Genomic DNA, 141,972 nt, shown 5'->3' on the forward strand with positions numbered 1-141,972 from the left:
GGAAAGGAAATAAACATACCCCTCCATTATAATGGAGGTGTTATTGAAAGGTTAGCAAATCAGCTTATTCCTCAAAGCAACTTTTTAATGATTTTATATTTTTACTTATTTATTTTCACTTTATTTAAGAGGCAAAGAGATGGAGAGACAGAGACAGATACAGATAGACAGACAGACAGAGATCCTCCATTCGCTAGTCTGTTCCACAAATGGCCTTAGCAATAGCTGGGACTAGGCTAGGCCAAAACCAGGAGGCAGGAACTCAACCCAGGTCTCCCAGTGTGATAGGGACCCAGGTACTTGAACCATCACCTGCTGCCTCCCAGGATGCACATCAGCAGGAAGCTGGATCAAAAGCAGAGGAACTGGACCTTGAACCAGGGGGATGCAAGCATCCCAAGAGGAAATTAACCACTGTGCTAAATGCCTACCCTTCAAAGCACTGATTCTGAAATAATTTCTTTTTTTAAAGATTTATTTATTTATTTGAAAGTTGGAGTTACACAGAGAGAGGAGAGGCAGAGAGAGAGAGAGAAAAGTCTTCCATCTGATGGTTCACTCCCCAGCTGGCCGCAACGGCTGGAGCTGCGCCGATCTGAAGCCAGGAGTTTCTTCCTGGTCTCCCATGCAGGTGCAGGGGCCCAAGGACTTGGGCCATCTTCTACTGCTTTCCCAGGCCATAGCAGAGAGCTGGATCGGCAGTGGAGAGGCCGGATCTTGAACTGATGCCCATATGGGATGCTGGTACTTTAGGCCAGGGTGTTAACCCACTACACCACAGCGCCGGCCCCTGAAATAATTTCAAACTTCATAATAACACTTGTAACTCCTTCTCCCACATTGACCAACTATTCATCACCAATTTCATATTTGGTTTTATTTATATTTATGTTTGATTTTATTCTGTGTGAATGTGGGGTGTGTGTGTGTGTGTGTTTGTATGTGGGTGGGGGTATATGATGTGTGTGTTTTATATGGGTACTTTTTTCTGAACAATTCAAGGCACATCATGCCTCTTTATCCCTAGAAACAAAAACATTCACTTATATTAAAAATGGTAAAACAGCCACGCCGCGGCTCAATAGGCTAATCTTCTACCTGCGGCGCCGGCACACCGGGTTCTAGTCCCAGTCAGGGTGCTGGATTCTGTCCCGGTTGCTCCTCTTCTAGTCCAGCTCTCTGCTGTAGCCCGGGAGTGCAGTGGAGGATGGCCCAAGTGCTTGGGCCCTGCACCCGCATGGGAGACCAGGAGGAGCACCTGGCTCCTGGCTTCGGATCAGCACGGTGCACCTGCCACAGCGGCCATTGTGGGGGTGAACCAATGGAAAAGGAAGACCTTTCTCTCTGTCTCTCTCTCTCACTGTCCACTCTGCCTGTCAAAAAAAAAAATGGTAAAACAACATTCAATATCTATAAAATATTATATCCAGATCTGAAATAAGTTTGAATAGGTCCATTTTACAGATGGAAAAACTAAAGTAGGGCAAGTTATATAACACCCAAAGTCTCACAGATGGTAAGTGGCAAAACCAGGCTTCCAACTCTGAGTCTAAATGCTTTTTCCTTTATGCTCTATCTGTTGCAGCTGGGGTCTAGTCACAGAGATAGAAACCACAAATGTAGGCATTTCAGAGAGTAGAGATTTAATGTAGGAATTTTCTTTAGAAACTTGTGGAAGATAAAGAGAAGCAAAAGTCACATAGGGACTGGCGTTTGTAGAGTGTACATGTAAGAAGCCGCAGCCACTCCTCTGTTTGGAGGGGCAAAAGGGGGCAGTGGTGTCAGTCCCAGCCAGAGAACACCCTCACCACCCTGGCTTCCAAAGCTTCCAGGGTCCATGCTGGCACTGAGGACTGTAGCAGCCCTCAGCACCCTTGTGTGGATACTGCTGCTGCAACCAGGACCGATCCTTTAGAACCTACTGTCGCCTGCCCCCGTCACTGTCCCAGTTAAGTGGGGACCTGAAATCACAGCTTTGCCATCAGCTATTGCGGGAGCTTGTACCAGTCACTTAGCTTATGGCTCATTTTATTGAAAAGTGGGACATTTCATTAAATGATCTCCAAAGTTGATTCTAGTTCTGAAATAACTAATTCTGTTTCAGCTTTGTCTTTCGACTTTAAGAAAATATTTATTTGAAGAGAGGAGAGCGAGAGAAAGAGGGAGAAAGAGAGAGAAAGAGGGAGGAGAGGGATCTTCTATCTGCTGGTTCATTCTTCCCAAATGGCTGCAACAACCAGGGTGGGACCGGGCCAAAGCCAGGGGCTCGGGCCTGCATCTGGGTAGCAGGGACTCAAGCCATCTTCTGCTGCTTTCGCATGAATAGGAAGCAGACCATCCAGGAATCAAACTGGTGCTTTGGTATTGGATGCCGGCTTTGTGAGCGGTGGCTTAACCTGCTGCACCACAAGGCTGACCCCTGTCTTCCACTTCTAATAAGTAGCTCTGCTGTTTTGTGCCTTACCCTTCTCACTAGTTTTTAAAAGGTAAACAGAAATAAATCCACAGGAAGAGGCCAGCGGTGGTGGGAAACACTCATAACAACTGAACTTGTGTGCGTGCTGCTGACTGTTGGGTTCCGTTCCAAGTGCTTTGTCAACCCCTTCCTCCTCCCACTCCTTTTTCTTGTGCTCAGCACGAGAGAGCTTTCTTCCTGGGTTGGGGAATTCCCTACCTGATAATTCCTGAAACCCTCTTCCATTACAAACGCTGGGAATGTCGGGGACCAAATTCCTCAGCCTTCCTTCAGCCAGCCTGGGTGTGAGACCTGCACAGGGTGAACCATACACACCTGGGCTTTTGGGGTGGGAACCCAGGCAAGGTCAGGCAGCAGTGCTGGTGCACTTCCAGGCTGCAGGGCCAGTGTGTGGGCCTAGTGCTGTGTGCCAGCCAGGGGAGGTCTCTGGCACAAGTCTGGCAGTACTTTTGGCTGCTTTGACTAGTTCTCTGAATCTTCATTCCCAAACTCATGAGCTATCCAATGCCATCTTCAAAATCTGGAAGTTAATATCATTATGACACTACACAAACTCTGCCAACAGTCCTTGTACCATCCTTGATGTGGCTCAGGATTCAGTCTAGGATTGTGCTGCCCAGTTGGTCACCACTGTGCCTTCAGTCTCCTTTAATCTAGAATCCTTCCACAGTCTGTCACGATTTGGATGTGTTGGAAAAACTCCTGGCAAACTAGCTGGTCAAATGTGCCTTATTTTAGGTGTCTCTTGTTTCCTTATTATTAAATTCAGATTATGCATTTTTGGCAAGAACATTAGGATGTGATGCTTTGTCCTTTTCAGTACATCCTATCAGGGGGAACATGTTGACTTGGTCCATTAACTTTGATAATTTGCTGAAGGCCTGTCCTGTGAAGTTGCAACTTCTCCCTTAATAATTAGTGATACAGGGGCCAGCGCCGTGGCTCAGTAGGTTAATCTTCCCCCTGCGGCGCCGGCATCCCATATGGGCACCAGTTCTAGTTCCAGCTGCTCCTCTTCCAATCCAGCTCTCTGCTATGGCCTGGGAAAGCATCGGAAGATGGCCCAAGTGTTTGGGCCCCTGCATCTACATGAGAGACCAGTAAGAAGCACCTGGCTCCTGGCTTCAGATCCGTGCAGCTCTGGCAGTTGTGGTCATTTGGGGAGTGAACCAACGGAAGGAAGACCTTTTTCTCTGTCTCTCCCTCTCACTGTCTCTACCTCTAAAATTAATAAATAAAATCTTTAAAAAAATAATTAGTGATACAATTTGAGGCTGTCTGTATCCTGGTTTTCATTATATTTTTGCTCACTCATGGTAGCATCCACGGATGCTTCTGCCTTGATATAATTACTAGTATGGGGTTTGCCAAAAGGTAGCTTTTCTAGTTCCACAACCCTTCCCACATTTATTTGTCGTAACACTAGTCTGGGGAAAAGTCTTCCCAGTGCCTGCATTCATGCATCTATTTATTTGTACCAGTTTAGAGTTGAGAATCCTTGTTCATTCCGGGGATTGCATCCCATTTGTTGGCATGATTTCTCTTCTTGCTCAGATTGCCCCAGCGGTGCCCCTTCAGGTTGACTTCCACACCTTTTGGGTAACTTCCCACCACCTGGGGACATCAAAACAAAGTGGTCACTTCCTTTCTGACACCACGGGATGTTTCAGGCTCATCTTGTACTTTCCCACCCAAACTCTCCATTTCTCCAACGTTTTCTCTTTACTGGGAGAGACTGAGATCTGTGAATTAGATGTGTTCATAGAATGACTATACACAGCTTTTTGCAGCACTGGGATTATCCATTCTTTCCTAGTCGCACAGGTGCATGTAGGCCTGCACACACAAACTCTGGTCTGGGAGCTCACCACCCTGTGTAGCTGGATTCTTCTTGCCCAGTCAGCCGCACTGTGTCTCAGCAACAGTGCCTGTGCCGGCCCTGGTGTTTGTGCCTTTTCACTCCTAAGGGCTCTGAAAGCAGTCCCTCCCTGCTTCAAGCCATAATAATAACGAAAGTAATAATGGCAGCTGCCATTTACCAAATACTTCAGAAGGGCAAGGCCAATGTGGTTTCCTTGAATCTTTACAGCAATCCATGAAGAACCCCCTAACCTCATTGTACAGTGAGGCTCAAAGAGGGTCTGTCACAGTGCACAGAGGTGAGGCAGCAGGGCTTCAGACCCTGAACCCCCCCCCCCACCTTTGCATACACCTGGCCGCTTAGCAATCACCAGGGAGCTGGGCAGCTCAAGGCAGTAGGATGGTACCGTGCAGAAGGGCATCATGGGAGGACATGCAGGCAATAGGGACGGCTTCTGGAGTCTCCAAGCCTGGCAGTCTGGCAGAAGCTTGAGGTGGGAGCAGGAAAGGAAAGGCACTGGCCTGAGCATTTCATGCGCGGCTGGCCCCTGCTCTGGCACTCTCGCTTGTCTGTCTTCCTCCTTTATGCACACCCCCTTTTTGCCAGTGTCCCCCAGCCCCCCTCCAAAGGTCCCCAGTCTGTTTCACATGACCAGGGAGTCCTTCACTGGAATTGGGAGACAAAGTCTTACTTGCTACCACCAGAGAGCAGAGGCTTGAAATGCAAGTACCTGGCTAAAGAAAGACAGGGAGTAGGCCCAAAAGAACGTTAGGTCTTTTGCTACTTGGGTGTTAGCCTCACTTAAGAGAGCACGTGGAAGGCCTTGTCCTGTGCTTCCTGCAGTAAAGCCACAGAGCTGGTGGCATGGGCACTTGCTGCTCCCCGGAGCCTGGGAGAAAGGTGGCTCTTGTGTTTTTCCCATGCCCTGGCCAAAGGAATATCAGGATTGTGCTGTGTTTCCCAGGGGTCGATCTTGCTGAGGGAGGGATGCTCAGGAGAGCGGCTCTCAAACTCCACATGTTCCCTTTTCAGTTCTGGAAGTGAGCTCAGGAAGTAGCACAAGGAGCAACATCATTATCACCTGGGAACCCGGCTGCAATGCTGCAGATGCAAATCCTCAGGCCCCACTGGACACTCACTCAATCAGGAACTCGGGGTTTGGCCCAGCAAGCTTCCTTTCTCTAAATCTGCAGCTTTTTCCACGCTGATGTTTATTTATTTGAAATGCAGAGTGACGGGGGTTGAGGGGGGAGAGATCTTCTGTGGGTCTTCCACATGGGTGGTGGAGGCCTAAGGCCATCTTCTGCTGCTTTCCCAGGAGCATTAGCAGGTATCTGGACCTGACGCAGAGCACCCGGGACTCAAGCTGGTGCTCCAGGATGGGGTGCTGGCTCCACAGGCAGCAGCTCAACCCACAGCGCCGCCGCGCCGCCACCCAGGAATCCCTGGAAGCAGCTCTCCAGGTGGGTCTGATGGCTGCTCAGCCTGGAGAATGTCTTCCTGAGGACCTCAGGTTACCAGGTTATGCTGCTTGCAATGACTGATCTAAATGCTGATGGAAGGAAAAAGATGGAGGAAGACTCGAGCCTGGCCAGGCAATTCTCGTTTCCTCACAGCTCCCAGCAATTAGGCTGGGTTTTTAAAACAGCACTTTGATGTGCTAAGAGCTCCTTAGGAGTAGAGCAGTGCTGAGATCCATAGTCCATTATTAGACTGTCAGCAGGCACGATTGGAAGTGTAGAGGGGAGAGATGAAATCACTTGGTTCTGTGACGCATATGATGTTGCTGACAGCTCTAGAAATACAGACTCAATTTGAAATTGCTTCAAAGCTGCAAATCAGATGACCGCGTCCCACTACCCCCTGCCCATTCCTCCCCAGGACTGGCTGTGCTGAATTCCTTCCTCAGCTCCCCCACCCCTGCCAAGGCTGCTCCTCCCAGCAGGGGCCTGTCCACCTTCTTTGAGGGGCAAGGCAGAGCCAACTTTTGAGTTATTAAACTTTTTTTTTTTTAAGTGATTTGTTTGAAAGGCAGAGTGACAGAGAAAGAGGGAGAGATAGAGAGAGAGATCATCCATCTACTGGTTCATTTCTCAAATGGCAGCAATGGCTGGGGCTGGGCCAGGCCAAAATCAGGAACCTGGAACTCCACCTGGGTCTCCCACATGGGTCTCCCACATGGGTGTCAGGGGCCTAAGCACTTGGGCTATCTTCCAGGTGCATTAGTAAGGAGTTAGCTCAAAAGTAGAGAGCTGGGACTTGAACTGGTGTTCATGCGGGATGCCGGTATTGCAGATGGCTGCTTAAACTGCTGTGCCACGATGCTGGCCTTGAGTTATTAAACATTGCCATGAAAAAATCCTTGTCAGCTGATTCTGATTGTTAAGGACAGAACAAATGTTCCAGGGATTATCAAAGCAACAAAAACTTAACAGGGCTGTTATCACAACAAGAAATGGAAACAAGACAGTAATGAGTTTCAAGGTTCTTTTTCTTCTACCCAGGATTAAATAGATTCAAAGTAGAAAGACTGGAATCTGTCAGTTTGACCTTTTTTTTTTTTTTTAAGATTTATTTTATTGATCTGAAAGACAGAGTTACAGAAAGAGGTAGAGCCAGAGATAGAGGTTTTCCATCCACTGATCATTCCCCAAATGACCACAACGACCAGAGCTGAGCTGATCTGAAGCCAGAAGCTAGTTCAAGTCCCATGTGGGTGCAGGGGCCCAAGGACTTGGGCCATCCTCTGCTGCTTTCCCAGGTCATAGCAGAGAGCTGTATTGGAAGTGGAACAGCCAGGACTTGAATGGGTGCCCATATGGGATGCTGGCACTGTAGGCCGGGGCTTTAACCCACTGCACCACAGTGTGACCCCATTACTTGTTTTTAACAACACTTCTAATTCTACATGTGTGGGTTTTTGCACTTTTGCACTCCAACAACTTGTTCTTCAACTCTTCAGATGCCAACGGGGTGCTCTGCAATCTAACTCAGTTGCGACACTCACTATCCAGAGTCAGTGACAGCCCACAGATTTAAAGAGTCAGTCCCACAAGACCCAAGAGAGTCCTGGGTATCCAGAGTAGCCATACTTCTGCCTAGTTTGGCTGCAAAGTTGGAGATTCCCACCCCTCTAGGCCCATACCTGTCGTTTAGTAGTACAGCCAGGAAACTCAGGAAGCAACTCTGAATTAGCTCTCCGAATTCTGTCCCCAGGGTCTTTAGGAGACCTAGGCCTGGTTGTTTAAGTCCCTCACCATTGGTGATTAACTCAACCCCTAGCCCTTCTTCCCTCCCCAGCCAGCAAGGGTTTGAGCTGGAAGTTCCAACCCTCTTATCATGCCTTGGTCATTTTGGCCACAGCCTTCATCCTGAACGATCTAGCCTGTCCCCCTTCTCATTACTCCAGCCCCCAGTCATTTCATTGGTGTACAAAAGAATATAAAAATAAAGTCTTACTACTTTGGAGATTCCACGAGTTTTGGAAGCTCTGGGCCAGGAACTGGGCTCAAACACCCAGTAGGTGTTTCTTACTGTGTGGCAATCAGCCACGTACCCCTGAACATTTGTGTCCAAGGGGTACAGGTGCCAACCAGAAAGACTGAGGCCCGGCCACTCAGAGTGCACCGGCTTTACCAGGATGCGCATGGTGTTGCGTCTGAGGTGTGCAGCACAACACACTCTATCTGGACTGGTTGGCCTTAGACAAAATTTACTTTTCTTTTTTTAAGATTTATTTTATTTGAAAGTCAGAGTTACACAGAAAGAGAAGGAGAGAGGGAGAGAGAGAGAGAGAGAGAGAAAGAGAGAGAGAGAGAGGTCTTCTATCCGCTGGTTCACTCCCCACTTAGCCACAAGGGCCGGAGCTGTGCCGATTTGAAGTCAGGAGCCAGGAGCTTCCTCTGGGACTCCCACTCAGGTGCAGGGCCCAAGGCCTTGGGGCAACTTCTACTGCTTTCCCAGGCCAAAGCAGAGAGCTGGATAGGAAGTGGAGCTGCCGGGAATCCACATGAGATGCCAGCACTGCAGGCGGTGGCTTTTCCCACTATGTGGCCCCCAAAATTCACTTTCTCTGGCCACTAAGTTGAGAGAGCTCAGTCCACATCCTCTTGACATATAGTTATGTTATGGAGAAGAGCAGAGACTGATGATGAGCCCACCCATGACCCCCACTTTCTGCTCCTCTGACACCAACACTGCCCAAGGAGGTGGTCTGAGAGCTCCCCACTCCCATCCCCAGCTGGGCTCCCAGCAGGGGGTCTGCTCAGAAGGCTCCAGACAGCAGATGGTGCTCCCAAGGCAGCTGACAATCCCCCCACCCAAGGCCTCCATTCCTTCCTTCTCCCGTGTATCCTCAGTGTAAAACCAGAGAAATTCTTTGGACTATTACCCAGAGAAGACAGCAGGCTAAGGAATTTGAACTCAGAAAAGATTTTAGAAGAAAAAGAAGAAAAGCCATCCCCACCTTCCTGGCCGTCCCTTTTCACTCTCCATGAATGTTTTCTTTCCCCTACCACATAGAAAGTGGTCTAGTTGCTATTCGTGGCTGCTTTCAAATTTAGGAGATTGGTCCTGACATCATTTCTTCAAGATGAATGCAGAAAATAGTACTTTTCACAGGAATTAACTCTCCACTGACCCTAAAGAGGTTTTTGTTTTTAAGATATTTGAGGGCCGTCGCCGTGGCTAATCCTCCGCCTGGCGGGGCCGGCACACCGGGTTCTAGTCCGGGTCAGGGCGCCGGATTCTGTCCCGGTTGCCCCTCTTCCAGGCCAGCTCTCTGCTGTGGCCTGGGAGTGCAGTGGAGGATGGCCCAAGTACTTGGGCCCTGCACCCCATGGGAGACCAGGAGAAGTACCTGGCTCCTGCCATTGGATCAGCGCGGTGCGCCGGCCGCAGCGCACCGGCCGCGGCGGCCATTGGAGGGTGAACCAACGGCAAAGGAAGACCTCTCTCTCTGTCTCTCTCTCTCTCACTGTCCACTCTGCCTGTCAAAAAAAAAAAAAAAAAAAAAAGATATTTGCACCCGCCAAATAATAAGGCATTTTTTCAGGTGCTGGCCGCCCCCTTTTACTTAAAATTTGTTTGTTGTTTTCTTTGAAGATTTATTGATTTGAAAGAGCTACAGAGAAGGGAGGGAGAGCCAGAGCTCTTCCATTTGCTGGTTCGCTCCCCGCAAATGGCTGTGATGGCCAGGGCTGAGCCAGTGTGAAGCCAGGAGGAGCCAGGAACTCCATCCGGGTTTCCCAGAGTGGGTAGCAGGAGCCCCACACTTGGGCCAGCATCCACTGCCTTCCCAGGGGAATGACCAGGGAGCTGGAAGGGAAGTGGAACAATGGGGACTCCAAGCAGCAGGCTTGGATATGGGAGGCAGGTGTCCCAAGAACCCCTCCCTTCAGGCGCACAGTAACGGAGGGCGGCCCCTCCCTCCTTTCGCGATAGTCCCTAAGAGGTGCTCTCATTTCTTTGGACATTTATAAAGCTACGTGTGCGTGTGAGAGAGAACACTTTGCCTCCACGGACCTTGTAATCAAGCAACGTAAAGTTTTTCAGGGATCCGTAACATAGGGCTTAGGAGCGATGCTCCAGGAGGGTGACCAGGCCAGACGCATTTCCCTGGGTTGCGCCCTCGGGGGCTGTCCCACATGCTCAAATGACAGAAACATAAAAAATTGGGCAGAATCCCCCTAAGTCCTTCCCGCGGATGACAGCCTCACAGCCCGAAGGAGCACAACAGGAGTTTTCCTCTCCGTGGCTTCTGCCGAGGCCGGCGGCAGCTAGACAGCCCCGGCGAGTTCCTCGTCTGGGTTGGAGGCGGGTGGGGGCCTCCTGGCGACCCCTGCGGGGCCGGGGCCGGGGCCGGGGCGGGACCAGGCGCCCTGGGCGGGGCCCGCACCCTGGCCTCGCGGCGCAGCCCGCAGGCGCCCGGAGCGCACGGGGTGACGCGGCTCCCGCGCTTCCGACTTTGCGACGGAGCCTCCTCCGCGCCGTGACGCGCCAGCCTCTGACCAAATATGTCCCTTCCCCCCTCCCTCCCGGGCCCCATCGCCCGCAAGCGCCCCGAGCCGCGGGGCTGTCGCTTGGACGTCGGCCTGCCCGGGTGTCGCGGGCCAGTCCCGCCGGGAGCGCCAGCTGCGCGATGCCCTTCAGAAAAGGTAGGGTCTCGCCGAGGCGGTCCGTGTAGTGCCCGCGCGTCCGGGAGATTTGCGCGGACGCCCGCGGGCAGCGGCAGGCTCGGGTCCCCAGCAGGTGCGGAAGCCCGGCGCGGCTGGGGCTGGTGCCGAGACCCGCGCCGCCTTGTTCCATGGGGACCTACGTGGTTCCCCCTTCGGCCTCACGTTGCCCTCCCGGGCCCTGCACCATGCCCTCCGGCCCCCGCACCATGCCCTCCGGCCCCCGCACTGTGCTCCCGGGCGACTCCACCGCGACACCACGTGCGGGTGCGGGAGCCGGAGCGCAGCGCGTGCGGCGGTGGGCGGCGGAGAGCGCCCGGTGCCAGTCGCAGCACTTTGAGCGGATCCCCGAATCCCGCCGCATTTGAGTCCCGAGATGCGGATGAACAGGGGCTGGGGGGAAGACGGGAAGTTCTCGGGTTCTCGCAGCGGACCGGAGATTCTGGGGCCGGAGCTTTAAATCGTTGTGCCGCTGGGCACGGCCCCGCCTCTGCTTTCTGACACCTGCAAGTCATTTCACGCTCCCCCCCGCCTGGGCTCCCCCAACCCTAACCCTGGTTCTGATCCTGCCTCGGACCAAGCAGAGGAATGAGGGCGGCACTGTGGGGATGGGTGGGAGTGGAGGGGGTGGTCGGGGCACGGAAATAGCGGAGCGCTGCCTGGGGGAGGGGGGGTTGGACCTGACCCTGCAGTGCGCGCCCACACTCCTGCAGGCGCCTTTGGCCTGTCTGCCATGTCTCCTGCCCGCATCCCCGCGGTTCACCAAGACCTCTGCAGCAGGTGCGTCAGGAGTGCCTGAGAGGCCTGGATAGGCCTGCGGCTCCCCCAGTCCCCACCTCCCCATCCCTGAGGGTCGCTGTGTCCCATTTTACAGACAGGGTGGCAGAGGCCTGGGGACTCCAAAGCTTAGAGTCCAGGGAGAGAAGTGGAAGCTGCTGAAGTGAGGAACTCGATGTTAGGTTCAAACTGGAGCTGTCCGACTCCTGCATTTTCTGTTTGTGTTGGGAGCGACCCGTTGTCGATCAACACCCAGGACTCTGCCTTGGGTACATTGCTGGGAGGGGAAGCTTGGCCTCCCCAGGTCCTGGGGTATGGATCCCTCTCTGCTCCCTCCACCGTGTTCCTTGCGTTTCTTCCCTGTAACTCAGAGTGGTTGTCGGGTTAAGGCTCCCTGTGCTGGGAGGCCTTACGAGCTTTTGGTCCTAAACAGAGGGTACAAGTTGCTGTCATGACTTCTGGCTGGAAAGGGAGCTGGCTGACATTCTCTGCCTTTGGGGGATGTGAGATGGGGGGGGGGTGCAGAGAGTGGCTAGAAAGAAGGTGACATCAGTCTGGTCCTCGGTCAGCGGGTGTCCCCGTCCTCAGTACCTCCATCACCCCCTGTATACTGTGGCCACCTTGCCTGCGTGAGCCATCTCGACACCGAGTCCTCACCCTGCAGTGCGGGCAGTGATTGTGTCTGCCTGTGTCCTTGTGGCAAACTCCCAGAAGGTAAAGACATCTCTGTACTGGCCAATGCAATGAGGCGTTAAATAACTGGGCAGCTAAATGGTTGTTTCTTTTGCACATGAAGATTGTGCTGCATGATAGGGCATTTCAGTGCATTATTAGTTTATACAGTACGAAGATTTGCAAATTGGCAACCAACCGAAGCTTTGGCTTTGTTGTTGTCGTCTTAATCTTTCTGCATGAAGAGGAAAGTATTTTCTTTGCAATCTGTGGATGCTATGTCCTGAAGGCCCCAGGGCATGAGAAACACTTCTTGCTTGCAGTGGGCGCTGTCTGAGTCTTCAGGAAGCTTTGCTGTGAGCCAGTGCATGGAGTCTGGCAAGCTTGAGGTCTAAGGCAGAACTTTCCCGTTTGATTGAGTTGTGAGCTCTTAATTCAGAGGTTAAGTCAAGTCGGAGAGGATTACAGTGAGCCAGGGCATGGCGCAGGGCATGATGCCCCATCCGTGGGAGCTGCCTGGAGGTGACAGGGTCCACCTGTGAGGGGCACAGCACCCTGTGCTTCACTGCTCAGAGAAGAGGAGATAGCAGTGTACGTATGCTTCTGTGTTTTTTGAATTTTGAACCATCTGGATGCATCAACTCTTTGAAAACTAATTTAAAAAATAGGAAATGAAAAGACTTTGCAGCCCTCCTCTAAAAGTCAAGTGAAGCCAGATGCAGGAGGCTTCTTCCATGGTCTAGAAGCCTGGGCAGGATGGCTGCTAGTTCCCCTCCCAGTGCTGTGTTTCTGTCTTGACGAGTGTGAGACTTTCAGATGAGCTCTGCCAGGAAGCGTGTGGCACTTGAGTAACGGGCAAATTGAGAAGAATTTAGTAAAAGAGCTGCTACAAAGATTTCTATACAAAGGGTGTAGAAACACCAGAAGGGACAACGCTGAACCCCGGGCAAAATGTCAAGAGGCAGAGCTGGGAAGTGCTGCCTGACAAGAGCTGCGGTTTCCTTTGGGGGCGTGCGTGCAGCTTGCAGCCCGAGGAGAGGAAACTGGAAGAAACAACACCCACACCTTGCTCTCCCTTCCCTCTGGTCTCCTGGCATTGGCAGCCAGAGGACCAGGAGCCTGATGCTGTTGTCTGTACACATCAGCCTGCTGGGATGCAACATCAGGTGCCTTTACTCTTGGGTGGAGATTGGATCTGATAGGAAAACAGAGAATCAGCCAAAGATCTTTGGTGCTGGTCCCGTGCCTTGCATATGAGAAGCATATGAGAAGAATTCACTTGATAGCTGCTGGATCTCTTTGGGAACAGCTGAGTGACTGACTATATGCCACGTCCTCCATTCATTCTCCAGACTGAGCATTTGCTCTGTGTCAGCACATGCTGGGTACTAGGTGGACAGACCCACCCAGAAGACACAGACCCCAGAAGGCGGGGTCCCTTCTCTGGAGCTCAGCTCCAGTACTCTCCAACAATAGTCAGGAAGGGGAGTCAGACCGGACACAGAGCAGTGATGGCCTCAACTGAAGACACTGGACTTTGGATTGAGAGACACATGGCCCTGGCCATCTTGCTGGACTGTCAACAGGTTGGTGTTGATGTTGTGGTGGTGGTTAGAACTGAGCCACAGTGGGACCTAGACCTGGCTCGCCATCCAAACATGGACCTCATGGGATGGTACGTGTTAGGTGGTTAGTTGTGTGTGGAATGAATGAAGGTGGCCGGACCCGAGCCATGTCCCCCGTGCTCAGGGTGAGGCTCAAGCAGCAGGTGACAGTGTCTTTCTGGGCCCTGGGCAGTGGAAAGATGATGCAAGTGTTGCATTCAGTGCTCACATCTCTTCCTAGTTGATCTCCCGGGTGACTGTGGCAGCAGTTGGGGGAATGGTTGCCTCCTTGGCCCCAGCTACCTGGAAGAAGTAGGTCAGAGAAGTCAGTTTTGAGAGAAGGAGAAGTTAATGCCGTAACATAAGAGATAAAAGAACTTCCTTAGAACAAAACTGATTGGTGGAGGTTGTGATTAAATCTGGGGGTGGCTGTGGAGGGAGTTTTTCTGCAAGCACTTGACTCATTCAGCGCAGGGGAGGTGATGACGTGGGTGTGGCTCTGCTTGCAGCCTGGGGTCTTGGCTGAGTTCTTGCGCTCCAGTGCCCTGCAAAAATGGTGTTCAGGGTACCTGTGCATGTCCCCACCTTCGGAAGGCACAAGGAGCAGCAGCTGTGAGTTTCAATAATAAATTACAGAAAGAAGCAAAATTAACTTTTTTTTTATTTATTTTTTATTTTTTGACAGGCAGAGTGGACAGTGAGAGAGAGAGACAGAGAGAAAGGTCTTCCTTTGCCGTTGGTTCACCCTCCAATGACCACCGCGGTCGGCGCGCTGTGGCCAGCGCACCGCACTGATCCGATGGCAGAAGCCAGGAGCCAGGTGCTTTTCCTGGTCTCCCATGGGGTGCAGGGCCCAAGCACCTGGGCCATTCTCCACTGCACTCTCTGGCCACAGCAGAGGGCTGGCCTGGAAGAGGGGCAACCGGGACAGAATCCGGCGCCCCGACCGGGACTAGAACCCGGTGTGCCGGCGCCGCGAGGCAGAGGATTAGCCTAGTGAGCCGCGGCGCCGGCCGCCAAATTAACTTTTACAAATTTTTAAATTTATTTTCATTTTATTTGAAGACAGGGAGACAGAGGGTGAGAGAGATGAGGCAGAATGAGAGAGCAAGTTCCTGTCTGCTGGTTCACTCGCCAAACGCTTGCCACAGCCAAGGGTTGGCCAGACCGAAGCTGGGAGCCTAGAACTCCATCAGGGTCCCCTCTATGGGTGGCAGGGACCTAACTGCTCGAGCCATCACCTACTGACTCCAGGATGCTGGAGTCGGGATCAGAAGTGGAGCTGGGGCCTGAACCCAGACACTCCGAGGAGATGCATTTTAACTTCTGCATCAAATATCCACCCTACAAAACTCAAATTTATTGGGCACCTTCTGAGTGCTGGAAACCATGCAAAGTGCTTTTACACGTGTAGGTCTCCTCTCACAACAGCCGACTGAGATACCTGGCATTGTTTCCAGTTGAAAGATAAAGGGAGTGAGGCTTAGAGCACTCCAGTAACTTGCCCAAGGTTCCTCAGCAGATCCCTGATGAACAGGGCTGGGGCTTAGACCTCTGCATTCTGCCTTTCCAGCAGCGACCCAAGGCTGTGATACGACATGATTCAACACATGTCAGGCAGAAACATTTCTACAAAGTCTGCCAGTGAGGCCAACGCTGTGGCGTAGTGGGTAAAGCTGCTGCCTGCAGTGCCGGCATTCTATATGGGCGCCAGTTCGAGTCCCAGCTGTTCCACTTCTGATCCAGCTCTGGGCTATTGCCTGAGAAAGCAGTAGAAGATGGCTCAAGTGTTTGGGCCCCTGCACCTGCGTGGAAAACCCGGAAGAAGCACCTGGCTCCTGGCTTTGAATCAGCACAGCTCCAACCATTGTGGTCATCTGGGGAGTGAATCAGCGGATGGAAGACCTCTCTCTCTCTCTCTCTCTCTCTCTCTCTCTGTGCCACTGTTTCTCTGTAACTCTGCCTTTCAAATGAACAAATAAAATCTTTTTTAAAAAAAGTCTGCCAGCAACTTCTTTCACATCAGGGACAAGGAGAGAGAGAGATTCAGGTGCCTGTATCTGCCGATGCGGAGAGGTGTGTGCAGACAGAAGCCGAGGAAAATCACTGAGATTCTGTCTTGCTTCAGGAGGCAGGGTGAAGGGGTCCCAGTGACAGAGCTGACGGAAGCTGAGTCCATAAGCTTTGGATGGATGTCCCGGGGAGAGAATGAGGCCATCCAGATGTCAAGGCCGTGCTACATGATGCACTAATCGGTCTTCTGCTGGGCACGGGGCTTCCATGATGCTGATAGGACATGAGAGCAAAACAAGTTACATCATCTCAAGGGTTGTGGCCCTTCTGGAATTCCTATAGATCAGCTGCTTGCGGCAGGAACTCAATGGCCAGCATTTTATGGACCCCAAACTGGGACCCCTCTCCCTCCCCCTGCCCCCCCAGGAAGCAAAGAGCAGATTATGAAAAGACAGACTCAAAGAGGGCGTCGGGTTCTTTATAGACTCTTTTTAAAAAAGTGTTTATTTATTTATTTGAAAGGCAGAGTTATAGAGAGAGAGGCAGTGCAAGAGAGAGGCCTTCCATCCACTGGTTTACTCCCCAGATGGCCATAACGGCTGGAGGTGCGCTGATCCGAAGCCAGGAGCCAGGAGCCAGGAGCCTCCTCTGTCTCCCACACGAGTGCAGGGGCCCAAGGACTTGGGCCTTCCTCCACTGCCATGGCAGAGAACTGGATCAGAAGTGGGGCAGCCAAGACTCAAACCGGCACCACATGGGATGGCCAGTGTCACAGGTGGCCTTACCCACTATGCCACAGTGCCAGCCCCTCGTTATAGACTCTTTCATCCCTCTATTGAGCTGTAGTGCTGTGCCAGGACCTCAGTAGGTTGGGTTCTGGGGTCTCTCTATTCCCCCTTGGTGACTTTGAGCCTGCTAGGTGGGAGCTGGGCTCCCTGGTCATTTCAGAGACTATCTCTGACACGGAGTGCTAAGTGCTTCTGCAGGAGGAGGGACAAGGAGTGACGTCAGCTTTGGGAGGGCACCCGCCAGCCAGACTGAGCCAGCTCCCTCTCTCTGATCAGAGGCTGTTTGGCTCCAGGATTCCCTCTACAGTTTATCACTCAGATTTCCTGCTGACAATGTCTTTTGTCCCTTAGCTGTGCTCCCCTTTTTTTATTTTAATTTTTTTTTTTTTGACAGGCAAAGTGGACAGTGAGAGAGACAGAGAGAAAGGTCTTCATTTGCCATTGGTTCACCCTCCAATGGCCGCTGCAGCCAGTGCTCTGTGGCCAGCTCACCGCGCTGATCTGATGGCAGGAGCCAGGTACTTATCCTGGTCTCCCATGGGGTGCAGGGCCCAAGTACTTGGGCCATCCTCCACTGCACTCCCTGGCCACAGCAGAGAGCTGGCCTGGAAGAGGGGCAACCGGGACAGAATCTGGCGCCCCGACCGGACTAGAATCTGGTGTGCCGGCGCCGCAAGGCAGAGGATTAGCCTAGTGAGCTGCAGCACCGGCCAGCTGTGCCCTTTTAATATTTGGTTTTTACTTCTTTATGATGCATTTTTCCCTAGTTCAGGAGTGTTCCTAAGTGTCTGATATTGGCCAATTGGGACTTCTGCTGCGTGTGCTGTTTCACCTGTTACTTCTGCACCTTCCCAGGTGCATACCATGCTTTGTGCTACATCGAGTATGTACACACACACACACACACACGCACACACACACACGGAGAGAGCGAGCGAGAGATCACACTCACACATGCATGCAAGCAAGCTTCGGATCATTCTTGGGTCTCTTTCTAAGTCTACTTTATGTGCATAGCAGCTCTTGTCTCCTATTTTGGGTTTATCACTTGTTTGTCCTCGGAATGCTTCCTCCACGTGAATTTTGTGAACTCTTTAAGTTAGGGGCCCTGGTGGTAGCCAGTGTTTTGTAAATTCTTGTACTTGGTTAATCTGTGAAAACTCCCAGTTTTAAAAAAAGGATTGATTTATTTATTTGAAAGTCAGAGTTACACAGAGAGAGAAGAGGCAGCGAGAGAGAGAGAGAGAGAGAGAGAGGTCTTCCATCCTCTGATTTATTCCCCAGTTGGCCACAACGGGCAGAGCTGTGCTGATCTGAAGGCAGGAGCCAGGAGCTTCCTCCAGGTCTCCCACATGGGTGCAGGGGCCCAAGGACTTGCGCCATCTTCTACTGCTTTCCCAGGCCATAGCAGAGAGCTGGATCAGAAGTAGAGCAGCCCATATGGGATGCCGACACTTCAGGTGGTGGCTTTATCCACTGCGCCACAGCGCCAGCCCCAAAATTCCATTTTCTTTTTGGGTGGGTAGTTGCAGAGCCAAATTAAGATTGTTAGAAGCCCCGAACACTAAACAGGTGATGCTTATCTCCCCACAATGTGTAATTTTTAATAAAGACAGTACCACATCATCAATGCAAGGAATACCTGTACATTGCCAATTTTTACTTTTGTCACTATTTTGGTATTCTTTGGAAAGAAATAATGGCATCCTAAAACAACAATAAAACCTAGTACTGCAAGCATGAGCGTAGTCTGCATGGTTAATTCAGGCTGGGGCTGGGGTGGGGTCATTCGGGGGGTTTCTTCTTATAGAAAGCTAAGAATACTAACTGCTCCTAAGTCCTCAGGAATTATAGATTAAAAAGATTTTTACTTATTTGTAAGGTAGAGGACAGAGAGAATCAGACAGACAGAGGGAGAAAGAGATCTTTCATCCCCAAATGGCTGCAAAAGCCAGGACCAGGCCATGCTGGAGCCAGGAGCCAGGAACTCCATATGGATCTCTCACATGGGTTCCAGAGGCTCAAGCACTTGGGCCATCTTCCGCTGCTTTCCCAGATGCATCAGCAGGGAGTGAGATTAGAAGTGGAGCAGCCAGGACTCGAACTAGTGCTCCTATGGGATGCCGGGGGTTGCAGGCCCAGCGGCTTAAGCTGCTCTGCCACCACCTGGGCCCCAGGAATGGTAGATTTTGCAGATTCCCATGCATGCATCACACTCCTTTATCCCTGCTGTGAACTCTGAGTCTGTCCTTTACCTTCGCAGCCCACTGGGAGTTCCCCGGGGCGTGACCTGTGTCTTCCTGTCTGTCCTAGGACTAGCACAGAGATGACATCCTTCCTATGGATGTCTGCCCCCGACGCCCCTGGAGGCTGGAAGCCCAGTCACACAGTGTCTTCCTGTCCTTCCCAGTATCTCTGTGGAGATGAACCTGGATAAAATGAATGTGGGAGAGAAGGCATAAAAGTCACAGGAGAAGCACAGAAAAGCAGGGGGAGGGGCCTGGACAGTGGGGAGGAGTGGGAAGTGAGGCTGCATTCCCCTCCCTGCTCCCTACACCCTTGCCTGCTGTCCTGTAGGATTTGTAGTCTGACGTTACGTGGGATTCAGGATTTTTTTTCCAACACAGGGGCCCCTGGGTGATGTAGAGACCGCTGTCTGATTCCACAGCCTGCAGTCGTGTTCACAGATCAGTCAGCCTGTAGGTATGCACTAGTCATTGGTGGCCAGGGCACGGTTCTGGAAGCATCCGGGGAGTGCCGGGACGCACCTCTTTGGAGGAAGCGAATGTGTACGTAGATGCCATGGTATTAGGGCGACAACAGTGACCTGGGAGCTAGGAAACCAGGTCCTGACAGGTCCTCCGTGGCAGGCACAGGCTGCCTGATCTCACTGAAGCCACTTAAGATCACTGACCTCTGTTTACCCATTCGCTCAGTGAGCTGAAGTTCCCTCCAGCTCAGATTCTGAGATTGATGCTTCCCTGTTGCTTGGACTTGTGTACACAGAGCCTCCTGCCCCCCAAGCTTTACTGCTAAGTCAGCTGCAGGAGGCAAAGGAATTTTTTCCCCAAAGTTTAAAAATTTACTTGTAAGGCAGAGCATCAGAGAGAGAGAGAGAGAGAGAGAGAGACAACAGCCTGGACTGGACCATTTTGATGTCAGGAGCCAGGAACTGCATCTGGGTGTCCCACATGAGTGGCAGGGGCCCAAGCATTTGGGCCATCTTCTGCTGCCTTCCCAGGCACACTGGCAGAGAGCTGGATCAGAAGCAGAGCAGCTGGGACTTGAGCCAGCCCTCCAGTATGGGATGCCACTGTGTCAAGTGCCAGCTAACCCCCTGTACCTCATTGGAATTCCGTCTGTACCTTTGTCGTGGGCACCCTGACCTGGCATCTGCCTGCATCTCCAGCCAAGTTCTCAGACAAGTGGCCCATGCAGAGAACTGTGACTCCGTGTTCTTTGGTCTCTGTGCTCCGTCAGCTTTGAGTCAGACTGCAGAGTATGTGAAAAGGATGCCAGTGCCGGGATCCAGGCTTCGCGGCTGCAGGCCTCCCCTTTATCTCGCTGGGCCAGCCTGGAACACTGTGTCTCAGATGTCAGGCTGACCTAATCACAGACAGGACGTTCTTCAGGTGGCTCCAGGGCAAAGGCTCCTCTGATCACCTCCCCGGAATCTGCGTCCTCTACCTGCAGGTCCTTGCTGCTGTGCTCCCGGACAGAATGACCATGCAGGGTCACAGGCGGTAGAGGAAGGATTGAATTCACTCATTTCAGAAGTTGCACGTCCTGGTGTGTGTGTATGTGTGTGTGTGTGAATACATTCAGTTGTAGCTAGTGTGGAAAATGCAGAAGACAATGGTGCATATTGTCATGGCCTAGAGGTCTAGGCCCATGGTTTCCTCCTGGGTGATGAGGGCAGTGGCGGGTCAACAGTGAGAAGGCACAAAGGACAAGCAGCTTTGGTTTGCCCCTTCCAGTACCCCCAAAACGTGTGCAGCTCCTGGACAGAGCAAGGGGGCCTGGCTCCACAGGGATGTCCCAAGCCCTGGGAAGGGCAGCCACGGGACATGTGAAGAGAAGAAGGGTGTGGTTGTTCAGCCACTTCCCCGAGCAGCCTCTCTAGATGTTGCTACAGACGAGATCCTGAAATGACAGTGTGGCAGACACCTGTCCCCCATCTGTGTTTGTGTGTGTGTATTTTTTAATTTATTTATCTATTTATTTGAAAGAGTTACACAGAGGGAGAGGAGAGGCAGAGAGAGAGAGACAGAGATGTCTTCCATCCAATGGTTCACTCCCCAATTGGTCATTAGCTGTGCCGATCCAAAGCCAGGAGCTAGGAGCTTCCTGCGGGTTTCCCACGTGGGTGCTAGGGCCAAAGCACTTGAGCCATCCTCCACTGCTTTCCCAGACCATAGCAGAGAGCTGGATGCGAAGTGGAGCAGCCGGGTCCCGAACCAGCACTCAAATGGGATGCTGGCCTTTCAGGCCAGGGCGTTAACCCACTGCACCATAGCACTGGCCCCGTGTGTGTGTGTGTGTGTGTGTGTCCCTTTTTTATTATTTTATTTTCATTTTTTATAAGATTTTTATTTATTTATTTGACAGGTAGAGTTACAGACAGTGAGAGAGACAGAGAGAAAGGTCTTCCTTCCGTTGATTCACCTCCCAAATGGCCGCTGTGGCCAGCGTGCTGTGCGGATCCGAAGCCAGGAGCCAGGTGCTTCCTCCTGGTCTCCCAAGCGGGTGCAGGACCTAAGCACTTGGGCCATCCTCCACTGCTTTCCCGGGCCACAGCAGAGAGCTGGACTGGAAGAGGAGCAACCGGGACTAGAATCGGCGCCCATATGGGATGCCAATGCCACGGGTGGAGGATTAACCTAGTGAGCCACGGTGCTGGCCCCTTATTTTTCATTTGGTAGGCAGAGTTAGGGGGCGGCGGCGGGGTGGGGGGGGCAGAAACACAGAGAGAAATATCTTCCATCCACAGATTCACTCCCCAGATGACTGCAATGGCCAGGGCTTGCTAGGCTGAAGCCAGCAGCCTGAAACTCCATCTGGTCTCTCATGCTGTTTTGGCCACTTGTGTGTTAACAGCCACTTGTGCTCCTGCCCTCGGCCACATGAGTAGTTAGTAGGTTTTTTCAGAGGTGGTGGGTCCCTTGCTTTGGCTCTCCTGTCCGATGTGCAGGGACACTGAGGGCTGCTGGTGCTCTTACGAGACACCTGAGCCCTGTCCTAGGGTGGAACTGGTTTGGTGCTTGGATTGTCTGCTTGAGATGCTGACCTCTGGTGGCTGTGTTCTGCAAACCTCCTAGAGCTGCTTGTGCCATCCTGGAGGCCTGTCCAGCCACACTTGTGAGACAAAGGTCTAGTCAGTCAGTGGGTGGGGGACAGGAAGTTGGGGAGGTCCCCAGAAAGCATAGACTTAGAAACAGGAAGAGGGAGAAAGTTCTGGGCTGGGGAAACGCTGGCCCTTAGCATGGTGGCTGTGTGATGGTGGGGGCAGCCATGCTTACTTGGAGCCATGAGGACAGAGGCATGGTTTCTCTGTAGGACTGAATCAGACTTCCGTGGCTCTTGTTCCTGGCCACACATTTAGAATTAACTGGGGAGCTTATAGGGCCGGCATTGTTGGGTAGTGGGCGAAGCCTCTGCCTGCAGTGCTGGCATCCCATATGGGCGCCAGGTTGTGTCCCAGTTGCTCCTTTTTCGATTGAGCTCTCTGCTGTGGCCTGGGAAAGCAGTGGAGGATGGCCCAAGTCCTTGGGCCCCTGCACCCGCATGAGAGACCAGGAAGAAGCACCTGGCTCCTGGCTTCAGATCGGCGCAGCTCTGGCTGTTGTCACCATTTGGGGAGTGAATCAGCAGATGAAAGACCTCTCTCTTTGTCTCTCCCTCTCTTTGTAATTCTACCTCTCAAATAAATAAATAAATCTTAAGGAAAAAAGAGAATTATCTGGGGATCTTTAAAATTGATGCCAGGGTGGACATTGTGGTGTAGTGGGTTAAGCCTCTGATTGGGACACACTCTTGCATAGCAGAGTGCCTGGGATGGGGTCCTTCTGATTCCAGTGCAGTTCCCTGCTAATGCACCTGGGAGCAGCAGCTAAGGGCTCAAGTACTTGGGCTCCTACTATCCACACGGGAAACAGGACGGAGTTCCTGGCGCTTGGCTCTAGCCTGACTCAGCCCTGTATGTATGCATTTGGGGAGAGAGCCAGCAGATGGAGAGCGCTCTTTCTCTCTGTCTCTTTATCTTACTCTGACTTTTCAAATAAATGAATAACTCTTTTTTTAAAAAATGTCCCAGAAATTCTTATTTAAAAGTGCTGGCTTGATGCTTGCACAGAACGTTTCGTGAAACAATGCTTACAGTACATTCTGATACTTTCTTGTCTGTTTCCATTCCAGTGAAAAAATTTCTGGTCATGTTCCAGTAAATTGATTTCGAGGCCACTAATGGGCTGTAACCCACAGTTTTGAAACTACTGTTCTGTGGGTTGGATCAATTTGTACTGTGTTGGCTGGTGAGCTGTGTGCCTGACTTCCCCAGGCTGCCCTGCAGCTTGGGTTCTGGGTGTGCGTTAGGTCCTGCAGCAAGGTCTGGGTGGTCCTCCTTGGGGGCTTCAGTGCCCAGCCCTGTGGTGGAGGTGTCCGATCCTCTCTGGGGCTTCCTGAGCCGGGCAGCCGTGGGAAGAGCTGTGGATCTGACCGAGAGCATGAGAGGTACCATAATAATCAGCCATCTGCAAGGGCCAGGTTCCCCTGGAACATTCACAAGAGGAACGCTTTGGGCACACTGATAAAGTGGGGGATATAGATCCAGGACAGAAAAGTTAGTAAAAGAAGGAGAGACATGACAGGAAGCCAGGTGGGCTGCCCTTTCCTGCTGGGGATGACGTAATCCTGATGTCACGGAAGTCACTTCCATCAGCCCTTCAGTCATTTGGCAAATATGTGCTGAGTGCCTACACATATGTGCCGGGTGCAGATGTAAGTGCTGAAGACACAGCAGTGAACTCAGCAGGCAAAAACCCTGCCTCTGGAGCTTACATTCTACCGGGGGGTGGGGGTGGGGGTGGGAACAGACAAGCAAGTGAACAGAGTGTGCCCAAGGAAGCAGGAAAGAGGAGGGGAGGCATGGTGGGGTGGGGATGGCCACTGGCAGGTGCCCAGGTCTGGGGCAAAGGCTCTGAACCTGAATAGGCTGAGTGGTGGCAGAACCAGTGCAGCTGCAGTGGAGTGCATGTGGGAGCTGGTGGCTGTGGACTGTGAATGGTATGAGCCGGTTGCATAGGTCCTCGTCAGGCATGGTAAGGCCTTTGTTTCCTAGAGTGAGATGCAAAGCCCTTAGAGGGCTTTCGGGAGGGTGGCATGAATTGACTTGATGGCATAAGGCCCATTTCTGGTAGGCAGTGGTTCTGTGGAGATTGTGAGGTGATGGAGATGAAGTGGGGACCAGGTAGGAGGCTCTGGACATAATGCAGGTGAGTGGAGATGCTGGCTTAGATCTGGCCTGGATGGCAGAATGTGCTGGAGGTGGCTAGATTCTGAATATATTCAGGAGATAGAAATGGCAGAATTTGTTGATGGCTTAGACGTGGGGTGACAGAGTGCGTGAATCACGGGTAACTCCTATAGCCGCCTTCTCTCTGACCTGTGGAGCTGCTGAGAGCACTGATTTTTTTTTAAGCAGCTGCACAAATCAGTCACAGCCATGGGGTGTGACGAGCCGAGTCAAGCCTGTGTCTGCAATGAAGTGGTGCCCCTGACTTCCCTGAGCAGTTGTTCAGCGAGCAGCCTTCCAGAAAGATCCACCATGCTCTGGGCCAGTCACCATCCACACAACGAATTTCTAGAGCAATTATCTGTGTGGTTTACTATGGTCACTTAGTATGGTATCTTCCAGGCTGGGAGGAAAAGCATTTACGAGGTTTTCCATATTCCTGGTGTTTCTGTGTAGGTAGCACCCAATTGCCGACTGAATTTCTGTCCTTTCCTCCATTGCATTAACTTGAGAAGGGCTCCTTGTGGTGGGGGAGGCAGCTCCAGGAAGGCTTCTTGAACTAACTCAGCCCAGCCACCTGCCAACTTAGCCTCCAGTTGTGTGACCAGAGTATCCCAGTGACCACCTAGTCCAGGCAAGCCAGGAGGGTTGGCCACACCTACCTTTGGCCTTTGGCCACAGGCCTGATGACAGCTAGAAAGCTTCATCTCAGAGAAATAGGTTTGAAAACCTCATTCATGGGGCTGGTGCTGTGGTGCAGTGGGTTAAAGCCCTGGCCTGAAGTGCCAGCATCCCATATGGGCGGTGGATCTAGTCCCTGCCGCTCCTCTTCAGATCTAGCTCTCTGCTATGGCCTGGGAAAGCAGTAGAAGATGGCCCAAGTCCTTAGGCCCCTGCACCCCCGTGGGAGACCTGGAAGAAGCTCCTGGCTCCTGGCTTCGGATCGACACAGCTCCGGCCATTGTGGCCATCTGGGGAGTGAACCAGTAGATGGAAGACCTCTCTCTGTCTCTACCTCTCTCTCTAAATCTTTCAAATAAATAAAATAAATAAAAGCCCCTCATTCATGTTTGAATGACATAGGAAAGATTCCAAGTTAATTTTATGGCCCTGAGCTCCAGACTTGAAACTATGAGATATTTCTTTTTTAAAGATTTAATTTATTTATTTGAAAGGCAGAGTGACAGAGAGGGAGGGAGGGAGGGAGAGAGAGAGAGAGAGAGAGAGAGAAAGGGAGAGGGAGAGATTGAGCTTCCATCTGCTGATTTACTCTCCGGGCTGGGCCATGCTGAAGCCAGGAACCAGGAACTTCATCCAGGTCTCCCATGTGGGCGCAGGGGCTGAAGCACTCAGGCCATCTTCTGCTGCTTTCCCAGGCACAATAGCAGGGAGCTGGGTTGGAAGCAGAGCAGCCAGGAGTCCAACAGGTGCTCATATGGGATGCAGGCATCCAAGATGATGGCTTAACTCCCTGTACACTGCTGGCCTTGGAAGACGTTGTTCAGAGCAATTTTGATAAACAGACTTGCTGGAAAGTTAAAAATTTTATCACCAACTTGTTGCCTCATAATAACAGCAAAGGAATGAACGTGCAGATTTCCTGCTGTCTTTGTGAAGACAACTAAAGCTTGAAATTCATTCCTTTATAATAGAAGTGAGTCTCCCAAGAGCCCTGTTAGCTGTGGTCTCATCATTTCCGATGGCCTAGCTAGAAATGGAGAATGACTGTTCAAATCCCAGATCATCGAAAAGCTATTTCATTTAAAGTCATTTGAATGAAGGAAAAAGCCAAGTTGTCAGGACTGCTTACTGGAAATTGACTTCTTAGCCTTCTAAAGCTTCTGAAGATCCATGTTGGAGTGCATGCCCGTCAGTAACTCATGGTGTAACAGTAAGCCATATCCATGTTATGGAAGAGCCAACTTTACTGAACAAAGGAGCCAGCTCTTCGGTTCTCTGTGGCTGTGTTCTTTTCTCTGGCTTCTGTTAGAAAGAACTGAATGGCTAAGATGTTTGAAAACTCCGCCAGTGTGAAAGGTAAGGAAATAAGGAAACTTAGCTTCATCTCTGATCAGGAAAATGCAGATGAAGACCAGGAGAGACACGTTCTACCCGTGTTTGGCTGGCAGAAGTGAAGTCTGGTAGTTTCACATGTTGGAGAGGATGTGGATCAGAGAGGTCCCTGACACATTGCTGGTAGGACTGTAAATCACTTTAAGTGCCTTGGAGACAATAAATCTTGTAAAGCCTCAAAGCAGTACCACCATTCCTAGGTGCGTCACTGAGAGACACGGGTGTTCATAGGTAGCATTCATAGCAGCACTCCAGTAGAAGAACCTTTGTGGGCAGGTGTTTGGCCTAGCTGTTAAGACACTGCTTGGGATGTCTGCATCCCAGAGTGCCTGGGTTCACGTCCTGGCTCTGCTGCAATTTCAGCTTCCTGCTCATGTGCACCCTGGAAGGTAGCAGGTCATGTGGCAAGTCTTTGGTCCCTGTCACCCACATGGGAGATTCAGACTGAGTTTCCAGCTCCTGGTTTCAGCCTGATCTAGCTCTAGCTGTGTGCAGACATTTGGGGAGTGAACTGTCAGTGGGTGATTTCTCTCTCTCCCCCACCCCAATCAGTCAATCAATCCCACCAAACCTTTAAACAACCCAAATGCCCTTTGACTTGAAAATAAATAATTCTTGTTGTCGTCACACAAGGCAGTATCATACGGCAGTCTAGATGAGCTACACTCAAGTAGAGTTGCCCTGAACATGACAGTCTGTCAGAATGCACTTGGAGTTTGTGTAATATTAGTTTCCTGGTTTTAAGGAATGCTCTGTGGTAGGAGAGCATCCTTGAGTTTAGGTAACCTACATTGAAGTATGAAGGAGAATGTAGCAAGTTTTACCTTCAAGTGATTCAGCCAAAAAAAAATTATAGATAACCTTTAATTTAGAAAATGATGTTTGTGGCCAGCATTATGGCGTAGTGGGCTAAGCCTCTGCCTGTGGCATCAGCATCCCCTATGGGTGCCAGTTCACGTTCCAGCTGCTCCTCTTTCGATCCAGCTCGCTGCTATGGCCTGGGAAGGCAGTGGAAGACGGCCCAAGTCCTTGGGCCCCTGCGCCTGTGTGGGAGACCTGGAAGAAGCTCCTGGCTCCTGGCTTTGGATTGGCTCAGCTCCAGCCATTGCAGCTATTTGGGGAGTGGACCAGCAGATGGAAGACCTCTCTATCTATCCCTCTCTGTAACTGTATCTCTCAAATAAATAAATATAATCTTAAAAATAATAATAAAAGAAAATGGTGTTTGTACTACTGTATAGTGTAGCAACTTATTCATTTATTTTATTGTTTAAGGAGAATATCTGTGAGATAACTCCTAAGCTTTTTTTTTTAAAAAGATTTTTTATTTATTTATTTGACAGGCAGAGTTACAGACAGTGAGAGAGAGAAACAGAGAGAAAGGTCTTCCTTCTGTTGGTTCACTCCCCAAATGGCCACAACAGCCTGAGCTGCCCCAATCCGAAGCCGGGAGCCAGGCATCTCTTCCTGGTCTCCCATGTGGGTGCAGGGGCCCAAGGACTTGGGCCATCTTCTACTGCTTTCCCAGGCCACAGCAGAGAGCTGGACTGGAATAGTAGCTACCGGGACTAGAACCTGGCGCTATGGTGCCAGCCCCAACTCCTAAGCTTTTTAGACAGTTTTTTGTCTGTAAGATCTATGAGGCACAGGCTTGGATCTTTTCTTTTTATTTATTTATTTTAAAAGATTAACTAAATGAAAGAGAGAGCGAGTGAGAGAGAGAGACAGACAGACAGAACGATCTTCTGTCTGCTTGTTCACTCCCTACATGGCCACAAGGCTAGGGCTGGGCCAGGCTGAGGCCAGGATCCAGGAGCCTCTTCCGGGTCTTCCATGTGAGTGCAAGGGCCCAGGGACCTAGGCGGTTTTCTGCTGTTTTCCCTGGCATATTAGTAGAGAGCTGGATCAGAAGTGAAACAGCTAGGACTCAAACGGGCGCCCATATGGGATGCCGGTGCTGCAGTCTGTGGCTTTAACTTGCTGTGCCACAGAGCCAGCGCTCTCTCTCTCTCTCTCTCTCTCTCTCTCTCTCTCAGATTTATTTATTTGTTTGAAAGGCAAAGTTAGAGAGAGCAAGAGCAAGATCTTCCATCCGCTGGTTCACTCCCAGTATGGCTGCAATGGCTGGAGCTGGACCAGCCTGAAGCCAGGAGCCAGGAACTTCAGGAACTTCTTCCCCGTCTCCCACACGGGTGCTGGGGCCCAAGCACTTGAGCCATCCTCCACTGCTTTCCCAGGTGCATTAGCAGGGAGTTGGATCAGAAGTGGAGCAGTTGGGACATGGACCAGTGCCTATATGGGATGCTGGTGCTGCAGGCAGTAGCTTTATCCACTATTCCACAGTGCCTGCCCATGTGTAGTACAACAATTTAAAAATAGCTAACATACATAAAGAGAACGGTACAGAAATTGTGGTAAAACATTAGCAGTTGGTGCATCTGGGCAAGGCTATATGGAAGTTTTTGGTACTACTAGATGTTTTCAGTAAGTTTGAAACTGTCAATATAAGAAAGAAATGACAGGTGCGGGGTCACCTCTCCAGCCTCATGGCCCGGCCGTGTGCTTTGAGTCATTCTGCTTCGTCCTTCTCTGTATGAAACACAGCAGCCTCAGGCCTCCAGGCCTTTGAAAGTCCAAGCAGGATGGGTGACCGGGAGGTACTGCTGAGGCTGGGGCCCCCTCCCATCTTCTCTGCCACCAGTTTAGTGGCAATGGCAGCAGTGGCCCTTGAGCTGAGGAGCTGCCTGGTGACACAGGGTGGACCTCAGAGCAGGGGAGCACGTGCTGGGCAGGTAGGAGACACCCGGCTCCCAGTGCTGTCATGTTGCCGTGTGCCAGGCGGCTCTGCCCAGGCACTTCACCTCTCTCCGGGCCTTACTTCTCTCATCGGGAAAGTGGGAGTTTCTGCATTGTTTCTTCCAGTCTTACATTCTGTGGTTCTGTTGATTCTTGTTCGTGTCTCATCCTGTTATGATGGGCTGCTTCTTTTTTTTTTTTTTTTTTAAGACAAAGTGTATGAGTTATTTAAGTAGGAGCCTTTTTTTTTTTTTTAAAGATTTACTTATTTGAAAGACAGATTTACACACAGAGAAGGAGAGGCAGCGGGGAGAGAAAGAGAGAGAGAGAGAGAGAGAGAGAGAGAGATGTCTTTCATCTGCTGGTTCACTCCCCAATTGGCTGCAATGGCCAGAGCTGCATTGATCCAAAGCCAGAAGCCTGGAGCTTCTTCCAGGTCTCCCATGGGAGGCCCAAGGACTTGGGCCATCTTCCACTGCTTTCCCAGGCCATAGCAGACAGCTGGATCAGAAGTGGAGTAGCCGGGACTTGAACTGGGGCCCATATGGGATGCCGGTACTGCAGGCGGTGGCCTTACCCGCTATGCCACAGCACTGGCCAGGATGATGGACTTCTTAAATGTGCATTGGATTTGTAGCCCCCAGAGGGCTACAGTTGTGATTCTGAGGTTCTTAGGGTGATATATACAATATTTTTACTTATCTCAGTGTGTATTATAAAGGTATTTACAAAATTAATTTTAATTAATACCCTTCTTATCCTTCCTTGAACATTTGTGTCTGAGAAGAGCATTTGCAGGTGTCGACTTGGGTAAATATGACAGGCCAATCTCCTAGACAAAGGAGACTGTCTATCTCGACTTTTTTCTGGGGACAATGCACCTTACATTTTTGATGATTTAAAAAGTGGTTCAAAGAAAGGCCCAAGTCACTCTTTTTTTGTTGTCATCAGCTTACATTTTAATTTTTTTAAACCTAAAGTATAACATGTATGCGGTAATGTATACATCTCGATCAGTTTTTATGTATGTATGTATCCATGTACGCAACACTCAGATGTCACTACAGAGTATTTCCAGTACTCCAGAAGGCTCCTTCCATTCAGGACTTCCCAGCAGTAACCACTATTCTGCCTTTTATCACTATACTTTTGTTTGCTCTTTAAGTTCTTATAGGTGAGATGGGAGCATACATTACGTACCTTTCAGCACAGCTTCTTTTGCTCAGCATTCTCTGAGACTTATCCATGCTGTCTGTAGAAGTATTTTGTTCATTTTCCTTGCTGTCTAATACTCCATTATGTGAACAGACTACAATGTATTGATTTGAGTTTATTCTGGTTTGCAGTAATTATGACTAGAGCTTCTGTAAAGATATATATATATATATTTTTTTTTTTTAACCTGTCTTTTCGTGCGGAATAGCACTCCTGTGGAATTGCTGGCTCATACTGTAGATGGAGATTTAGCTTCTGAGTCACCACCATTACTTTGGAGGATTTTCTCCTTTGTAAATTAAAGGTTGTGTTCTGTCTTTGATCTAGAGGAAAGATATTATTTCCAAGATTTCTTAGGAAATGAGTATCTTTTGAGGATGTTTTCCCTTACATCTTCCTTACTCAGTCTGTGCTCTGGAAACATATTCTTTATACTTCTTACCCTTTTATTGCATGCACTTCCCAGCTCTGTGTTTTAGCACATCAGCTCCCTCCTGAATGACTGCTCATATCACTCAGGCCAAGCTCAAATCACAGACTGCCTCAAGGTCATGGAGTTACAGGTAATTGTGGTTCTGCTGTTATAACACATCTGTTCCATCTCCCCAGCTCGAGTGTAAGCTCCCTAGACAGTGCCTCTACTATGCAGCCCAGTGTCTACTAGAGGAGTAATTATAACCTGAGCTAATTAGTTAATAGGAATTTAAATACTTGAGTGCACATAAGAGACCCCAAGAGTGTCATTCTTTGAGGTTATTTAGCTCTTTATTATTGGTAAAACTTTTTTAGAAGAAGATTTATTTATTTATTTGAAAGGCAGAGTGATAGAGAGGAGGGGAGAGAAAGGAGAGCTCTTTCATCTGCTGGTTCACTCCTCAAATGGCTGCAACAGCAGAGACTGGGCCAGGCTGAAACCAAGAGCCTGGAGCTCTCTCCAGGTCTACTATGTGAGTGGCAGGGTCCCAAATACTGGGACCATCTTCTGCTGCTTTCCTAGGCACACTAGCAATGAGCTAGATAGGAAGTGGGACAGCCAGGACTCGAATGGGCACTCCCAAATGGGATGCTGGCATTATAAGCAGCAGTTTAACCTGCTGCACCACAATGCTGACCCCTCTTGATAAAAATTTAAAAGTGCTTCCTGCTAGTGCACACCCAGGGAGGCAGCAGATGATGGCTCCAGTACTTGGGTTCCTGCCACCCTTATGGGACACCCAGTTGTACTCAACCTGGGTTTCCCACATTAGTAGCAGGGACCCAGGTACCTGAGCCATTACCTGCTGCCTCCCAGGGTGTGCACTAACCAGAGCTGGATTGTGGGCACAGTCAGGATTCAGACCCAGGCGCTCCTGACATGAGATGTGGCATCCCACGTGGTGTTTTAACAACTGGGCCACACACCCACCACAACACCTGGGTTTAGAGCTCCATCTGTCACAGCCTTGTCCTTTACCTTCATACGCACTTTGTGTGTCTGTCAACACAGACAGACTCACTTTGACTTCTGTGTTTATGACTCAAATACAATTTTCTGGTCCACTGAAGAGTAGTCATATATCTCTGGAAAGCAAATGTGTGTGAAGACAATCAGGCCCTCTTGCCTGGGGGAGCTTTTCCTTTCTATTACAAAATAACTTTCTATTACAAAATCAGCCCTTAGAGAAGCTTTAAGAGTGCCACCGTGAATATGTAGCCTGGATTCACCGTAACATATCATCATGTTCGTTTCTTCTGCATATATGTTTTATACATATATATGTATATTACAGTTATAAACATCATGATATGTTATCCCTAAGTACCTAAGCCTAAGAACAAGAACGTTCTTTTAAATTACAACACAGTTCTCATGCTCGTTAGAAATTAAACCTGCTACAAGACTGTTATCTAATTACCGGTCCATAATTCAGTTTCCCCTATTGTGTCAATATCTTCATAGCTTTTTTGTTTTATAATATAGGGTCCAATCAAGGGTCACAGTTGTCTCATCTCTCTAGCACTTTTTAATGTAGAATTTCCCAGACTTATTTAATAATATTTTAAACATTTTTAAATTTATGTGGAAGGCAGAGAGATGGGGTGGGGGGAGAGACAGACAGACAGACGAGCAGATGTCTTCCATCCGTGGTTCACTCTGCAAATGCCCACTGACAGCCAGGGTTAGCTCAGGTCAAAGCCAGGAATGAGGACCTCCATTTGGGTCTCCTATGAGGATGACAGGCGTCAAAACACTTGAGCTGTCATCTGCTGCCTCCCAGGGTGCGCCTCAGCAGGAAGCTGGATCAATAGCAGAGCCAGGACTTGAACTCAGGCACTCATATGGGATGCGGTCATCCCTAGAGGCATCGGAACTGCTGTGCCTAATGCCCACCCCAGTCTTGTTATATTAATGAAATATTTAATGACGTACTTTTTTTTATGGTCCAGGTGCTATTTTGCAAAATTGCCTCTCAGCTTGGAATTGCCTGATGCTTTCCGTATTATGACACTCGTGTTAATTGTTTTTGGCAGGAAAGTGGATATATGCTCTGGTTGTCATTACTTCAGCAGAGTGTGGGGAGGTGTGTGTGTGTCCATTTAATGCTGATGTTTACCGTTTAACTCTGGTCATTTTGGGGCTCGTTTGTAAAGGTAACTTCTCTCATTTGTAATTAAAAACTGAGGTGTGCATCTGACCTAGTGGCTATGATGCTGCTTTGGATCCCTGTGCATCCCAACGTTGTACAGCTGATATTCAAATTCTGGCTCCGTTATTCATTCTTTTTTTTTTTTAAGATTTATTTTATTTATTTGAAAGACAGAGTTACAGAGAGAGGTAGAGACAGAGAGAGATATCTTCCATCCACTGGTTCACTCCCCAGATGGCTGCCAGCTGGAGCTGTGCTGATCCAAACCCAGGAGCCAGGAGTTTCTTCCGGGTCTCTCACGTGGGTGCAGGGGCCCAGGTACTTGGGTCATCTTCCACTGCCTTCCCAGGCCACAGCAGAGAGCTGGGTCAGAAGAGGGGCAGTTGGGGCTAGAACTGGCACCCATATAGAATGCTGGCGCTTCAGGCCAGGCCTTTAACCCACTGCACCATAGCGCTGCCCCCCTCCATTATTCATTTTAATTTGTTCCTTAGGAGGCAGCAGCACAGGCTAACTAGGGCTCTGCTGTCCTTGTGGGAGACAGAGATTGATTGTTGAATTCCTGGCTTCAGTCTGGCCCAGCTCTGGCTTTTGAGGGTATTTGGGGGAGTGAATCAACAGAGGTCTCAAAAAAAGTAAGATATATAAATATAAATAAGGAAAATCTTTTTAAAAGTTATCTGTGGTGGGATTCTTTATGATCACTCCAAAAGTGTGTTACTGTTCTCAATGCTTTTTTTTTTTTTTAAGATTTATTTATTTAATTGAAAGGCAAAGTTGGAGAGACAGAGATAGAAAGAGATCTTCCACCTACTGGTTGACTCCCAGGATGACTGCAACAGCCATATGGCAGGTCCAGACTGAAGCCAGGAGCCAGGAACTTCATCTAGGTCTCCCATCTGCTGCCTTTCCCAGGCAATTAGCAGGGAGCTGGATTGGAAGTGGAGCAGCCAGAACACGAACCGGTGCTCATATGGGATGCTGGCATTGTGTTTGGTGGCTTTTTCCGTTTCACCACAACGCTGGCCCCTATTTCCAATAATCCTGAAAGAAAAGTTTTAGAGTTAAAATTGTGGTTAATTAAGTTAACAAAATTTACCACCTAGCCATTTTTTAAAGTATATAATTCAGTAATGTTAAATATATAAACCATGCTGTGGAACCATCTCTGCCATCTCTCTCCAGAATTTGTGTCATCTTGCAAGACTGAAACTCTACTCATTCAACAATAGCATTCCTCATTCCTCTCTCCACAGCCCCTGGCAACCACCATTCTACACCGTCTCTAGGCATTTGAGGCTCCTAGGGACCTCACATAAAGGAATCATGTAGTGTCTTTTTTGATTGCTTCATTTCACTTAGCATGATGTCCTCAAGGCTCATCCATGTCATACTGTGTCCGAACTTCTACCCCTTTGGGGGCTGAGAAAGTCACTCTATGATATACCACATTTTATTTAGCCATTTATCCATCAGTGGACCCCTGGTTTGCTTCCATCTCTTGGCCACTGGGAGTAGCAGTGCTGTGAACCTGAGTGTGCAGACTTCTGAGATTTTGCATTCTTTTGGCTATAAACCCAGAATAATCTCTTATGTAATAGTTTTAGCACCTACTGATGACTCCTGACTGAAACACTTACAAAGGATAATTTACTATTTCTGCCCATTCTTTCAACATTTATCAGTTGGCACTCTTTTGCAAGGAAGTGCTTCCCAGCTCACTCACTCTTTGACATTGTTTTAATTTCATTATTAGTAAAAGCATTCATAATTATCAGTGTGGACTCGGAGATTTTTAAAATTACTCTTCCACATATTATAATCCAATCCTGATGTAATTCATTTTGAGGCTCACATTGTTCCACATTTGGCTGAGAACCTTTCAGTCTGGCTACTGTGCCTTTTTGACACACCTCATCAGGTTTTGGGTTTTTCCTTATTTTCTGGCACAGCCAGATGTTCTGAGCTAGTCTTGTACTTCCTAGTCACAGCCACTCCTCCAAGCCCTAGCCACCTTTAGTAGAGAAAGGGGGTTAAAAATCGGGATCTGGACTTCTGTGAACTTCTGGGGTATTGTCGTTTCCAGGGTCTTTTCAGTGGATACAGGTAGGAAGCTTTACAGTCATAAATTAGTAGTGGTCTTTTTTTTTTTTTTCAAGATTTATTTATTTGAAAGGTGGAGTTACAGAGAGCCAGAGGCAGAGAGAGAGAGAGAGAGAGAGAGAAAGAGGGAGGGAGAGGGAGAGAGGGAGAGGGGTATCTTCCATCCACTGCTTCACTCACCAAACAGTCGCAATGGCTTGGGGCAGAGCTGATCCGAAGCCAGGAGCCAGGAGCTTCTTTCAGGTCTCCCATGCACGTGCAGGGGTCCAAGGACTTGGGCCATCTTCCACTGCTTTCCCAGGCCATAGCAGAGAGCTGGATCAGAAGTAGAGCAGCAGAGAACTAGAACCAGCGCCCATGGGGGATGCCAGCACTGCAGACGGCGGCTTTACCTGCTACACCACAGCGCAGGCCCCAAGATTTTTAAAAATTTACTCGAAATACAGAGTTATATAGAGAGGGAGAGAGATACATATAGATTCCATCTGTTGGTTCACTCCCCAAATGGAGGCAGCAGCCCAGGCTGGGTCAGGCCAAAGTCAGGTCCCTGATGTGAGTGCAGGGCCCCAAGGACTTGGTTCATCTTTTACTGCTTTCCCAGGTGCATTAGCAGGGACTGCATTGGACGTGGAGCAGCCACCTGCGATTCTGGCACCACAGGCTGTGACTTAACCCACTGTACCATAACGCTGGCCCCAGGGTTCTTACTCCAATCCAAAACAGAATTCTTCCTCTCTTTCCCTCACTCGATATTTGTATCTTGCATTTGTTTTCCCTGGGAATGCTGTCTTCATTCTGAATCTCCTTTGCTCCTTGTGATATTAATTAGAAAAGTAAAATTCTCGGGGCTGGAGCCGTGGCTCCACCTGCAGTGCCGGCATCCCATATGGGCGCCAGGTTCTAGTCCTGGTTCCTCCTCTTCCAGTCCAGCTCTCTGCTGTGGCCCAGGAGGGCAGTGGAGGATGGCCCTGGTGCTTGGGCTCCTGCACCCGCATGGGAGACCAGGAAGAAGCACCTGGCTCCTGGTTTCGGATCTGCGCAGCGCCGGCTGTAGCGGCGGCCATTTGTCTGTAACTCTGTCAAATAGAAAAGAAAAAAGAAAGAAAGAAAAAAAAAGTAAAATTCTCATGATAGTATCTGATGGTAGATGAACAAATGCTTTGAATAGAAGGAGATCATACTTTTAAATACAACGGGGCACCCAAGCTGGCAGCTGACAGAGGAGCCCGCTTAGGGGACGCCGTTCCCCTGCCCGCAGCTTCTCCCTCTGCCCCGCTGGATCTTCCGCAAGGAAGCCAGCAGCTGAGTCGCGCTGGCTGGCACAGGCTTAGCGTCCCCGGGGAGGTCAGCTGAGGACTCGCGGCAGCCGGCCGGCAAGGGCGGGGCCTCGTCGGAAGGGGCGGGGCCGCGAGGGGGCGGGGCGCGCGGTTGGCTGCGGCGCGCGGCCCACGCAGTCGGTCAGCAGGCGCCGCGTCCCGCCCCGGCCGCTTCGCACGCCGCGTTCACGTGCCGCCGCGCGCCGTCCCAGCCTGCCCCGCGGCTGCTGCTCAGCTCGTGAGCGCTGCGTGGACTCCGCGCGCACAGCGGGTGCTGCATGGAGGTTCCCGGATCTTCCCCAGCCGCCCCCTGGGGTTTGTTTTCTTGGCAGAGGGTGTTTTCCAAGAAGCCCTGGGAGCGGCTGTGCTTTGTAAATACGCCAGAGGAAATAGGTCGGGCAGGTGTTTTCGCAGAGTCCCGGAGTTGGGTGGGGTTGGGACAGCCGTGCAAGCCGCGGAAAACGAAAACAGTTACAGAGAGGGGTGTTTTGTTTTAAGGCTTGAGTTTGGGAGATTGCCTAAGAGCACACGATGCTGAGACTAGTTAGAACTGCTCTGCTCAATGAGTGCGCCGAACCTGCTGCTTGTGGACGTCATGTTCTATAGGAGTCTGTGTGAACAACCTTCCGAAACCGCTGTGGGAAGACACCTTCCAAGGGTGAAGGGCCAGAGCAGTCCCCCAGGAGACCAGACCGCAGCTACCTCCTGGATGCAGGCTCTGTGAGGACTCTGGGACCGTTCCTAACCCCTGGTTGGGCGTCCAGATTCCCTAAGGAGCTAAAAGGAATTGGATCTGTGACCATCCACCTCTTTCCCTAAGAGGGCCAGAAATTAATTTGGGGACAGGAATCGGGTGAGGGGTCAGGAAATGTCTCAGGACGCTTGGTTGAAGAGCTGAGGATGTTTAACCCAGAGGAGGCAGGACGAAGGGGCCTTGTGACCCTTGCCTGCAAGTATTTGAGACTCTAGTAAACAAGGAATTAGACCGGTCTGGCACAGACTCAGGGGATGAAACAAGTTTACAGAGAAAGATTCGGGACAAGCCTTAGTGGGATTTTCTCAGGAGCCAGGTACAGCTAGGTGTTTCCATGTTAGGGAACTTGAAGCTAAGATTCAGAAAGGTATCTGGCAGACTTCTCAGCCCTTATCTTTTCGTGATTAGTAGAATGGGTTGCTCTGGGAGTAATGATATTGTCAAAGGACTTCTGCAGTGGTGAATTGCCTTGAACTAGAGACTTCCTCCTGGCCTGTTTAGCTGGGAGGGAGATATCTGTCTCTGAATGAAGAGGACAGTTACCCAGGCCAGAGAAGGATACCAGGACTACTGGAGGATAGAGGAGGCCTCCTGTCTCACCAGCAAGTCAGGTATTAGGTAGTGTGTGTATCTGACCCATTGTTCCTATGTGACTATGCACTTACATATAATCATGACTTTGGGCTTAACAAATGTGATCACAGTATCTCACTGTCTTCCATCTTTCCCATTTATAGCCCTTCTTTCAAATCTTTCATGTCACCCCATCTGCCTAGACAGAGCCACTGGTGGGACGCATTATAGAAGAGGTGAGGACTGGAGGAGTAGCTTCGACTGGAATTCATTTCAGCAAGACTAGATTCAGTATCTCGGAAAGTCCAGAGGGAAATAGCTGAGCTGGTCTTATTCAGCTCTGTGGCTCCCATGTCTGATATTGCAGACTTTCTCATAGGATGCATAGTGCAGTGGCTCTGTCCGAGGTTTTGGGTTCCTTTTATGAATTGGCAGCTTCATGCTTTCTGAAGACAAGAACACTTTAGGAGAATCTTTTTTGTCTCCCCCACATTTGTTAAATTGTCAAATGTAAACCATTTTAACATTCCTTGGAGGGAGGTGTGAGTTATAGAATATATAAAGGCCATATCTGTTTCTACTTGAATCTCTGGTAGAGCCTGGTTACAGTTTTTGTTTTTTCAATAAATCAAGAACACAGCCAGAAAGTAACAGCACCATTTTCCCCTAGGGGAATTTGTCTGAGGCAGCATCCCCATTTGGTCACCTCTGGATGGAGCACCAGAGATGGCTCTGAAAGTTTTTTCTTTGAAGAGGTTTGCTTTAGGGGCTGGCAGTGTGGCATAGTGGGTTAAGCTGCTGACACTTGGAACATGGTCACCCTGTATCAGCACAGGTTCAAGTCCTCCTTTGTCATCCCGTATTGGAGCACAGCTTCTGATCCAGCTCCCTGCTAATGCACTTGCGAAAGCAGCAGAGTTTGGCCCCAGAACTTAGGCCCCTGCCACCCACTTAGGAGACTGGGATGGAGCTCCTGGCTGTTGGGGCCATTTAGGGAGAGAAGCAGCATATTGAAGATCTCTTTCTCTCTCTCTCTCTCCCTCTTGCTCTGTCACTCTGCCTTTCAAATAAATTAATATTTAAAAAAAGTCTCCTGAATCATTCATCCTTAACCTCCTTGGTCTCATCTTCTATGCCATCAGAGTGTAAAAGAATTAGATCTACCATGGTAGCGAAGTCTACCCCTAAGCAGCAATGCAGAGAAAGGGTAATGGTGTTTCTGTTTCCTTCCTTCTATCCCTTTTCTCTCCTTGGTAAGTCCTTATTCTCTCACCTGTCAACTCAGATTCTTCATTTGCATCATCTGTGAATGATAGACTGTAGCTCAGTTTGCATTTTAACTGATCTCAAGATCATTAACTGAAGAGATGATATCTTTTTAAAAAATCTTTTTTGATAGGGAACAAGTGCTCCTATCCCTTGCTTCACTCCTCAGTTGCCTGCAAACAGCCAAGGCTAGGGCTGAAGCTGGGAGACAGGCACTCAGTGCAGGTTTCCTACAGAGGTTGTGTTTATTTGCGCTATCACTGCTGCCTTCTAGGTTCTACAGTTGTAGGAAGCTGGAGTCAGAAGTGGAGCCAGGGATTGAACCTAAGCACTCTAATACAGGCTCTAGGCATCTAAACTGCCCTAGGCCAAATGCCTGGTCCTGAAGAGATGATATCTAATGGGTTTTGGGCATCGGCTTAGGGGCAAGGAAGGGACCTCGGTTAAGTCATGCTGTATTCTTGTCCTAGCCTGCCCCACCCCCCACTGTAATATTTTCAAACAAAAGGGTGGCACAAGTTGGGGTGGCTTGTGGATGGATGATGGAGGTAATGAGAGCTTTTGAAGCCTGGTCACGGAATCCTCCATGATGCTCCCACTCACTGGTCACTTACTGCAGCCGTTCTCATCTGTATTCATGAGTCATCATGAAGTATGCTGCCTCAGACATAATTCAAGGGGCTGAGGATTCATGCCTTAAGATGGAACCTCCCAGATGGTGCTGTCAGCTAGGAATGCGAGTGAGAGGCAGATTGGTGCCATGCTGAATGTGGACTCTGGAGGCAGACGTCCTGGGCTCAGCTACCAGCTCCACCGCTGAGTAGGACCTGGGAGAATCTCCTGAATCTCTGTGCTTCAGTTTGCTAACGTGTCCAACTCAGGGAGTTGTTGTTGGATTAAGTGAGCTACGAAGCACAAGGCACTTCAGTATGGCCTGGTATATGTTTAGTGCTTCCTAAGGTTTTCTTTAAAAAAAAATTTTTTTTTAACCTCTGTCTTAAATGAGCTCTCAGTCCAGCAAGGACAGCTCTCAGTGGCTACCACCAGCCTTCTTGTGGATGAGTTTAATGGGCCAGAAAATAAAAGGATGGTCAGCACAGCAGCTGCCCCCACAACCAGATGCTTGCTGTTCTTTCCGGTCTGTTTGAGCCCTTGCATTCAGGCCTGCACAGGGAGAAGAAAACAGATTCTCTAGTGGTCTTAGTATCCAAGAAACTTGAGAAAAAGGCATCCCTCAGGACAGCCTCCCAGAGTGGTCCTTAGTTGAATGCCTCTCGCTCCACAAGTTCTCCCCATGCCTTCTTGCCACAGTGGATCTGTGTGGGTGGTCGTGGCACTTGGGGGAGGGCATCTTTTCCATTGTGTCTCATGGTGTTACCTGGAGGATTACAATGGGGTCTCCAGTGGCAGGGTTGTCATTTTCGTGATCAGAGGATGCAGACAGCGCAAAACTGGTCTACACAGGAATTGTTGGGAGGGGGTAGGAGACTGGCGTCAGTAAGTGCAGAATGGACCCATTCACCACCCTTCTCTGGCCCCAGAATATTCTTTGATTTTGATCTTGGGTCATTGTGTCTGTTCCTTGGGCCCTGGGGCTGATCCTTGGACAAGACAGAGGTGAACTTGCTGCTGCTGACCTGTGGGGCTGGGAAGTGATTGCTAGGGTTCATTAAAGGGGCTTACAGATAATGCAGAATCTTTAAAAGTCATTTCAAAAAACTTGGCACCCTCTAATATTTGTCCTGTGGGGTGAAACCCCAGCTATTGAGCCCTGTGTACAAAATTAGCAAGGATGATCTGAGACCCAAAGAAGCAATGACTCTTATCTGACTCTCAGTTTTACATTTTTGTAGTTTTTCTTTCTTGGCTGTACATTTCCTTCAACAGTTCGTAACTTCTCTTAGGTTCTGGGTCTAGGCTGTTGAGAAGACTGAGGTATTTGTAGTCTATGTAACCTGCTCTCCGAAAAGACTTGATTTTTTCCCTATTATTCTCTGTTTGTGGTTACCTTAAATTAGTAACATTTTGGGACTCTTTTTTTATGTTGAACTTCTTGAACTTGGATGGTTACTTTGAAGTGGGTGGCCATGCCTTAGGGCCCACCCTCTGGTTCTTTAATGAAATGATCTTGGTTTTGCTTTTAAGCAAAAGAACCTTGTTTACCAGAACTCCAGAAATAGATACTCAGTCCCCAGGCTGGCAGGAGGTGCATCAGCACCTTGAAGCTGTTTGAAAACCTCTGTGGCTTGACTAGTCACTTACATCTTGAGTGATTTCTTGGATTATTTGGTGATCTAGAAATAAAGAATATAAATTCCTTTTAACATTAGAGAAACCTGCCTTCCAAACTCACCTCTAGCTCTCTTCCTGGAGTTAATGATTTCTTTTTTTGTCCTTCTAACAAGTAAAATAACAGAAGACAGAGTTGGACTAGAAACTTGGAGCCACAAAAATCCATGGCTCCGTTTATAGGGCGACCACCAAGACTGAAGAAAAAAAGAAAAAGCACAGGGTGGGAGTAGTGTGTGGAGGGTGTAGTTGAGCAGGGGTAATGGTTGGGCAGGAGCAGAGAGAATCACTGGGTGGCCAGGCTGTGAGACTCTGGGTGGGTGGAGCAGAGGGGAGAGTGAGCCTGTGCTCTCAGACAAGCTGGAGATCACAGAGCAGGACTCAGAGTTTTGCACTAAGAAGCTCTTAGTCCAGTAGCTGGGAGGGCAGGACATACCTTAGGTCCCTCCTCGGGCCCCAGAGAGTTACTTTGAGTACTGGAAGGAAATATGAACACTTGTCTTTCTATTTGTGTTTAACTCATCCTTCTTAATTTCTATTTTTATGTCAGTTTTATCGCATACACAAAGGGTTGGTGCAGTAGAATGTGCATGCAATTTACAAATAAGGAAGCATCTTGTTAGAGGCAATAGTTTGTGATCAGAAAAGTTTGGGTGCCTTTGCTCAAAGCAGTGGTAACAGTGGGGAGAGAGCCAGTGCTTCTGAAGATTGAATGCCTGTGAATCATCTGCCCCTGTTCCAATGCAGATTCTTACTCTGAAGGCCCCACAGTGCTGCAGTTGGAAGGCTGACTCAGACAGCGTGAAATGGTGCTTTTCCCTATTTTGCTGCCATACTTACTGGAGTCTTAGTCATCGAGGGAAACCCAGAAACCACCGGGTGTGAGGGCCAGATGCTCTGATGTCTCCTCGTGGAACACCATGGTGCTATCCTTGAGTCTGCAAGGACTCACTCTGCGCTCACTCGCTAGCTCTGTGGGATCATCAGAGAGTTTGCTGGGATCTGTTCCCATCAGGGATGTGTCATGTGCTTCCTGATGTCAATTTGCTTCTTGGTCCAGATGGCTTCTGCAGCCCACTTCAGGGGAGGGGAGCACATGCCTCAGTGGGGAGGAGGGCTTGGGCGCTGGCTCACTGGAACGGGGGGAAGCCAAGGAGTAGTGAGTGGAGCTGCCCCTGGTCTTCCACCTTGCTATGCTGGGGGAACTAGAATACTCTGTTGCCCTTCCTTGCCTTAGGCTTGGCAACCTATCACACAGGTAATAGAATCCCTACTACTTTCACTATGCACAAACACTCAGAAAGCATACTTAAACACTGTTATTTTTGCTTGTAAATTTTTATTTGTTGATCTTGAAAGAGAGAGAGAGATTGCCTATCCTCAAGTTCACACCCCAAATGCAACAGTGGGGTTACTTAATATTGCAACTCTAGGAAGCCACTATTCTTTTTAGGGCTTTCCAAATGAGGAAGGAAACCAAGGCACTGAATGGTTAAGTGCCTTAACTAAGATCCCCAGGCTTGCACTGCAAGGGCAAATTTTTCTAACTTTTTGCTCACTGTTCTATTTTAAGCAAAACTGATATTCTGGGAGTCAGTGAGAGGTACCGGGCTTGAGTTTTGAGACTTAAATTCTTATTTATGAAACAGATGTTTAGGGTGTCTGACACAGTCTAAGAATCCAGAGGTGGACATGACGCTGCCTTTGAGTTTAAGGAACTTATGGTCTGTTTACCAAACTGTTAAGTGCCGTGGTGGGGTGAGGTCACTGCACTAAGGGAGTCACAGGAGGGTCCCATTATAGGGAGAGCAGGGGTCTGAGAAGGGGCACTCAGGCTGAGCCCTGGCAGCTGAATAATGGCAACAAGATAAAGACAGGGGAGAGGGTGTTAGCAGCAGAAGACTTGATACACACCCGTCAGAGACATCACGATGAGTCCGGTAGGTTGAAAAGGGTCTTGGAGGAAGGAGGGAGCCAGTGATAGTTCCTGAGAAGAGGGGAGAATAGAACCCAAGTATTATTTTAGGAAGATGAATCTGTGAGTGCTGTACACAGTGGGCTGGAATAGGAGAGGCTGCGGGGAGGGGAGGGGAAGTGCTGACTCGTAGTCCAGGCTTTGAGCAGTAACATCTGAGTAGAGATAGTAGGTGTGGGAAGGGTGCAGATCTTTACACGAGACATGCTATGAGACAAGATGTGGGACCCACTGGAGATCACTTACAGGAAAGGGGGCAGCAGTCAGTACCGCTGGACTCGACTCCAGGCCCATGCTTTCTCTGCTGACCCCTCTCAGCCTCAGTTTCTTCATCTGTTGAGTAAAGGAGTTGGCTCTCAGTGACTCAGTGTGGTGTCCTAACACAGACAAGTTGGGGACCAGGGGAATTAAAAAGGCTCGTGCCTGGGGCCGGCCCTGTGGCACAGTGGGTTAATCCACGGAAGGCAGAGGAAGGTGGTCTGAGTGCTTGGGTCCCTGCCACCCATGTGGGAGTCCAGGAAGGAGTTCCAGGCTCCTGGCTTTGGTTTGGTCCAGCCCTGGCTGTTGCAGCCACTGAGGAGTGAACTAAAGGATAGATAATATTTCTCTCTCTCTCTCTGTTACTGCTTTTCAAATAAATAAATAAAACCTTTTTTTTAAGCCATGGAAAATGTGTATTCTGAAAAAACTATAATGAGTTTTATTTATTTTTGTTTTTGGCATTGAAACAGACTTTGAAGTCTCCTCATATATCATTTCATCGTCCCCAGCCTGTTTACCGAATGAAAGTGAGACCTTGCTGACGTTTTCCTGTCTAGCCATGTGACCTGCTTTCTTGATCTAGGGTCACAGTTCCTACTTGGAAGAGTCATAGCCAGGAGACAGTAAACAAGCTCCATTCCCATCTCGCTTCACGACGTGTTCCTGCACCTGCCAGCTGCAGGACACCCGTGTCCTGCTCAGGTTCTTAGGATGTGGGGTTCCAGAGCGCCAGCTGTCTTTCTGGGCCTGGAGCTGCATGCAGCCCTCCAGTCAAGGAGGCCAGGAGCCAAGGCTCACTGGTCAGGCCCATCTCTGCTTTGGTGGTGCCAGGCCCGCTGACCAGGGCAAGAGCCAAAGCCTGGGTAGGACCTGGATGACCAGGAATGAAGTGCCTCATCTTCATGTCCCAGAGAGAGGAGAGGCTGGGCGCTCCACAGCACCAGGTGCTCATGCTTGGGCTCAGTTCAAAGCCTTAGGGTGCTTCCCCTGCAGGGCTTTGCTGGCTGATGGTGGAAGAAGGGTCCTTTGGGGTGCAGGAAGTGTGACAGTCAATACGTCTGTTTCTTTTCACCTGAATTGTCCCTGGCTTCTCCACTCAAACACCAATTTCACCTTTTTTTTTTTTTTTTGATACTATGCACAGGGGAAATAGCTTTTTTTTTTAAATTTAATTTTTTAAAAGATTTATTTATTTAATTGAAAGAGAGAGAGAGAGAGATCTTCCACCTGCTGGTTCACTCCCCCAAATGGCCACAATGGCTAGGGCTAGGTCAGGCCAAAGCCAGGAGCCAGGAACTTCTTCTGGGTCTCCCATGTGGGTGCAGGGGCCCAAGCACTTGGGCCATCTTCCACTGATTGCCCAGGCACGTTAGCAGGGGAGCAGCTGGGGCTCAGAACCAGTGCCCACATGGAAACAGCAGCTTAACTCGCTGTACCACAGCACTGTCTCCCACAATGTTTGTTTTTTGAGGAGGGAGAAATACAAGGCTGTTGCTTAATTGATAAATTATCAGAAAATTGTGAAAATTTATCTCCCATTCTTGCTCCTTCTCTCTCTCTCTTCTTTTCTTCCTGTCTGTCAAAGCACTTTTGGCCACTTTAGGTACTCAGAATGTTGGTGGAACAGTACAAATTCTAATGTGTCAAACACATAGGGTGTGCCAAGCATCATCTGAGAGTACTTCAAAAATTCCATGGAGCGGCCAGCGCTGTGGCATAGTGGGCTAAGCCTTTGCCTGCAGCTTCAGAATCCCACATGGGTGTCAGTTCATGTCCCAGCTGCTCCTCTTCCGATCCAGCTCTCTGCTATGGCCTGAGAAAGCAGTAGAAGATGGCCCAAGGCATTGGGCCCCTGCACCTTCATGGGAGACCCAGAAGAAGCTCCTGGCTCCTGGCTCCTGGCTCCTGGCTACAGATTGGCCCAGTTCCAGTCATTGTAGCCATTTGGACAGTGAACCAGTGGATGGTGGAAGACCTTTCTCTCTTTCTTTTCCTCCCTCTGTAATTCTACCTCTGAAGTAAATAGATAAAAAATCTTAAAAAAAAAAAAAGGAAAGTCCACGGAGAGACCAGTGCTGTGATGCAGCAGGTTGGGCTTCCACTCGGGAGGCCTGTCTCCCGTCGTCAGAGTGCCAGCTTGAGTCCCTGCTGCTCTGCTTCTGAGCCAGCTTCCTGCTGGTGCCCTTGGGAGGATAGCAGAAGATGGCCCAAGAAGCGCTTGGGTCCCTGCTACCCACGTGGGAGACCCAGATGATGTCCCTGGCTCCTGGCTTTGGTATGACCCAGCCCTAGCTGTTGTGGGCATTTGCAGAGTGAACAAACAAATGGAAGATCTCTCTTTCTCACTCTGACTTCTCTCCACTCTCCCCCTCCCTGCCACTGCTCCTCTGCCTTTCAAATAACTACATTTTAAAAGCTTGTGGAAATAAGAGACAAGTGTAAAAATTTTTGAAATCTGTGCTGTTTGTTCGTGATGCACATTCTGCAGACGCTTTTTGAAGTGCGCGCGTGTGTGGGAACTCGTTCAAGCTTGTGGAAGAGAGCACTCTGTGTTCTCCTTCCCCGTCACAGATGGTGCAGGTGAGGCATGGACAGGAATGAAGGAGCCCAGCCCTGGGGCCAGGCAGTGTCAGAGCTGGGTCACCACCTCAGGATCTCAGGCAGTCTGGCTCCAGAGCCCTTACTCTTTTTTTTTTTTTTTTTTTGACAGGCAGAGTTAGAGAGTGAGAGAGACAGAGAGAAAGGTCTTCCTTCTGTTGGTTCACTCCCCTAATGGCCGCTATGGCCGGTGCACTGCGTTGATCCGAAGCCAGGAGCCAGGTGCTTCCTCCTGGTCTCCCATGCGGGTTCAGGGCCCAAGCACTTGGGCCATCCTCCACTGCCTTCCTGGGCCACAGCAGAGAGCTGGACTTTAGGAGGAGCAACTGGGACAGAATCTGGCACCCAACCCGGATGAGAACCTGGGGTGCTGGCACCACAGGCGGAGGATTAGCCAAGTGAGTTGCGGCGGCAGCCCAGAGCCATTACTCTTAACCGTGAGACTGTTTGGTTCTTAGAAATCAGCAAAAATCATTGTGGAGGGAAAAAAAAGCAATTAAATTAAAAAAATAAAGCACAGCGTGGAAATGCCGTTCTGGATTTTGTGATGGTCTTGAGAGGATATCCAGATGGCCGATAAGCATGTGGAAAGCGACTTAACCCCTTAGATCATCTAGGAAATGCCAATTCAAGCCACAGTGAGGTATTAATACACCCCTGTTTTCACCAGAGTGGCTAACAAGAAGGAAGCCTGAGTGTTGGTGGGACTTCAGTATAAAGAACAAGCTTACTGGAATTACAATCAATATAATCACCTTAGGAAACTATTGGCAGCATTTACTGAACTGAGTGGACGCAGACACCGTGTTCCGGCAAGTCCACTCCTCCGTGTCCAGTTGTGCTGTAAACACTTGCAGGACAGCAGCGTTCGTGGTGGCGTTGCTTGCGATAGCCTCAGCGTGGAAGCAGTTCAGTGTTCCCTCAATGTGGATAAATACAGACGGCATGCTCGTGTAATAGCACACTGGGACACTGTGCAAACAGACCACTGCTGTCAGAGGTGACATTTGAGAATCTTACAGGCAAATTGGGCAGTGAATGAAACCAGACCCAGGAGAATACACAGTGTGAGTCTCCACTGATTGAAAGCTCAGAAACATACAAACTCTAATCCACATTGCTAGAAGTCACGATACTGGTTCTGTCGGGGTGGTGACAGGGGGAACCAAGGTATGGGGAGGGAACAGAGGGAGTCAGGGGATGCTTGCACAGGTGTGCTTACTTTTGAGAATTACTGAGTGGTGTGTTTTGTATGTGTGTGATACTTCGATAATATGTTTATTTTTAAAAACAAACTGGGTGGCAGGAAACCTGGATTCTGGTCCGGACTGCCACTAACTTGTGAGTGACTCAAGCACTGACATTTCCCTGACTCTACTTCCGGGAGTCCGATGACTGGTACAAGATAGTGGTTTCCCCTCTGTTGTAGCCACGGAGTCATCTGTTCAAACAGGACTTTATTTTAAAATCTGACTAATAACAAAAAAAGTCAGACCAGGGGCAGGCACTGTGACATAGTGCCATAGTGCTTAAGCCACCACTGGGGACACTTGTATCCCATACTGGATGCTGGGATTCAAGTCCGATCCAGCTTCCTGCTAATGTGCACTGAGGGGGCTGCAGGTGATGGCTCAAGGTCTTGAGTCCCTGCAGCCCTCATGAAGAACCCAGATGGAGTTCCAGACTCCTGGTTTTGGCCTGGCCCAGCTTTGGCTGTTGTGTCTTTGGGGGAGTGTCCTTGCACATGGAAGATCTTTCTGCCTCTGTGTTTCTCTTCTTCTTCTTCTTTTTTTTTTTTTGGTCCCTCTTTCAAATAAATGAAAAATAGAATTTTTTAAAAATGAAAAAAATATTTAAAAGTAGACCTAGTGACACTGATGAATTCAGGAGAGGAGGGGCAGACTGCTGCTGTTGGCCAGGGCTCCAGAAACTAAGCAGGGGCCATCCTGCCTTTGATGAACTTCCTCCCCGGGAGGTGACCTCCCAGGGCCTGGCCGCCCCTGAGATCCTGATAGTGCAGTGTTCTGTTTCAGTTCTTAATTGTTCATTCTGTAGCTTCCCGTGTGGCAAATTTCTTAGCCCTACAGTAAACTCTTTACAGGGTTGAGCTTTTCTTTTCATTCTTTTAAGATTGATTTGTTTCTTTGAAAGGCAGAGTTGTAAAGAGACAGAGAGAAAGAGAGAGATAGAGAGAAATCTCATCTGCTGGTTCACTCCCCAAGTGGCTGCAGCTGGGCTGGACCTGAGCCAGGAGTCTGGACCTCCCATCTGGGTCTCCCACATGGGCAGCAAGGGTCCAAGCAGTTGGGCCATCATCTACTGCTTTCCTATGTTCATTAGCAGGAAGCTGGCTTGGAAGTGGGACAGCTGGGATTGAAACTGGCTCTCTGATATGGGATGCTGGTGTAATAAGCTGCAGCTTAACCTGTCATGCCACAATGCTGATCCCATGGTAGAGTTTTCTTCTTTGGTGTTCTTTGTAGTGGACAGAACAAAAATTCAAAGCCACCTGATGACCCCAGCCAGGCTTTCACATCTTAGTGTGAATTCCTCTCAGCACTCTGCTTTTTGTCCTAGAGTTCGTAATAATAGAGTTCAATAATATGGAGTTAATGGGGAGTTTCTGATGCAGGAGTAGGATGAGGATTGGATTTGGAGCAGAGAGAACTATTGGGAAATGGAACACACCAAGAGCTTTGGACTCCTGGGGTCTCCTGGGAGAGTAGGTACATGAAGGTAGATGCTTTGTGGCACAGTGGATTAAGCCGCCTGCAACGCTGGCATCCCATCTGGGTTCCAGTTCCAGGCCCAGCTGCTCCACTTCCTGTCCAGCTCCCTGCTAATGCACCTGGGAAGGCAGCAGATTTGGATCCAAGTCTTGGGTCCCTGCCTCCCATGTGGGAGACCTGGATGGAGTTCCAAGCTCCTGGCTTCAGCCATTTGGGGAGTAAAGCATTGGATGGAATCTCTCTCTCTCTCTCTCTCTGTGTGTAATTCTGCCTTTCAAATAAATAAAAAATAGATTCTTTTAAAAAAGGTAATGCTGTGAATACCCCAGACAGGGGAAGGGCTGAGATACCAGTGAGGTTCCCCAGGCTTCCAAAGTTGATGGGCACCATTCTTGGTAATTTTTAGAGAACTCAAGAAGTCTAAGACCCACTGAGTTGCAGGCTGGGTGGAGATCTGAGTTTATTCATATCCCTGCGTCCCTTCTATGTAGTGGCTTTGGGCCTGTGTGTGGTGCTGTGGGTCCCTGCTGACTCCCACGGCCATCATTCTTTCCTACCCTCATGCACTAGACAGCTACTGTGTGCCAGGCTGGTTCTAGGCATGCGATCTGATAAGTGACAGAAATGGGCTGCAACATCTTGGTGTTCACAAGGGAGGCAAGACCATAAACAAGATAATAGCCACGCCCATAGGATGTTAGGTAGTGCTTACTTCTTAGAGAAGGTCCAGAAAGGGGGGGTGGGGGAGTGGGGATGGGAATGCGAACTCTCAGGGAGACTTGCAAGGCTTCACAGAGAGAGGCCTCAGGGTGAAGACAGGAAGCGAGGAGCCCAGGGGGCAGTGTTCCAGTCACGCACTGAAGGAACTGCGTGGACAGCACTTGCACTTCCCCTGCAGGTCCCCCCTTCCTCCTTTCCCCTCAAACCGGAACTCACAGCATTCAGGCATGATTCCTCCTGGGGTGTGATGCCTGCAGGATCAAAGGCCACATTGCTGTTTCAGCAGTTCCACTCTGCAGGTGCCCCTGGGGAAGGGTTTGAGGCCAAAGGGCCCTGGGGGACCCCTTCCCATGTCCAGCCTCAGTCCCTAGGCACGCCCCACACTCTACTTCTGGAAAGCGATTGATGTAGCAGTAACAGGGTACTAGCCTTTTGGGGGAGATGGCTCCCAGTCCTAGGTTCCTCCTCCATACTAGTGGTAACCTCTGCATACTGGAGTGTCCTTGGGTGGGTTATTTAATCCTTGTAAGGTTGTTTTCTTATCTCTAGACTAGCAATGACATCTACCTGGTTGGATACTTCTAAAGATTATAGATGTCTGTTTGAAGTACCCAACCCAATGCTTGGTATCTTCCCTGAAAGGCAGCTGTTGTTAATTTATTGGTGGAAAATAAAAACACTTAATACTTCTTGAGCTCTGTTATCTCCTCTGTTGAACTGGAAGAGAAACTAGGGCCCAGAGAGGTTAAGGTAATGGTGCAAAGTCACACAGCTAATAAGGGGGGAAGCTGGAGCTTGAACTCAGATGGTTAGTTTCCCGTTCAGGCAAGAGCTGCAGATGAAAGACCAGTGAGCAAGAGCCTGACTTATTGTTAGGCTGCTTTGAGCTGTTTGCCCAGAATCCTTTTATTCTTTGCCTGAATACGAATGGCCACTTATCAGTTGAGTCTGTCTCCTTTGTTTAAGCAGTGGGTGTCAGTGGGGGTTGGGGGGTCGGAGCTGAGAAATATCACACTCAGATGATTTCCCAGCAAGTACCCAGGGGATGAACTGAAGCATTTTCCCTTCACTTTGGGGTGTTGCTGTACATGGACGCCATCAGAGGACTGGTGTGGGAGCCCAGGAAGGCAGCAAGCAAAGGGTGGGGGTGAGGAAGAACCACTCCCCCGGACCTCGGGGTCTGGGCTGTGCTTTTCAGAGGTGAATGGAGCTGCTAAGGCTGTGGGAGCCGACACTGGAAGAAGTGCTGCAGGCTGGGCCTGTACACGGCGAATGACAGCTCGCCTTATGCAGAAGAAACCTGCCTGCGAGCCCATCTCAGTCGACAGCTGTTGGCTTCAGAGATTGGGGCAGTTAAACCCCATGTCTCATTCTAGTTCGGTAAGTTGTGAGGTGACCAACGGGCCGTGTGACTAGCTGGAAACCCAGATCACCCATGAGCAAGTGCACAGTAAGATCAGTGTGAGTGATAGGCTTGGCCAGCTTCACCACATCCAACCAAAGTAATGGGCTGTGAGCAGTGTCTGTGATGAGCGTGAATTGGATGGATGGATGGATGGATGGAGGACAGAACAAACGTGGCTGTACAAGTCAGTGTGAACCCTAGGTCCCACAGACAGGCCAAGACAATCGCGGCTGAGGGGCGGCCTGGGAAAGGTCGTATTTTCTCCAACAATTGCCACAGAATAGGCTTGTGTAGAACGCATAGGAAAACAGTCGTAATTCCGTAGTGGGAGTAGCCAATGTTAACATTTCATTTTTCTTCTGGTTTGTTGTCAATATAATTGATCCTAGGGCACGTGTGATTTTGTATTTTGGTTTATTTACTTGAGAGGCAGAGTGAGAGAAAGTGAGCTCCCGTCTGCTGCCTCACTTCCTCAGTTGCCTGCGACAGCTGATACTGGACTAGGCTGAAACTGGCAGTTAGGAAATTGATCTGTTATTATTTTTTTGATTCATTTTATTCATTTGAAAGAGTTACAGAGAGAGGTAGAGATAGAGAGAGAGGTCTTCTGTCCACTGGTTCACTCCCCAGATGGCCACAACGGCCAGAGCTGCGCCAATCCAAAGCCAAGAGCCAGGAGCTTCTTCCAGGTCTCCCATGTGGGTGCAGGGGCCTAAGGAGCTGGGCCATCTTCCACTGCTTTCCCAGGCCATAGCAGAGAGCTGGACTGGAAGAGGAGCAGCTGGGACCAGAACTGGTGCCCATATGGGATGCCAGTGCCTCAGGCCAGGGTGCTATCCTGCTGTGGCACAGCACCGGCCCCAGGAAATTGATCTGTGGCTGACATGGGTGGTAGGAACCCAACTCCTTGAGCTGTCACCTCTGCCAGGAAGCTTGAGTTTGGAGCCAATCTGAGACTTGAACCCAGCCACCCTGATGTGAGACACAGATCTCTTAGCTAGTCTTTTAACAATTAGGCTAAATGCCTACCTCCCAATTTTTTATTCTCATTTCCTATTAAGCTTATTAATTAATTTTAATTTTTTATTATTTAAGAAGGATTCTTGAATGGGTGTCAGTTGCTAGGCCAGATGACTGCCCCAACCGCCTTATTTTTAATGATCTAAACTGAGATGTTCTACTCTGTGTATTTGTTCTCTGGCAAACAGCAAAATTGTTGAATGTGTTCTGAAAACTATGACATATCCTGATCACCTAACAGAGACTAATGCTGTCATTCTTTAAAGGAGAGGAGTTTCCAGAGTGTTTAGCTTAGCAGTTGAGACGCCAGCATCTCACATCAGAGTACCTGGGTTTAAGTCCCTCCTTGGGCTCCTGATTTTAACCTCCTGTCAGTTAAAAATGTGGTTTGCTCAAGTAATTGCACTCATGCCCACATTTAGGAGATGTGAATTGTGTTCCCAGCTCCCAGCATTGACCCCAGCCCAGCCCCTGCCATTTAGGCCATTTTAGGAGTGAAGCAACAGATACGAGCTTGCTCCCTCTGTCTGTGTCTCCCTCTCAATCAACGTGAACTAAATTTTAAAAGGTAGGAGTTTTTAAGGGCACACCCATGTTCATAGCAGCACTATGAGCAGTGACGAAGCAGTGGAGACAACCCCACTGAAGGATAAACAGATGCAGGAAATGCAGTGTGCCTATTATATACCCACAATGGAATATTATTCAGCCTTGAAAATGGAAGAAAATTCTGACATGTAGCACAACATGGATGAACCTGAAGGATGTTACGCTAAGTGAAACAAGCCAGCCTCGAAAGGACTAAAACTGCGATCTTCCTTGTAGGAGATTCTTAGAGTAGTCGGATTTATAGAGATGGAAAGAATGGTGGTGGCAGGAGTTGGGGGGAGGGAATGAGGAGTTATTCAGTGGGTAGAGTTTCAGATTTGCAAGAGGAAAAGAGTTCCAGAGGTGAATGGTGGTGATGACTGCACAACAGTTCAAATGTAGATAATGCCACTCAATGGTACACTTCAAAATGGCTAAAAATGGGTAAATTTTATTATATATTTTCATGCTGTAAAACAAAAAATCCCAAAGAGAAGAGTTGGAGCTATGGTCCCTGATTTCTGGGTTTATCATGTCTGAACTCTAATTCTTCCTTCCTCTCCTCCCCAAAGATTTTTCTCTAACCCCTTACCCAGCTTCTCCTTGTGGACACCAGCCAGTTTCTCACTACTCCTGTCTGCCTTGCTTCTGCATCCATGGATACTCATGTGCTTACTCACACACACACTGACACACAGGTACATGCACACGCACACGCACACACACACACCCCGACACACAGACATACACACACACATGCACACAAACACTCCCCGACACAGACATACACACACACACACCATGACACACAGACCTACACACACACAGGCACACACACACTCCTCTGAAGGCCAAGATTAGGGATCCAGGTGCAGGGCCTGAGGCTGGGGAAACTATGCCTCAGCAGCAGCAGGTACGTGAGGGGTGAGGCTTGGGTGTCAGAGGGGAGAGGAGAGCAAGACTAGTCTGTGATCATGAATTCGTTGCCTTATAGCTAATGCTGGACCAGAAGAGGAAAGAGAGCTGTGGGGGGATGGGAGTCCATGTTGCAGAGGCAGCCCCTCCATCCTAGTGCCATGTTGGGGAGAAGCCGGGGCCTCCTAAGTGACAACCTGTCCCCTCCCCCACATTCTCATGGGCCATGCCATCGCTTTGTGTCAGGCTCAGAAGTGCAGAATGACCAGCAGAGCAGCTGGTGTTGCTGGGCTAGCCATACTGCCTTGGTTGTGCAGCACAGGATGCACCATTTGGCTTTCCTTCCCTTGACCCCAGCCTTGTTCCTCCTCCAGGCTTCTGCCCCAACAGGCAGTAGATCTGAAGCTGTGGTTGTGGGGCCAGGGGGAGCCAGTGGAGGAGAGAGGCAGGATCAGCCTGTGCTTTCACTGACTCAGCTTGGACAGTGCCCAGATGTGGGTGAAGTTTGCCATCCAGTTCTGGGACTGGGGCCAAGGTCAGGAGGGCAGAGGGCGGAGTCTCTGCCAGACGGTGCAGTGCCTTTCCCAACTCCCAGGGTCCCCGCTTGCTTCACAGCAGGGGCAGCCGGAGCTGCTTTCAGTCCCCAGGGACCTATCTTGTTGCCCTAGGTTCAAAAAGTGGCCATGGGTGAGCTGAGCATGAGCTGAGGTTCCCGAGCACCCTGCGCAGACACACACGCACGTGCACACGCACCCAACCCCGTCCTTAGAAGGTTTAGACTTTCTGTGCCACACCTGCGGTACTCCCTGGGGACTTCCAGGGGGTCCAGACACAGGGAATTTTCTCTGGAAATTACCTAGCAGTTTAGCATCCTAAGAATTTATCAGCCTTCGTTCAGAAGGTCAACTCAATTCTTTATTCTCAAAACCAGCCAAGCAAACAAAGAAACCTTTCAATGCCAAAGTGGCAGCGTCATGAGCTGTATAGTATAAAAGGCTACAGACAGCAAAAACACCCACAGCAAGGGCCCACTTATTCTGGACTCTTTTTGCTCATAAATTTCATCAGAACACCTCCAGGCGCCACTACGATTTCATTTACGACTTGCTTTCCTCATGCCTGTCACTTGTCCCTTCGACAAGCAGTAAAATCCTTGCAGTCAGTACTGTATCCCCACAGCCCTAGCCTGAAGCCCCATGGAATGCTGGCAGGGTGGGAGGGTGGGGAACACTCCAGCGTTACAAGGTGGGCATTAGGATCACTTGAGAAGCCTTGTAAGAAATGGCAACGTCTGAGCCTCATCTTGGCAATAATGAGTTAAGTTTTCCACAATGGACTTTTCACATAGGATGTTTTTCCAAATTCCCTAAATGATTCTTACATGCTGCAGGTGTTGGAAGCCATCACTCTGCATCATATTTGGGTTTGATAATCAACTTTGCCTAATCACTCTCCCTGTCCTCCCCCCAGATTATTCAGCAAATCAGCATGGTTCTTAATTTGTAGAACCCAGATTTATACGTAGCCAGGAGGTCAGATTCTTGCTCTTCATGAGGGTTCTGATAGAAAAAATACTCAGGGGACCAAAGAGTGGCCAGAGGGTTTCCCATGAGCTAGCCCACAAGGCCTGCCGTGGCTTCTGCATTTCTCCTCCTTTGATCCCCTGTTGTTTGGGGGAGACTACAGACACAACCGTGAGCTTCAGCATAACCCACTTACAAGGCTTCCCCAGAAGGGCTTTCTGCAGGAGGCTCAGCTCACGTGCTGTGGGAGGTGCCACAGAGGGACTGCACGCTACGCCGTCCGTAGTCACTCATCGAATAATGAGTGAGGAGCAGATTCTTTTCTGAGACCAAGTGTTGACCAGGATGAGAAATAGACCATAAACACCCTGGCTGATGAAGGGGCGAGGAGGAAGGAAGGGAAGTAGAGGAGGAAGTCTAAGGTCTCCAATTGGCTCCCCTCTGGTCTCGCCAGTCTTCCTTCTGGTGGTGTTGGACCAAGAGTTGATCCAGAAGCTCCACCAGGTCAACCCGTGGGGCTCGGAGCCTCACCCAGGGGAACTAGATCAGTATTTCCTGCCCGCCCCAGTGTAAAACAACCCTGGAATTCCTCTTGCAGGAGTCTAAAGGCTTGTTGATTTGGAAGAGCTTGTCTGTGGTCCAGTTTTCTTGAGTGGTTCAAGTTGAACAACTAGTGACCCATCTTGCTTTCAGGGGTGCAGTGAGGCCAAAATAGAGTTGTTTGATAGTGTGTTTTGGTGGCAAATGATAGAGAAATGATTTGTAGTAGAACTTTAAAAAAAAGATTTATTTATTTGAGAGGCAGAGTTACAGACAGAGAGAGAGGGAGAGACAGAGGGAAAGGTCTTCCATCCGCTAGTTCAGTCCCCAAATGGCAGCAATGGCCGGAGCTGGGCTGATCTGAAGCCAAGAGCCAAGAGCTTCTTCCTGGTCTCCCATATGGGTGCAGAGGCCCAAGCTCTTGGGCCATCTTCTACTGCTTTCCTAGGCCATAAGCAGAGAGCTGGATCAGAAGTGGAGCATCTGGGACATGAACTGGTGTCCATATTGGATGCCGATGCTGTAGGCAGAGGCTTATTTTACTACACCTCAGCGCCGGCCCCTTGTTTTATTTTTTTGATATATTAATATTAGTAGAACTTTAATGCTATCCATGATGTATTTATAAGGGATGCTTTTGGCTGTAACAGAATATTGTCCAGCAGTGGCTTAAGCAACCAGAATTGATCACATCCTGATGAGTCCCAGACAGAGGGGAGTAGATTAGCCCATCATGGCTCATCCTCATGGATGGGATGCAAAATAACTTTCCCTGAAGAAAGGGGTCTCTGCCTCCCCTGTTAACCAAATCAAGTTCAGTCCACTGAGAACTGTGAGGTGGCTGCTGAGTATACAATAAACAGTGTCTCCACATAAATTGAAATGTACCTTCACCTTTCTGTACTTTGTCATTAATAAATGCTATTTAATTTACTTGAGTGTTGTAAGGAAATGTGAGTTCTTGACAGGTAAATTCAAGTATGATACTGTACATGTGGATTGGAGATCAAATGAGTAAACATTATTGTCTTCTTTGACTGCAAAACAGTATTTTTTCTCAATCTTTACTTTTTTGAACAGTGTCAAAAATTCTCTTTTTTAAAATTTTAACTTTATAGCTCTGTCTCTTCCATTGAGGAACAATCTTTTGCTTAGTTTTGCTTTATTTTTTTTCCTCTTCATACTATTTGCTGAACTCCTCTACTTAGAGTAGGGCTAACTCTAAGATCACTAAGTAAACTGATAATAGGTAATTATAAAAATTAAGAATGGGAATTAGGGGGAAGGGCGGGGAGGAAGGTTTGGAATGTGGGTGGGAGGGAGGGGAAGTCCCACTTTGTTCTAAATCTGTATATATGAAATATATGAAACTTGTATAACTTAAATTTTAAAAAAGCCATACCCCCAAAAAGAATTGTTAATAGAATCCAATATTGTGCTTATTTAATATCCTTTCCCTTTAAAATTCTGCAAGTTAGTGTAATAAAATCTGTCTTAACTTCCTGTTGATCAAAATCAACACTTTTGCCAAACAAAGAGAAAATTTTAGCCTCAAAAATAGAAAAAATTTAACTTTATGTATTTTTATTTATTTGAAAGAGAGAGAGAAAGAGATCTCCAGTCCACTGGTTCACTAAGGCTGGGCCAGGTTGAAACCAGGAGCCCAGAAGTCCTTCTGAGTATCTCACGTACATGAGTGGCAGGGACCCATGTAGTCCAGCCATCACTTCTGCCTCCCAGGGTTCACATTACCAGGAAGCTGAAATGCGAAGCAGAGCCAGGTCCTGAAACCCGACACTCCACTATGGGATGTGGGCAACCCAAGTGATGTTTTAACCACTGTGCCCATCGCCTACCCCCAAAGATTGTGCTACAGGACAAGGATGCCGTGGCAGAGACTGCGAGACTATCCCTTTCCCTCGTCATCCTTAGCAGCAGAATACAGACAGTTGGCCCAGCTAAGAGGCTCCGTTTGCCTGCCCCGACTCAGTCTGGCCAAGGAAGGGTATGTGGAAGTGTTTCTGACACTTTGGGAAAGTTGTCATCAAAGTGAAAATGCAGATGCCCCTTTGTTCTCCCCTACTTCCTCTTGCTGCCAGTAGTATCTGGTAGGTAGGTAGGATTCCATGAGCCACACAGGTTACACTGTGCAGTAAATGAGGAGATGAGACAAGCTTTAGGCAACTTTTCCAGACTGCTTCTCCACAAATTACCCATTTCACATGTTGTCAGTACATGGAAACTTGGGTTCAATGCCTTTGTCATTGGCTTTCAGCATTGGTTTTTGAAATATCTGCTGTGTCTCTGATAACTGTTCATTCAGAGTCCTTGAGGTTTCTGCAAACTTCCACATCCAAGGAAGATCCTTTGGTGGTGAATGTGCAGAATTACCATTTTATGCTCCTCATGAACTTTAGCATTTTCAAATTTCAACTTTTTTGTTTTGAAATAAGTTTCAGACTTGCAGAAAAATTGCAACAATAGTGCAAAGCCTTCCCAGATAGCCTTCACCCAGAATCCTGCAAATGTTAACATTTTGCCCTGTTTGCTTTATCATTCTCTCTCCTTTCCCCTTTCCCTCACTCCCTGTCTGTCTGCTTATGTGTCTATCCATTCATCCACCCATTCATATATTTATCTACCTACTTACCTACACATCTTTTTCTCACCTGCATAGAGAGATGGAGAGAGAGTATGTATATGTCTATTCACCTGTTTATGCAAATGTATGTTTGTATGGAGAGAGAGAGAGAGAAACAGAGAAGTACTCATTTTTCTTCTGAGCCATTTGAAAGTTGGCGGCAGACCTAATGTCCTTTTGGCCCGAAATACTGCAGAGAAAGCACAGTGACCAAAATCTGGAAATCAATATTGATACAGTTCTGTTGTCTAATCTTCAAACCTTCTTTAAGTCTCGCCAGTTTCTCCACTAGCACTGTTTGTTTATAGCCAAAAAAAAAAAAAAAAAAAAAAGAAAGTTCTGATGGCTTCAGGGTTTAACCCAGGCTCTCACAAGTTGCAGTGAGTTACCCTGTTTCTGGAGTCCCCTTCTTCTAGAACAGTTCTCATTTTTTGCTGCCTCTCCTGGCCTTGGCATTTGTAAATATTGTAGGCACTCATTGTTTGTTTTTTTTTTTTTTTTTTTTTTTTTTTTTTTGACAGGCAGAGTGGACAGTGAGAGAGAGAGAGACAGAGAGAAAGGTCTTCCTTTGCCGTTGGTTCACCCTCCAATGGCCGCCGCGGCCAGCGCGCTGCGGCCGGCGCACCGCGCTGATCCGGTGGCAGGAGCCAGGAGCCAGGTGCTTTTCCTGGTCTCCCATGGGGTGCAGGGCCCAAGCACCTGGGCCATCGTCCACTGCACTCCCTGGCCACAGCAGAGGGCTGGCCTGGAAGAGGGGCAACCGGGACAGAATCCGGCGCCCCGACCGGGACTAGAACCCGGTGTGCCGGTGCCGCTAGGCGGAGGATTAGCCTAGTGAGCCGCGGCGCTGGCCCTCATTGTTTGTTTTTAAAGCAATTTTAAAAAGTTTCAATGCTGGTAAAATCATGTAAAAAAAGTTACCATTTTAGCCATGGTAAGGGTAAAATTTAGTAGTTGTCAACTATATTCACAATTATTGTGCAACCTATCTGCAGAGCTTTTTCCATCTTGCAAAACTGAAACTCTGTACCCATTAAACAACAGCTCCTTCTCCCTCCCTGACCCTGGAAATCATGGCTCTACTTTCCGTCTATAAATCTGATGACTCAGGAACTTCATCGAAGGGGAATAATACAGCACTTGCCTTTTTGTGACTGGCTTATTTCACTTAGCATGTCCTCAGGGTTCATCCATGTTGTAGCAAATGACAGGATTTCACTCCTTTTTCAGGCGGAATGCTCTTCCATTGCTTGTGTGTCCTACATTTTATTTATCTCTTCATCTGTCCATGGACACTTGAGTTGCTTCCACCTCTTCGCTCTTGAAAACAATGCTGGTGTGAACATAGGTATGCACATATCTCTTTGAGATTCCTGTCACTTGTTTTCTAGCATATCTCTGAATTTAGGTCTGTCTGTTGCTGCTTTGCAGTTAGATTTGGGTTCCCCCTCAAAGTTCATGTGTTGGAAGCTTACTCCCCAAAGTCATATGTTCATGAGAAGAGGGGACTTTTGGGAGGTGGTTTGTAGGATTAGTGGGTTTCAGTGGGATGGCTTTGTTAGAGAGGTGAGCTCCCTTGGGCTTGCTTGCTCTGTCTCACCCATGTGGTGCCCAGTGCCATATGATTGATGACTCAGCAGGAAGACCCTCATTTCAAGATGGGCAGGTGCTGGCTTCATGTTCTCAGACTTCTCAGCTTCAGACTCGTAAACCAAACAAACATCTGTTCCTCATAGACTACCCAGGCTGAAATATTTTGTTTTAATAGCCACAGAAATGGACTAAGATGGCAGGAACACCCAAGAAGTAGTGATGTGCCCTTCTCAGATTGGTGGGGTTAACTGTGGTCACTTCCTTAAGGATGGTATCTGCCAGGTTTCTCTCCTGCAAGGTCACTGCTGTTCCCTCTGTGATTAATAAGCATTTTGGGGGGAGATGCTTTGGGACTTGGCAAATTATCTTGTTGCAAGCACTTGATGATTCTGGTGTGAAACAATTATTCAGTAGCGATTAGCAAACAGTGACTTACAAATTCCATCATTCCATCATGCTGGCATTCTATTCTAAAGAAGAACTTTCCCATACCCTGCATTCATTCATTCATTCATTCATTATTTCATTTACATTTAAATGGATTCATGACTTCTTAAGTTCTTATTTTTCTCTGGATTGTGAACTATTACTGCTGTTATTTATTTCATTCCTCAGATTTCAGCAGATTTGGCCAATGGAAAACCCCTTAAAGTACCTTCTTAAAGCCTTTTCTTCGTTAATGTGTCTCTGTCATCGTCTCATTAACTTGTATTTCAACATGATTGTTTCCTGTGCTTCCAGTCTTAAATAGTGATCAGGCTGTATAATGGCCCAACGCTGAAGCCTGCTACTGTGGTTTGGCTATGGTGTGAGTGTGTCCCCTGGGGGTAGCATGTTGAAATTCAATCCCCATGGTAGGGTATTTGAAGAGGGTGGAAAGTTGATATGACTAAAGTGTTCAGAGGTAAGGCTTTGGGAGGTGATTAGGATTGGATAAGTTCATTAGGGTGAAGCCCCTGTGATTGAAGACTGGTGACTTCATAAGAGGAGGGAGACCAGAAAACATGCGCATACACACATGGGAGCTCCCTGTCTCGTGGCGTGTATGTGATGTCCTGGGGCTGCCTCAGGACTCTGCCAGCAAGACAGCCATCCCCAAATGCATGTCCTTGCTGAGAGCTAAATAATCACCTCTGTTCTTTATAAAGTTACCCAGCTTTGGGTATTTTGTTATGAAGCATAAAATGCAATATGGCAGTTGCCACAGAAAAAAATAAATACATTTGTACAAATATATTTATTGATTAAAAGATTAGTAACTGAAAGAGATCTGTTTCTGTCTGGTGTGAAAACCATGTCACACTTTGGAAACCCCGGCTGCAGAGATCGCTCAGGAGCATTGCGTTTTCCAAGCGACCTGTCAAAGGGGTGTCTCCTCTGCCGGCTCTGTGTCTCCTGATGGCCCAGCTTGGTCAGATGTATGACCAAATGCTAGATCAGCAGTTTTACACCCAGATTCACTTCATGTTGCAGTTCTAGGCTCACAGACATTGAAGCAGAAAAGAATCTGTGAGATCCTCCAGTGTGGAAGTGGAGAGAAGTGTTTTGTGCAAAGTCACAGAGTTGGGGAGGGTAGGGGAGGTAGAGTTGAGATGGGGGCCCAGGCCCTCACTGAATCACAGGATCCCCCATTTGCAAGGCTAGTAGAGGCCAGCTAATTTGATTTACCACTGCATGGGAATCCTTCCATAAGGTTTCCGACCTATAGGCATCTGACTGCTGTTGGGAGTCTTCATGGGGCAGGTGCTCACCATCCCTGTGGCCCATTGCTGTCTGTTGTACTGGGACAGCATCTCCTGTACCTTCAAAGTGTCCAGTTTCTGCTCATGGGAGCAGCACAGTGCAAGACAACTGTCCTTGTAAGTAGCTGTCATTTTATCACATAATCTTTACCTCATGTCCAGTTCTTTAGCTGTTCTCTGCACATGGATGGTTTCTGGGTGGTTCAGACATCCCAATCACCTTTCTATGGAGATGTATGATCTGCTGGGATTCCCCCTTAGACGTGGTCTTTTAGAACTGAATATGATTTTTTTCCCACCAATGATTACAGAGCTGTCCCCTTTTCTAATTTGAACATTCAGATAGCCCAGCTGGGGTAGGTTTAAAGCACCTAGTTAGCATTGCTTTCTGAAATCTGCATTTCTTGAGGGGTTTGATTCAGCTCTATTTTTAGGATGTTTTTCCTCTGGGGAAAAGAAGAGGTACAAGGGGCACAGAGCAGGAGAAGGAGACCAGCTGTGGTTTGCCAGCCCAGAGTTGCTCCACTGCACACATGTGTACCGCAGGCACGCGCAGGCCTTTCGACAGAGCGTCCGTCCCCTTCTTTCTCAATGCCGTCTGCATGTCACCAGGGCCCATTTTACCATACTCAGTAGGCAGGGGTCTGGCTAGTTCTGGTTTCTGTTCTTCCTGGGTTAAGAGCCTCAGTAGTTTTTTTTTTTAGATTTTTTAAAAGATTTTATTTATTTGAAAGTCAGTTACACAGAGAGAGAAGGAGAGACAGAGAGGTCTTCCATCCACTGGTTCACTCCCAATTGGTGGCAACAGCTGGAGCTGAGCCGATCTGAAGCCAGAAGCCAGGGGCTTCTTCCAGGTCTCCCATGTGGGTGCAGGGGTCTTCCCATGCAGGCGCAGTGGTCCAAGGACATGGGCCATCTTCCACTGCTTTCCCAGGCCATAGCAGAGAGATGGATGGGAAGTGGAGCAGTCGGGACTCGAACTGGTGCCCATATGGGATGCCGGCACTGCAGACGGTGGCCCTACCTGCTATGCCACAGCGCTGGTCCCGAGCCTCAGTTGTTTTGATCTTGACTGTTCGCCTTTGCCTCCCCGTGTGTGTGTGTGTGTGTGTGTGTGTGTTTTAGGGGGATATCATTGAATTGCTGTGGCACCTAGAAGGTGGATACCAAATGACAGATACCCAAGATGAAAAGGAATCTGTTCAGACCGCACCTGTCGGACAATTCAGAATTTATGTGCTGATTGGTTTGAGGACAGTTTTTCCGAGAACACTTTTATTCATATCTAATTGGATGCTCCTGATAACCTTTTGAGGTTGACAGGGCCACTGTTAGCCTCCTTTTACAGATGAGAGCCACTGTGCATGGCTAACTCAGAGCCCTGCGGTTCTTGAGGATTTCTGGAAGCTACTTCCAGACCATGATGTGAGCCAGTACTTGTTCCTATTCAAGGTTATTTTGTTGATTAGTTGAATCCTTGCAGCTATGAATGTCCCTTCATCACACAAGCCTATATTGAACTCTTCCTGTGTGGCACACAATGGTAGGCTTTGGTGATTCAGAGATGGACAGCTGACCCTGTGTGTACGTTGCTGACAGCTTAGTAATTAACTCTCAAGTTTCTATTTGTATTTCATGGAGAACAATGGAAACCACTGGTCTTTGCCACTGAGGAAGTGGAAGAGATGTTCAGCCACCTGGATGACTCACCAACAGACATACGAACAAGTGTCCAGCCTAGGTATATGGGGTTGGAACCAGGGTCTGGGCTCCAAACTCAGGCCATGTCCGCATCCCCACACCACTCTCTGTTTCCTATTTTTACATTCCCACTGGATAAGATAACGAGTTGAGACAAGCCTGATGAACAATGATTGAGTATCCAGACCTAGGTGATCGCAGTTCCCTAGAATTGCCTTTTGTAGCTATTTTGAGTGCCTGGCTTATTTGGGCATTTTCCACAGGTGTATTAGTGTCACTCGACATTGACCTCTGCCTGGAACCTGGCTCTTTTGACACCAAGAGATGAATTCACCCTTCCTCTAGGAGTGTAGCCTCTTTGCTGTGAGCCATGGGAAAATTACATTTTTGCTGATCTGGAAGCCAGGAGTGGGCTCCTGGAATGTTACAATGGGAACAGGAGAACTCCTTACAGATGTTCAAAGGTGAGCACATCTGTTGTTGGAAGGGGGCGCAGACGTATTCTGTATCCAGCAACAGAATGAGAACCAAGAAGGGAAACTGCAGGAAGTCAGATTTGGCTCAGCTTAAGAAACGGCTTTCTAGCCAGTAACACTGGTTAATAATGGAACAAACAGCCTGAAGCCAGAAGTTCAATCTGAGGTCACCTGGAGGATCAGAATAGTGGTTGGTTCAGGGCTGAGCTGGCAGAGAAGGCACCCAAGAGCCCTGGAGAAGGATGTGGTTTAGAAGGATTGTGATAGGCTCGTTGCTGTCACAGGTGCTCCCCCATTCCTGTACCTTGTTCAGAAGCTCTTCCAGCCGCAGAGAAAGGCCCCAGGGCCAGCACAGGTGGGGCCATTTGGAACTTGGCACCCTCTTCTCCATGGCCAGGGTAGCCTCTCATCCATATCTGACTCACAGCTCTGAAAAGTTGATCCATGTGGGTCGGCAGCTGAAAACTGGGTTTGTGCTGTGAAGGGAAACGAGGGAGGATGGCTGCTGTGCAGTGACTGCTCAGCAGGAGGAACCTTCCAAATACGTAATTGACTCAACTGAGTTGGGTGGGCTTGGGAGGGAACGAGGAGCACAGGAATCAGAGAACTCCCCATGTTCCAGTCTGGGCACCACCAAGGTTCCAGAGACTTCAGGAAGAAACCGGATTCTGTAGAGAGATGATGGCTTAGCTTGGCCATAGCTCCTGGCCAGCCAATATTGAGTCTACTGTGTACTCTGCAGAATGCTTTTGGTATGAAAACTCTATTAGGTGGCTCTTAGCCCCATTTCCTAGCTGAGGAAACTTAATATCGTACAGTGGTGGGTCCACCTGCTTGATGTCAAATGAGTTGTCACGTCCTAATGCTCTTGGTTTCTCCTTCTTCCCTGTGTTCCATGCTGTTGGATGCTGAGCGAGTTCCCAATGGGAAAAACTGAGAGCTGATGCCAGAGCCAGGCTGTGGAGAGAAAGAGAGAGAGTTATCTCAAGGATTGTGGGTTTGCTTTCTCCTACTCTTTCTAGCATCTTCTTTACCTTACCAGTAAGCTGTTCTGTGCTGACTGTAGCAGGTGTAACACCTTCATTTTTCAAATATCTTTTTTGTCTTTCCATCCACTGTTATTTTGGGGAGGGCATGAAACCCACACAAGGTTAGTCATTTGAAAGTTTATTTATCTACTTGAAAGAGACAGACAGACAGACAGACACACACACACAGATCTCCCATCCATTGGTTCACTCCCCAGATATCCACAGCAGCCTGAGCCAGGCTGAAACCAGAGCTGGGGACTCAATCTCTAGGTCTCCCTTGTGGGTGGCAGGGACCCGAGTACTTGAACCAGTAGCTGCTGCCTCCCAGGGTATGCGTGAGCAGGAACTGCAGTCAGAAGCATAGTTGAGATTTGAACCCAGGCACTGATTCTGGATGGAGGTGTCCCGAGTGGCATCTTAACTTCTGTACCAAATGTCCATGGCCTCTAAAGGAAATCCAGTACCCATTAAGCTGCACGCTGCCATGCTGCCACTCCATATTCCTCCACGCCCTTGTTCTTGGCAGTCTCTAGTCTGCTACCCATCTCTATGGGTTTACCAATTCTAGAGATTTCATATGAGTGGAATGGTAAAATACATGACCTTTTGTGTTTGGCTTCTTTCACTGACCCAAACTCTATTAACCTGTTACATAACTAGGGCTGACATGACAAAATACCACAGACCGAGGCTTAAACCACAGAGCTTTATTTTCTTCCAGCTCTGGGGACTGGAAGTACAAGATCAAGGTGCCAGCAGGTTTGGTTTCTCCCGAGGTCTCTCCTAGGCTTGCAGATGGCCACCTGCTCTCCATGTCCTCGTGTGGTTGTTCTCTGTGGGTGCCCAGCCCTGGTGTCTCTCTGTGTACCCAAACTTCCTCTTCTTCTGAGGACACTGGTCTGACTGGACCCATCTATAGTGAACTCATTTTCACTTCCTCACTTCTCTAAAGGCCCTGCCTCCAATACAGTCACACTGCGATGCATCAGGGTTCAGGGATTCAGTATATGAGTGTGGATTGGGGTGCACTGCCAAAATCCAACTTCCAAAGAGGAAAATCAGAGGACCAGACACTGGAGCCTCAGTGTCCCCACTCAGAGATGACTCATTTCAGTCCACAGCAGAAGTGTTTGCAGGGTTTTTCCATGTTTTATTTATCTTTTTAATATTTGTTTTATTTACTTGAAAGGCAGTGTTGAGAAAGAGATACAGAAATCTTCTGACTCACTCTCCAAATGGCTACAAGAGCTAGGTCTGGGCCAGGCTGAAGCCAGGAGCCAGGAACTCCACCTGGGTCTCCCGCGTGGGTGGCAGGGACCCAGTAACTTGAGCTATCTCTGCTGCCTTCCCAAGCGCTTTAGCAGGGAGCTGGGCCAGAAGCAGAGTAGCCAGGCCTCAAATTGATACTCAGATACGGAATCTGGGTGTCCAAGTGGCAGCTTAAGTCACTGTGCCACAGTACTGGCTCCTCTGGGACTCTTTACTGTGTTTACTGTGGAAAAGCAAGATTGAGTTTCAGAGAGGGATGCAGCTGGACCCTCAGCCACAGCTCCCTAGATAGCTGGCCATCCCTGTGAGGGGTCACTGAAGCCCAGTGTCTGGGCCTCTGATTTTCCTCCTTGGAAGTTGGATTTTGGCAATGCTCCCAGAGATAAAGCATTGGGAGTCGGAGTCACAAACCAGACTGGTGAGAGAATGGTAAATAAACTTGATAACATTTCCAGGGAGGTCAGAAATGCCAGCTGGAGTAGAATATTCCGGACGGCTCACAGCTAATTCACTCTGTAAGAACGCATGGTAATTAGAAGGCGGTGGATTCTCTCTGTAATTAGGAGGATGCTGTGCATGGGAAGTCAGAGAATGGGGAATCAGGGTCACTGTAGTAGCTACGCTGGCAGAGCCAAGGAAGCCTGGTGCATCGGTTGCTCAGTAAATTGCTCTTTCACTCATTCCCACTACCTATGGCGATGCTGCTTCGTGTCTTGAGGGCCCCTCACTCCTTACTTAATACAGTGTGGTTACAGGTCCCAACATGCTGCTCTTTTTCTGTTTTCAAGCTTTTGGGAGGAACTTTCCAGAATAAAGCTTTCTGGCTCACCCTCCTCTTTCCATTTGGTAAGGAGAGAGGCTGTCAGTGGGGAGAGGGTGAGAAGTTGAGAGCTGGGTCGTTTGAGACCTATCTCAGAGGCAGCGTCCAGCCTCACGCATTCTCCATCAGCTTCTCTTTCTTACGACCCAGACCAATGGTTGTTGACTTTCTGCTTGCTTCAGGGTCCCAAGACGCAGGTCCCGCTGTGGACAGCCTGTTCTTAGCAGCAACAGAGGCCACTGCTTTTAAACAGCCAGTACTGATGGAGCACCTGCCGTGTCATGGCCCAGGGTACTTGGGTTCGAGACCTGAGTGAACATCAAGCCCGCCTCTCCCTGGCCCACTGAATCCTACACTTTGCTGCTCATTCTTCTCTGTGCCCTCCAATAGCTTCTGTCTTTTCTCAGTATGGGGGGGCACTCTAGTGGGAGAAGGTGCCAACTGATTTAGCCCCTTCCCTGCCTCCTCCATTCTCCAACCCCAATTTAGAGCTGCTCTGTGTGAACCAGAGAGAGAGCGAAACAGAGACCTTCCATCTGCTGACTGACTCCCCAAATGGCTGCAACAGCTAGGTCTGTGAACCAGGTGGCACCCGAGGGCCTTTGCTCTTGTCCTGTACCTGGATGGCTCTCACTGCAGGTATCTGGAAGTCCAGCTCCCTCCCTTCTTCAGAGACTTAGTATAGAAAACAGAATGCAAGCCCTCTCAAAGTTTTTTTAAACGTCATAACATGTTGAAATGATGCTATTTTGGATAATATTGGGTCAAATAAAATTCATTGTCGGAATGCATTTCACCTGTTTGTTTTAATCGCTAGGAAGTTTTAAGTTCTGTTTCCTATGGGACAGGTCATGGAAATGTTACAATTTCTAAACCCCTGGGAGGCAGCTCTTCTATAACACTGTATTTCTTAATAATAAAAACGTGAGGTTTCTCTAATAAGTTTTATTTTATTTATCTGAAAGGCAGAGTGACAGAGAGAGGGAGGGACACAGAGAAAAATGTCTTTCATTTGCTTAATTTGCTGGTTCATTCCCTAAGTGGCTGCCACAGCTAGAACTGGGCCAGGCTGAAGCCAAGAGCCTGGAACTCCATCCGGGTCTCCCATGTCGGTGGCAGGGACCCACGTCCTCAGGCTGTCCTCCACTGTCCTCCCAGGTGCATCAACAGGGAGCTGGATTGGAAGTGGAGCAGCCAGGACTCAAACTGGAGCTCTGATAGGAGATATCCGTGTTGTAAGCGGCACCTCTACCAGCTGCACCATTAACACCAGCCCCTGTCTAGTAATTTTAGTGAAGCTTTCATAGAGATGCAGGATTATTTTATTTTTTCATTGACCAGTAAGGACATTTTAAAACTTTTAACTATAGTAGCCCTCTCTTACCTGTGGTTTCTTCTTTTTTTTTTCTTAAGATTTATTTATTTATTTGAAAGTCAGAGTTACACACACACACACACACACATACAGAGAGAGAGAGAGAAAGAGAAAGTCTTTCATCCAATGCTTCATTCCCCAATTGGCCGCACTGGCCAGAGCTGTGCTGATCCAAAGCCAGGAGCCAGGAGCTTCTTCTGGGTCTCCCATGTGGGTGCAGGGGTCCAAGGACTTGGGCCATCCTCTACTGCTTTACAGAGAGCTGGATCGGAAGTGGAGCAGCTGGGACTCGAACTGGCGCCCATATGGGATGCTGGAGGAGCCTCAGGCCAGGGCATTAACCTGCTGTGCCACAGCTCTGATCCCTACCTGTGGATTCATTTATCCATGCTCAACCATGGTCCGAAATAATTAAATAGAACATTCTGGAAACAAAGTTTTAAGTTGTGCACTGTTCTGAGAAGCATGAGGCAGTCTCTCGCCATCCTGCTCCGTCCCGCCTGGGACATGAATCATTACTTTGTCCAGCATCTCCATGCTTTATAAGCTACCTGCCATTATTCACTTAGTAGTCATCTTGATATCAGGTCAACTATAAACTTCAAAATGTTCTTGAAAAATGGAATTAAAATATAAGTTTATTGTCATGCAAAACATTTGAAATTCATATGTAGAGGGCTCTTCAAAAGAGTTTGTGGAAAATATGTATTATGAAAAACTGCACATGGATTTCAAACTTTTTGCAGCAGTATACACTTATATTCTAATTTCATTTTTCCAAGAACCTTTCAGAATACTCTCTTTTATTGCAGTATTGCAGTTCTTGTGTTCAAATAACCCTTATTTTACTTAATAATGGCTGTAAAGTATAAGAGTAGTGATGCTAGCCATTGGACATGCTAAAGAGAAGCCATAAAGTACTTTCTTAAAGTGTGAAGGTGAAATTAAATAAGATTTTTTTTGAGACAAGGACCATATTCATGTATTGTATTATAGTATTTTGTTATAATTGTTCCAGTTTTATTTATTATTGTTAATCCCCAATTTATCAATTGAATTTTATCCTCTATGTGTATGTATAGGAAAACATAATGTATTGTATAGGGTTCTGTTCTAGCCATGGCTTTAGGCATCTCCTGGGGGTCTTGGAATGTGTACCCTACCAATAAGGAAGAACTACTATATATAAGAAGACAAAGACCTCCTCCACATCTTTTTCTTTTTTAAATGCTGATTAATTTCATAAAGTCGCCATATCTTGTTAAATTCACTTTAACTGCAGTAATTGAGCGTGCGCCTCTTTTGCTGTGACTTTGCTGAAACATGCAAGTGTGTAAGTCTTTGAGGGTCTAGCTCATTGTTGTCACGTGTTAAGCATTTTACACTGCAGGACCGTTTGTAGGTTTTGAGTTACAAATCTTCGTAATAGTTTCTGAAGATGATTCTTATTTGCACATTATACAGACCACATCTAAAATGCTCAGATCTAAAATTTTGTTGTCAGCATTGTATTAGAAAAAACCAAGAGGCTGCCATTGTGGTGTAGTTGTCACTGTTTGCAATGCCAGCATCCCATAGGAGAGTACCAGTTTGAGTCCTAGCTGCTTGGCTTCTGATTTCACTCCCTGCTAATGCCCTTGGAAGGCAGCAGAGAGTGGTCCAAGTGCTTGGGCCCTGCCACCCATGTGGGAGACTCAGATGGAGTTCCTGGCTCCTGGTTTCAACCTGGCCCACACCTGGCTATTGCAGCCATTTGGGGAGTAACCTCATGAATGGAAGATCTTTCTCTTCTCTCTGTCTCTTTCTGTCTCTTCTTCTCTGTGTTGCTCTTTCAAATAAGTACATCTTTAAAGAGACATTGAACATTCTACTTGCAAAGTGATTTAATTGAGAGAAATGCCAAGAGTACCAAACTAGTGAAGGTCTTTTTTATTCTTAGGCTTATCAGCTATGTGATCACAGATAATTAATTTAATATTGCTGGACTTCAGTTTCATTAACTATTAGGAGAAAAGTAAGGGGCGTGTGTGTGTGTGTGTGTGTGTGTGTGTGTGTGTGTATTGCAGAGACCTGAAGGAATTCAGAAGTGAATTTTTAGTTTTTTTTTTTTTTTAAGATTTATTTATTTTATTTGAAAGGCAGAGTTACAGAGAGAGAGAGAAAAAGGCAGAGGCAGAGAGAGAGAGAGAGAGAGGTCTTCCATCCACTGGTTCACTCCCCAGATGGCTGCAATGGCCAGAGCTGTGCTGATCTGAAGCCAGGAGTCAGGAGCTTATTCCAGGTCTCGCACATGGGTGCAGAGGTCCAAGGACTTGGGCCATCTTGCACTGCTTTCCCAGGCCATAAAAGAGAGCTGGATCAGAAGTAGAGCAGCTGGGACTCGAATTGGTGCCCATGTGAGATGCCGGCACTGCAGGCGGTGGCTTTACCCACTACACCACAGTGCTAGGCCCCGAGTTCTTAGTTTTGACAAAGATCAGATCTTGCTGAGTTTATAGCTGCATGGTACAGCCAGTTCCCAGCAAGTACTTGTTGCATGTAGAACGCAATGAGAGAGCTTGTCTTTCAGTGAAACTGAGGAGCAATGAGATGGACGCGAAGTTCACAACTATATGTGAACTTGGCTTCCCAATGTGAACTTACCCTTGGCCTGCATCTGGTGTATTCTTACCAAACACTAGGTCTGTCTTTGTTCCCTCCTCTTATTCCAATGGATGGACATTTCCCCCTTTATTACAAATCACCTTCGTGGGCATGAGAGCTATTGCTCTCAGGCATGGCTCTGGTTGCACCCGGGATAACTGAGATTGCTTCAGCAGCCTCCTCCTCGCGGTGTCGGAGACACGGCTACCTCGGGGAGCACTTCCTGAGCTCTGGGTACCACAAGGAGAACCCTGTGTGTAAGCAGGTCCATGCACTTCTTGAGTGGTTGCCCATCTCTGGGCCACCTGTCACCTCGGGGAAAGGCAGGTCCAGCTTGAACCTCTAGGAGTCCTTGACTGAACCCTGTGCGAAGGCTTCGGCTTCTTTATTTTGACATCAAGTGTGCACACTGGTGACAAAGACTACAGACCCATTTGTAGCCCCCAGAGAACTGTACAAAGCCAACAAACAGAATCACCCTGCAAATTAAAACACAGCTTGAGGGGCCGGCACTGTGGATCACTAGGTTAATCCTCCACCTGCGGTGCTGGCATCCCATATGGGTGCCGGGTTCTAGTCCCGGCTGCTCCTCTTCCAGTCCAGCTCTCTGCTGTGGCCTGAGAGGGCAGTGGAAGATGGCCCAGGTACTTGGGCCCCTGCACCCACATGGGAGACCAGGAAGAAGCACCTGGCTCCTGGCTTTGGATTGGGGCAGCGCTGTCTGTGGCGGCCATTTGGGGAGTGAACCAATGGAAGGAAGACCTTTCTCTCTGTCTCTGTCTCACTGTCTATAACTCTACCTGTCAAAACAAAACAAAACAAAACAAAACAAAACCACAGCTTGATTCTGTTTTCCTCCAGGTGTAGGGGTTATGCAGATTCCATGTGCTGTGTGTGTGTCATTTGCAAGAAGCAAAGGTGTTGTCAGCACAGGCAAATCATCACAGAATTCGTGACTGTCTTTTCCCAGGTCCTTCCTCACTCAAAGCCAGAATCTACACAATCCATGCATTGTTTCTTTTCTTTTCTTTTCTTTTCTTTTTTTTTTCAGAATTTGAGCAAACTGAACTGTCACTGATACTTGTTAAAAAAATTTAACTTGTTATTTTGAAATGACTGCACACTTACAAGAAGTTGCAAAAGAGTACATGGAGTCCCAGGAACCTTTCACCCAGCTTCCGCCAATGGTGACATCTTAAGTGACTATAGCAAAAAAAAAAAAAAAAAAAAAAAAAAAAACCTAGACCAGGAAATTGACTTTGCTATGATACTGTGAGCTAGACTACAGTGGACCTGGTTTTTACAAAGCTCATGTATTTTGAATGTGTAATATAGTGCTTTTGAAGGCAAATATGTCTTTGAATGCAAATCGGGTGAGGAGGCTGACAAAGAGTACAAAGCTCTCTCAGAGCAGTGGCCAGGTGTGATGCTGGTCCCACACATCAACAACGTTAGAGGTGTGTGTACAAGCTCAGGAAGGAAAGGCACGCAGGTGGTGAGTAACAGGGACTGGGCAGAGGGAAATGGAAATTTCCTGGAGGGTTTGGTGGCACTTATGTTGCACAATTTGAGTGGATTCACCAGGAGCCAGACTGAGGCACAGTGGCCCCTCCTCATACCCTCCATAATGAGACATTTAAAGTCCACTTGATTGGAGAAAATATGTATGACCGGTTCAACAACAATGAGTTTTAAAAGAAGATTTATTTGAGAGAGAGAGAGAGAGAGAGAGAGAGAGAGAGAGAGAGAGAGAGATCTTCCATCTGCTGGCTAGTTCACTCCCCAAATAGCCACAACAGTTGGGGCTGGGCCAGGCTGAGTCAGGAACCAGGAACTCCATCTGGGTCTTCCACATGGGCAGCAGGGGCCCAAGCACTTGGGCCATCTTCTACTGCCTTCCTAGGTGGAATAGCAGGAACTTGGATTGGAAATGGAGCAGCAGCTAGGACTTGAATGGGCATCATATATGATGCCGGCCTAAGTGGAGCTTAACCCACTGTGACATGACACCACTTAAATGTTTTAAAAATAGACTCTACTTTTTAGAGCAGTTTTAGGCTCACAGCAAAATTACAGGAAAGGAAAGTACAGGGCTCCATATACCTCCTGCCCCCTCCCATGCCACAAACACAGCCTCCCCTGCTGTCAGCATTCCCCACCAGATGGGTGCGTCTGTTAACACTCGATGAACCTACATCAGTACTTCGTCACCATCACCGTAATCACTCAGAGTCCATAGTTTACATTAGGGTCCCCCCTTGGTGTTGTGCATTCTGGGTTATGCACAAATACACGGTGACCTGTATACACCACCTTAGCATCATACAAAATTGTTTCACTGCCTTAAAAATCCTCTGTGCTTTGCCTGTTCATCCTTCCCTTCCTCCCCCAATCACCAATCTTTCTATTATTATCTCCAGAGTTTTCCCTCTCCCAGAGTGTCATATAGTTGTAATCAGACAGTATGTAGCCTTTTCAGAGTTAGTAGTATGCATTTAAAGATCCTTCATGTCTTTTCATGCCTTGCTAGCTAATTCCTTTTTAGCCACTCTCTCTCTGGTCTCTCTACCTCTCAAATAAATAAATAAGTAAATCTTTTAGAAGAAGATTTATTTATTTGAAAGAATTACAAAGAAAGGAGAGAGAGAGAAAGAGAGAGAGAGAGAGAGAGATCTTCTGTTCACTGGTTCACTTCCCAAATGGCTGCAATGGCTGGAGCTGGGCCCATCTGAAGCCAGGAGCCAGAAGTTTCTTCCAGGTTTCCCACATGGGTGCAGGGCCCCAAGCACTGAGACCATCTTCCACTGCTTTCCCAAGCACAGCGGGCCTAGATTGGAACTGAAGCAGCCAGGACATGAACAGAGAGCAACATTGCAGTCAGTGGCTTAACCTGCTGCGCCGTTGAGCCGGCCCCATTTTTCTGTGTTTTGACAATTATGAATAAAACTGCTATAAACATCTGTGTGCACATTATGAATTGGATTTTCAATCCCCTTATGTGACACTGGGCAACGTGAATTACAAATATTTTATATTTTTAAAAAGTCACTCCTCCCCTCCCCCTGTTGGGTGGGTGAGTGTGGAGGGTTTGGTCTCACTGTTTGGTGTCTCCGTTCACTCTCACACGTGGGATTTTTCACAGGAACGAATAATGACACTTTGTGTCTAATTAGCAACTTTGGACTGCTTGCAGCCTGCCACAGCTTGTTACCATGCTCATCCTCTCCCCCGGGAGGAGGTTGGCACTAGCACGGTTTCAACTTTCAGTGCTCCTAGTTGGCACGGGATCGTGGGTGTTGCTGCTCTTCCAGCTGCATTGGGATCCATGGGTAAAGGGTTCGGGGACACTGGCCAGCCGTCATGGAGAAAAACCACCTCCGAGGTCCTTTCTCTAGGGCTGGGCCGAGCCCAGTGATTTCACCTCTGTAAGCACCTCGCCAGGCACTTGGTGGGTCTTCCTAAATGTCAGAGGCTCATTTTAAGTAACTGCCCTGCTCCTGTCTCAGTCCACAATGAAAGCCTTTCTGTTGCTCTTGCCTTCCAAACAGCTCCATTGTTCTGGGTGAGATGGGCTGAGTGGCAGTTTGATCTTTCCCTGCCTTAACCCTGGGTTACAGCAGGTCCACAGGGAGTCAGTCCCCTGGAGAGCTGTCTGTGGTCTGTGTGCAGTGTAAGGGAAGCGGGGGGCTGGGTGGGGAGGGGACAGACACCCACAGACCAACCCTAACCGGCCTTCTTCCTTTACCCCTGAAATGCTTCCTTGACCTCTGTAATCTCCAGCCCTCCCCTCACTCCTTCACAGAAAACACAGGGGGTTCACAAGTGTCTTGAAGGTATTTTTAGCTTTGATAAGGCCCAGGTGCCTGACTGTATCTAAAAGTCCTCCATCTGCCCTGGTAGTTCTGGCTGTACATACATCACCGTGGGTGGACAGGGCAGTTGGTGAAGCTCCGGAGGGGACCGTCTAGGGTGAAGATGGGGCCTTTTACCCAAGGAGGAGAAAGTCAGGAGGAAGGCTAAACCAGTACATTCCTGGATTGTAGCTGCATTCCCGTCATTGACAAGGGTTTTGGAGTGGAGAGATTATGTCTTCCATGAGGTTGCTACCTTCATTTACCCCCCAGGGCTGCAAAGGTTGCAAGGGTTTCTAGCCGGCTAACACAAAAACAAAACAAATGTGAATTCATCCCCCTCCCCTGGTTAGATATCCCCAGCGGAGGGGGCCTAACCTTAACTTCCCTTTGCCTACTGCTTATCTGGGGCAGGAGGTGACTGGGGAAGAACCCTTTCTTTGTCTTGGACACCCAGGGCTATTGACATGCAGGCAGGGAAGGCGCCTGGTGTGCGAATAAAGCTCATCTAGGATCTCTTGGGAACATCAGCTGCCTGGTGTCCTGAGAGCTGACCTTGGACAAGAAATTAAGATGGGGCAGACCCGGTCCCTGCTTCCTCCCTTAAGATGAAACCAACAATGTCTCTGGAAGTTCAGAGGAAAGGTGGAGGAAGAATTCTGCCTCTCGGTGGGCATGCCCAGCCAGTAGGTGTGTGCAGAACCCCAGGTGGGCAGATAGCAGGACACACAGGTGTCATCGCCGAGAAGCTGGGGCGGGGGGGAGGAGTTCCTTGCAAGACCCCTGCGTTTCCCGGGATAGGAACTCTTCCCGGTGGCTTGGGCGCTCCCTGGTTGCTGTTTCCTCTTCAGGTCAGCCCACTCTTATTTCAGGAGTGGCATGGGGCTCTCCCTTGGGCGTTCTAGGGTGTCACCTCTGGCATTTGCTCCCGCTGCAGAAAAACAAGTCCAAATGCAATGCATCGGGTTTCTGAACAGCTGCCCGAGCGCCGAAACCAGCCCGTGTCAGCAAAGCTGTCGGCGGTGGGGGGAGCAGGGGCTCCAGGCAGGGCGGCGCGGTTGGGCGGGGTGTTGGGGGGGGGTAGGGTTTAGGACAGGGAGGCCTCTGGGGCCGGCGGCCAGGTGGGTGATGCTTGGCGCACCGGCGGCCCCTGGAGCGGCCAGACTGCGAGGGGGGCGGGGCGGAGGCACCGGTAGGGCGGGCGCACCGGGCGGGAGCAGCTGCGCCGGCCGCCAGGGAGCTGGGCCCTCCCAGCTGAGAGCATGCGGGACGTGAGCGACGTGTGGCAGCCTCTGCGCAGACTTTTCCACTGCAGAGTGGTTTCAGCGGGCGCCGCCTTCTCCCCGCCAATCAGAGCTTGGTCTCGGCGAGAAGTGCGCGCCTCTCTGCAAGACAGGGCAGAGCCGTGCCTCGGCGCTGAGGCTCCGTTTGCTGAAGTCACATCTCCTGTCGTGCCCCTGCGCGAGCGGCGGGCCTCGCCCAGAGAGCCCCAGGTCTTCGCCTCAGGGCCTCCTACCTGCCTCCACGACGGGCCCGCAGATGGCGAGGAAAAGGGGAGAGAGTAGTAGTACACACCGACAAAGTGGCGAGGGAACGCTATAGGGTGTGCAGAAGAGAGGTCTGAACCTCAGTAGGAGTTTGCATGGTCTGGGGGCTTATAGTCCAGTAATGAGTTGCAGGTGGAAATGGGGAGGGGGTCTAGTTTTATTTACTCTTCCACTCAGAGAAACGTTCATCGAATATTATACATGGAAATGAAGATGCCAGCTGAGCCCCTGCAAAGTTCCCTTCCAGTCCCGCCGTTTGGGCTTTTCCTACCTGTCCTCATGCCCAGCACCGCAGGCCTCGCAAGGTTCCCGGTCTTTGGAATTAGGTAAAGGGGGAGCAGTGGCCGCCCAGCACAAGCTCAGGTGTCTGAGGGATTCAGGGGTCCAAGGGGCAGGGAAGCCCCCTGCCCCTTGGATGGCACGGATCGTAGTGGGTGATGACTCGCAGGTACGATCAGGAAGCGGCTCTGGCTGCCCCGAAGCGCGCTGTAGGAATGCGGAGTACTGAGACCGCACAGGTAGAAAAAGGCCGCATCAGTGGGATGCGTGTTAACCAGTATCCCAGGAGATTCGGCCGCGAGGGTCCGCAGACTACACAGGATGGCGCCGCGCCGCTGCTCTCCCCTAGCACAGCAGAGATGAGGGGTCAGAATTAATGGAGGAAGCTGTCCTCAGGATGGGGTAACTGGAGTGAGAGGTCAGGCAGGGTTGGGCGTTCTCCAGCGCCGGGGCTGGGTTGCAGAAGCGGTGCGCGCTGTCGTCTCCCGCCCGCAGGGGGCACCCACAAGCCGCCCTCTGGCCAGCGCAGCCTCCTCCCCACGTGAAAAGGGGCTGGGACGGGAAGAATGCGGCCCGCCCCGAGGCTGACGTGCGCCGCGACTCTTAAAAGGCCGGGCAGTGAGTGGGGCGTCCCGGCAGAGCTGGAGAGCAGGCGAGCGGGAGCGTGGCTGTCACTGCGCCCGAGCATCCCGGGGCTTTCTGGCAGGGACGCGCCGGCCGTGCGAGCAGCCTGCAGCCCGCGCCCTTCGCCGCGATCAGCGGAGCACTCGTGGCGGGCCAGCGCCCGGGACTTGAGCACAAAGCACGTTTCCCCAAGCAGCAGCTCAGCGAGCGGCTGGCCGCACGCCGGCGCACGCATCCCCCTCTTCTTTGTTCCGGGGGTTGGCGGCCACTCTCGTCCCCACGTCGGATTCTCCTTCTGGGGGTGGTGGGCCGCCGGGCTCAGCTGCGAAGATGCCCTTGGAGTTGACGCAGAGCCGGGTGCAGAAGATCTGGGTGCCCATCGACCACCGGCCCTCGTTGCCCAGATGTGAGTGCGATCGCGCGGGAGCAGGAATTGCAAGTCTGCGCCGCCGCGTGCAGGGCTGGGCCATTGTGTGGGGCCGCTTTGTGCGGATGCCCCGCTGCGGGAGGCGCGTTCGTGCCGGCCCGGGCGGCGGCGCGGGGGCGGCGGCTGGCTGCGGCTCCCGGGTCCGGCGGCGGGGGCGCTATGGCCCCGGAACCGGCGAGCTCGCCGAGCCTGGGCTGCGAGCGCCGACGCGGCGGAAAGCGTGCGCCTCCGGGGAGGCCGGGCCGCGCGCCCCGCCCCGGGCACCGGCGGCGCGACTGCGGCCAAGGGGCGCGGCCGTCTGCGCCTCCACCTCTCTCGGGTCTCCGGCGTCCGCCGTCTCCTGCCTCCCTCCGATTTCCATCTGCCCCCTTTCTAAACATGTCTCCTGTCTGCTTTTTCTTCGTGCTCGCATTTCTCCCCCTTAACTCTCTTTCTCCGTGCGCCCCTGTGCGAGTATATTTCTCGATATTCTCTCTTTTCACTTCTCTTTTCCCTGTCCATGTCCATCTCTTCCCTCTCTGCTCCGGAGACTGCCGGGCGCCCTAAGCGGCGGGGGTTAGGGGGCGACATCACAATCCCTGGGGTCTCCGTGGCGCTTGGTTGAGGGGCGGGCGCGCGGCGGTGACCGCGGGTTGGTGGGAGGTCACACGTGCACGCGTCCCCCGGGGCTCGGAATGTGCGGGCGCCTCCCGCCGCCGCTCCTGTCACCCCGATGCGCTCTCGAGAGGCCTCCCTGGTTCTCCACCGCCAGCTGCCGCCTGCAGCCTCCGGAAAGGACGGTTGGACTGGCCAGGAGGTGCCCAGAGTACCATCGTGTGGCCGAGGGCCAGTTAGCAGGTGGGCATTTTGCCCAGGCCTGGCCGTAGCCCGAGAGGGGACTGTCAAATCCAGGTGCAAACCCTGGAGACGGCTTCCGGTCATCTGAGGGCACCTGAGCTCCAGGTGCTGGCCGGGCGTCTCCACTGCCACGTTTTTTAGGAGCGCCACCGCGGAACGTGACAGCCCGCGCTGGGCTTCTGCCAGCCTGAATCACCGCCCTCCCCATGCCAGGACCGGTGCAGGGGAAGCGAGCCCTGCGCCTCCCTGGGGTGCGCCCTGGGCCGAGGTCCTGCTGGACCCGGAGGTTTGAGGGCAAATGCGCAGGAGACCTCTGCTTCTCAGCCTTCTTGGCACAGAAGCCGAGGGCTGGGGCTTGGCAGGTCTGCCGCGGATCTGGCCCTTCGAAACGTGCTCGCTAAACCGGAGCTGCCCAGGGTCTTCCTATGTAACCTGTGGGTGGTGGGGGATGCACCCCACTCCAGGGTTCCAGGGGGAGGTGTGGCCAAGGCCAGAGGGGGAACACCCCCCCCCTTTCGGTTTTGAATAAAACAAGTGTTATCCGTTGGGCGCTTGGTAAACCGCAGTGGGTGGCACAAAGCAAGGACTGGATTTTTATGTCTGTAAATACTTGGGATGGTATGTGTGCCCTTACACACACTGGCTTGTTTCTCTCCCGAGGTTGCTGTTTGCACCGCCTTAGCTCCTAGTGATTTCTCAGAGAAGCCAGGGTGCGGCCATGCATGCTTCCTCCAGGCTTGAGAAAAACCCATCCATTAGACTCCGTCAGACTGCACGTTGCACACTCAGATGAGACATTTGCCTAAGAATCCCTGTCGGAAATGTTCAGACCTGGGGAGGGGGGAGTTGAGGGGAGAGTTATGCCTACAGTCGATGGATTAAGTTTCTTGTCCAGCTGCAAAGCCTGCACCTCCCGTCAGACACAAACCAGAACGGAGGGGAGACTAACTGAATTTGTGAATCAGCTTACCTGAAGCGAAGTTAAGCTCTTGATTGGCAGGGGGACTGGCTCTTCGTTCTGATTGTCCTTTATCATCACAAAAAAAAATCATGTGGCTCTGTGTTTGGGTCCCCACTTGTTGGGGTGAGTTACTTATGCACTGAGAACTTCAGCATCCTTGTCTGTCGTGTGGGTTGCATTACTGTTTATCTAATGGGGCTGTGAGGAGTCCCATGTAGCGTGGTGGGGCTGAGAGACAGTGCCTGGCACTTAGTAAGCCTTAAATAAAACGTTGCCATCATCAGCGCAGCAAAGTGGATATTCATCCGGGTCATTACAGGGCTGTCTTCAACAGGGAGCAGAGACAGCACCTGAAGGTACCAAGGGTTTTTCATACCTACAGTGTAATGAGACAAGCTGCTAATTTATCTTTGCTCAGGATCTAGAATAGTGGGATCAGAGGTCCATGTGGTACTCAGATAAAGACAGAAAGATTCTCATCTTGGAAATGGGCCACATGCATGGTATTCTGCTTTAAGGAGATGCACGGATGCCCTAGGAGATGCCTGTCTTGCCCCTGAAGTTCATAGCCGGTGATTCTCAGCCTGGGTTGCACGTTAGAGTCAGTTGGGAGGGGCTAGGCGAGGGGCATAGTGAAAAAGAACTCCTACTGGAGCCTCAAGCCTGGTCACTATGTGCATCTTACATTTTAGAAGCGCCTTGGGTTTGGCTGCTGGTGGAGAGCCCCTCATTGAGGAGCGAGCGCTTGCAGGGTTCCATGCGAGGAAGACCTCAGCTGAGTCCTGATCCACCACGTGCTGCTTTTGCAGTGTGACCTCTCCCTGCTCTGCATCACACTGTGCTGTTGTATTGCCTCCTAAATCTGTCAGTGATCATTAAAATATCCCCTGTACCACTGCGTGTTGCCGGTTAGAACTATGCGGCTACAAAGGCCATTCATTAGGCCTGAGGTTGGTTTGATGTTAGTTAAAATATGTATGCAAAGTAATGCCTGTGCATGGTAACTATCAAATAGTGCAGAAGAGATATGGAAAGAAGTGTCAATTGGATGCATTCTTCCCACTGTTGGAAATCCTCCATCGAGGCTAACTCATTGAGATGCGAGTCTTCATATTAGGTCAACTTGAGGACACCACTGATGCTGGGAGAGTGGTTTATATCTGGTTGCCCACAACCAGTTGTCCCACATCTCTCTGTGTGCTCATGTTGCCTGCCTTCTGGTCTCCGGCATGTTAAACCCATAGGGTGCTCATGTGGCTGCAGAGTTTTGTCCTCATCTGGTGGTAGTGCTTTGAGGTGGTTACTGTAGACCAGCACAGCCTTGGTTCCCTTCGGCAGCTATGGGGATGGATCCCTTCTGGAGACTCATCTTTCTGTGAATGAAGCCCAGCTCACCAACTTGTAGAAAAGAAGATGTGAGTTTGCATCTTGTGTTTTGAGGCTAGCATCACACGGAGCCTCTGAGTAGAAGGAAGCTCGCAGGAGGTACAGGAGCCAGAGCCGAGGGTCTTCCCAACCACTGTCTGTCTTCTGAGAATAAGTTCAGGGCATCCGTGGGGTGGATGAGGGCAGATGTCCTTGTCAGAGAGGGCAGTCACTTAATCTAGGCAGGAGAGCTGGAGTTGGAACCCTGGGTGCCAGCCTCCCAACCCAGCTGTGACACAGACCAGCCCCGTCCAGATGGTGGGGTGTAACTCGTCCGTCTGGCTGATTCTTTCCCTAATCGGCAACCTCAGTCAACATTGCCTGCAGCTCACGTGCTCACCAGCTAACCTGGTTTGGTTTGATGACCTGCAGGGGGACTGGAACAAGTAGCCAGTTTGTGTTCAGTAGCAGTAAAATGGTACGAGTGGCTTGTGAACAGCCCAGTCTTAGCTCCAAGGTACTCTGACACTGACCCCGATTCATCCAGCCATCCCCCAGCTCACCCGGCACCCAGCAAGTGTGACAAATGGCCAAGTCAATGAACATGACTTCTTAAAGTTGAGGGTTCGCTCCTGGTACTTGGTGGCTTCCAGTGGTCAGAGCCTTAACCATGCAGCAGCCTTATAGCCTGAGCCTGAGCCTGCCCCACCCTGATGGCAAATCAGGGTGTGCATTCTGTTAACCCAGCCAGTGGTTTTTAAATGATGGCTTCCTTCCCCTGTAGCGTAGTGAACATCTGTGTGCTCCCCTAGGCATCCTCAAATTGACGTCTAACACTGACATCTCAGCATAGCTGCACTTGAAAAACTTGTTTTGTCAGAAGGAGTTCGACAGCTGTGTCGCATGACGTGTGCAGGCACTCCTCCGAACAGCTTGTGTGAAACACGGTGTTTACGGTATTTATTCCACGATCGCTGCACTCTTGAGGAAGACAGGAAGGAGGATGAGAGTGGTACACAGCTGTATCTCTTGATGGCAGAAGTATCAAGAAAGAAGGCAGGAAGAAACCCAAGGTCTCCCCTCAGGCAGCAACAGGGCCATTGAATTGAGTTGTGCTGTGAGTTAAAAAAAAAAAAAAAAAGGCAGGGAGGGTTGAGGGAGAATGAGACTCAAAAGATTTAGTCAGAAGGACTGTGGTTGCCTCCTGAGAGCCGGGAGTGCCTGGGAGGAGGGACGGTGGCAGCCACCCTCGGCAGGCTCTTGCCACGTCTTTGAATCTTAGGCATGAAGCTAAGGAATAAGGAGTGATGGTTTAACAGGGCTTGAAATTCAGCCCAAACTTCTGCCTTATAGCATTCACTCTGTTGTGTCTTTTTGGATTTGTTAGTATTATTTTATTTTATTATTTTTTGTTCCCGAAGTGTTACTGGCAGAAGATTTGTTCTTGTGATTAGTGGATGGATTGTAATCTCGGATTTGGGACATCAGGCGGCTTCTATCTTCTGTCTCGGCTGCCTTGACATGGTCCCATGTGTGAGTGCAGCTGTATGTGTGTCTGATGGTCTGTCTCTGTGCGTGTCTAGGTGGCTCGGAGGAGCCAGCTGTCTGTCTGCTTGTCCCTGGGGCATGAGAGCCCTTGGTGCTTGTTTGCTTCACTAAGGCGATGATGATCCCTGCTGCCCCCCTGCGGGCGTGGCAAGCTGCTGTTTTCTAGGAACGCATTTGTTGCAGGGCTGCTGGAAGCCGAGGAGGGCAGCCAAGGGCTTTCTGCAGCCCCCTGAGCATCTCCTGATCCCCTGATGGCCTTGTTTCCTCCCCCTTGTCACCCAGGTTACAAATGGTGCACAGATACTAGCAAGGAACCGGAACCCCCTGAGCCTGCAGGGTTAGGAGGCAAGCATAGAATTACGGTGGTGTTTGGCAATGGACCTCAGTTGGGGACCTCTGCTGGGGGTCCAGCCTTAGACAGGGGCCTCTTCCCCTCAGCTGTGCACGGGATAGCAGCTCTGCTTCCTCTGCACCCTGGCGCTTGCCTGCGGAGGCTCATCCGTGCGTCAGAGCCTCTGTCCAAATCTGACATTGGCCTAGATCGGGTGTTACGGCTTCCAAAGCTTCCCCTGCAAGCCGTGCAGCCTGTGCCTGGGACATGATGAGCACAGCTGGGCTGACCGTGACAGCCCGAGAGTGTGGGGCAGCACCGCCCGGGCTGGACTTGGCACATGGCCCTTGGCCTGCGAGCGTGCTTGTCACTAGGATGCAGGAGTCGCCAGAGTCTCAGGCCTTCTGTTTCCTGAACAGGCTGCTTGTGGCTGCTTTCTGAGAATCCGGGGGAGATCCCGGTCCCTGGTGGTATCTTACAGAAACCTCTGAGGAACATGGGATCGTGGTTGAGTGGTGGACGCCAGGAGGGTACTCAGAGGCCACAGCATCTCTGGTGGTGCCAACCTCTGCCTGGGGCTTAGTGCCTGGCACGGCTGGCTCCCTGGCATCCATCAGCCTGGCAGCAGAAGGTGGCGGTCAGGGAAGGGGCTGAGACTCTCAGGGATACTGGGATTTACCCGTCCCCTGGAGAGAACCAGTGTTCTGCATCCCCCGACCTGCTTTGATCTGGTAAAACCAATCGCCTTCTTTATAAAAATCTCTTTGAGGAAGACCGTGGAGACCTCCTGTGTGGAGGCTAGGAAGCTGGTGCTTGGGTTCCCTCTGAATCCTGGCAGGTCCAGGGCCCAACTCCCACGGCCCTCTGCTACCTGCTGCCTCGGTTTGTGTACTGCGATTGGAACCTACTCTGCTCTCCTGTTGCCATCATCTTCCCTGGTGTTGGGGTCCCTTCATTACACCCCCAGGAGAGGAGCATTTCTACTGTGGGTTGCCTACTGGGTGTAGGGTTTTCTGTGTCGGGTCAGGAATTTGGCTTCCAGACTGCACTTGCCAAGGGTAGCCTAAAGTGAGGTTGAGCTGCAAGGGGTCATTGTGGGGCTCTGGCCACTAGGGGGCCGAGGACCCATTGGATTATAAAATGTTGCGGGGGGTGGGGGGGCTTAGGATGAGGAATGAAAGAATTCTGATGAAATTCTTTGAAGTTTATTGTTGGAGGGAGGTCTGTGCTCAATAATTTCTGCCATGTGACTGGTGATCCCCTAGTGAAAATGTTATTTCCTTAGATCTCATCTACGTTTATTATTTATTTGGAGAAAGAGGGAGAGAGAATGTGCACAGGCTCCTATAGGGCGGTTCACGTCCAAAAACCTGCAGAGGCCTGAGAGCAGGTGCAGTAGCTGGGAGCTGGGAATGAGTGGCAGGAACCCAATGACTTGAGCCATCATTGCCGATTTCCAGGGTCCACATTAGCAAGAGCTGGAATTGGGAGCCAGAACAGGGTATTGAACTTGGGTACTCTGCTGTGGGATACAGGCATCCTAACTGCCCCCCCCAATTTATTTCTAATTGACACATGATAGTTGTATGTATTTATGGACTACAGTGTACTAACTCAGCGCATGTATACAATGTGTAAATTGGGGTAATTATTATTTCCATCTCCTTATTTCTAGGAACCTAGCTAGAAATGTTTGGAGCCTCCCGACTCGTCTCAGATCTATATAAAGTAGATAATAAATGATGATAAATTGTAGTCACCCCATTGTGCTGTAGAACACTTGATCTTATCTCTCCTGGTTGTCCTTTCCAGCCTGTGGGCCGAAGCTGACCAACTCCCCCACAGTGATTGTCATGGTGGGCCTCCCAGCCCGGGGGAAGACGTACATCTCCAAGAAGCTGACACGCTACCTCAACTGGATTGGCGTCCCAACCAAAGGTGAGGCCGGGTCCTGAGACTAGAGGAGTCAAGCCGTGGGCTACGATCCTGCGTGCTCCTGGTCCTCACCTTCAGGGCTACCGTGGTTGCTGAGTTCCCCACCCGCCACTGCCTGATTTCATCTCCTTCCTGAAGCCTTCTCTGGCCACCCAGTCCCTGCATATCATTGCCCTTGCACTTGGTTGAAACCTCCTCTGCTAACCCTCCTCCAGTGCTCTGTCGGTGAACCTGCCTGGTCCTCCCAGCTGGAAGTATCTTAAATATGGGGACTGTGTGTGTGTGTGTGTGTTTTTTTTTTTTTTTTCCATGTTTCTGGCTGCCACCTGCTGAGAGATCCCGGGAGCTATTAATGTGTCCCCCTGCTGGCTGCCTGCCTGAGCCTCTTAGCAGAAACCATGGTCTCTATATTTGCTCTGGCGAGACCACCTCTGTTCTTACAATCCCAGTCTCTAGTCTACAGCCTATGGAGCCCTGGGCCTTGTGGTGCAGCCTCACGTATCGTGCAGGCAGCAGTGGGCTCTGTGTTTCTGGAGGAAGCCGGGCTGCTTCCCAGCCCATTGCTTCTAGGGAGCAGGTGGTGACGCTGGACTGGGACGCTCACACTCTTAGTTTCCATACTGGATCATCATCTTATTCAGGCTGGTGTTTGTTCATTTTCTTTCCCCCCTTTGATTGGGACTGTGCTCCCAGCTGGAAGTCGGCCCCTTCCTCCTGCTAGGTCACCCAGGGCTGTCCTTGACTTTTCCCATCCACAGTGTTCAATGTGGGAGAATACCGCCGGGAGGCTGTGAAGCAGTACAGCTCCTACAACTTCTTCCGCCCTGACAATGAAGAAGCAATGAAAGTCCGCAAGTAAGCCACGACGAGCTACCCCAGTGGGCTGCGGGTTTGGGTTCGCTTTGTCTCTTAGTCGGGCTCCATAGGAGGAAGGGAAAGGCTGGCCTGCAGAGCGGCTCTCCGCTGGTGGCCATCAGATCTGTCAGGTGTTGGGACAAGCCTCTCGGCCTGTCCGAGACTCTGCAGCTTTGATCTGTTCCCAGAGGGTCTGCCCAAGCTAACAGAGACAGATCAACAGCAGCAGCCCCAGCCCTTGAGAGCACACAAAGTCCTTTTCATTAGAATCATCTGGGTACGTTTGGAAAGGATTTCTTTTGAAGCAGGAGGTGATTGGGAGCCCCAGTGCAATGTGCTCAACCCTGACTGCACTTTAGAAGCCACCTGGGAAGCTTGTCAAGGTCTCGGTGCCAGGCCCCACCCGGGAGCATCTGTGGGTGGGCTCTGGACATCTGTTTTGAACAGCCCTCCAGAGGGATGGTTACAGTGTGCAGCCAGGCCCGACAGCGCGCCCAGGCCATCTGCGCTGGACCTGATTGGAGGGCCTGGCTAGCACTGAGCAGTTTAGGAACAGAATTGCTGGTTACTGTTGGCTGGGGCCAGGGAGGGAGCTTCCTTGGGCTACCCTGGTGGATGGGCCGGCTCTGATTGCAGCTTCTCTTTCTTGTGCATTGCAGGCAATGTGCCTTAGCTGCCCTGAGAGATGTCAAAAGTTACCTGACAAAGGAAGGAGGTCAAATTGCAGTAAGTCCGAGGCATACAGCTGGCTCACTCTGCAACGCCATAGCAGGAAGATGTTCTCAGTGGCCTGCACGGTGCTGGGAGACACTGTGGGGACATTGCAGACAGGGACAGACAGGGCCTCTGGCCCGGAGAGATGAGGGAAGCAGGTGGCTAGAAGAGCCTGGGGACTGGGTAGGAACTCAAAGACACAGCCACAGTGAGGGCTGTCACACATATGCCCAACACCAGCCTTATGGGCAACTGGTCACCACCTTGAGGGAGGGCAGAATCTGGGATACCACCAGTGCCCAAGAGCCATTGGCCCTTCTGTGTGTTCCCTCCTGCTGGGTGTTACTGGTTGCTTCCAGCGGCCATTCCACCCCTCCCCTGCTGTCTCTGAGTGTTGGAGGCAGTGGGAGAGGGAGGGCTGCCTACAGGCACAGCCCTGGAGATGGGCAGAGCACCGTCTCTCCTGGAAGTGCCTTTCTGGACTTGTTCCTGGAAATGGCAGATTGGTGGTGTTGGTAAATACTGTTCAACTCAAGCTCAGATTCTTCTTCCCTGCCTTTCTCCCTCCTTCTCAGGTTTTTGATGCCACCAACACTACTAGAGAGAGGAGACACATGATCCTTCATTTTGCCAAAGAAAATGACTTCAAGGTGAGCCAGACTCCTTGTCTTGCTCCAGGGAGCTCAGAAGAGAGGGAGGACCTCGGGGACCAAATGACTCCCTGATTCCGTTTTGTTCCTTCGTCTGCCACTGCCTGAGCTTCGCTGTCTGAAAACAGGGCCTTCCCCGTGGCAGAGCTCTCGAGGGTGGAGAAGACCTCCCACTCGGGATGGGGCAGTGGGTCCATATCTTTTTGTGTCTTTGGGAATTGATAAATGGCCTCTTTCCTCCTCATATGTGATGCTAGCACCACACCAGTGATATCTAAGTTGGCCCATTGTGGTGTGATGTTTTCCTTTTATTGTCAACTTTATTTTTTAAAAAAATGTGTTTATTTGAAAGGCAGAGGGCAACAGACAGGCAGAGAGATCTCCCATCCTTTGGTTCACTCCCTGAATGCCCAGAATAACCAGGACTTAGGCTCAAGCCAGAAGCCAGGAACTCCTGGTCTTGGTCTCCCACTGGGGTGGCAGAGACCAACTATTGAGCCATCGCCTGCTGTCTCCTAGGGTCTGCAGTAGCAGGAAGCTGGAAGTGGAAGCAGAGCTGGGACTGCAACCTGGGCACTGCAGTAGGGGCTGTGGGTATCCCAGCTGGTGTCTTGACTGCTAAGCCAAGTGCCTGCCCATAGATGTTGTTCTCTAACATTTCTGTCTGGCTGACTTCCACCAGGTGTTTTTCATTGAGTCCGTGTGTGATGACCCTTCAGTTGTGGCCTCCAACATCATGGTAAGACAACCAGCCACCCCCGCTCTTTGTGTTTGCACCTAAACCACAAGCACATCTTCGATCCAAGAAAAGTTGGGGGCCCCAGATCAGGTCCTGCAGAGTCACTGACCCCTCAGGATGAGCTGCCCCTCCCAGCTTCTGTTGTTGTCTGAGAGGTGAGAAGGGCAGAGAGCGGTTGAATGGAGCAGCCTGTCCCAAGACCTGAGCTGGCCCCACGTGGGGTCTTTGAGGATAGCCGGCAGTGCACAGCATTGGCTGGGACGTGAGACACAGCAGAGGAACGGGGATCAGTTTCTGCAGACAGCTGCAGCTTGGCAGCTGCGTGGTGATGGGGCTGCTGGGGACCAGGAGCAGCTCACTCCTCCAGAAGGGCTGGGAGGCCGCAGGGCTGGTAGCTTTTGCTAGGAAGGTCTCTGGTAGGTGAGAACGGTCTGTATAAACAGCCTATAGGGCTCAGTAACCTGAAGGCAGAGGTCCCACGTCTGAGAGGAAGGGGTGTGGGGAAAAGTGTCTTCCTAGAGGATGCGTCTAATGCTCGTGCCGCAGAGCCGTCTCTGTCTCCACTACCCCGATGAGAGCGTGCTTAGCTGTGCTGAGGGTGGATGGTGCTGACACCCGTGAGTCAGGAACAGAAATGATCACTGTGAAGACTTCACTGCAGGTCACCCTCTCCAGCCTCAGCAGCTCAGAAATTTATAAAGAAAAGTTTTCCCGATAAGCAGGGAACGCCGTGCTGTTGCTGCACGTAGATGTGCATCTTGAAGGAGATGCTGAGCACACACTGGCTTCTTGGGCTTTTTCTCCAAGGCAGTGCAGTCGTGTGCAAGCCTCCTTGTCTGAGAAAGCAGTTCATATTTCAGGCAGAGCGACCTGAATTGTGGAAAACAGGTTCAAGTGAGTTCCCGTGGGGCCACCGGAAGGGATCCAAAGTACAAGGAAACACAAGTTGCAATAATCTAAGCCAAGCGTCGTGCTAGTTCCCCTGGCTCTGCTTGTTCCACTTGGTGCTGGAGCACAGTGCGGCTGTGTGATCCTCCTCCCCAGGGAGCAGTCACCAGCGTGCCTGGGCAGGAGTTCATCCTTGATCGTGTAGTCCACTAACACAGCCTCACCCCTCACCCTCTGTGTCCAGAAACCTCAGAGCACCTTGGCAAGTTAGGCCCAGGAACTTGGAAGCTGTATGTAGGAAACTGTAGTAAAATATCACAGCACGCCCTTTGCGTCTGAACCGTTTTTAGTGTAAACGTCAGCAGCTTTCATTACATTCATGTTGTGGGGAAGCCATCACCACTCCTCATCTCCAGACTTTTCTTTAAAAAAAAAAAAGATTTATTTTATTTATTTTAAAGAGTTACACAGAGGGAGAGGAGAGGCAGAGAGAGAGAGGTCTTCCATCTGCTGGTTCACTCCCCAGTTGGCCGCAATGGCCAGAGCTGTGCTGATCCGAAGCCAGGAGCCAGGAGCAGCTTCCAGTCTCCCACGCAGGTGCAGGGACCCAAGGACTTGGGCCATCTCGCACTGCTTTCCCAGGCCACAGCAGAGAGCTGGATTGGAAGTGGAGCTGCAGAGACTCAAAGCGGTGCCCATATGGGATGCTGCTTTACCTACTGCTTTACCACTAGTGCTGGCCCCTAGACTGTCTTCATCTTCCTGATCTGAAACCCTGTCCCTATAAAACATTAGCTCCCCATTTTAGATTTTTTCAAAAATATTTATTTGAAAGGCAGAGTGAGAGAGAGAGAGAGAGAGACAGAAAGGGATCTTTTGTCTGCTGCAATGGCGTGGCTGGGTCAAGCTGAATCCAGGAACCAGGAACTCCATCCGGGTCCCCCACATGGATAACAAGGACCCAAGTACTTGGGCCATCTTCTGCTGCCTTCCCAGACACATGAGCAGGGAGCTGGTTTGGAAGCAGAACAGCCAAGACTCAAACTGGCACTCAGATCGGAGGCCAGTGTCATAGGCAGTGGCTTGACCTGCTGAGCTTAAGGCTAGCCTCTTCCCCCACCTCCACTTCCATTTTGTTTTCAAGATTTATTTTATTTATTTGAAAGGCAGAGTGACAGAGAGAGGGAGAGACACAGAGAGAAAGAGATCTTCCATTTACTGGTTCACTCCCCAAATGACCAGAACAGCTGGGGTTGGGCCAGGCTGGAGCCAGGAGCCTGGAAGTCCATTCAGTTATCCATGTCGAGGGCAGGGGCCGAAGCTCTTGGGCCATCATTTGCTGCTTTCCCAGGCATGTTAGCAGGGAGCTGGATGAGAGGCAGAGCAACCAGGAGTTGAACCTTGTGCTCCCATATGGGATGCTGGCATTGAAGTCAGTAGCTTAACCTGCCATGCTACAACCCCGGCCCTGCTAGCTTCCCTCTGGGTTGGATCTTGGAAGAGTGGCTGCTTTGTAGTCAGGGCAGTCGTTGAGGGGAAAAAGAGCACTGGCATTAACAAGCTTTGAGTTTCCCTAAAACCTACTAGTCTCCCAGGCCTAGTGTTCAGTTACAGGAGGTAGCCGAGCCTACTTTTCTTTTTTTGTGTCTGCTCCACCTACTCTTGGGATCAAAGCCCTTGCAAAGCAGTGGGCCTGGGGTCTAGTTAGAGAAGCAGTTCATTGCAGCCCGATCACAGGTGGGTGCTGCCTTTGTGGGGACAGATGGAGAAGGATCATACAGGGCTGGGTGCATCTGTAGGAGCAGCCGAGTGCCCCTTCTGTCACCAGCTCGGTGTGCAGAGCCCTGCAGGTGCTGCTGTGGAATTCGGCTGAACTGAGGGCCAGCCTGTGTGGTGGTCATCCGGTTATTGGCCTGATCCTGACTCGGGTGGTCTGTGCAGAGGGGTTCATTACGGCATCCTCGTGGGCTCCCTGTTTCTGCTCTTCCAACCAGCAATTCTCGGTCTGGGCTGCGGGTCCTCCCCATGTAATCATCAGGCTGACACCCCCCACCCCCCAGTTTCTTTCTTTTTTCTCTTAAATGCTGGGTCGGATAATCTTCATTCTGAACCTTTCTGTGCTTTCCCCTTTTGAAAGCCCCAAATCCTGCTTAATCTACAACAGAAAGCCTTGCAGTGTGACTCATCAGCTGCCTCTTTGTGGTATTGCAGGAAGTTAAAATCTCCAGCCCGGATTACAAAGATTGCAATTCAGCAGAGGCCATGGACGACTTCATGAAGCGAATCAGTTGCTATGAAGCCAGCTATCAGCCCCTCGACCCTGATAAATGTGATAGGTACCTCCCACGCTGTGACCTCCTCGGAATCCTCTGCATTAGGGTTTTCAGGGTTGTCTTCAGCTTCCCACAAAGCATTCTGGAGATTTCCATAAACTCTCTTTAAAGATGTTTTTAAAAAAATCTTTGATCACAAATTCACATGGAGTGCAAATTTTTTTTTAAAAGATTTTTAAAAAAGATTGATTTGAAAGACAGAGTGACCAGAGGCGGAGAGGGAGCAAGAGACAGAAAGAGAGAGATCTTCTATCCACTAGTTCATTCCCCAAGTGGCCACAAGAGCCAGGGCTGGGCCAGGCTGAGGCCAGGAACCAGGAACTCTGTCCCGGTCTCCCACAGTGGCAATGGCCTAAGCACCTGGGTCCATCCTGTGCTGCTTTCCCAGGCATATCAGCAGGGAGCTAGATCAGAAGTGGAGCACCTGGACCTGAAGCAGCACTCGGATGCAGGATACCAGCGTCATATGATTAATGTACTGTGCCACAATGCCAGCCCCTGGTGCACATATTTCTGGCATCCTGTAGAAGAACAGAGAGTAAACATGCACTGGAGCCCTATTTTGCTACTGTCTTCAGATTTCCACCCTCCTGTTTTTCTCTCCCCCTCCTCAGGGAGGCCCCAGCCTGTTGGGATGATATGCTCTGTGGGTGTTGTTGCCACACTTGTGCAAAGCTACCTTTGGAGAAAGCGTCTGTGTGTCCTGGAGAAGTGCCTTCTGGCCCCAGGGCTGGGTGTGCTGTGCTGGGTGGGGGTGGGGAAGTGGTGGTGGGGGAGTCTCACGGGTGGTCTTCCATGGTGTTTCTCTGCAGGGACTTGTCACTCATCAAGGTGATCGACGTTGGCCGGAGGTTCTTGGTGAACAGAGTCCAGGACCACATCCAGAGCCGCATTGTGTACTACCTGATGAACATCCACGTGCAGCCACGCACCATCTACCTGTGTCGGCACGGCGAGAACGAGTACAACCTCCAAGGCAAGATTGGGGGCGACTCAGGCCTGTCCAGCAGGGGCAAGAAGGTAGGAACCAAAGGGCAGCAGAAGGCGGCAGTTCTGGGGTCCCCTGGGTGTGTGGGGTATGCATTTTTGCCACCATTTGCCTTCGTGTGCTCACAGAGTGTGTGTTTCTGTGTGCAGGAGAGCATGACCTGGGAGGGGGTGGGCAGAGCTGAATGTCCTGGGGTATCCATCATGGTCGGGGGGAGTGCAACTATTCTTGGGCCCCTTATGCTGCCCAGCGGACAGAGCACCAGAGAACCCTGCCTCTGCTCTGGGCGGTCAGTGTGCCCTCTCGTTCACACCCTCTTAGTTTGCCAATGCCCTGAGTAAGTTTGTGGAGGAGCAGAACCTGAAGGACCTCCGGGTGTGGACCAGCCAGCTGAAGAGCACCATCCAGACGGCAGAGGCCCTGAAGCTCCCTTACGAACAGTGGAAGGCGCTCAATGAGATCGATGCTGTGAGTCCCAAGCAGAGGGTATGGTGCAGGGTGGGGAGCTCTCATGGGAATCCAGCGGACTCCTACTCTGGCATCTTGGGGGCCCCCGCACATAGTGGCCTTCTTGGATGCACTGCCTCTGGTGACGACTCGGTGTTCTGCCCAGGGCGTGTGTGAGGAGCTGACCTACGAGGAGATCAAGGACACCTACCCTGAGGAGTACGCTCTGCGTGAGCAGGACAAGTACTATTACCGCTACCCGACGGGCGAGGTGAGTGTTGGGGTCACCTCCCGTCCTGTGTGCTTGTTCTTTCTCTACTGTCCTGTTCATTCTGCAGATGATGGCCGGGGTAGGGGGTAGGTGCTGTGTGTGGTGTTGGCCAAGAGAGGGCGGTGGGGACCCCAGAGGACCTTGTGATCAACAGCTGTCCAGAGAGGACTCTCCATCCCTGCCAACACCCCATCTATTCTGCAGTCTTGTCCCTGCCGCCTTGCCCTTGGACTTGAGTCTTGCATAGGCCCAGGAGAAGTGCGGTTCTGTCTTCCCAAGGGCAGAAGTGGGAGTTGTGTTTCTCTAGCAACAAATTCAGTGATAAGAGAAAGGAAAACGATGGTGGGTGATGATCAGGGTTTTTCACTGGGCTACAGAAGGAAGACAGGCGAGGGTCTCCAATTAATGTTTGCTGATGGCCTGGTTGATATTGGTAGAGGCGTGGCCCCACATGCAGCCTCTCACTCCCTGTGGCCCAGCAAGTAGCTGCTGCACACAGACAGGGATGGCTTGTGCAGAGGCACTGCTCTGGGCAGGCTGATGTATTGACTCCTGCCTGTGGCCTTCTGAGCATTTGTCACCCCCTTGTCCCCCATGGGCCAGCCTAATGTCCTCTCGTCTCATACTGGCCCTTGTCACTGGAACTCTGGCTTGGGGGAGAAAAAAGGAGGGGGCAGAGTGGGTAGGAGCCTTGATGGCCCATTTTAAATTTAAAAATTTTTTTAAAAAGTCTGTTCATTTGTTTTCATATTTTTAAAAAGATTTATTCATTTACTTGAAGGGCAGACTTACAGAGAGAGGAGGAGACAGAGAGACCAAAAGATCTTCCATCTGCTGGTTCACTCCATAAATGGTTGCAGTGGCTAGGGCTGGGCCAGGTTGAAGCCAGGAGCCTGGAAATCCATCCTGGTCTCCCTAGTGGGTACAGGGGCCCAAGCATAAGTAGGGAGCTGGATCAGAAGTAGGGCAGCTGGGACTCAAACTGATGCCCATATGGGATGCTGGTGTCGCAAGTGGTGCTTCACCCATTGTGCCACAGCACCTGCCCCATATTTATTTGAAATGCAGATGGAGAGGCAGAAAGAGAGACAGACAGAGAGAGAGAGATATCTTTCATCTGCTATTTCTCTCCTCAAATATACACAACAGCCAGGGCTGGGCCAGGTCAAAGCCAGGAGTCAGGAACTCCATTCAGGTCTCCCAAGCGAATGGCAAGGACTCAAGTACTTGGGCCCCTGCCCTTCATGTGAGAGACAAGGCAGGAGTTCCTGGCTTCAGCCTCATGCAGACCTGGCTCTTGTGGCTGTTTGGGGGGTGAACCAGCAAATGGAAGATAGTCTCTCTATCTCTATCTCTATCTCTATCTCTATCTCTATCTCTATCTCTATCTCTCTATCTCTTTTTCATTCTGCCTTTCAAATAAATAAATCAGTCTTTCTAAAAAAAATTCCATTGTAACACCTGCCCCATCTTAGCCACTGCTGTCCCTGAATGCGTAGAGAGAGGAGTAGGAAGAAGAAGGAACTGAGACAGAGGACAGCAGGTTTATGTACCTTACAAGAACCACTTTGCCAAATGAAAGGTTAAATACCAGGGAAAGAAGGGGTGGATGGGTGGGTGAATGAGTGTATGAGTGTATGGATGGATGGATGGATGGGTAGGGGCGTGAGTGGGTGAGGGAGTAGATGGGTGAATGGGTGGGTGGGTGGGTGAGTGAGTGGATGGCTGGCTGGCTGGATAGATAGGTGGATGGATAGATGGAAGGGTAGATGGGCAATTGGATAGTTGGATGGGTGGGTGGGTAGATGGGCAATTGGATAGTTGGATGGGTGGGTGGGTAGATGGATGGTAGATGGATATAGATGGATGATAGATAGGTGGGAGAATGGATGGAGGGATGGAGGAGTGACAAGCTCTCTGGCTAATAATGACAGAAGACCATGGCACACGGTCAAGGCTCTTGGCTCTAACACCATGTCCTGTCCCTCTGCCTTCAGTCCTACCAGGACCTGGTCCAGCGCCTGGAGCCGGTGATCATGGAGCTGGAGCGGCAGGAGAACGTGCTGGTCATTTGCCACCAGGCTGTTCTGCGCTGCTTGCTGGCGTACTTCCTGGACAAGAGTGCAGGTAGCATTGGGCAGGTTGTGGCCTCGGGAAGGAGGGAGGAAGGAGAAAGGAGACTCTCTTGAGTGCGTGTGACCACAGACCCGTTGTTCTCACATGCATCTGCCACTCTGCTGAATGAGAGGGAAGGCCGGACACCTGCTGCAGGGTCCTCAGAGCCCAGTGCCTCCAAGCCAGCCCTTAGGAAAGGCTGTTGGGGGCAATTTGATACCCAGTGGGCTTCACTGCTTCTGCAAACAGCCTGCTGAAAGCCCCTTGGTCCCCACACATCTAAGGGTCTTTGGGTTGGGTGTCAGGCTGGGAGGCAGCGCTTCTTTTCAGTTCACCTCTGAGTAACAAACAGCCTAGAAAACGCTCACAATACCACTAGGAACTTAAGTCCTGGTGTGGGTGTTGTGGTGCAGGGGGTTAAGCTGTCACTTGGGGTGCCCACATCCCAAATCAGAGTGCCTGGTTTGAGTCCTGCCTCTGCCTCCACTCCAGCTTCCTGCTAACACACGCCCTGGGAGCCAGCAGGGATGGCTCAAGTACTTGCGTCCTTGACATTCATGTGGGGAGACCTGGATGGAGCTCTTGGCCTGGCCAAGACCTGGCTGTTGTGAGGTTTGAGGAGTAAGCCAACAGATTGAAGCTCTCTCTCTGTTGCTCTGCCTTTCAAATAAATTAAAAAAAAAAAAAATCAAAAAATCTTGTGTCTGTCCAGGGTTCGGCTGAATCCCTAGACAAACACAAATTGTTTGGGGAATGTCTTTAAAAAGCTAAACGCCCTGACACGTTGTGTGAAGATGGGTCTATTGCTTTGCTTTGGTTGTGTTCTTTTGGGAAGGTGTCACTTTCCAGGGCCTCCTGCCTTGTGCAGGACTGGCCCGTATAATTGATTTGAGGAGACACCCTCCCCCCAGGCCTGGTTTCTGAGGTTCCTCGTGCAGCAAAAGCTCTTGCAGTGGCTGTTCTTCATGTCTCCACCTGCCTGAGTCTCCTATCTAATTGTGGGACCGTTCTCTCTCTTTTTCAGAGGAGATGCCTTACCTGAAATGCCCCCTTCACACCGTTCTGAAACTGACACCTGTCGCTTATGGTGAGTGGGCCCTGGCCCCCAGGGTGGTGGCTTCTGGTGGCTGTGACACTACAGGCAGGATCACCCCCCTTCTCGGAAGCTGGCTTCTCATTAGTTCTTTCTCCTGAAGGTTGCCGTGTGGAATCCATCTACTTGAATGTGGAGTCGGTGAGCACACACCGGGAAAGGTCGGAGGTGAGTGGAGACCCCTGGAGACCCCCTGCTGGCCTTCGTCACTCAGAGGGCTCTTGTGGAGTAGTGGGACTGCCCGTGCTGCCTGGCCCCCGCCTTCCGGTGGTATCTCCCTGGACTTGCTTATCTGTAGTTGGCCTGGCCGGCTGCCTCCCGCAGCACCCCTGTGTTGTTGCCCTGGCTTCCTTTTATAGCTCCTCCAGATCTTCTTCCTCTCCTTTCTCTCCATGATCTCTTCCCCATTTCTCCATAACCCATGAAACGAATGGTAGAGAGGAAGACGCAGTCTTCCTTTAAACATAAGGGTAGCAGTTACTATTCCCTTTTCCTTTGGGGCAGGTAAAACTGTGCTTTTGAGGTCAAGAGACACTGGTTCAAACTGGACCAGCCATTGGCCTTGGCCAACTGCACGGGTTCAGGTGCAGAATTTCCAAGAAGTGGACAGTGTGGGGGGCATGGAAGTGGGGCAGGGGATGAGCACCCTGAGCGATGGCCAGCAAGAGACCCAGTGCCCACTCAGAGCTATTTTCCACCTCGAGCAGGTCTGAAATTTGGGTGCTTTGTCACATTGACTGAGCAGATAGATTCTGTGCCCAAGTTTGAATTTACTTCCCCCAGTGCCTGGCCAGGACTCTGCAGACCATCCTCTGTCACCACGCAGGGCTTTCTCTCTGCAGAGTTCCCCAGATGGGTGGAACAGGTGACTTCCGCCTTTCTAAGGAGCTCGGCCTGCAGACTTTGGCATTCAGAGACTTGTATGTGGCCACCCAGGTTGCTGCAGACAGCAGACTTGCTCTGAGGTTCCTGTGCCCGGGAACTCCTGGGACCCCCTCCCATCATGTTGTCCCTGGGATTGGAGAGCTGTGGTCTGGTCCTGGCTGGCAGGCTCGGCCTCCCGCAGGTGTTCTGCCTCTTTGGCCTCTGTGTCCCGTCCTCAGCCAGGGTGGTAGTTTGTGTGAGAACTCTTTGTGCGTGCACTGCAGGTCCAGGCTTGGTGGTCGGCAGAAAGGAAACAGCGCTGACACCTTTCCCTACCTGTCCTGTCGCGGGCTCTCTGTCCCGGGGGCTGGGAGCAGGGCTCTTCTGTCCGATCTCGTTCCCTGTGGCGATTGTATTTCCTTCCCTGCTTGGCAGGCAGACATCGTGGTGGTGTTTATCTATGTGGGTGTCTTTTGGAACAACCCAGGAAACAGAAGGAGTATGGAGGGAGTCCCCACCCCCACCCCTGCCCCCCACCTGGTCCCAGGGCCATTCCCTTCCTGGGTCAATCTTGTTGTATCCCTAAAATCCAGGAGCAGGGGGACCTTTTTTTTGGTGTGTGTGTGTGTGTGTGTGTGTGGCTTATTTACCTTCCCCTTCCTTGTAACTATCGCCTTCTCTCTTTTGTCTTTGTCTTGCTTAGGATGCAAAGAAGGGACCTAACCCGCTCATGAGACGCAATAGTGTCACCCCACTAGCCAGCCCCGAGCCCACCAAAAAGCCTCGCATCAACAGCTTTGAGGAGCATGTGGCTTCCACTTCTGCTGCCCTGCCCAGCTGCCTGCCCCCGGAGGTGCCCACGCAGCTACCCGGACAAGTCAGTGACTTACTTCCCTCTTCCCTGGGGGGGGGGTGGCAGTGGCCTCAGACCTGGGACTGTGCGCGGGCATGTGTGTGTGTGTGTGTGTGCACACGCACGTGTGTGTATGTGCATGTGTGCGTGACAAGAAGCCCTCCTGGAAGTTGAGACTCTGCGGGGGAAGGGGGGAGGGCTTCTTCCTTTGTGATGACCACATTCGCCTCCTTCCTGAGTGTGTGGACTTTACCGGGCAGCACCGGGCAGAGCAGAAGGAAGAGTCAAGTGTCTGAGTCCCTTGGCATTCATGAACCACCATTTCTAGAGCCATCTCCACCAAGCCCCCAATCTCTCTCCCTCCAGCTCTGGGCCCGCACATCTTTTCTGTCCCTCACTCTTGTCCCTTTGCTGCAGCACGGCTGGGCCCTGGGCCCTGGTGCCAGCACGGCCCTGAGGCCGGATACACAGGAGAGAGCCACTTTGTCACCTAACATAGTTGTCTTAGCAGGGGGTAAAAATCAAAGCTGAACGCAACCAGATTTCACTTCATTTCATTGGCTGTGGCTGTTAGAGGTGGGAAGGTTGTCACTTTTGAGTATTAAGATGGGTTTTCTAAAAAATCAGTCTTTTCTTCAGAGACAGTCAAGAATCTTTGCAAATGTGCAAGATGTAGACATCTCTGGGCTCAAATATGTAGGTGTCAGCCACAGGTCTCTCCCATCTCCACTCCCTACTCCAGAGGCTGAGTTTCACATGGGGTTTGTTTCTGAGATCAGTATGGGAGGCTTCAGCTCACTAACTCTTCCTGGCTTATCTTTGGTTTTCCTTAAACCCTGGAATGTCTGGAACGTGTCTTAGGGTAGGCGCTGTGGCCCCTGAGGGCATTTTATCTCTGCAGGCCTCAGTTTTCTTATCCGTAGAATGGGAGAATAATACCTACTACAAAAGGCAAATCAGATAAGGTGATTTGGGCCACACATCTAACCTGGTAAGGACTGGACTAGGTGAGATGGCAGCAGGTATATCCTGGAGACCTGGCTTGGGTTGCAACTCTGCTAATCAGCATGAGTGTAGGATTTTAATCGCCAGGTACTTCACCTGAAAAGACTCATCAGGTTTTAGATCTGAGGACTTTTTAAGGGTTGTATTTAAGTTAAGAGGCAGCTGTTGAGGGTGCTTGGGTGCTGGGCGGGGGTGTGGTTAACATCTGGGGCTGCCCTGACGTCGGTCAAGCAAGATACCAAGGCAGGTGCTCCTGCAGAGTTGCCAGGTCCCCGGGGACTTCTGGGAACCATTGGCTGATCCAAGTGTGTGTGTGTGTGTGTGTGTGTGTGTGTGTGTGTGTTGTGGGGGGGAAGGCAGGGTTTGCCAGGGCTTTGCCCTACCCCATGAGGTCCTACCTTCTGACTGACCTCTCTCTCCACTTTTTCTCCCTGCAGCCTTTGCTAGGGAAAGCCTGTCTGTAAGTATTTCTCTCTGCATAATTCTACTGCTTGCACCTCTCTCTTCCTGCTTGCCAGTTGGGCCTCTTGCCTGTTAAAATAGTGAAGATAAGGACAGTTTTTCTGAAGTCCGAGGTCTTCCGTGGGAGAAGGAGAAGATGGGTGTGTTGAGGGAGGAGCTGGGAATTGATTTTTTTTTTTTTTTTTTTTAAGAAAAGGGTGCAAGAGGCTGCTCTGTCCCAAGTGGCCATCAGTGTGGCTTGATATTGCTGTGGCCATAGGCTGCTTCTCCGCAGTCCCTCTCTGGGCCCTAGGTGCTTGTTTGTAGTGGCCCTGGCCCTGGTCTGGGGTTTGGCATAAACCCACATTTTCCCTCCTAGAGTCAGGTTTTGGTGGTGAGCTGAATCTGGGCCTGCTACCATTGGCCTCCCCAAGGGGCATCCTTTAGTGTTTGGAGGGAAAATGGACCCAGAGCCTAATCTGCAGAAGGAATCTATGAGGCTGTCCCCTGGTGGGCAGGTGGTGGGGCTGGACCCCCCAGGCTCTGGAGAGTCCTGTGTGGAAGCCATTCCTAGGTGGTTTTGCAGTGACGCCTGCCCAGCCGTAAGCATCGTGCTCAGGATTGGTGCAGCCGCCCCATCAGACTCTTCTGCCTGAGTCCTCTGCAGCAGATTTCTGGTTCAGCATCAGCCTGGCAGCTGCTAAGTAGATAACTTGGCATCCCTGTGGCTGTCACGATCCCCAGCCAGAGAAGGAGCCAAGGCCTTCACACGGTAGAATTTTCATAGCAGCCACCATAAAATGCTACCCTCCCTCCTCCTCCAGTCACATCTCCCCTGCTGCTCGTTCTGTGCTCGTGAGCATCTGTGCAGGGACTCAAGGGTTTGAGAAGTTGAGCTGCAGAGCACTGCTCAGTTTTGGAAAGCGGGAGTGGTTTGGCGTCGTAGAGAAGGTTGTACTGTGTAGGGCTTTGGAGCTCAGGAGAAGCATGATGGCATATCCCTGGTCCTGGAATAACCCCGGGAGGGGGGCAGGTGAGGCTGAGGTTAGTGACGCACCTGTGGCCATCTGCCTGGCAGGCGGCAGCAGCACCAGCCCTTGAATGGGTCTCTGTTTCTAAGGGTTGGCTTCATCTTTTCTGCTGGCTTCTGTGAGCAGCCATGATACTGCCCTCCCTGCTCCTCCCCCAAAACTCCTGATCCTCACAATGCGTGGGGGCATGGCTGGCAGCTGTTTGCTCAGGTTTACCTCCTGCAGCCTTGCTTTTCAGCTGCTTCCTGTGGTTAAGTTTTGTTTACCCAGCAGTGAGCCTGTTGGTTAACTTAGTCTTCAAAGACAAAGCCACTCCCACAGCTCAGTGTCTTTGGAGCTGGCTTTCCAGTGCCTAGCCTACACCAGGATCAGGGTTCTCTTTGTCTGGAAACCGGCCCTTGGGTTTGGACCCTTGATGGTGTGGCATGTGGGCATAGCCCCTTTCTTCTGACCCATTGCCCGAGACTGCCAGGAGACTCCTACATGGAAGGGACATGCTGAAGTTGAACTTGCCCGTCTCTAAGACCAGTGTCATAATGTCCTTGGCTAGACTCTGTCCAGTTCAGCAAAAGCACATTGAGTGTGGTGTGGGTGCCAGCCCAGCTGGGGAGTCTGCGTCTTTATTAATGGGGATTCCGTGGGACCAAAATCTATGATTCAAGTTGAGGCTGGCTGGATTTGTACCTTGCTGGTGCTCCTGGCCACTGTCTTTGGAACTCTGGGCAAGTTAAAGCGATTCTAGGACCTACCTCAACTAGCAAACTCCCCTGTAAGCTGAGAGAGCTTCCTTGGGGACTTTGAGCACAAGAATGTAGATACAGCACTTGGCACCTAGTACATGCCTGAAGGATGGCAGCTGTTAACCAGCAGGGAGGGCCTCGGTGGGCACTGCCAGGGCTCTCTGGAGCACTCAGACTCAGGAGAGGGGTTAGGCCTTGGGGTCTGATGCCTTTGACCACAAACCAGGAATGACAACCCAGGTCCTGTGCACTGCAGGGCTTTCCTGGGGCCCGGGTTAGCTGTTTGGGATCGAGAGGCCACCTGGCATCCACAGTACGTCCTTTTTCTTCTTCTTCTTCTTCTTCTTTTTTTTTTTTTAAGATTTATTTATTTATTTGAAAGGCAGAGTTAGGAAGAGACACAGGGAGAGATCTTTCATCCACTGGTTCACTCTCCCAAATTGCTGCAATGGCCAGGGCTTGGCCAGGCGGAAGCCTGGAGCCACGAGCTTCATCTGGGTTTCCCATATGTGGGTGGCAGGGGCCTAAGCACTTGGGCCATCTGCTGCTGCTTTCCCAGATGCCTTAGCAGGGAGTTGGATTGGAAATTGTGCAGCCGGGACACAAAACTGGCGCCCACATGGGATGGCGGCATTGCAGGCAGTGGCTTTACTGGCTGTGCCACTAAGCTGGCCCTGTACATCCATCAGTTTTACAAATGAACATGAAAAAGAAACTGCTGCTAAAGATGTTTTTTTTCCCCCCTTTTCCAACCCGTTTCTTCCTCTTCCCCACTGTGCGTGAAAGACGAACTGTCTGTCACATTTTCTCAAAGTTTTCTCCTTACTAACCTTGGACAGGTAAATGACCGGGTGCATGTTGCTCTGTCCCCTTTGCATCTCTCAGATTCATGCATCTCAGACCTAGGGCCTCTTGGTCTGTGTGCAGACTGGCCATTGTGGAGTATGTGCCTTTGTGTGTGTGTCAGTGCCCCAGGGTCTTACAAGCAGTGCCATTGTTCTGAGGTCCTTTCCAATGTGTCTTTCATCCCCATCCCTTGTGCCCTGACCCCGGGGCCCATGAGTGAATGCTGTGGACATAACCTGCCTTGTAGTCTGCCAGTGTCACTATTGCATCTCCATCCTGTGTGGGTGCTCGAAGCCATGGGCTTGTGGTCTCAGAGGGCAGGTTGGAGCCAGTAGCCATGGTGAGAGGGAAGCAGCAGCCCCTTGCTCTCCATTCCCACAGCTTAGCTGGGGCTCTCTCCCTAGACAGGAGTCTAGGTCATGCCCGGGAGGCCCAGCCTCCTGCAGAGGGTCCCAGCCACAGGATTCCTGAGTGCTGCCCAGATCTGGGCACTGGATCTGTTGCTGCATAGCCCTGCAAATCTCTCTAGTGATGTCTGTAGCCCTGGACCCTGGGTTCCAGCATGGGGGTGGCAGTGGGCCTCGAGGGACTCCATGCTCTGCACTTGCTCCTTTCAGAAGTCTTGGTGGGGACCTTCAGAATCAGAGAGAATACTTGCAAGCCTCGGGTGTTTGTTTTCCCGAGGAGTAGGTTCAGGAGGGTAAGGAAAGAGGCCCCCTGCTGTGCAGTGGCAGCAGCTGTGTGTGGCCGGGGCTGTGGGACGGGGCTTTCTGCTAGGGTCACTTTGATCAGGACAGAGATGGGGCTGCAGCGACACAGCCTCCTCTGCCTGGCTCCCGGCCTGGGCCTTGCTGCCGCATCCAGCCATCCCACTCATCACCTGTGTTATTGTCAAGCTGTGTTCCCAGAATCTGGAGGCGGAGCACTGGGTGGGTGGCCAGCTCTGCCTTAGTGGAGTCGGGAGGTGAGCCTGAGCTTCCCTGGAGGCCTCGCTCCACCGCTGCAGCCAGTGAGGGTCCCCTGTGAGGGCAGCCAGCAGCCCAGCTCCAGTGGACACTGGCGCCCGGTGCTTTGTAGCTCCCCAACCTCCCAGAGCAGTTTGGTTGCACCCATAGGAGCTGCAGCCACATGGCTCCCCTCCCCTGTGCTGTCCCCCTGGCCCCTGTGCCTGGTCCTTGTCTCTGTGACTCTGGGGCTACCTCCCGTCAAGTGCTGGGACTTTGGTTGGTGACACTGTTCTTGGGTTGTGCTCTTAGGAGTGCAGGGAGCAGGGGCGGGAGGGCTCGGTGGCGTGGCTTTGAGTCTTCTGCTTTAACACACACTCAGCAGCCCCTCATAACTCCTTTCCCTGCCCCTCTTGTCTCCTGGAAACAGAACATGAAAGGCTCCCGGAGCAGCACCGACCCCTCCAGGAAACACTGAAGCAGACGCGTCGGTTCCATTCCGTGTCCATCCCTGCAGCTTAGCTTGTGTCCTTCCATCTACCCGAGGCCAAAAACTGATCCCATGGACTTCCTCTGGAACAGGGTGGGGTGGAGGGAGGAGGGGTCTGATGGCTGAAGCGAAGCTACCTACGCCACCATGCCCCTGTAGTTGGGGCAGCCAAGACCCCAGAAAGCCACGTGGATTCATGGTTTCCCACGTCGAGCTGCAGGCCGCTACACTCTCTGTTCTCCTGGGGTTTTTGTGGTCTCTGACCTCAGAGGACCCCCTTGAAGCTTGGCGAGGATGGTGAGCATGGAAGAGGTGAGGGAAGGCCCTGTCCTGTTTCATTGCAGTGGTCTTGCCTTGTCGTGTTCATGGCTGGGGACACAGACTAGCAGAGGATCCTGCAGCCACAGGAGGGCCACGTCTTCCTTGCTGAAGGTCAAGGGACACTTAGAGACTTGCACGTGGCTCTTCTGTACATCTCAGCCTGGGCAAGTGCCTGGTGGAAGAATGGACTAGGGCACGTGCTGGGTTGTGAGGAAAGGGGTCTCTTCTCTGTAGAATTCCTCGGGCTTAGGACTCGCCGGTCTGCTGAGTGGTGACACAGCCTGGCTCTCCTGCACAGCCACAGGCCTTCCCCGGGCCTCACTTGGAGGATGGACTCGCTGGATGCAGAGGTGAAAGCTGAGATCTGCTCCCCAGGGCCTCCCTCTCCTGGGAACCCTGAGTGCCCTCTACTCTCTTCTCTGGACTCGGAAGTACCAGGAGGCTCAGTCTCCTAGAGCTGCTTGCTTTTGCACTTTGCTGTTGGTCTCAGAAGTCTGACCCACAAGTAGCACCTTCTCTTCAGAAACATGGATGTTTGGGTGTCAGAGGCCCTTGGGGACTTGGAGCCTCTGAATGTGGGGATTTGGGCCTGCCCATGAGATGGGGGCACTCAGAGCACTGGAATCGCTGTGAGACGACACAGAGAAGCTCCTGCGGGATTTCCCTTCTTTGGGGGCTTGTGTCACCGCCCGCCTGTCCCAGCCAGGCCTCATGCCAGGGGACTGTCTTCTGCACGTGTTTGTTGAGCATCCGCCGTGTGCCTGGGGCTGTGCCGGGACATTGGAGAACTCAAAAGAGTAGAATGTTGTCCTTGCCTTGTCTTCATGGCATCTGGAAGATTTCTGCCAGGGTTGAAAGCCGGTGCACGGGACATGTGGTTCTGAATACCTGTAGTTTCTGCCTGTGGGTTTTGCCTCACGTGCTGGGGCAGGAAGGGGTGTCTTGTGCCCAGAAGTGACACTTTGGGAACTCAGCAGTACAGCTTGTCCAAATGACCCCTTTTAAGGATGTCTCAGAGCTTCCAAGTGGCAAAGGTTACTTTTTCTTTCCTGCCTTCTGCTACTGAGCTTTGAGCTCCTCCTGCTTCTCCTTGTACAAGGGGACAGACAGATCCCTGGGGTGAGATCTGGGGAAATGAGACACCCTGCAGCTGGAAGTGGAGCTCTTTTTATTTGTTTGCTTGTTTGTTTTGAGAGGAGTGTTTCAAGCATGCACATTTGCCTGGTTGAGATTAAGTGGGAAATGGGGGAGAACATGGCTTCAGATCCCATGTGATGAAGTGCTGGGTTTTTCAAACCAACTGGTCCAAGTCCCCCCTGCCCATCCCACCTTCTTTAACTGGCCGTCTGCCTGAGAATCTCTTTGCTGGATGACCTAACACTTGGGCTGTTTTCCCTCTCTCCCAGCATCTTGGGTCTCATCAGACGGTAGGGTTGTGTGCACATGCACACGTGTGTGCATGTGTGCAGGCCAGTCATCTCTGAGACAGGAGGGAGGGGCCTGCCCATTTGCTATTGAGAATGCCACTTGCTGGTCTCAGCCTGTAGCTGTCGGAGCTGTTGGGGCGTGGTGCAGGTACAATTCCCATCTCACCTGATTTCCCTGAAATCAAGACATAGATGAAGAATGCTTGGCCTAACATGGGGCTTTGGTGTGCCAAGGGCCTAGGTGGGGAGAGAGAGAGACATAAAGGACAGGCTGGAGGCATCTTGGAGGAAGTAGAATGCTGCTGAATTTGAAAGCCAGTGACCTGACTTTGGAGGAGACTGTGGACAGAGGGTGAGCGTGAGCTGCAGCTGTAGGACCTCTGCTTCTACTGAATCTTCACTCTACCCGCCCACAACCCCCCCCCCCAAAAAATCTCCTGGGACCAATTTTCTTAACTTTGCATATTTGTTTTTGGGTGGGTTTCCCCCTCTGTATTCTGTCCTGAGACCATGGGCAAAAAAGAAAAAAAAAAAAAACCTCTTCATTTTTGGGGAGAAGAAAAACTGTTTGAACCACACCAATGATTATCTTTCGTTTGTAATACTTGAAATTTATTTTTTTATTATTTTGATAGCAGATGTGCTATTTATTTATTTAATATGTATAAGGGAGCCTAAACATAGAAAGCTGTATAGATTGGGTTTAGTTGTTCATTGGGTTTGGGGGCCTTTTATGTGTGACTGATGACTTCTCTGTTCTCTGTATATTTGACTGAATTAATAACCTGGGAGGAAGCTGTGCTCACTTTCAAACAGGGAATGCCTTTCAGAAATTTGTATATTTTGCAGTTGCCAGACCAATAAAACACCTGGTTGAAATATACTGATGAAGTGTACCTCTTGATCCTTTTCTTTTTGGTGGTGGTAGGGGATGGAGTTTATTTTTATTTTTTTAAGATTTATTTATTTACTTGAAAGTCATAGTTACACACAGAGAGAGGACAAAGAGAGAGAGAGAGAGAGAGAGAGAGAGAGAGGTCTTCCATCCACTGGTTCATTCCCCAGTTGGCTGCAATGGCCGGAGTTGTGCTGTTCTGAAGTCAGGAGCCAGGAGCTTCTCCTATGTCTCCCATGCAGGTGCAGGGGCCCAAGGACTTGGACCATCTTCCACTGCTTTCCCAGGCCACAGCAGAGAGCTGGATCAGAAGAGACGCAGCCAGGACTCGAACTGGCACCCATATGGGATGCCGGCACTGCAGGCAGCAGTTTTACCCACTATGCCACAGCACTGGCCCTGGAAGAAGTCTTTAGTTGACGTTTATGGTTACCGTACCTCTCAGCTCTGGCCTGCCACTACATTTTCTGCCTTTAAACAGGGCATGGCAAGTGCAGATTGTCTAGTGACCACCTTTGGGAAAGAAGCTGGTTCCATTTTTCAATAACTGACTTTTTTTTTAGAGTGGTTTTAGGTTGGCGGAAAAGAGCAGTGAGTAGGGAGAGTTCCTGTGGTCCCACAGGATTATTAACATCTGGCATCAGCGTGGCATAAATGTTGCGGTGAGTGAACCAGTGTTGGTACCTGATGGAGTCCGTTATTCACATGAGGGCCCATGCTTTTCCCTGGGCTCTGGGTGTGATGCTTTGTCTGCTACTGCTGTGTCATGCAGATTGATGTGACCATTTTTATGCCTTTTGTTCCATTCTTCCTCCCCAACCCTTCCAAACAGCAAGTTTTTATTTTTTATTTTTATTTTTTAAAGTATTTGCTTATTTGAAGGGCACAGTGACAGAGACAGAGCCAGAGGAAAAGAGATCTTTCATCTGCTGGCTCACTCCCTGTATGGCCACAAGTGGCTGGGCCTGGGCCAGGTTTAATGCTATAGCCAGGAGCTCCATCCTGGTCTTCCCTGTGGGAGGCATGGATCCGAGTACTCGGACCATCTTCCTCTGCTTTCCCAAGTGCGTTAGCGGGCATCCGGATTGGAAGCACAGCAGCCAGGACTCCAGCAAGGGTCTGAACCAGGAGTCTGAACAAGTATGGGACGCCAGCCTTGCAGGCAGTGGCTTAACTCGCTGAGCCACAGTATCTGTTGCATCACATAAGAGGCCCCAGGAAGCAAACGTCACCAGAAGGCAGTGATCACTTTAGGTTCCTTTCCTTTCTCACCCTCCCCTACCCCTTTTCTAGACTCTTCCAAAGCTTCACAGAGAAAAAACAAAGAAAAAACCTTTAGCTAGCTTCTATGACTTCTTCACCATTCATTGCTTGCTCAAGGTGAGCCAATCGGTTACCCTGCACGTATCAGTCAAGACTCAGAACAAAAGGAGTACAGACCTGTGGCCTTCTCACTTGACCTGATTTTCCCTCCAGAGCTCCTGATGCTATGCTCGAGAAATAGTCCTGACTCCCAGGCTATTCTTTCTTCATCCCTTCACGTCTTTCCACCCCTAGCAGTGAAACAAATGGGTGTCGGGGACTTGGCACCTCCACTTGAAGATGATTTCCAGAGTTACGATTGCAAACAGTGTGGCAGGGCTGAGCATTTTGATAAAACATGAGGCCAGGCTCCTGGTGGATCTGAGCCACGTGTGACTGCTCATTCTGTGTTTAGAGCAGGGGAAAGAGCAGTGGCCTTGACCGCCACAATCTTTGCCCTGGAATCTGCCCCAATCTTCCCCACTTGTTCACTACTGTCTCACCGCTTCCTCCACCTGGTTCATCCGAGCCTTCATAACTCATTCTTTCGACCTTCCAAGCTGAAGGTGCTGGTGACAAGGTGCCCACTGCCCGTGTGTTGGGAGAGCGTTTTTGAAATTCATGAGCTTTTGTCCTCTGGAACACTCTGCTGAACCCACAGCTGATCCAGCCTCGCTTGGGAGCAGCCCTGATTAATGCCAATCCTGGCCCATCAGCCTTTTGGCTTCCTAGCTGGGGCCCCAGCCAAATGGGATTAGCAGTTAGAAGTCAGAGCCCATCAGTTTGAATTCAATGGTTCTTAATCAGAGTTGCACATCACAATTGCCTGGGGAGATTTTCCAAAATGCCTACTGTCCTGGTCTCACTGTGAGGGGGTGGTGATTTATAATTCAAGGCATCTATACTTGGGGGAGGGGTTTGTGGTGTCCTATGTGATTTTGAGAGATAGCAGCTGAACAAGATGGGCCATGCTGAGGGTACTTCAAAAAAGTTCATGGGAAAATGAAATGAAAGGACAAGCTCATTTTTGTGCAAAAGTTTTTGAAATCCTTGCATAGTTTTTCATATGGTGCATTTTTCATGAACTTCTTGAAGATCCTTTGTGTTGGCACATATTTCAAAATTTGTTTGCACCCAAACAGATTTATCTTTTCATTGCATTTTCCACAAACGTTTTAAATGTCTTCATAAGATGAAAATTAGGGGCAGGTTGGGGTAGTGGACAATTAAAATCTAATGGGGGTAGAACAGCAGAGAAAGGTCCCCATATGTAAAAATTTCATGGCATAGATTGTCAATCAATGCTTAGACCTGGGGTGTGGTGGTGGGGAGGTGGGTACAGGTAATTTGTCCATTTTGAGTTCCCAGAGGCCTAAACTTAAGCAGCAGCCAAGAGTGACCCTATTGTTGTCGTCTGGGATTCACTGAGTAAAGGGTATCTTTCTTAGCAGCTGCATTTGTTGAACAAGGGGCAGAGAGACATGGGGACCTGGTGACAGAGCCTTGGATCGTTCGCTCAAGTCCTGGCTACCTGAGGGATTCAAAGGTGCTAGGAGGGAAGGCAGCCAGCCTGCTGCAGAGCAGCACTGGGTCACCCCATGCTCTGGAGGTGGTGTTCCAGGTTCATTCTAGATGTGTGGACTTGGACGAGTTACCTCAGTGGCTTTAGCTTGTTCTCTCATCCAAAAATTGAGGAAATTTGTATCATATTGGTAAGATGTCTCATCAGTTTATTACCTTCATGTGCAAAATGTAATAAGTCACAGGCACATTTGATGCAAAAGAAAGTCCAACTTCAGATGTGGTAAATAGGGACAGAAGTTCTTAGAATGTAAGGAAATCCATAATTAACTTCTCAGGCTTGTTGATATGGGTTACCTTTATTTATTATTTTGATATTAATATCATTATTTTAATCATTTTAAATAATTTATTTGAAAGGCAGAGTTATAGAGAGGTAGAGGTAGAGGCAGAGAGAGAGAGAGAGAGAGAGAGAGAGGTGTCTTCCATCCACTGGTTCACTTCCCAAATGGCCACAATGGCCAGAGCTGGGCTGATCTGAAGCCAGGAACCAGGAGTCTCCTCCAGGTCTTCCATGTGGGTGCAGGGGCCCAAGGACTTGGGCCATCTTCCACTGCTTTCCCAGGCCATAGTAGAGTGCTGAATTGGAAGTGGAGCAGCTGGGACTTGAACTGGCACCCATAAGGGATGCTGGCACTGCAGGCGGCAGCTTTACCCGCTATGCCACAGTGCTGGCCCCTAAATGTTAGTATCTTGAGGGTCCTTGCCATCTATTCAGATAAGAATTCTGAGTATTGGCTCTAATAAAACAGGTGGCATGGTAAGGTTTAGCATTTATTTAGTGAGAGAAATACACAGGAAAGTGAGGGCTTTCTTTAAAGGAGAAAGAGTCTAGAAGTGTGAGCTGAGGAGTCCATACCAGGAAGAGAGCAGACTGGGAGCCATGTGTGAGAGGTCCACAGGCCAGAACCACATGGAGCAAAGCATGAGGTTGGGAGTAAGCACAGGCAGTGCAGTGCATAGGCAGGAAGGCAGATTGAGGGGTGGCCAGAAGGCTGCGCACCCAGAGGCATGGGACAAGGGAGGGGCCCAGCACACTCTACATCTTTTATCCACTTGCAAAAGGGGAGTGGCTGTGTAATGGGCGTATACAGGTAAGATCAGGTGAGAGCATGAGATCACACAGGGGGTGGGGGGGCGTGGTTTTCCAGCTCGTGAATCTACTATCTGCCTACCTATATCATTCCCCATTAGAGGTTCCAGACCTTAATCTTAAGGGATGCTGAAGGGGCATAGAATTGTATCTTCTATAGTGACTTCCTGCTGATCTGGGCCTAGGCCCTGTCTGTCCTTGGTCTGGAAGTCTCTTTCTGTCTCATCTAACGAATTCGTTTCATGAGCTGGAGTAACTCCTAGTCACCCCCAATGACTATATCCTCTGTATGGTCAGTTATTGAGTTCTGAAATATGTAAGTTTATCAGTCAGCATAAGCAAAACTGGAACCAAATGAATTGCAAGTGGAATAACATATCTTATAGGCTCCCTGCAATAGGCTACCCTTACACATATTATAAAACCATTTAGCCTGAGCATAGAGGATTCTAATAGAAGAATCCATTAAGGAGTTTTCTTGTCAATAACAGCTCCCAGAGAGAATCAAAACATGTCTGAGAATCAACATGTCTGCCTTAAGGTGCAGTAGTCTTTATGTGATGAAAGCAAAAGCTTTGCTTTTTGTTTTTTGAAGACATCACAAGAATAAGCAGACATGTCTTTTGAGTACTTATGAAGACTCAAGAGGTAGAAATTTAATTCTAATTTCACTGAGGTAGGCATGCTCAGTAGCCCCTGGTAAAGTCCCTTCCATTTAGGCTACAATTGATTTGAAGGGGATCCTTTTATAAACAAGGTGAATGGCTTACTCGGGTATTCCTAATGTTGGGCTTCTGTTAAAAGCTCTTTAATCCATTTTTCACAGAATCCTGCCATCCCCAGAAATGTCTTTAGTTGCCTTTTAGTCTGTGGTGCTCCTCTACAGAGAATAGCTTCCTTTCTCTGGACTGAAAGAGCACACTTTTTGGGGGGTTAGAATCTATCCCAAGTAATCTCCCTCTTGTTTAGAAACCTGAGCTTTTGTTTGGGAAATTCTGTATCCTTACTTTCCCAGATTCTGGGTTTAATGGGATGCAGATGAAATTATCCTTTAGGCAAAGGTTTAGCATACAATAAGAAGCATTGAAGCAACTGTCCCATTAATAGCACTGAGGCCTTTAACCATTCTGTATTCTTTATATGACTTTAAAACATACAAGAGTCCATGTTTGAGAAACTTACTTAACTTTAAAGAAGCACTTAAGGATGATAAATCTTCTATGAGCACTTTAGACATAACTATAACTTATAGGACATAAGAATATCCTCTACTTCTTTGAGGACAAGTTTTACCATTAATTCTCATAATTCAGCTTTTTGAGGACAGAAGTCCTGCATAAGAAGTCAGTACACAGTGACTCCTGTTGCTAATTTAATGATTAACACTCTTAGGTGTGACATCAGTGATCACCCAAGGCTCTTGACATGAGCTGTCTAGGCTGTGGAAGCCTTTTGAATCCACAAACTCAATCAGTGTTTAGACAAGGCCATGAGCAAAGTCTCACCCACAGAGGTCCTTCATGTAGGGACACTTTTTGTACCAGTGTCCTGGCTTTCCATGCCTGAAATGCTCTCGTGGGCTTCTCAGTCAGACCAGAATGTCTTAACGGCTGTTTCTGAGATCAGAGTGCTACTTAAAGTGATTGCCATTCTATGAGTCTGCTGTATGGACTGCTTCTCATGTAATCCTATCTATTCTTATTACTAAACAATCTAATCTATATGATCACTTTAACACTTAAAATATTATTTTTACCATATAGCTCAAGGGGATTTGAGATCTCATAGCAAGTTTTCAAGCTGTACCCTTAGAAGTAAGTCCATAGGCTTGTTGTGAGGACTAAGTCTTATAAATAAAAGGCTCTCGAAGATTCCCGGCACAGAATGAGCCCTGAATCCCCCAGGGTGCTTACTGACCCAGTTGTCACAAGGTAGATGCTGTTATCCCCAGTTTACAGATGTAGAATTGAGGCTGAGGAACTTAAGGAGCATGCTTGAATTTTTAATTTTGAAAGACTTATTTATTGTAAAGGCAGAGCAACAGACACATACACACACACACCCAGAGAGAGAGAGAGAGAGAGAGAATCTCCCATCTGCTGGTTCACTCCACAAAGGGCTGCAATGATCATTACTGAACCAGGCTGAAACCAGTATCCTGGAAACTACACCTGGGTCTTCCATATGGATAGCAGGGACCCAAGCACTTGGGCCATCTTCTGCTGCTTTCCCAGGTGCATTGGAAGTGAAGCAGTCCAGGCTTGATCCAGTGCTAAGATATGCCTCCAGCTCCAGCCTCCAAGCCTGCTTCATTTTTCTCAGCCACAGCTGGGAATGAATTCCAGGTCTGTTAGACTGCCCACCCATGCCTTTAGCCAAATCACAGCCCAAGACTCCACAGCCAGTCAGGCGCTCTGCGGGATGACTCACCAGACCACAGGCATGGGAATGGAGATGCATATTAATTAGCAAGCCTGCTTTTCTGTCCTGGGGCTGTGGAAAACAGGTTTTCTGGAAGGGGTCTTAACTCAGGCTGCATGTGTACCTTCTCTAAGGTAATGTGTTTTCTTCTTCCTACCTTTTCAAACAGGGCCTCCAGACAAGCTTACTCTCCCGGGGAAAACAAAGATTTTCCAAAGATTCCACCTGCATAGATGGTTTTCAGGGAACAGGATTTCAGATCCTCAACTTGCATATCCGCACTTTTCTAAAACAGCCGGAAAAGGTTGCTTACATTTGCCCATACTATTTCTCAGCTAGGCAAACAAAAGGTATTCCGTTCACCTACCCAGTACAGCTCCAGAGTGGGAAACCCTTCAGGCCCCAGAAGGGACCCAGGCTCTAAACGCCCAGGGATTTCTGTCCTGCCCTAACCTTTGGTTAAGGATGAAACTCAATGGTGTTGGAATGGTTTGGATTTAGGACAACTCTGGCAGTGTAAGGCAGTACAGCAGGCTCACAGACTTTTTGGCCTGAGGATTTCTGTACTTTCTCAAAAATTATTTACAGTGCCGAAGAGCTCTTGCTCATATGGGCTCTGTTTATTATATTTGAAATTAAAATTGTAAAAGTTAAGAACTAATATTTATTTTGAAATAGCAGTAGCTTTATTATATGCTATAAATAACTTACACTTCATGCAAAATAACTATAATTCTCAAAACAGGGAATGCTAAGAGAATGCATTTACATTTTTATCAGTCTAGCCTCTATTTTGTATTTACTCTACTGTGATTTATCATTGTTTGGATTGAAGAATATAAAGAAAACCCAGCTTCATGCAGATTGGTGGTTGAAAAAAGGAAGGAGTATGTTTATATCTTTTTCAAATAATTGTGAATATTCTTCTTTGACCCAAACTGAACAAATTCTACTTTTTTTAAAAAAAGATTTTTATTGATTCATTTGACAGGTAGTTATAGGCAGTGAAAGAGAGAGACAGAGAGAAAGGTCTTCCTTCCGTTGGTTCACTCCACAAATGGCCGCAACAGCTGGAGCTACGTCAATCTGAAGCTAGGAGCCAGGTGCTTCTTCCTGGTCTCCCATGTGGGTGCAGGGGCCCAAGCACTTGGGCCATCCTCCATTGCCTTTATAGGCCACAGCAGAGGCCCCCCACTCCCGTCCATTGTAGCAGGTGTCTGTTGGCATCTCATTGTGGTTTTTAGTTGGGACTTCACTGATGAGTCATGGTGCTAAGTATCTTTGCATGTGCTTATTTGTCAACCATCTTTTTAATTTTGATGAAAAGTCTATTAAAAGCTTTTGCTCTTTACAACAATTTTTTAAAGATTTATTTATTCATTATTTTGGAAGGCAGAGTTAAAGAGAGGCAGAGAGAGAGAGAGAGAGAGAGAGAGAAAGAGAGAGAGAGGTCTTCTATCCACTGGTTCACTCCCCAAATGGCTGCAACAGCAGGAGCTGTGCTGATCCAAAGCCAGGAGCCAGGAGCTTCTTTAAGCCTCCCAAGCAGGTGCAGGGGCCCAAGGACTTAGGCCATCTTCTGCTGCTTTCCTAGCCCATAGCAGAGAGCTGGATTGGAAGTGGAACAGCCGGACTTGAACTGGTGCCTATATGGGATGCCAGCAGTGCAGGCAGTGGCCCTACTCACTATGCCACAGTGCTTGCCCCTTAAGTTTCTTATCAGTCCGGAATATTAGGCAAACATTTTCTGCTTATTAGTGGCTTGTGTTTTAATTCTCTTAACAGTGTCTTTCAAAGGGCAAAAGTTGGGGCTGGTGTTGTGCAATGAGTAAGCCACCAGTTGCAACACTGGCATCCCCGATTGGAGTGTTTGGTTGAGTGCTGGCTACTCTGCTTCTGATTTAGCTCTCCACTAGTGCACCTGGGAAGGTGGTAGAAGATGGCCTGGGCACTTGGATCCTTGCTACCCATATGGGATACCAGGATAGAGTTCCAGGCTCCTGACTTTAGACTGGCCTAGCCCTGGCCATTGCAGCTATTTGGGGAGTGAACCAATGGATGGGAGATCTCTCTATCTCTATCTCTATCTCTATCTCTATCTCTATCTCTATCATCTCTCTGTCACTCTGTTCCAGGCAGAAATATTAAATACCAAGTTCTGGATAGTGGGAGGCAAGGTGTACAAGGAATTCCATTTAAAAATCTCACTGTAATGGCTGGAAATGGAGGTGCTGCTGGTTCCTGGCAGCTCATCCTGGGACAACAAATGTAGACTCCTCTGTGTATCTCCAAAGATTCAAAGGAAACTCAACCAAAGGCTTTCTTTTTCTTATTGAATCCCAGAATGCATCATTGGATGAAATTAGTCTGGAATGAAAATAGAGAGAGGAGGAAGAAAGAAGTAAACCCTTGTGACACTTCAGGGATGCTCTGTTTTCCCTCTGGAGTGCAGCAGAATCACCACTATCGTGCCCCTGGTGCTGTGCCCCCTGCCCCATCAACTGGAGGCGGCCATTTCCTGTGATGTCCCCCTACAGGCCCAGATGGTCTCCTCCTGAGGCCTGTTCTGTTTTTCTAATTCACTTGGCAGATCTCACATGGAGGAGAAAAGAAAGTATGAGAAAAATAATTATTCTGTCATAATTTCCAGAGCTTGCAAGTTAAAAACATGTTAGTTATTTCTTCCCTTAGAGTTCCATCAAGAGGACTCAGTGGTTTGTGCCTTCCTAGGTCTCAGGAGTTGAATGAAGAGCTCAATTGCCAGGACTGAGAATGCACCCCTCCCCCAGGGCACAGTAAGTGAGGGTTGTTTGGTGAAGACCAGAGTCCCCATTCTCCAAGGTTGCGTGACCATGGCAGACCCTAGATACACCAGTCTGGTCAACGCAGACAGGAAGTTCTGAAGACACCGTGGTCTTTGTGGATTAATTTGATTGCTAACTCTTTTGTAGTTAAACACTAAGCATATTTCAGGTCCGAGAACATGGGCACAAGACCCAGGGAAAGTTGTGTTCGGCAGGTGCTCTGGGCCAAGTCAGACCCTAAAGTTCACCTTAGTTAACATGGCCTTTTCACACAAGGTTGTATTAATTCTGTTGCAAGCAGATTACATGTGGACAAGTTATTCTTGGTCTTTAAACTCTGCAGCTTGCCAAGGATTGGAGTGGGGGGTGGATAAGGAGCAGCAGGGGAAGCTAAGGACAGAGACATGATGGACTGCTAGCCGTGCCTTTGTCACTCAGAGATGATGGCTCTGTGCAGAAGAGCTGAAGGGGTTCCTGTTCTCCTCCAAGATTGTGCTAAACACTAGGAGGGACTTTTACAAGTGATGGAGGGGAAAGTCCTTAGTTCTTATCAAGGAGAGACATACATTCATCAAAACATGAGCTTCTCAGGCTTAGAAGGCTGGGTTGCTGTACTCCATTGCTGGTGAGGAAACAGGCTCACAGAGGGAAGGAAGTGATTTCAGGTGATTTAGTTCTCTCTTCAGTGAGTATTACTTCCCCAGTAAGAGTGAGGGAGAAATCAGTGTCTGCAATACCGGCATCCCGTATGGGCACCGGTTCAAGTCCCGGCTGCTTCACTTTTTTTTTCTTTTTTGACAGACAGAGTGGACAGTGAGAGAGAGAGAGAGAGAGAGACAGAGACAGAGAGAAAGGTCTTCCTTTGCTGTTGGTTCACCCTCCAATGGCCACCAAGGCTGGCGCACCGCACTGATCCAAAGCCAGGAGCCAGGTGCTTCTCCTGGTCTCCCATGGGTTGCAGGGCCCAAGTACTTGGGCCATCCTCCACTGCACTCCTGGGCCATAGCAGAGAGCTGGCCTGGAAGAGGGGCAACCGGGACTAGAACCTGGTGTGCCGGCGCCGCTAGGTGGAGGATTAGTCTGTTGAGCCGCGGTGCTGGCCTGCTTCACTTTTAATTCATCTCCCTGCTAATGTGCCTGGGAAATCAACCAAATATGGTCCAAGTGTTGGGAACCCTGCACCCACATAGGAGACCTGGAAGAAGCTCTTGGCTCTGGACTTTAGCCTGGCCCAGTACTGGGCATTGCAGCTATCTGGGGAAGTGAAAAAGCAGATGGAAGATTCTCTCTCTCTATCTCTCTCTCTCTTTCAAATAAAAAAAATCTTGAAAAAAGAAAGTAGTGAAGTTGCAGTGTCGCCTGCATGAGGACACTCGGCTTTGTTTTCTAAAGAATGGACTGCAGCAGTTGGCACTCTGATTGAGACCACAGAACGCAATTCTTTAATCCTAGTGCTCTAGAACATCAGAGAAAAATGTTAGGTTGATAAGTCAGTGCCACAGAATCAATTAGAGATGTCAACAGCACGCACATGCGACCCAGAGGCTAGAGTGGTTTTATTTTCCCTGTGAGTCTGGCTGCAAAGTCCTGGAAATGCAGCAATTCCCATACATAGTAAGACAGAAGGCTGATGCCATTATGGGAAGACACCTATGGTGATCTTGGCCTTATTCAGTCCCTGGAGGTTGAAACAAAGTGTCTAAACAACTGTCTTCATTCTCTGCTTTGGTTGCCAGGATCTTATTTTCTGGTATTTAGGCATTAGTAGATGCCTTGATAGGATCAGTATTTTTGTTGGGTGGAAAACTTGTTCAGGCCCCAGGGGAGTTAACATCATCAGTGAAATGAAGAAGAGGGAATATTTTTTGTGTTTTTGGAGCCAAACTTTGATCTGAAATGGAAAGGCTTTGCATCTCAGACAGCATGGTTTAATTGCTGAACAAAGCTCTCTTCTTGTGGGGAAGAAAGACAAGGACTCCAACAATTAGCCTTCTAAAATGTGGGTCTGTGAAAACAATTGGGAGGAAATAGGCAGTGACATCCATCTGCCCACTGCTTTTTGGCTAGTCCAGGCCAGGGTAAAACAAAGGAAAACACATCCAGTTGGTTCAAGAGTTCAGCTCTTTCTTCTATAAGAGAAAATCCCCACTTCCGTTTCCCAGCCAGTCCAGACTTCCGTTCCCATTCCACTTCTGGGATGTTTTGTCTTCCAGATCCTTCCTAAAGAACCTTTCCCAGTCTTGACAGGTGCATCTCACATGGACATGGCTTGATTTCGTCACCAGAGAATGTTTGAAGTAAAGATCCCAGAGAATAAGCAAGAGAAATACGTGAATGCTTCCTAGGGGTTTTGGTCTTACAGCAGTGCCTGGAATGCTCCCTACAACTTTATGAGCCAGGTTTCTTTTCTCCTCATTTTATACATAGGAAAACTCAGTCTCAGAAGCTAGAGAATTTAGCCATTTAAAAAATATGCCCCTTGTGGCATGGTGTGTAGAGCTGCTGCCTGCGATGCCAGCTTCCCATATGAGGACCGGTTTGGGTCCTGGCTGCTCCACTTCTGGTCCAGCTCCCTGCTAAAGGACTGGAAAAAACAGCAGAAGATGGCCCAGGTGTTTGGGCCCCTGCACCTGGAAGCTCCTGGCTCCTGGCTGCGGCTTGGCCCAGCACTGGCCATTGTGACCATTTGGGGAATACACCAGTGGATGGAAGATCTGTCTCTCCCTCTCTCTCTGTAACTCTGACCTTCAAATAAATATATAAATCTTAAAAAGAAAATGTTTCCCAGATCACATAGGGCAGAGCAGGAAATAAACTAGTTAATTATGGTTGCCAGGTGACCACAAAACCAATGTCTTTGTTGTTTTGCTTGATTTAATTTAATTAGAGGAAAGTCAGGTATTGTTTGTTATATAGTTATAAATATTGCTTCACTTAATCATACCAGGTACATGACAATACACTCCCTTCTTTTTCTACCTTATGATTATTTTCATGGATCCCAGATTTAGTGTTGTTAATATCCCTGTTTTCAAGAAAAATATTATCTTATGTCTATAATATCTACATATGAAGTGAATATGGCAAAATGTTAAAAGTTGTTAAATCTTAAAATTAAAAAAATAAAACCATAGTTTAAAGAAAAAAAAGAAAGAAAAATCAAGAAGTTACCATTTTTGCCATAAAGGCAAAAATCCCATGGGAGGCAAGAGTTTTTGAGACTGGAAAGCTGATCTTTTCTTCCATTTTTATTAATGTGTTTTCCCTGCCACCATATTCACTTCTGGTTTTCCTGGGCCTATATAGTAGTGTAAGGTGTTAATTTTTCTGGTTTGGAAGTGTCGTTCTCTCTACTTTTTTTTTGAAGTGTTAAAACTCATGATTAAAAAAAAAAACAATTCATTTTGTGCTTGTCTGTGAATTCCCGAAGGCTAACCTCATGAAGACATTTAAGCAAGCACCTCACCAACGTGTTGGATGCTCTGGAAGACACCAATTTGACCTAGAAGTAGCCTGAGCCCTAAGGAATAGAAAGGACCTGGAAAAAGTAGTTTAACACATAAAGTATAGGAGATGGCACAAGCAGGTTCTTGACTTTCGCTGCACATCAGACTCTCCTTGGAACCTCTCTAAAGTGCTGTGTTCAGGGCCTCACCACAGAGATTCTGTTCCAATTGGTCTGGATGCCCCATTTGTATCCCCCGCCCCCATGACTATTTTTAGAAGTTCTCTAGGTTGTTCTAATACAAAACCTAGGTTGAGAATCACTAAACTAGAATAACCTAAAATATCTACCATTAAGGTTTCGTAAGTTGAAATCAATGCAAATAGACCTTGGATGTTCAGAAGGCAGGGATACGACGGGAGGAAATCATTGAATTTATACATTTATCTCATCTAATTTCAAGAGGACTTATCTCTCTCTGTCAGTGAAGATCCAGTCATCCACAGCTGTCCTGATTCAGCCAGGCCTCCAGAGAGCAATGCCCAACTCCCTACCTCTAGGAAGGCCCCTCACTCTGTCTGGAGTTCCTTGAATCCGCAGTTCCACCTTCACTGGTGGTGGATGGCTATGATGGTCTGTAACAACTTCTCATGTTCTAATGGGAAGCAAGATTCCCCCCAAGGCACTGGGTAGGCTTGCAAGGGAGGGATGTGAGCTGGTGTGTGGGGAAGATGACTCTGGAAGCAGAGAGAGATCAATTTAGGAGAGCCAGAATATGGGCAGAAGAGAGGATATTGTCAGAATGGGACAGAAACAGAAAATCAGAGAGACATGGGACAGATTTAAATGCATGTCTATCTCACTCTGGAGCCTGAACTCTTAGTCCATATCATCTGTGAAACTGGCTATAAGAGGTAACTCCTTCCTGCAGAGTGGCTAATATAGAAATAAAACTCTGGCTTAAGTTCTCATCCTGATATTTCTGTATTTATCTTTTTCAAAGATTTGTTTATTTGAAAGAGAGAGAGAGAGAGAGAGAGAGAGAGTAAGTGCATCCACTGGTTCACTCCCTAAATGCCTGCAACAGCAGGGGCTGGGCCAGACCAAAGCCAAGAGCAAGGAATTTCATCTGGATCTCCCACATGGGTAGCAGGAACCTAGATGCTGGGCTATTATCCCCTGCCAGGCACATAAGCAGGAAGCTGGATCAGAGGTGTGGAGTCCTTAGGACTTGAACTTGACATGGGCTACCAATGTTCCAAGTGGCAGCTTAACTTCCTGTGCCACAACCCCTACCCCTATGGTGGTATTTTTATGAGCTATAATTTTGGTTTTTGGATTTCTGACCTTTAACTTCAGTTTATATGAGAATGGCTAAAATGTTTCAGAAAACTCATGCCAAACACATAGTATAATTGGTAACAGATACCCAGGACGTTTTCCGTAAGTTTCTTGTTTTTTTTTTTTTTTCTTCCTGATATAACCTGTGATTAAAAATAGGGTTTATTTTTTTCACTGGTAATTGGATAATAAATTATGTTGTCTTTCATTTTAAAAAGTTCACCTTTTCTAATTTATTGATTTAGCTTCTCAAAGTCTATCTGAAATCATATATGCAGACGACACAGGCTTGTGAAGAAAATTATAATAAGGGCAGAGGTTGAAATAATTGAAATGCTTACACAAAGGAATAATTTATTTTTTAATTTTTTATTAAAGATTTATTTATTTTATTTGAAAGGCAGAGTTACAGAGAGGCAGAGGCAGAGAGGAGAGAGATCTTCCATCTGCTGGTTCACTCCCCAAAAGGTTGCAATGGCTGGAGCTGAGCTGATCTGATACCAGGAGCCAGGAGTTTTTCCAGGTCTCCGACATGGGTGCAGGGGCCCAAGGACTTGGGCCATCCTCTACTGCTTTCCCAGGCTATAGCAGAGAGCTGGATTGGAAGAGGAGCAGCCAGGACTCTAACTGGCACCCATATGGGATGCCAGCACTACAGGTGGAGGCTTTACCCTCTATGCCATAGCGCCAGCCCCAAAGGACTGATTTATATGATGCTCAAATATATAATCATATAAAAGATTTTAAAATATCTGAATTAACTCAAATGGCCATTGCTACGGATTGGCCAAAAACTTTGGATATGACTATGTTATGGAAAACTATGCAATAGTTATAAATAATGAGGTAGACATTATATAGATGCAGAGATTTGAAAGTGTATGCAATACACATTTTTGTATAATATGACACTATATCTGTCTAGCTAGCTAGCATCCATCAATCCTTGCCAATGCATAGAAAAAAGATGAAGGACATGCTAATAGAGGTAAAATAGTTGTGGAAGTAGAGGGATGATTATTCTGAACATTGATGTTTCACTTCTATATTTGCATCTTGTACCATAAGAACATTCTATCTATTATTTACATAATTTAAAATCATAAAATCTTAACTGCTCTAAAAGCATGCTCTTAAAGCATGCTCTTAAAGCATGAAGGATGAAAAAATCCACCAATTACCCTCTTTTTTGTAGGAAATTAAAGTGGTATTATAAAAGGTGTAGAGGAGAGGAAGAGAATGAGGTGTTGCCACGGCCTGGCAGTGGGGGTTAGGGCCAGGGAGGGTGGTTATTGGCCCACAAAGAAAAAAGAAAGGGCATAGTCTTGGAAAACAGCCTTCGTTCAACACAGCAGCTTCCCTGGGGATAAGGAGCAGAGGGTCTTTTAGCCTCTGGGCTTTCAGATGGTTTGGTGTTATCTCTTTACACACCTCTGCTTGTCCACCCATGCTGGCCCCACAATGTGCTGCTTCCTGTTTGCCAGTCAGAGAATGGAATCGCTGCGAGGGACCTTTGAAACCGGGGAGCTGACCTCTGCATCCAGGAGCAGAGCCGGGTCCTGTTCAACACCCTGGAGCCCAGGCTGTGCTCCTACCTCTTCCTTGCCTCTGGTTCTGTGGCTGAAAGCAGCCCCACTAACCTGAGCAGAAGGCAGTGGCGGGGTTGGGGTGGGGGGCTCTGGGAGGAGTTTTTTCCTTCTCTGGTCATCCGGGCCTTCTTCAGGTCAATGTCAGTTGTGTGCAATATAAGCGTTGGTGTTTCTCCTCCTGTGTTTTTTGGTGTGTGCCAGTACAGGCCAATTGAAACACTTCTTTTTCATTAACCTTGCAGAAACAGAACCTTTGGGTCTTTTTTTTGGGGGAGGGGGGTTGCAGCATTACAGTGTGAGGGTGTTGTATCTATTTCTATTTCTTTCCAATCCCCATGCAAATGATATATGTCATGAATCTATCTTTAAAAAATCATAAACTGAATACAGTTTCTGAATATAAGCTGAATAAATTGATGTCATCTTCATAGAATTGTATCACATCTGTTATTTTACCATAAAAGAAAAATACATGATATAGATAAAAAAATAAAGACCATTATTGTAGTCTTGAAAAAAAAATCAATTATAGTACAAAAATGTAAGCTGTATTTTTCCCAGATAGTCCATCTCCCTTATCTGACTGTATATAAACTTGGGAGGAATAAAGAACAATTTTTTTATTTAGTTTTGTTGACCGTCTAGAGCTCTGCCAGGCCAAACGAACGATGGCGGCTGATGGGGCAGCCTTTGTTGTGTGAGTTTGTGAGCAGGAGACTCTGTTTTTAGAACAGCAGCAGTCTGGCTGGTGGTACTCCAATTTCCAGGCCCAGAGAGAAGCTTGGATAGGTGCGATAGTAAAAGCTCACAGAAAAGTGCCCCTCCTGCTCCTCCTTTGGGGTCCCTGGCTTTGCTGTGTGGGAAGACCTGTGAGCCCAATGTTCTGTGATCATCATCATCCTCATCCTCATTAAAGAAAGTGTTGGCAGGTTGATAGGGCAGTCTGACATTTATGCCTGCTCTCTCGGGCTCTTTGTGTTTTTAACAACATTAGCAATGTGTTCTAGTGGAAAGAGCCCCAGGCCACAAGTAAGCAAAGCAAGCTGTCCTCTCGAACTGATGAGCTGGCTTGGGACAAGCCACATAACTTGGAAAAATGGTCATCTCTTTCCTTGCCTCATCTCTGGGCTCCTTTCTAACTCCAAGAGTTTAGGGCCTGTGCCCTTTGAACTTTTTCTTTTTTTTTTTTTTTTGAGTACAGTTTTTTTTTTTTGAAAGGAAAAGTTACAGTGAGAGAGTACCAGGGATTTTCCATCTGTGGGTTCACTCCTCAAATAGCTCCCTTGGGTAGGGCTGGGCCAGGATTAAAGAGCCTGGAACTCCATCAGGTTCTCCCATGTGGGTGGCAGGGGCCCAAGCACTTGTACCATTTTCCACCACTTTCTCAAGTGCATTAGCAGGGAACTGGATTGGAAGTGGAGCAACTAGGACTTGAACCAGTGCTCATAAGCACTCACATGAGATGCCAGTGCCACAGGCAGTAGCTTAACCCACTGTGCCACAATGCCAGCCCCTGAACTCACTGTGTCTTTTGCTCTTAGCATTAAGACTGGGATACTTTTCTGGAGAAGATGTAGTTCTCCTCTTCTGGTTGCTCTGATCCAGTATTCCTAAACCAGAGGACAAGAATTCCCAAGAACTAATGGAAAAATTTTGTTGTTGGGATAGGAAGTGGTGGGTCATTAGGAGACTGTGAGAGGTGCAGTTCAGGTTACCCATTTTAGGTTTTGTCATTCCTGATTGGAAGAAAGGGAGGGGAAAGGGTCTGGATTTTCTGTGTTTAATATCACACAGAGGAGACTGCTCTCTGTGCCTGTTCTCAGCTCATGCCAGGGATGTGACAGTCTCCTGTATCAATCAGGTCTGCTCTGTCTCCTGTGTCCCAGCCACGTTGTCATGTGAGCCAGAAATGGCAACCACACACCCCTTTTTCCACACTGGATGGATGACTCAGTGTTTTAAGTGCACTGACTTCATTCTCTGCCTTGGAAAGCTTCAAAAATGAGGTGAGGCTCCCACGAGGCATACCTAACGTGCTGGAACTTTGGTAATCTTGACACTTCACTGTGAAACTATTCACTGAGTGGAAATCTACAGTCAGAGACGAGCAGCCCTATCAGATAAATCCACAAAGGAAAAAAGAAGAGTCAAATGACTGTGTTAGGCTCTATGCTAAGAGACCTGGGTGAGGGAAGTCTCTATCTATCCCCAGAGACTGAGAGAGTTTTGCTCATTTTCAGAGGATGCCTAAATAAAAGGGTTCCAAATAGATTTTCATCTTAGTTGGGATCATCCAAGGAGTTGGAAGAGATAGATGCTGAAAAGTAAGATCCCGTGGTTGCCCAAAGGTCCCTTTCTGAGTTATTGATCTGAAAGTACCAGCAGGATCTGGTCTGTTGTATCCAGGGTGTGTGATAATAACCATTGATTACTTAGGAATCTGAGAACAGAGCAGTTTGGGAAGTTGTGTGGGCTGAAATTTTTGATCCTAACTGAACTCCAGGAAAAACAAACAAGCACACTGAGTCACTTATCTTCATGGTCACTAATGAAGGTGGTGGGCTCTTTGTAGCTATGTTTATATTATTTTTATTTCTAAACAATGACAGCAGAAGGCCAGACAACTGATTTGACCACCAAAGGAACTCATAGGAGTGGCTAGGGTGAGGGCAATTGAGGACTCTGTCATGGACTGCTGAGCACATATGTGTCTGGGGTAGAAAAGTCAGAAGTGACATACTGATCCATTAACAGGAAGCCATGTAGGTAAACTGTGCGTAGAACATTGCTCATCTTGGGTCATCTTCCCCAAACACACTGTATGATGAGAATTCCTGTGCATGGGATTTAGGATGGAAATGTTCCTAGGATGACCCAGTAAATGAGGTTGGAAGCAGAACAGAGAGGAGAAAGAAACAAGTTGAAGTACAATTTCAGATAAAGTCCTGGCTCACCCCTCCTGATCCCTCGGGGGACTGTGGAGTATAAATCCCACCCACTGGAGACAAGGAGCTAGCATTTCATGCTGCTTTGGGCCCTTGATATACTTGCAGGAAAATGGCTCCAGAAACCTAAGGGTAGGTGTCAGAAGAGAGTTGAGAAGCCAAAGCACAAGCACCCAATCAGTTGAGAATGGCACATTGAAATGGTCAAGAAAGTGGGAGGAGAGTGGTCTGGGCAGAGTGCCTGCTTCACTATGCCATCACTGGAAAGAATGGAGTTGAACTCTAAGTACCTCAATCAAAAATTCTTTGCGATAAACACTGAGTGAAAAAAAGCAAGTGACTGGGTAGCATATGTAGTTTGATCTCATTTTTTTTAAAGACATGTTTGCATGTGTGTGTGTGTGTGCATGTAAAATAAAAAGTCTGGGAGCAAACAGAGCTAATTATTAATTGTGCTCTTGTAGAAAAAGTTACAACTGGGGACAAAGGGTAGAGAGGTAGCTGGAGACACACAGATGTTATGAGCAAGTGTATTATGTTTTCTAACAGGAATGAAAAATAAAGCAATGCACAAGGCCCCTGCCATGTGGTGTGAACACGTGCCTGGGCAGTTGATGGCCTTGTCATTCTCCACTCCAAGAACCAGACAGGCCACACTAAGTGGACCATCAGGACGGCTTGGCAAATTTATTGATGTTTCATTTGTAGTCTGCTATTAGACCCAGTACTGGGATGGATATTGTGGCTCCCCTGGTCTCCATTCTGGATGTCTGGTTGTCATTTTGGCTTTCTTAGGAAAACATGCTCTTAGCCCAGTGCCTCCTCTTCCCACTTGAGCATCCACTGGCTGATAGTTGGTTTAGCTTCTGCTAAACCAGTAGGGGACTGTCTGGGTGGAAAAGCTACCCTCATACTTTACAGCCTGAATTGGCAGAAGCCGTGGCAGAAGATTAAATTTACAGGTGACATAAACTCTCTTCCTATTTGGTGTTTGATATTAGAGATCCACATTGACATAACCCTTTCCCCTGCCCGATAAACACTCAAGAAGGACCATGGCAAGGTCTGCAGAAATGGTCACCAATTTCCCAATTACCACAAAGCCTGAAAGAAAACCTTACTGTATATGGTGCTGTGTTCCGCTTTAGGCAGGGAATTGCATAGAGGAAATGTTTTCACTCTTGGGCCTGCAAGATTTGCATTGTACCCATTCTTGTTTTGGTCCATCCACTTAGATTTTTTCATTAATTTTTTGGGTTTAAAAAAAAATCGATTAACTCGAGAGGCATTGAGAGCAGGACAGGGAGGGGAGGGGGAGAGAGAGATCCTATCCGCTGGCTCACTCCCTAAATGCCCAAAACAGGGATGGAAGCTGGGAGCTGGGAACCCTCTTCATCGGGGTCTCCCACACGGATGACAGATTCACACAAGTGCTTTGGCCATCACCTGCTGCCTCCCAGGGTCTGAATTAACAGGAAGCTGGAATTGAGAGAAGAGCTAGGACTTGAACCCGGGCTCTCTGATATGGATGCGGGTGCTTCAAGTGGTGTCTTACCCACTAGGCCAAACACCCACCCCAATCCATCCATATTTATAATAATTATTGAGAATCTTCTGAGCCAAGCGTTATGGTATTCTCCTTATATCCTGGCATTTGCCTCTAGTGAACACACTTTTTAAAAAAGATTTATTTATTTATTTGAAAGAGTTACACAGAGAGAGGAGAGGCAGAGAGAGAGAGAGAGAGAGAGAGAAAGATATCAGTCTTCCATCCGATGATTCACTCCCCAATTGGCCACAACGGCTGGAGTTGTGCTGACCCAAAGCCAGGAGCCAGGAGCTTATTCCGGGTCTCCCACACAGGAATGCAGGCTCACTCTTCAAATGCCTGAGACAGCCAGGGCTGAAGCTGGGATTTTTGAAACTCAATTCAGGTCTCCCATGGGGGTGGCACAGACCCAAGCACTTGAGGTATCACTTGTTTGCCTTCCAGTGTGCCTGTTAGCAGGAAGCTGGATTGGAAGTGCAGGAGCTGGAATCTGAACCAGGCACTCTGATATGGGTTACCAGTGTTCCAAGCAGTGACTTAACTGCTACACCCTGCACCCCCTTCCCCACATCCTTTCTTTACAGTGAGAATACTCCCTCACCATATGGAGGCATTTCCTCAAGACTGTCTATGTCATTTGTGGAGTGTGTGTAAAATGACAAATTTCAAAAAGCAGGACAAGGTATCATGAAACCACTGCAATAGAAATCCTTTTTTCTGTGTTTTTGATTTGTCATGTTGTTTTTTGGTTATTTAGTGTCATTCAAAACAAAGACAATTTAAATTGAAATTGTTGGTATGAATTCTAGAATTCTGCTTTATGTTGTACAAAGCTGATTTCAAATGCAAACATAAAAGCCTTGAACTCATAAGGGGAATCATGAAAATCTCATGATCAGCATTTCCTGCAGTGCACACACATGTGTCGTTTGCTCTTGCCAGTGTAATGAGAGCATTGTACAAAACTAACTCAGCTATTTCTGTTTCACCACTTGATGTGCTCACATTCTAGGTACCTTTGGCTTATGGATGAGTAAGGAAGGACTGAGAAGAAAAGGAACTTTGGGTTTTTAAAATCTTTCCCTTTCCACGTCATTTCAGCAAGTAAATGGCAAGTAATTAGCAAGTTGGCTAAGGCTGGGAAGACAGGTTATTATACAGCTCCTTGGTCATCAGCCCATTTTTTTTTTTTTGACAGGTAGAGTTAGAGACAGTGAGAGAGACAGAGAGAAAGGTCTTCCTTCCGTTGGTTCACTCCCTAAATGGCTGCTACGGCCAGTGCTGCGCCGACCCAAAGCCAAGAGCCAGGTGCTTCCTCCTGGTCTCCCATGCAGGTGCAGGTGCCCAAGCACTTGGGCCATCCTCCACTGCCTTCCCGGGCCACAGCAGAGAGCTGGCCTGGAAGAGGAGCAACCGGGACTAGAAACTGGAGCCCATATGGGGTGCCGGTGCCACAGGTGGAGGACTGGCTAAGTGAGCCACAGCGCTGGCACAGCATTTTTAAAAATGCCATTGCTTTCTTTCTTCAGTCAAAGCAAGTTCTGTACCCAACAGAAAGTGTGTGGTCTGTAGGGGCTGTTGGTGTTCTCACTTCTCCAGTTGTGGACCTAACAGTTACTTTGCACTCACCTTAAGCCTCACTGAACCTCATGCATCACAGCATCAGGCATGACTTCTCCAACATCAGCTCAAAGAGAAAATTATGAATTTCAAGATAGTGACAGGAGAACATTAAGCTGAGCACAGCATTTTTTGGAGCACAGGGCCCTGTGTGATGCCATGGTTCACATGTCTTGTCTTTCTCTCTTTCTTTCTTTCTTTCTTTCTTTCTTTCTTTGAGAAATAGAGTTATAGACAAAGAGAGGGAGAGACAGGTCTTCCATCCACCGGTTCACTCTCCAAAATGGCCACAATGGCCGGAGCTGGGCTGATCCGAAGCCAGGAGCCAGGAGCCAGGAGCTTCTTCTGGGTCTCCCATGTGGGTGCAGGGGCCCAAGCACTTGGGCCATCTGCTGCTGCTTTCCCAGGTCACAGCAGAGAGCTGGATCGGAAGAGGAGTAGCTGGGACTTGAACCAGCTTCCATATGGAATTTTGGTGCTGTAGGTGGATACGTAGCCTACTATGCCACAGTGCCAGCCCTGCACATGTCTCGTGTTTCTTACTGACTTTAAGCCTTCCTCCACCACTCTCTACTTCCATGGCCTTGTAAGCCAGAGGCAGAGCATCTGGGATAGCTTTGGTGAGACTGCATGCATATTTCTCTGCATAATTTGAAGTTACTGCTGGACACGGACCAAAGCAAGCAGAGGAAGAAAGAGAAAATCCTGAATTTCTAGAGTTCCAAGGTTGACGAAACCATTAGCAATAGGGATGGGCCGTGTTCATGAAGCCATTGTGGCCTCCAGTTTATTGTTGACCAAGTTTCAGCCCTGCAGTTTTCATCACCAGCACCTACTCAGCATCCTGGTTTTTATGTTTTCTATGATCTATACAGACAACTGTGTGTAGTGTTCTGTTTTATAACAATCTTTTGAATTTATCTACAGTTAAAAGAAAATTTAAATATAAAAACAATGTGAAGTTACTCTGCATCCTGGGAAGGCTGAAGCCCTTAGGTTTATTTGAACACCTGGATGATTTGGGAGCTTGTGTGGAGAGTTTTCAAATGGCTACTGTTACTTCTCACACTGGGAATTTCCTGTGTATTTTTTGAAATTATTGTAAAAGGCATCTTTTTTTCCCCCCACAACAAAGAGCTTGAAGGTAATCATTCAAAATTTTCATTTTCTTTTATTTTTTATTTTTTTGACAGGCAGAGTGGACAGTGAGAGAGAGAGACAGAGTGAAAGGTCTTCCTTTGCCGTTGGTTCACCCTCCAAAGGCCGCCGCGGCCGGCGCGCTGCTGCGGCTGGCACACCGTGCTGATCCAATGGCGGGAGCCAGGTACTTATCCTGGTCTCCCATGGGGTGTAGGGCCCAAGCACTTGGGCCATTCTCCACTGCACTCCCTGGCCACAGCAGAGTCTGGCCTGGAAGAGGGGCAACTGGGACAGAATCCGGCGCCCCGACCCGGACTAGAACCCAGTGTGCCAGCGCCGCAAGGTGGAGGATTAGCCTAGTGAGCTGCGGCGCCGGCCCAAAATTTTCATTTTCTAATTATTTATTGCTGTTGTGTAAAAACAACAGGTGCTTTCTAAACATGATCTTTGTTAAATTCACTTACTAGCTCCAATAGAGTCACTGTAGTCTGTTTTTTACACTTTGCATGCATCATTTATGTGATCCGAGAATGATGACAGTTTTATTTCTTCCTTCCGGATTCTTACCCCTTATTCCCTTTTATTGCTTTATTGCCATCAGGCTCTGTAGTGCAATACTGAATCGCAGTGGTAATAGCAGACATTCTTGTACTATTCCCGATCTTGTAAGGAAAGGTTTTAACTTTTCACCAATAATACTATGTCTTTATAAATCCTTTTAGAAAATAAAAATGAGTATCTTCTGCTAGTTTCACATGAAAAAAAAAATTTTTTTTTTTTTGACAGGCAGAGTGGACAGTGAGAGAGAGAGACAGAGAGAAAGGTCTTCCTTTTGCCTTTGGTTCACCCTCCAATGGCCGCCGCGGCTGGCGTGCTGCGGCCATTGCACCGCGCTGATCCGAAGGCAGGAGCCAGGTACTTATCCTGGTCTCCCATGGGGTGCAGGGGCCCAAGCACTTGGGCCATCCTCCACTGCCTTCCCGGGCCACAGCAGAGAGCTGGCCTGGAAGAGGAGCAACTGGGAAAGAATCTGGCGCCCTGACCGGTTCTAGAACCCGGTGTGCCGGCGCCGCAAGGTGGAGGATTAGCCTATTGAGCCGTGGCGCCGGCCCTCACATGAAATTTTTTTAAAAATGATGGCTATACTCAGACTTTTATCAAGTGCCTTCTCTGCAGCTCTGGAGATGTCATATGATTCTGTCCGAGTGATACTTGGTTGTTAAGCAAACTAGACACTCTGGGAAGCAGCCCAGGTGGGTTTGATATAGTAACTTCTTTATATATTGTTGGATTTCATTTACTCTTCTTTGTTTAAAATGTTGTATCTGTGTCCATGAGTGAGGCTGGTTTGAAACGTCCCATTCTTGTCATGTTCTTAGAAGATTTGGGGTCATGGCTAGCAAAAACTGAGTTTTTTTTGTTTTGTTGTGTTTTTGTTTTTCCTCCTTGAACAAAGTTTGCATTCAAATAGAATTATTTCTTCCTTAAGGGATGGTAGAATCCCTTGTCAAACCTAGCTAGACTTGGCACTTTCTTTTTGGGAGATTTTAAATTTTGAATTGAATTACCATACAGTTATGTTATTATTTATGTTCTCCACTTTTTAAAAGATTTATTTATTTGAAAGGCAGAGTTACAGAGAGGCAGAGGCAGAGAGAGAGAGAGAAAATCTTCTATCCATTGGTTCACTCCTCAGATGGCCGCAACAGCTGGAGCTGCTCCCATCCGAAGCTGGGAGCCAGGAGCTTCTTCTGGGTCTCCCATATTGGTGCAGGGACCCAAGGACTTGGGCCATCTTCTACTGCTTTCCCAGGCCACAGCAGAGAGCTGGATCAGAAGTGGAGCAGCCCGGACTCGAACTGGCACTCATACGGGATGCTGGCACTGCAGGCAGCAGCTTTACCTGCTACACCACAGTGTTGGCCCCTATATTCTCTGATTGTGCTAATGTTGTTAACTTTTATTGCTCTGGTAATTTGATCATTCATTTAAATTTTAATAGCTATTTTATGGACTTTTTCTTAATATCTACTTAGCATATTTTACAAGTCTATAGGATTTGCAGTGCTATACCTGCTTTTAAAACTTTTGATGTTGTATGAACACCTAAGCAGTGTCTCTCATCATTTTAAAGGCAGTAAGGTTATCTTTCTATTGTCTTCTGTTCAGTAGATAGCTCTTGTTTGAGTTTTAGGTCTTTTTCAGGAAATGTGATTTTTTTCCTCATGCTATACTCAAGGTATTCATTTTGTATTTTATTTTTTTTTAAAGATTTACTTTATTTATTTCAAAGGCAGAGTGACAGAGAGAGAAGAGATCTTTTATCTGCAGAATAGCAGTTTGATACTCAAGGGTGTGACTACTGCATCAAACCAGCTTCCTCTCTAGGCTTAAGCACCTTGAGGGTAGGAGCTGTGCCGACTGTGGCTTGTGATGCTCTCTCAAGCATTTCGCTGATTGCCTGGGGATAGTAAGCACTCAGCAGATACTTGCCACATAAATGAAGGAAAATTTTAAAAATTGCATCTTCACTATAGATTTTGCCAGTTTATACACTTATTTTCTGAAAAGTGTGTTAAGGCAAGCAGCATTCAGGAACAGATTATGTGAAAAAACATGCAAGATGGTCTTCAAATGTCCTTGGTGGTCACTAATTAGTATTCAGTTGTTTCAACCGTCTGGAACCTGGTTTGAAGTGCCAAGAGAAAATGTGTTTAGCATTTAAATGGATTCTTCTGGAAACACCAGTGGCAAGGCAATTGCTGAACTTTCCAAGCTAGGCTGTGCACTCAGATAAGCTTAGGTTGGGGGCTGACAAGCGTTTCACCTGTTAGTTTATTTCCCGCTGCTTGAGTGACAGCCGGAAAGCCCATTCTCTGTTATGTCAGTCCCAGATGGACTCTGAAGGCAGCCTGCTAAGGGGGTGGGAGCCAAGAGGCAAGAAGTCAGACTTGAGATGTGGCTGTGGAATACCAGATGGACAGCATGGTAACAGTGCTTGGAGACGAGCTGGGTGACCAGAGCTTCTTTGAATGCAAGGAAACCATTTCCAGGCAGGTAGCACAATGAGCTGAATAAACACAGTGTTTTAATCAGGCAGATTCAAGCTCCAGTCTTGGCTCAGTAATTTCTAAGTAGCTGTGTGAGCTTGGACAAGATGTTCAACCTTCTGAGCCTAAGAATCTCTAAATAAATTTATTGTGCAGAATAAATGAGGCAGTGCACATAAAACCTTTGATAAAAAGTAAATGTTTAATAAAGATAGTTGGAGTATTATTACCCCAGATAGCCACAGAGCCTTGGCTAGTGGGTGGTTGGAGCCTTGAGTGTCTCTTAGGCAGATTGTTGTGTGCCTTCTGCTCCCACATGTTGGGTGTGCATTTATATTTTTAAAGCTAAATTCAAGTAAACTAGGGGTACCTGTAGGGAGGAGGTGTTGCAAAAAGGCAATAAGATATCTGAGAGGTAGGTGTGGAAGTGAGAGACAGGCATCATTTATTTGTTTAGGAATTATTTATCAGTTTCTCCCAAGGGCAGGAATCTGTTTTTAGCACTGAGAATATGGAACAGGAATGGGCAAACTATCTTCGTGGGCAATATGTCCTCATATTGGTTATGATCTAGCAGGAAGACAGATGTAAAGCAGTGGGTGTGTGCCTACTTGCCATTGTGCAGGATTTTGCTGTTACAGAGAAGCTTAGAGGGCCCTGAGTTCCCAGGAGAGAGGGCCTGTAACCAGTCTGGTTTGGTGAATGGCAGGTAGGGGTAGTGCTCAGAGGTGATATATGTCCCTCATGTCACTTTAGGACTTGAAAGGAAGTCACCCCCTCTTTTCCTTGACTCCAGGCTATCTAGTAGAGTCTGATCACCTCATTAAGTCATTGAGGTGCTGCGTTTCTTCTCTTTCTCCTTCTTTTTGCTTTTTATTTATTTAATGTGAGGCAGAGAAATAAAGAGAGAGAGAGAGAGAGAGAGAGAGAGAATGGTCTCCTTTGTCAGTTCACTCTCTAAATGCCCACAAGAGCTGGGACTGAGCCAGGCCAAAGCAGGGAGCCAGGTCTCCCATGTGGGTAACAAGAAGCCAACCGCTTGAATCATCACTGTTGCCTCCAGGGATGCACATTGGCAGGAAGCTGGAATGCAGAACAGAGCTGGGATGGGACTCAAACCCAGGCACTCCAATATGGGATGTGGGCACCCCAACCAGCAGCTTAACTGTCAGACTAAAAGTCAGCTTCTGAATGATACATCAGATTTATGCATTCCAGCGGGTGTGTTGCAATAGGTCTGTGGGTGGGCATTTAGCTTGGTGGCTAAGATGCTAAACTCTATCTATGCCTTTCCAATAAAGAAACAAAAAAATTAAAAAGATTAGAAATGAGGTTAGGGGGAAAATGTCAGAAGTTTTCCTTGCTTCTCTGTTGGGGATCGAAGACTTTATCTGCCTGTGGCTAAAAAGCTTTTCAGGCTTCTTAGAACATCTACCCTGCGTCTCCAAGGGATCCCACCATTGTGTAACTTTGCCATTGTGTGACGCTTGACAGATTATAAAACTCTTCAAATGTTTGTTTATTTGTTTTCATTCACTTGACAGGCAGAGTAGCAGAGACAGGGAGATCTTCCATCTGACATGGAATGAGGTATTTTAATTTTTACCGCAGATTCCTGTCACCACAGAGTTAAGAATTCAAAGCAGAGGCATCTGTGTATGTAATGCACAAATTAGAGCAGGTTTTAAAAGTGAGGGAATTGGGGCTGACATTGTGGCATAGCAGGTTAAGGCACTGCCTGCAGCACCAGCATCCCATGTGAGTGCTGGTTCTAGTCCTGGCTGCTCCACTTCCAATCCAGTTTCTTGCTAATGCACCTGGGAAAGTAGTGGGAGATGGCCCAAGTGCTTGGACCTCTGCACCCACATGGGAGATCCAGATGGAGTTTGAGGTTCCTGGTTTCAGCCTGGCTCAGTCCTGGCCATTGCGGCTATTTGGGGAACGAATCAGTGGATAGAAGATCTCTTTCTCTCCTTCTCTTTCTCTGTAACTTTGCCTTTCAAAGTAAATCTTCCAAGGCTAGCACCGTGTTGCCTGTGGAGCTGTACCCCATGTAGGCACTGGTTCTAGTCCTAGCTGCTCCTCTTCCAATCCAGCTCTCTGCTGTGGCCTGGGAAAGCAGTAGAAGATGGCCCAAGTCCTTGGGCCCCTGCACCCACATGGGAGAACAGGAAGAAGCACCTGGCTCTTGGCTTTGGATAGGTGCAGCTCCAGCTGTTGTGGCCATCTGGGGAGTGAACCAATGGAAGGAAGACCTTTCTTTCTGTCTCTCTCTCTCTCTCTCACTGTCTGTAACTCTACCTCTCAAATAAATAAATAAAATCTTACAAAAAGTAAATATTCAAAAAACACCACAGAGTGAGAGTGAGTATATACTCACGTGTAAGTGTGGGCCACCCAACACAGAGAGAGCCTGGTCATGAGTGGGCCAGAGTTGCCTATGAGGAGAGAGGAGGGGAAGGAGTAAGCCTAAGCATGGTCACAGGGCAAAAAGGAGGGCCTCTCCCCCATTGTCAGTTTCTTTTATGAGGTAGGGGTAGTGTTTTAAATTGAATCAACAAGCAGGGTGAGGTCTTAGCATCTGGGAGGCTTTCTGGGATTTTTTTGGGTGCTTCCACATGGAGTTTTACTTCCATGTGGTCATCATGGCATCTCCTCCTTCCTGGTCCTGGATGAGACACAGGTGCACCCATGGAAGGTAGACATATTAGATTGACAGGTGAAGAGACAAAGCTGCAATGCAGGGCTGGCAAAATTTCCAGTTCACCTATTTCTGTCTTAACTCGCTGCCTAGTTTCCTCATACTGTATCTGCTGGTTCCCTCTCCAGATGCCCACAACAGCAAGGCTGGGCCAGGCCAAAGTTTGGAGCCCGGAATTCCATCCAGGTCTCCCACGTGGTGGCAGGGGCCCAAGTATTTGAACCATAATGTTCTGCCTCCCAGAATGCATTAGCAGGAAGCTGGATTGTAAGCAGAATGGGTAGCCAGGACACCAACTGATGCTAATATTAGATGCAGGGGTTCTAAGCAGCAGCTTAACCCACTGCACAACAATGCCTGCCCCTATAAAGACCTCTGAGTCCTGAATCAGGCATCAGGGCACCTGTGTTCTGTTGGCAATTCGGTTATCAGTGACTCTTGGCTTGAGGCTGGTCAGAGGAAAATACAGAGATTGGCTTGTGTTATGGACTACATTGTGTCCCCCACACCCACCAAAGATATGTTGACATTCTAACTACCAGCACCCTCAGAGTGGGGTCTTATTTATAAACAGGGTCTTTACAAAGCCAATCAAGTTAAAGTGAGGCTATTAGGGTGGACCCTAATCCAACATTGGGTGTTTCCCCACAAAGAGGGTAATTAGGACACAGGTGAGGAGGGAAGCCAGCCAATTTCAAGGCAAGGAGAGAGGACCGGCAGCCTCAGAATGACCAGTCCTGCCGGCACCTTGAGCTTGGACTTCTGGCCACCACAGGAAACATTTCCAGACAGTAACCTGCTATTTTTTGAGCTGCCTAGCAGCCTGTTATGGGGTAATTTATGACAGTGGCCTTAGCAGATTGATAACAATAACCTTAAGTTTTTTTTCATGCTATGGACCCCATAGTAGTCTACAGTTGCCTTTGGTCCCTTTGTTGGGATAATGCTTGAATGTGTAAAATAAAATACTTTTGGGGGCCGGTGCTGTGGCACAGTGGGTTAAGCAACTGCCTGTGAAGCCAGTGTCCCAAATGAGGACTGGGTTGAGTCCCAGCTGCTCCCTGCTCATGTTCCTGGGAAGGCTGGGAAAGCAGCAGAAGATGACCCAAGTACTTGAGATCTTGTCACCCAGAGGGAGACCAAGATGTAGTTCCTGGCTTCTGGCTTCAGTTTGGCCCAGCCCTGGTCATTGAGGCCATTTGGGGAATGAACCTGTGGATGGAAGCTCTCTCTCTCTCTCTCTAACTGTGTTTTTCCTTTTTTCCCCAGAATCCTTTGTTCAAAGTATACAAACTTCATGCATTTCATAAATACAACTTTAGGAACAGTGCACTCCCACCCTTCTTCCTCCTCCCTCTCCTATTCCCATTCTTACTTTTTTTTTTTTTTACTAAGATCTATTTTCAATTAACTTTATACACATAAGATTAACTCTATACTAAATAAAGAATACAACAAATAGTATGGAAAAAAAAAAAACCCTGCTCCTCAACAGTTGAGACAAGGACTATTCAAAGTCATCACATCTCAAAGTATCAATGGATTACCTTTTAAGTGCTCTATTAGTTACCACAAATCAACGAGAACATATGGTATTTGTCTTTTTGGGAATGGCTTATTTCACTAAGTATGATGTTTTCCAGTTTCAACCATTTTGTTGCAAATGACAGGATTTCATTTTTTACTGCTGTGTACTATTCCATGGTGTACATATCCCATAATTTCTTTATCGAGTCTTCAGTTGAGAGACATTTGAGTTGATTCCATCTCTTAGCTATTGTGAACTGAGCTGCAAATACTTTTCTTTTCTTTCTTTTTTTTTTTTTTTAATACACATGACCATCTACAGTTTATTTCAGGAATGCAAAGGATGGTTCAAAATTACAAAATATATTAATGAAATTCATGTTAAGGGATCAGAGAAGTATCATTTGGGCATCTCCACAGATGTTGAAATGGCATGTAATAAAACATGCATTCTTAAACATTTTTTAAAAAAGCAATCAATGGATCTCCTTAATATGAGCAAATGTTATCCACCTCAACCCAGTTCATCATAGCCAAAGCTATTTAACATTATTCTGTAAGTACCGGAAAATGCAATTACACAACACAGAGTTAGGCACACTGAAGCAAAGGTTACACTATTAACGTCTGCAGGCAACATGACTACAGATCTGGAAAACACAAAATAACTGAAATGCTGTTACAAACTAAGAAAATGGAGTCAGGTGGCTGGGTGGAAAATTAACATTTATAAGCTGTTAGCCTTTGTACATAGCTAAATCAGACTATAAAGGACTTCATTAATAACGGTCACAAAAATGAAATTTCTAAGAAAATACTGTTTAAAAATATATGGGATCTCTTTTAAATTTAATACATATGAAGGAAACAAGAAAAAGGACTTAAACAGGCACCAATTTTAGGAAGGGCACCATGGTTTATATAAAAACCTTTACTACAATGATGGTGTCCAATCTTTCCAAGTTAACCTGTCAAGTTAAAACTGGCCAAAGCAAAGAACCCATGAATTTGTTTTTTGGAAATTAACACACTGATTCTGGAGTTCAAATGGAAAAATAAACACAAATATTTGAAAGAGTTAAAAGTAGTCATTAAAAAGTGTAGGGCTGGGGCTAGCACTGTGGCAGAGCAGGTAAAGCCGCCCCCCCCCCCGTGATGCTGGCATCCCCTATGGGTGCTGGTTCCTGGCCCTGCCACTCCACTTCCAATCCAGCTCCCTGCTAATATCCTGGGAAAAACAGTGGAAGCTGATCCAAATATCTGGAACCCTGCGCCCTCATGGAAGACCCAGATGAAGTTGCTGGCTCCTGGCTTCAGTCTGGCTCAGACCTGACTACTGTAGCCATCTGGGGAGTGAATCAGCAGATGGAAGATCTCTCTGTAACTCTCAATTTCAAATAAGCCAGTCTAACTGGTACAAAAAGAGAAAGATCCACTTAAGAGAAGAGTCTAGAAACACACACAAATAATATGGATTTTTACTGTGTGATAATAGTTGCATTGCATTTATTATTTTTTTAAGATTTATTGAGAGGCAGAGTTACAGAGAGAGACAGAGAAGTGGAGCAAGCTGCAAATACTTTTCAAATAAATAAATCTTAAAAATTCTTTTGATTATAAAGGAAGGAACTTTTATTGAAATACAGTTATCAAAATATCAAACTTTTGTGACATAGTAATATGTGTGCTACTTTAATAACACATGAAACAGCAAGCTGGCAAGTTTAATAACAGCCACATTTTCAAAGTAGAGATAAAGGGTGACTGATATTTCAGGAAACCTGTGGCCAGTGCCACGGCTCAATAGGCTAATCCTCTGCCTGCAGTGCTGGCACACCAGGTTCTAGTCCCAGTCGGGGCGCCGGATTCTGTCCCAGTTGCCCCTCTTCCTGTCCAGCTCTTTGCTGTGGCCCGGAAATGCAGTGGAGGATGGCCCAAGTCCTTGAGACCTGCACCCGCATGGGAGACCAGGAGAAGCACCTGGCTCCTGGCTTCGGATCAGCGCGGTGCGCCGGCCGCAGCACACCAGCCGTGGTGGCCATTGGAGGGTGAACCAATGGTAAAGGAAGACCTTTCTCTGTCTCTCTCTCTCACTGTCCACTCTGCCTGTCCAAAAAAAAAAAAAAAAAAAAACAAAAACAAAAACCTGCAACAGGGGCCATGTTGTGGCACAGCAGGCTATGGGCACCTGGCTTCTGGTCCAGCTCTCTGCTAATGCACCTGAAGAAGCAGTGGAAGACAGCCCTGCACCCATGTGGGAGGCCTGGATGAAACTCCTGGCTCTTGGATTCAGCCTGGCCCAGTTCTGGCCATTGAGGCCATATGGGGAGTGACACAGTAGATGGAAGATCTCTCTGTCTCTGACTCTCCCTGTCTCTCTGTAACTTTGCCTTTCAAATAAATAAAACAGACTGTAAAAAAAAAAAAAAAAAGAAACCTGCAACTACATAGTATGATGTGATTGGATTATGAGGTTTTGTGAAGCTGGGCACAGATGTGCTCATGTGATATGAAGCCTACATTCTCAAGCCAGTGGAAGCAAAGGTTTTCTTTCTCTCTTTCTTTCTTTAAAGATTCACTTATTTATTTGAAAGTTAGAGTTACCGGGAGAGAGGGAGAAACACACACACACACACACACACACACACACCCCTTCCATCCACTGAGTTCACTTCCTAGATGGCTGTGCAAGGCCAAAGCCAGGAGCCAGGAGCCAGGAAATCCATCTGGGTCTCCCTTTTGCATGCCCAAGCATTTGGACCATCTTTAACTGCTTTTCTAGGTGCATTAGAAAGGAGCGGGATCAGAGTGGAGCAGCCAGGACTCAAACCAGTGCCCGTAGGGGATGCTGGAGTCTCAGGCAGCAGCTTTACCCATTACACTGCAACACTAACCTTTTTTTTTTCTTTTTTTTTTAAAAGATTCATTTGTTCTTTGAAAGGCAGTTTTACACACACACACACAGAGAGAGAGAGAGAGTGAGAGAGAAAGAGAGGGAGAGAAAGAGAGGGGGAGAGAGAGGGAGAGAGAGAGATCTTATATCTGCTGGTTCATTCCCCAGATGGCTGCCATGGTCAGTGCTGGGCCAAAGCCAAGAGCCAGGAGCTTCCTCTGAGTCTTCCATGTAGGTGGCAGGGGCCCAAGTTCTTGGGTCATCTTACGCTGCTTTCTTAGCCATTAGCAGGGAGCAGGATCAGAAGTGGAACTTGGAACTTGAAGCAGTGCACATATGTGATGTTAGCTTTGCAAGTGGAAGCTTAACCCGCTGTACCACAATGCCACCCACCCTCCTGCATCTCCCCTTCTTTTTTTCAACCTATTCCTGAATTCTGTCCATTTGTGTTGTGGATGATGTCCAAGGGCCTTTTGGTTAGGTGATTCCTGGGTTGCCTCCACCCTGAGGCTCCTGACCTAGGGCCCCTTTCACCATTCAGCTCAGACCCTGGTGACATTGTACCTGGGGGTGGGGATGTGGCCACCTTTTCCTTCTGGGGGCCTTCTCTGTTATGAACAGCAGGGCTTACTTGGCTGCTGGAAGCTGCTGTCAGTCCCGTCTGCCCAAGGACACGGCTGCTCTTGAAGATGCATAGCCTGGCAGTGACTCACAGAAGGAGGTGTGGTGAGAAGGTACTGAGAGGCCAGTGCTGGGTGACTCAGCTGGGCTCTTCCTGCAGCCCGGCACAGACAGGAAGTAGCTGACGCTCCGTCACAGCAATACCACATCCCTAATCTCTGTGAGTGACTCACAGGTCCTCGGGATCAGCTGGGCTGTCCTCGCACACAGACATCCGTGCTCGGGTCCCTGGAAATTTTCTCATGAGATCATCTAGTGAGTACAAATAACCACACAATTTTCCTCTTCCCCACACACTGTCTTCCCATGCACAAAGGAAGCTTTTGTTTGTGTTCCGAATGGAGGGCTTACAACACCATACATGGAAACATTTTCTGGATGGCAGTAGGGAGAAGTCTGTCCTTCAGACAAATGCACAGGGGACGCTTCTTTAAGCTGCAGGATGGTCACCCAAGCTTTTCATGCTTGAATAGCTCTGAACCCAGGATCTCTTAAAATCTATGGCATCTGGTAAAAGGCAGAAGATTTCTACGACCTGAGGGGAAACCAGAGTATGGCAGCTTGTGTTCGACAATTTAGGATGCACAGAGAGTCTGTTAGGGAATTAGAATATTTTGATAAAAACAGGACCAAAATTTCCGTGGATCCAAGAGAAGTTTTTGGTCATTTAGATTGCATCATCGGCCAAATGCTATCTTGATTGTGTGGGGTTTTGACCTTTGGATCAGGATAATGGGTGGTACATTATATAAACAACAAACAGGGAAGTTCTACCAAAAAAAAAAAAAAACCAGCATGAGATAGAAGGGGTGATTATTTGCATGTATGCATCATAAATATACTTCAGATAATAATTTAGAAAATAAAATCTCTGCATAGGAGATTATCATTTGATTCCTGGTAGAATAGTTAGTTACAGGTTAACTGCTCTAATTGTTTAACCATCAGCTGTAACAACACCAATTTAGTTCTGTTAAGTATGCTGAAATCTTTCCATTTTGCCTTCAACCCTGAGACTTTTTGCCCTAAGAAGTTGCAGCTTACTGGTGGGGTTAAATAGTCTTTAATAAAGGAGAATACTTGTGTAGTAAATACATTTTAAAAAAAGAAAACTTTTGAAATAGTCATAGGTTCAAGGAAATTTCAAAAAATTATGCAGGCGGTCCTTGTCTCTTTCATCCAATCATCCCCCCCTCCCAACATGTAACTTAGCTTCTTACATAGCTGTAGAACAATATCACCACCAGGATGCTGATGTTGGCCCATAAACTTGTCCACATTTCGTGTTTTCCATACCTCACTGTCTGTCTCAGTGTGGGTAATTTTTGCAGTTTTTTCACGTTTGTAGATTCTGGTAACCACTACCAAAATCAAGATACAGACTGCTCCCTCACCATAAGTCTCTTTCAGGCTATCCCTTGTAGCTGTATATCCCTCTCCACCATCCCTACCCCTCTGGGAAATACTAATCTCTCCTCCATCTCTGTCATTTTATCATTCAAGAATGGTGCATCAATGGATCCATACAGTATGTCATCTTTTAGCGACTCTTTTTCACTCAGCCTACTTCCTTTGAGATCCCTCCAAGTTGCAAAATGCATTACCACTTCCTTCTTTTTCAGTGGTGAGTAGTACTCCATGATATGTGTGTGCCAGTTTATTTTTAACCATTTTACTTCTGAAGGACGTTTTGATTCTTTCCAGTTTGGGGCTATTGTAGATAAAATTGCTATCATGGTAATTTTTTTTTTTTAATTTGACAGGTAGAGTTATAGACAGTGAAAGAGAGAGACAGAGAGAAAGGTCTTCCCTCCATTGGTTCACCCCTCAAGTGGCCATTACGGCCAGCGATGTGCTGATCTGAAGCCAGGAACTAGGTGCCTCCTCCTGGTCTCCCATGCGGGTGCAGGGCCCAAGGACCTGGGCCATCCTCCACTGCCCTCCTGGACCACAGCAGAGAGCTGGACTGGAAGAGGAGTAACCAGGACTAGAACCCGGCACCCATATGGGATGTCAGCACTACAGGCAGAGAATTAGCCAACTGAGCCACGGTGCCGGCCCTCAGCATGGTAATTTTAAAACTAAATTTGATATGGACTACTAGACCAAGGCTTGCTAAGAGTATTCTGTATTTTATGCACATTTTTTCTGCTAGTACTTAGCACGGTGCATACATGCAGATGTTCAATAAAAATGTGTTTAGGGGGCTGGCACTGTGGCTCACTTGGTTAATCCTCTGCCTGTGGTGCCAGCATCCCAGATGGGTGCCACGTTCTAGTCCCGGTCACTCCTCTTCCAGTCCAGCTCTCTACAGTGGCCCGAGAGGGCAGTGGAGGATGGCCCAAGTGCTTGGGCCCTACACCCGCATGGGAGACCAGGAAGAAGCACCTGGCTCCTGGCTTCAGATCAGTGCAGTGCCGGCCGTAGCAGCCATTTGGGGGTGAACCAATGGAAGGAAGACCTTTCTCTCTGTCTCTCTGTCTATAACTCTACCTGTCAAATAAATTAAAAAAATGTGTTTGATGACTGAGTAGACATTTAGCAGTCATTCAAGGAGACAGTACAGAGACAATGTCAAAATCACTGGTTTTAGTCTCAGACAGACTGAAATTACACACTTGTTTTTTCCACCTCCTCCCTAGGGGATCTATGCAGGTCTCTGTTCCCACCTGCAGAATGGGATAATAACAGGACTACTGTTCTGGGGTTGTTGTTTGAATTAAAGGGATGTTGTTTGAATCAGATGCATAAGCTCTTAGGGTGCTATCTACCATATGGCTATTGCTTAATTAATTTCAGTTGTTATTATTACTAGTAGATCATTAATCATACATAAGATTACAATACCTCAATAGCTAATACCATTTTTAAAAATGATTTACTAATTTATTTGAAAGCCAGAGTGACAGATTGAGAGAGGAAGAAATGGACAGAGAAATTTTTCCTTTCTCTGGTTCACTCTCCGGATGCCTGTAACAGCTGGGGCTGGGCCAGGCTGAAGCCAGAATCTTCATCCACATCTCCCACATGCGTGACAGGGACTCAAATACTTGATCCATCATTTGCTGCTTCCCAGGTGCATTAGCAGGGGGCTGGATTGGAAGCAGAATAGCCAGGACTTGAACAGGTGCTCTGATATGGGATGCAGGCTTCCCACGTGGTGGCTTAACCTGCTGTGCCACCA

At 48.8% G+C, this 141,972-nt stretch overlaps 1 protein-coding gene and 1 long non-coding RNA gene across 9 annotated transcripts; one reads left to right on the plus strand and one right to left on the minus strand.

Moving 5' to 3' along the window:
• Positions 1-10,227: 10,227 nt before the first annotated feature.
• On the plus strand, positions 10,228-105,094 carry LOC100350534 (6-phosphofructo-2-kinase/fructose-2,6-bisphosphatase 3). 8 transcript variants are annotated; one of them, XM_008248588.5, is made up of 17 exons: positions 10,337-10,492; positions 84,034-84,159; positions 84,915-85,011; positions 85,671-85,737; positions 86,301-86,375; positions 87,058-87,114; positions 90,214-90,338; positions 91,148-91,355; positions 91,645-91,791; positions 91,937-92,041; positions 94,039-94,168; positions 95,181-95,243; positions 95,353-95,417; positions 96,817-96,990; positions 98,409-98,431; positions 100,970-101,022; positions 102,404-104,635. In XM_008248588.5, exons 1-16 carry the CDS (start codon positions 10,477-10,479, stop codon positions 101,010-101,012), a joined length of 1,521 nt encoding a protein of 506 aa, XP_008246810.2. In that variant the 5' UTR covers positions 10,337-10,476; the 3' UTR covers positions 101,013-101,022; positions 102,404-104,635. The 8 variants fall into 8 exon arrangements, with proteins under 8 accessions (XP_069911907.1, XP_069911906.1, XP_008246810.2 ...); XM_008248586.5 differs by lacking the exon at positions 10,337-10,492 and adding an exon at positions 76,699-77,158 and having other exon boundaries at positions 102,404-105,094; XM_070055806.2 differs by lacking the exon at positions 100,970-101,022 and having other exon boundaries at positions 10,228-10,492; positions 102,404-105,094.
• On the minus strand, positions 33,319-36,007 carry LOC138845016 (uncharacterized). The gene is made up of 2 exons (XR_011381593.2): positions 35,870-36,007; positions 33,319-33,629 (listed from the first exon to the last, which is right to left on the minus strand). It is a non-coding gene; the product is annotated as an uncharacterized LOC138845016 (long non-coding RNA).
• Positions 105,095-141,972: the final 36,878 nt, after the last annotated feature.

This window comes from Oryctolagus cuniculus, chromosome 13, assembly GCF_051225735.1.
Source record: "Oryctolagus cuniculus isolate XC-2025 breed Fujian yellow rabbit chromosome 13, ASM5122573v1, whole genome shotgun sequence".
In the NCBI taxonomy this organism is placed as follows: Eukaryota; Metazoa; Chordata; class Mammalia; order Lagomorpha; family Leporidae; genus Oryctolagus; species Oryctolagus cuniculus.

Excerpts from the sequence above, each read along its gene's own strand:
- LOC100350534 (XM_008248586.5), top strand. The coding sequence starts at position 77,083 with ATGCCCTTGGAGTTGACGCAGAGCCGGGTGCAGAAGATCTGGGTGCCC. Across the intron at positions 86,376-87,057 it reads CCAAAGAAAATGACTTCAAG|GTGTTTTTCATTGAGTCCGT; the intron begins GTGAGCCAGACT and ends GACTTCCACCAG. Across the intron at positions 87,115-90,213 it reads TTGTGGCCTCCAACATCATG|GAAGTTAAAATCTCCAGCCC; the intron begins GTAAGACAACCA and ends GTGGTATTGCAG.